This window comes from Mobula hypostoma, chromosome X1 (assembly GCF_963921235.1).
Source record: "Mobula hypostoma chromosome X1, sMobHyp1.1, whole genome shotgun sequence".
Lineage (NCBI taxonomy): Eukaryota > Metazoa > Chordata > Chondrichthyes > Myliobatiformes > Myliobatidae > Mobula > Mobula hypostoma.
In genome coordinates, this window is record NC_086128.1 from 8848857 (window position 1) to 8957346 (window position 108490).

The 108490-nt window shown below is 44.9% G+C and overlaps 1 protein-coding gene and 1 long non-coding RNA gene across 3 annotated transcripts; one reads left to right on the forward strand and one right to left on the reverse strand.

Annotated features, from left to right (window-relative positions):
• Positions 1–5412: 5412 nt before the first annotated feature.
• Positions 5413–41221, forward strand: LOC134340509 (proline-rich protein 29-like). The gene is made up of 6 exons (XM_063037824.1): positions 5413–5948; positions 26392–26482; positions 30561–30679; positions 32533–32735; positions 34050–34120; positions 37637–41221. The coding sequence occupies exons 1-6, from the start codon at positions 5775–5777 to the stop codon at positions 37666–37668; spliced, it is 690 nt and encodes a 229-aa protein (XP_062893894.1). The 5' UTR covers positions 5413–5774; the 3' UTR covers positions 37669–41221.
• Positions 41222–41697: 476 nt separating this feature from the next.
• Positions 41698–102725, reverse strand: LOC134340511 (uncharacterized). 2 transcript variants are annotated; one of them, XR_010016568.1, is made up of 4 exons: positions 102639–102725; positions 89254–89296; positions 88820–88976; positions 41698–46459 (listed from the first exon to the last, which is right to left on the reverse strand). It is a non-coding gene; the product is annotated as an uncharacterized LOC134340511 (long non-coding RNA). The 2 variants fall into 2 exon arrangements; XR_010016569.1 differs by having other exon boundaries at positions 102576–102681.
• Between the last annotated feature and the right edge of the window lie 5765 nt (positions 102726–108490).

The window sequence follows — 108490 nt, forward strand, 5'->3', positions numbered from 1 at the left end:
AGCATGTTTGTGTCCTTGAGCAAGGCACTTAATCACACATTACTCTTGTGTCTGTGCGAGGAGTGGCGCCCCACACAGACTTCCAATCTGCGCCTTGTACGGCATGAAAATGCCTGACGCAGGCCTCTCATGGCCTGAGTCGACATTCCCCCGCTTCCTTGCAAAAGGCTTCTGTGAGACTCTTGGGATGTCTTGCATGCACTGCTCTTTTGAGGTCTATCCACAGATTCTCAATGACTATGAGGACCATGGCAAACCCTTCAGCTTGCACCTCCTGAGGCAACCCATCGTGGATTTTGAGATGTGTTTAGGTTCATTATCCTGTTGTAGAAGCCACCCTCTTTTCATCTTTCAACACACATCAAAGTTGCTGGTGAACACAGCAGGCCAGGCAGCAACTCTAGGAAGAGGTACAGTCGACGTTTCAGGCCGAGACCCTTCGTCAGGACTAACTGAAGGAAGAGCTAGTAAGAGATTTGAAAGTTGGAGGGGGAGGGGAGATCCAAAATGATAGGAGAAGACAGTTCCCTGGCCCCCACCGCTTTATCCTCACCATGGATGTCCAGTCCCCACACACCTCCATCCCCCATCAGGAAGGTCTCAAAGCTCAACGCCTCTCCCTGGACTCCAGACCCAATCAGCTCCCCTCTACCACCACTCTGCTCCATCTAGCAGAATTGTTCTCTTTTCATCTTTGGCTTTTTTACAGACGGTGTGATGTTTGCTTCCAGAATTTGCTGGTATTTAATTGAATTCATTCTTCCCGCTACCAGTAAATGTTCCCCATGCCACTAGCTGCAACACAAGCCCAAAGCATGATCGATCCACCCCCGTGCTTAACAGATGGAGAGGTGTTCTTTTCATGAAATTCTGCACCCTTTTTTCTCCAAACATACCTTTGCTCATTGCGGTCAAAAAGTTCTACTTTAACTTCATCAGTCCACAGGACTTGTTTCCAAAACGCATCAGGCTTGTTTAGATGTTCCTTTGCAAACCTCTGACACTGAATTTTGTGGTGAGGATGCAGGAAAGGTTTTCTTCTGATGACTCTTCCATGAATGTCATATTTGTGCAGGTGTTGCTGCACAGTAGAACAGTGCACCACCATTCCAGAGTCTGCTAAATCAGGTCAGTTCAAGAGCATAATAGCAGTGGGAAAGAAGCTGTTGTTGGAGGCTTGAGGTTGGGTCTTCAGGCTCCTCTACTTCCTGTCTGATGGCAGAGATGAGAAGAGGGCATTGTGGGCCTGGTTGTATGCCTGTATTACAGGGAGTCCAATGGTTAACATACCATGTAAAGGAGTGTTCAAATTGCCAACCACTCCGAGACCTATCCTGGTTTTTGCCAAGCTGCTGTTGGAATGGCTGTATCAACATGCTAATCAATGCTTCTGATTTAGGGAATCCCAGACCTTCACATCACACAAGTGCAGTCCACCTGCCCATTAAAAACTGCTCACCACATCACTTTAGTTTCAGTCTGAGCTCTCTCTGGATGAGCTATTTCTAATTTCCCAGATGCATTCGTTAATCACCTTATCTTGTCCCCTTGTTACAGATTCCACTGCAAGCAGAAACACCCTGGTTTACATTTTTCAATGTGGAGCTTTTATCTATGAAAGGAATTTAATCAGAAAACCCATATGCTAGAAGCAAGTGTGAGGTGTTGTGGAACATGGAACAGTACCACAGAGTATGGGCCCAGCGGCCCAGGATGTTTTGCCAAATTATATAAACCTACTCCATAATAAATCTAAGCTATCCCTCTTACACAGCCTATAATCCTCCATTTTCTTACATCCATGTACCTCAGACTCTCCTAAATGTCCCTAGAGTGTATCGGCCCCTACCAGCATTCCCAGCAGTGCTTTCCAGGCACTTACACAGAGAGTGGTAAGAAAAAACTTACTTTTGACATATCCCCTAAACTTTCCCACACTCATCTTAAATAAGTATTTTCTGGTACTGACCAATGCCACCCCTGGGAAAAAGGTGATAGCTGTTCGCTCTATTTATGCCTCTCATGAGCTTACACGAGAGGACTCTCTGATCTACAGGCTGTTCCCAGGGACACACAAGGAGAGGAGCATCAAGTGCTGCTGGCAGATCATAAACTTGGAGAAAGACACACCTTGGTCTGACCAAAACTTGTTCATCTGAGAGCACATCGAAATGTCCGTGGAGGAATGCCGCTGACTAGCACATTCTGGGCTGCAGGAGGGACACAACCACCCCAAGAATTTGGTGGGGAAGGACCACAGCGTAGAGTTCTTCCGCTACTAGAGAGACAGGAGCTGGGATGGAGGAGGAAGCTCCTCAATTACTGTAGTAATATTCTACTCCAGGGAGTTAGTCATAGTCATAGTCATACTTTATTGATCCCGGGGGAAATTGGTTTTCGTTACAGTTGCACCATAAATAATAAATAGTAATAAAACCATAAATAGTTAAATAGTAATATGAAAATTATGCCAGGAAATGAGTCCAGGACCAGCCTATTGGCTCAGGGTGTCTGACCCTCCAAGGGAGGAGTTGTAAAGTTTGATGGCCACAGGCAGGAATGACTTCCTATGACGCTCTGTGCTGCATCTCGGTGGAATGAGTCTCCGGCTGAATGTACTCCTGTGCCCAACCAGTACATTATGTAGTGGATGGGAGACATTGTCCAAGATGGCATGCAACTTGGACAGCATCCTCTTTTCAGACACTACCGTCAGAGAGTACAGTTCCATCCCCACAACATCACTGGCCTTTACGAATGAGTTTGTTGATTCTGTTGGTGTCTGCTACCCTCAGCCTGCTGCCCCAGCACACAACAGCAAACATGATAGCACTGGCCACCACAGACTCGTAGAACATCCTCAGCATCGTCCGGCAGATGTTAAAGGACCTCAGTCTCCTCAGGAAATAGAGACGGCTCTGACCCTTCTTGTAGACAGCCTCAGTGTTCTTTGACCAGTCCAGTTTATTGTCAATTCGTATCCCCAGGTATCTGTAATCCTCCACCATGTCCACACTGACCCCCTGGATGGAAACAGGGGTCACTGGTACCTTAGTTCTCCTCAGGTCTACCACCAGCTCCTTAGTCTTTTTCACATTAAGCTACATGAGCAGATGCAGGGATATTGATGATGGATAGGAAGGTAATAGAACAGCACTGAAAGCATTGACTTTAGATACAATGAATGAAAAGGTATTGCACAGTTTATTCTTGTCAATATTTTTTACACACTTTTATCAAGTCACCTCTCCTTTAAAAAGGAAAAGGCTTAGTTTGCTTGACCTTCTCTCATAAGGCATGCTCTCTAATCCAGGCAGCATCCTGGTAAATCTCCTTTGCTTCCATATCCTTCCTCTAATGAGGTGGACAGAACTGAACACAATGCTCTTAAGTGCAGTCTAACCAGAGGTTAATATAGCTGCACATTAGCTCACATCTCTTGAATTAAAACTCTTGACAAGCGAAGGCAAGCACACCACACAGTTTATTCAGCATCCCATCAATTTGCACAGCAACTTTGTGGGATCTATCGACTTGGACCCAAGATTCCTCTGTACCTCCACACGGCTAATAACCCTGCCATTCACCCTGTATTCTGTCTTCAAGTTCAACCTTCCAAAGTGAATCTCTTCACACTTTTCCAGATTGAACTCCATCTGCCACTTCTCAGCCCAGCTCTGCATCCTATCAATGTCCCCTTGTAACCTATAACAACCTTCCACACTATCCACAACACCACCAATCTTAGTGTCATCTGCAAACTTACTAACCCACACTTCCATTTCCTCATCCAAGTCATTAATAAACAGCACACCCTCAGGTGTGTTGATTTTAGCACAAACAATGCATTTCACTGTATGCTGTATGTGACAAATAAAGGTGTCCAGATCAGATCCCTGTGGAACATCACTAGTCACTGTCCTCCAGACAAAATATGCCCCATCTGCTACTGTGGGCAAACCAATTCCAAATTCTCACAGCCAAGTTTCCTTGGATCCCATACCTCATGACTTTCTGGATGATCCTAATATGGGGAACTTTGTCAATCACCTTTTTAAAAATACATATAAACCACATGCACTGCTCTACCTTCATCAATTTGTTTCATCACATCTTCAAATAATTCAATCAGTATTGTGAGGCATGATCTACCCCTCACAAAGCCATGCTGATTATTCCTTATCAGACTATGCTTCTCCAAATGCTTATAAATCCTGTTTCTAAGAGTCCTCTCCAGTAGTTCACCCACCACTGATTTAAGACTCACTGGTCTATAATTCCCAGGATTATCCCTATTACCTATCATGAACAAAGGAACAACATTAGCACCCTCCAGTCCTCTGTTAGTATTCCTGTGGCCAGGGAATATCATCAATATCATCAATGGCCCAACAACCTCTTCCCTCGATTCCCTTAGTAACCTGGGGACTTATCTATCCTAATGTTTTTCAAAAGCTCCAACACTGTCTCTTTCTCAACCTTGACATGCTCCAGCATATTAGCCTGTTCTACGCTGACCTCACATTTGTCAAACTTCCTCTTCCAGGTGAACACTGAAGAAAAGTATTCATTAGGGACCTCCGCTACTTCTTCCACCTCCAAACACATTTTTATCCCTGAGATATCCTACCTGAATGTTCATCCTCCTGTTCTTCACGTATGTGTAGAATCCCTCAGGGTTTTACTTAATCCTACTCATTAAGCCTTCTTAAGTACCCTTCTAGCTCTCCTAAGTCCCTTCTCAAGCTCCCTTCTGGCTACCTTATAACACTCTATGGCTCTATCTGATCCACGCTTCCTAATGCTTCTTTCTTCATCTTGACTAGATGTTCCACTTCGCTTGTGAACTATGACTGTCCCTTCACTGTCTCAGTGAGACAAGCCTATCTGGAATCCCATGCGAGTGCTCTCTAAACAACCTCCACATTTCTGCTGTGGATTTCTCTGAGACCATTCTTCCCAAGATCCTGCCTAATATCATTGTAATTAGCACTCACTCAATCAAATACATCCCCATTTCATCTGTTCCTATCTTTGTCCATAGCTATGCTTAATATCAGGGAGTTGTGGTCACCATCTCCAAAGTGCTCCGAGAGGTCTGTCACCTGACTAGGTTCATTACCTAGTACCAGATTTAGTATGGCCTCTCTTCTAGTTGGCCTGTCAACATATTCTGACGGGAATCCTTCCTGGACACACCTAATGAATTCTGCTCCACCTAAATCTCTTGCACTAAAGATGCCAATCAATATTAGTGAAGTTGAAGTCACCCATAACAACTCTGTTATATTTGCAACTTTCCAAAATCTACTTCTTCCAGAAACTAAAAAACCTCACCACTGACTACACAACCTCAGAGAATCTGAAAACATCAGAAATAACCTTGCATTTATATTGTACCTTTTCCTGCCATGACCAATGGGCAGCTTGTGAAATGTGAAAGAAAACCAGAATATGCTTCACATAGCAGTTCAGGAAGCATCTGCAGAGAGTTAAAAGGGTTTCATTAAAAGGGTTGTGATGGAAGGTAGCAGCTCCCATATGGCAGTGCCCTCTCAGATATTCACAGGAAGGAAACCAGCGTCACCTGAGGTCAGCATATCGGCATTGATGGGAACAAATCAATTCACCAACATTGCTTCATTACATGTCCAGATGGGTTATTCTTTCTTTAATATTGACAATTGCATGACAGATCTGGGGCTCGCTTCATTGAAGTAAACAAAGCTCTGGTTAAATCATCTCAGGCACGTCAGTGTTTAGACCTGGGTTCCATGGTGACCAATTGTATTGTTTCTCATGCTGTTTACTTGAATATACACAGTAGAATTTCTCGGTTCAGACTGTGGAGTCTCTGTGTGAAGGGAATGTATTTTTCAGAGAATGATGTCTATTTCTCTCCAGATTGGGAGCAGAAGCCTCAGACAGTGCAGATAATTCAACAACAGGTAAGGGAGAGAGTGGGCCTGAGCTGTAACCAGAATATTTGTATCCTAGCAATATAGAGTAATGCTCAAGAGAAAGTGTCACTTAAATGGGATTGTTTAATATAGCTGTTAGGGAGGGTTTAAACTAAGTTGGCAAGGGGAAGGAAACCAAGGTGTTAGGGTCGAGGAAGAGGAAAATAGAAATAAGTCAAAAATACTGTGCAACAAAGATGGTAAGAAGGACAGGCTGGTGAATATACAGGATAATTTGCTGCAAAATAGAAATATAGCACAAGTGACAACAGGTACCGATCTAAATGTACTGTACTTAAATGCACGCAGCATTAGAAATAAAGTGGATGACCTTGCTGCACAGCTACAGGTTAAAAGATATGACATTGTGGCCATCACCGAGTCATGGCTAAATGATGGATGTGATTGGGAGCTGAATATCCAAGGATACACAGTGTACAGGAAGGATAGGAAGGTAGGTAAAGGGGGTGGCGTGGCCCTGATGGTAAGTAACGATATCAAATCCATAGAAAGAAGGGACATAGGATCAGAAGAGGTAGAATCCTTATGGGCAGAATTAAGAAATGGCAAGGGTAAAAAGACACTAATAGCAGTTATATACAGGCCTCCAAACAGCAGCCGGGATGTGGACTACAAGTTGCAGCTGGAAATAGAAAAAGTGTGTCAGAAGGAAAATGTCAAGATAATTATGGGGGATTTTAATATGAAAGTGGTTTGGGAAAGTCAGGAAGGTAATGGATCTCAGAAGAGGGAGTTTGTAGAATGCCTGCAGGATGGCTTTTTGGAGCAACTTGTCCAGAAGCCCACCAGGGGACCGGCTGGTTTGGATTGGGTGCTGTGTAACGAACCTGAGGCGATTAGGGAGCTGGAGGTAAAGGAACCTCTTGGAAGTAGTGATCATAATATGATTGAGTTCAGTTTCAAATTTGAAAAGGAGAAGCTGGTATCAGGTGTATCGATATTTCAGTGGAACAGGGGAAATTACAGTGGTATGAGAGAGGAACTGGCCCAAGTCAATTGGAAAAGTGAGATAAATGGAGGGACGGCAGAGCAGAATTGGATGAAATTCCTACAAAAAATAAGGAAAATACAGGAAAAATATATTCCAAGAAAAAAGAAAATCATGAATGGAAAAATGGCACAAATGTGGCTAACGAGAGAGGTTAAGGCAAAAATAAAAGCAAAAGAAACAGCGTACAAGGAAGCAAAAATTAGTGGGAAAAATGAGGACTGGAAGACCTTTAGAAACTTACAGAAAGAAACTAAGAAAGTCATTAGGAAAGAAAAGATGAATTATGAAAGGAAGTTGGCAATTAACATAAAAAAGGATACTAAGAGTTTTTTTAAATATATGAAGAGTAAGAGAGTGACAAGGGTAGATAGGGGACCGATTGTAAGTGATGCTGGAGTAATTATAATGGATAACAAAGAGATGGCGGAGGAACTGAATGAGTATTTTGCATCAGTCTTCACAGTGGAAGGCATGAGCAATATACCTGATAGCCAGAGGTATCAGGGAATAGAATTAGGTACAGTCAAGATAACTAGAGAGAAAGTGCTTGAGAAGCTAAGTGGACTAAGGATAGATAAGTCTCCCGGACCAGATGAGGTGCACCCAAGGGTTCTGAAGGAGGTGGCTTTGGAGATTGTGGAAGCATTGGAAATGATCTTCCAGGAATCAATAGACTCTGGCATGGTTTCGGAAGACTGGAAGGTCGCAAATGTAGTTCCGCTATTTAAGAAAGGAAGGAGGCAGCAAAAAGAAAATTACAGACCTATTAGTCTGGTAGTTGGAAAGATATTGGAGTCAATCCTCAAGGACGAGGTTATGAAATACCTTGAGGTGCATGACAAGGTAGGCCGAAGCCAGCATGGTTTCATGAAGGGAAGATCCTGCCTCACCAACCTATTGGAATTTTTTGAGGTAATCTCGAATAAGATTGACAAGGGAGAGGCTGTGAATGTTGTGTATTTAGATTTTCAAAAGGCCTTCGATAAGGTGCCGCATATGAGGCTGCTTAATAAGATGAGAGCCCATGGAATTATAGGAAAGATATTGAAATGGGTGGAGCATTGGCTGATAGGCAGAAAGCAAAGGGTGGGAATAAAGGGATCCTATTCTGACTGGTTGCCGGTTACTAGTGGTGTTCCGCAGGGGTCGGTGTTGGGGCTGCTTCTTTTTACGATGTGTATTGATGATTTGGATTATGGATTAAATGGTTTTGTGGCCAAGTTTGCGGATGACACCAAGATAGGTGGAGAAGCAGGAAATGTTGAAGAAATGGAAAGGTTGCAGAGGGACTTGGTCAGTTTAGGAGAGTGGGCAAAGTAATGGCAGATGAGATACAATGTTGACAAATGTACAGTTGTACATTTTGGAAGAAGAAATAATCAGGCACATTATTATTTAGATGGGGAGAAAATTCAAAAATCGGAAGTGCAAAGGGACTTGGGGGTCCTCGAGCAGGATACCCTAAAGGTTAACCACCAAGTTGGATCAGCGGTAAGGAAAGCGAATGCTATGTTGGCATTCATTTCAAGAGGAATAGTGTATAAGAGTAAGGAGGTGTTGATGAGGCTCTATGGGGCATTAGTGAGACCTCATCTGGAATACCATGTGCAGTTTTGGGCCCCCTATCTTAGAAAGGATATACTGATGTTGGAGAGAGTTCAGAGAAGATTTATGAGGATGATTCCTGGAATACAGGGGCTAACATATGAGGAGCGTCTGTCGGCTCTTGGATTGTATTCATTAGAGTATAGAAGAATGAGAGGGATCTCACAGAAACATTTCGAATGTTGAAAGGGTTGGACAGAGTAGATGTGGGAAGGTTGTTTCCCTTGGTGGGTGAGTCCAGGACAAGAGGCCATAGTCTTAGAATTAGAGGGTACTCAATTAAAACAGAGATGAGGAGAAATTTTTTTAGCCAGAGGGTCGTGGATTTATGGAATTCATTGCTACATACAGTTGTGGAGGCCCGATCATTGAGGGTGTTTAAGGAGGAGATTGACAGGGTATCAAGGGATATGGGGAAAAAGCCGGAAATTGGGACTAGATGGGTGAATAGTTTAGCTCATGGGGGAGCTGCAGAACAGATTTGATGGGCCGAATGGCCTACTTCTGCTCCTTTGTCTTGTGATCTTGTGATCTTGTGAAATGTGAATAATTCTACTTTAGAGCACTTGGAAATTTTACACAAATTTCAGAATTCACTAAGTGTTAGTTGGTAATATCTTGCAGGAGTAAATAGTATCACCAGAACCTCATGACAGCATGATCACAGCTGGTTCACAAGGCTGTGAGTTCAATTTCCACTTTTGGAACATGATCAAAATCTGGACTGTCCCAGCTGTGCAGTGTTGATGGAGTATGGGAGCGTGGGAAGGAGGGAGAGAGAGGGAGATGGGGGGGGGGTGGTTGTGGTGGAGCAAGAGAGAAAGAGAGAGAGATATAGATAGCTAGATAGAGAGAGACACTGCAAGTGCAGAACAGACAGAGCAGACGATAGAGAGAGGGGCAGAGTGAAAGTGAGACAGAACATGAGCTGGGACAAAAAGAGAGAGGTGTGACAGTGAGCAGTTGACAAAGAGAGAGGGGGAAACTGAAACTAATTGTCCTGGATAGTCGGATGATGGGAAAGCTCCTCAATAAATATTTATTCTCTGTGGAGAAAGATGTGAAGGATTCACAACTTGAGATAGTTAATGGGGAGGTCTTCTCTTGCAGCTCCATTTTGTTCTTTAAGTTTTTTGAAGAAGTAACCAAGAAACTCAATGAAGGCAGAGTAGTAGATGTGGTCTATCTATCTGGACTTCAGTAAGGCCTTTGATAAGGTTCTGTAAGGAATCTTATCAACACACAAAATGCTGAAGGATCTCAGCAGGCTAGGCAGCATCTATGGAAAAGAGTACAGTCAATGTTTCGGCCTGAAACGTCGACTGTACTTTTTTCCATAGATGCTGCCCGGCCTGCTGGGTTCCTTCAGCATTTTGTGTGTGTTGCTTGGATTTCCAGCATCTGCAAATTTTCTCTTGTTTGTAATCTTATCAAAGTTAGATTGCCTGGGGGTCACAGGTTCAGTTTAGCTCAATATTCCAATCACCCAAGGGCCAACACTTTCAGAGGGGAGAAATTTAACCTGAGTTCCACAGTACTAATAAGTTGCAATCAGTCATAGGGATAAAAATTGCTAGATTCTGCAGGAAGTGGTATCAGGATAAGTAGAAAAATAATAGGATTGTCAGAGTCATTACAGATTTATGAAAGGAAATTATATTTAACAATTCTGCCTGATGTTTTAGGTTTGTGCTTGCTAAATAGATCAAGCAGAACCAGTGTATATGGGATATTATGTTTTGAAGGCCTTTGATAAGATTCCATAAAAGGTTTTTAAATCAATCAGAACTTCTGTTATTTTGTGTAGTATACGAGTGTAGGTTGAAAATTAGTTAATGGCTGGAATTACCAATTAGTTTCGGAGATGTGAGGTTAGGAGTAGGGTACAGATTCTCTGAGGTCCTAGATGATTACAATCTATTTCAATGATTAGAAGAGAGGGTGAGTAAAAAAGATCCCGATTTGCTGGTGATACAAAGTCAGGTGCCGTTGCCAGTTCTGAGGAAGATGCGGAGAGATTCTAAAGGATATGGACTGATTGAGAATGGCTGCAAACATGCAGATGGAATGTAATGTGAAAAAAAAATAGCGTTATCTACTTTGACAGGAAACAAAAAAAAACTGGGGTATTTTTAAGTGTAAGAGATTGTTGGTGTTGGTGTTCAGAGGGACCTGGGTGTCTTGCACATAAATAACCGAAATTTGTCACAATATAGGCAACTCCTACCTTACGGCCAATTGGGTGACTGAGATCTGCCCTTACAGAATTCACAAATTGGGTGCAGTTTTGGTCACCAAATTACAGGAAGGATATTAATAAGGTTGAAAGAGTGCAGAGAAGGTTTACAAGGATGTTGCCGGGACTTGAGAAACTGAGTTACAGAGAAAGGTTGAATAGGTTAGGACTTTATTCCCTGGTGCGTAGAAGAATGAGGGGAGATTTGATAGAGGTATATAAAATTATGATGGGTTTAGATAGAGTGAATGCAAGCAGGCTTTTTCCACTGAGGCAAGGGGAGAAAAAAACCAGAGGACATGGGTTAAGGGTGAGGGGGGAAAAGTTTAAAGGGAACATTGAGGGGGGCCTTCTTCACACAGAGTGGTGGGAGTGTGGAGTGAGCTGCCAGATGAAGTGGTAAATGCGGGCTCACTTTTAACATTTAAGAAAAACCTGGACAGATACATGGATGGGAGGTGTATGGAGGGATATGGTCCGTGTGCAGGTCAGTGGGACTAGGCAGAAAATGGTTCGGCACAGCCAAGAAGGGCCAAAAGGCCTGTTTCTGTGCTGTAATGTTCTACGGTTCTATGGTTCTAAATCACAATTCAAAAGTTTGAGGGATGCAATAACATTTGTTCTTACAGAATTTATGTGGGGGGAAAAAAGTAAATAAGTAGACACATAGTTTTTTCAACTTGTGTTTCTTCACACATGTTCAGATGGCGTGGTTTTATATAATGGAAAACACAATATCGTCCAGTTTCTAGGAGCACAGGCCTCCTGTAATGTAAGGTTGCCTGTATGCAGTTACAGTAAACAATTAGAAAAGACAATTGCACATTGGCTTTTATTGCAAGAGGATTTGAGTAAAGAGCAGGGGTCTTAACAGGAGTGTTTATTTTGAGAACCGGTCAACGACTGTGTACAGATTGAGACTCCATACAACTGTTCCCTCGAAACTGCGCAGTAGCTGAAATACTCCCATGCAATAGCCTTTATTATTGCACAGCTAGAATAGTTTTAAATGTAATGTTCATATTAAAATACAGTACAGTTTTCAGGCTGTGTAAAAATTTCTGCTTAGAGCAATGGTTGGTCTGTGCAGCCATAAAAAAACTAGAGGGAACGTTGCTCCTTACCAGAGAAAGGATGTGGTTGTACCAGTGCAAATACAGCAAAGGGTTATAAGCTTAATTCTTGGGATGGCAAAAATTCTTTTTCTTATTATCTTTTTTTATGTTTTACTGTTTGCCATATGAGGAGAGATTATATAGGCTAGGCCTGTACACTTGAATGCAAGAAAGAGAGGTAATGTTGCAGCTATATAGGACCCTGGTCAGACCACACTGGAGTACTGTGCTCATTTCTGGTCACCTCACTACAGGAAGGATGTGGAAACCATAGAAAGGGTGCAAAGGAGACTTACAAAGATGTTGCCTGGATTGGGGAGTATGCCTTATGAGAATAGGTTGAGTGAACTCGGCCTTTTCTCCTTGGAGCGACGGAGGATGAGAGGTGACCTGATAGAGGTGTATAAGATGATGAGAGGCATTAATCGTGTGGATAGTCAGAGGCTTTTTCCTAGGACTGGAATGGCTAGAGCAAGAGGGCACAGTTTTAAGGGAGTAGGTACAGAGGAGATGTCAGGGGTAAGTTTTTTACGCAGAGAGTGATGAGTGTGTGGAATGGGCTACCGGCGACAGTGGTGGAGGCGGAAACGATAAGGTCTTTTAAGAGACTCCTGGATGGCTACATGAAGCTTAGAAATATAGAGGGCTATGGGTAAAGTCTAGGTAGTTCTAAGGTAGGGACGTGTTCGGCACAGCTTTGTGGGCAGAAGGGTCTGTATTGTGCTGTAGGTTTTCTATGTTTCTATATTTCTATAATAGATTTTTGGATATTAAAATAATTGAGGGGTTTTAGTGCAGGAAAATGGGTTGTGGAAGAGATCATCTGTGATCTCAGTGAATAACAGCATGAACGGAGGGGCTGAATGGCATTCTTCTTTGGTTCTGTCTTCACTAAGGAGGACATAAATAATCTTCCGGAAATAGTAGGGGACAGAGGGTCCAGTGAGATGGAGGAACTGAGGGAAATACATGTTAGTAGGGAAGTGGTGTTAGGTAAATTGAAGGGATTAAAGGCAGATAAATCCCCAGGGCCAAATGGTCTGCATCCCAGAGTGCTTAAGGAAGTAGCCCAAGAAATAGTGGATGCAATAGTGATAATTTTTCAAAACTCTTTAGATTCTGGACTAGTTCCTGAGGATTGGAGGGTGGCTAATGTAACCCTGACTTTTTAAAAAAGGAGGGAGAGAGAAACCGGGGAATTATGGACCGGTTAGCCTAACATCGGTGGTGGGGAAAATGCTAGAGTCAGTTTTCAAAGATGTGATAACAGCACATTTGGAAAGCGGTGAAATCATCGGACAAAGTCAGCATGGATTTGTGAAAGGAAAATCATGTCTGACGAATCTCATAGAATTTTTTGAGGATGTAACTAGTAGAGTGGATAGGGGAGAACCAGTGAATCTGGCATATTTGGATTTTCAAAAGGCTTTTGACAAGGTCCTACACAGGAGATTAGTGTGCAAACTTAAAGCACACAGTATTGGGGTAAGGTATTGATGTGGATAGAGAATTGGTTGGTAGACAGGAAGCAAAGAGTGGGAATAATTGGGACCTTTTCAGAATGGCAGGCGGTGACTAGTGGGGTACCGCAAGGCTCAGTGCTGGGACCCCAGTTGTTTACAATATATATTAATGACTTGGATGAGGGAATTAAATGCAGCATCTCCAAGTTTGCAGATGACAGGAAGCTGGGCGGCAGTGTTAGCAGTGAGGAGGATGCTAAGAGGATGCAGGGTGACTTGGATAGGTTAGGTGAGTGGGCAAATTCATGGCAGATGCAATTTAATGTGGATAAATGTGAAGTTATCCACTTTGGTGGCAAAAACAGGAAAACAGATTATTATCTGAATGGTGGCCGATTAGGAAAAGGGGAGGTGCAACGAGACCTGGGTGTCATTATACTCCAGTCATTGAAAGTGGGCATGCAGGTACAGCAGGTGGTGAAAAAGGCGAATGGTATGCTGGCATTCATAGCGAGAGGATTCGAGTACAAGGAGCAGGGAGGTACTACTGCAGTTGTACAAGGCCTTGGTGAGACCACACCTGGAGTATTGTGTACAGTTTTGGTCCCCTAATCTGAGGAAAGACATCCTTGCCATAGAGGGAGTACAAAGAAGGTTCACCAGATTGATTCCTGGGATGGCAGGACTTTCATATGATGAAAGACTGGATGAACTAGGCTTATACTCGTTGGAATTTAGAAGATTGAGGGGGGATCTGATTGAAACGTATAAAATCCTAAAGGGATTGGACAGGCTAGATGCAGGAAGATTGTTCCCAATGTTGGGGAAGTCCAGAACGCGGGGTCACAGTTTGAGGATAAAGGGGAAGCCTTTTAGGACCGAGATGAGGAAAAACTTCTTCACACAGAGAGTGGTGAATCTGTGGAATTCTCAGCCACAGGAAACAGTTGAGGCCAGTTCATTGGCTATATTTAAGAGGGAATTAGATATGGCCCTTGTGGCTAAAGGGATCAGGGGGTATGGAGGGAAGGTTGGTACAGGGTTCTGAGTTGGATGATCAGCCATGATCATACTGAATGGCAGTGCAGGCTCGAAGGGCCGAATGGCCTACTCCTGCACCTATTTTCTATGTTTCTATGTTTCTGCTTCTATTTCTTACATGATCAAAAGTTCATAAATGTCATTCCTAGTGCTGTCAACCTTCAAATTCAAATTTATTGTCATTTTACAGGGTATGAATGCCATGGAAGTTAGCTTTTTCATTGTAGCAGCACAGTACAAGTTAACATCAACTTAAATTACCGTAATTTACACAAAAATATATAACAACATGAGTGCTAATTCAGAAAAAGGAAAATAAATTGTGATGAGAGACCTAGGGGAGGATGGTTTGGCCCCAAGTGCCGGAGTATCCGAGGCTAGAATTGAGAAAAGAACCGAAACTAAATGAAGACAGGGTTCAAATCTAGAGGCTAGATGAGAATCCAAAGTGGAGCTGATGCTCGACCACTGACCCCCCATTCAGGTGCTCTTTAAATATTAAAATTCTGGCACTAAAACATGGCTGCCAATTAGTGGGGCGGACCTGAATCTTTAAAGGGGTCACACCAGCTATCCACATTCTGGAGAGTCAGAGCGTCTAAACCCCGGAAACTGGCGCAATTGGGTGCATGTCGTAACTGGACCCCTCCCCTACAGCCCCTACAGCCAACTCATGACAGCCCTGGCTGCTCGGAGAGATTATGATGGTTTTCACAAATTAACCATATAACTATTTAACAATTACAACGCGGAAACAGGCCATCTCGGCCCTTCTAGTCCTTGCCGAACCCTTACTCTCACCTAGTCCCACCGACCTGCACTCAGCCCATAACCCTCCATTCCTTTCCTGTCCATATATCTATCTAATTTAACTTTAAATGACAACATCAAACCTGCCTCAACCACTTCTGCTGGAAGCTCGTTCCACACAGCTACCACTCTCTGAGTAAAAAAGTTCCCCCTCATGTTACCCCTAAACTTTTGCCCTTTAACTCTCGACTCATGTCCTCTTGTTTGAATCTTTCCCATTCTCAATGGAAAAAGCCTATCCACGTCAACTCTATCAATCCCCCTCATAATTTTAAATACCTCTATCAAGTCCCCTCTCAACCTTCTACGCTCCAAAGAATAAAGACCTAACTTGTTCAACCTTTCCCTGTAACTTAGGAGATGAAACCCAGGCAACATTTTAGTAAACCTCCTCTGTACTCTCTCAATTTTATTGACATCCTTCCTATAATTTGGTGACCAGAACTGTACACAGTTGCGGCCCACGATCCGACACAATGTTCACTGGAAAACCATGGATCCTGAAGAAATGGCACAGGACAATTTCCGCCATCTCCACCACAGAAGGTAGTCTGTCCAAGGTGATGAGTTTGCAGGCCTTCAAAAAACGATCCACAATGACCAAGATGACAGTCTACCCCTTGGAAGGTGGAAGTCCCATGACAAAGTCCATGGAGATGTGCATCCCATGTCTGTCTGGAACAGGCAGAGGGTGGAGGAGCCCTTGACCACCTAGCCTCCTGAATATAAGCCAGGTTCTTGTGGTCTGTCCATATGACAGAAGGGTTCTTGGCCTCCTTGAGCCAGTAATGCCATTCCTCCAGAGCCAACTTGACCACGAGCAGTTCTCTATTCCCAAAGTTGCAGGCATGGGCTGGCTCAACTCCTGCAGCGACACATTGAGCTGACAGGACGTCCCCACATACAGGAGATTTCCAGCTGCCCCAAACTCCACAAAAGCATTCACCTCTCATCTGTTCATACCCCAGGAGATCTCCGTCTTCAGCGTGACACCAAAATTGTTGAGGTTGGGAGTAGTGGCTGCTCCCATCACAGACCTCCCGCCACCAGATGGTCTTAACAGTTCTCTGGCCAGCTGCAGCTTCGGACATTCTGTCTGCAGGTGACCTGCTTCCCTGCAGTAACAGCAGAAATCTTGACTCCAATGCCAGAACCTCTCAGTGGCGGAGAGTCTTGTGCAATCGGTTTGCATGAGCTTGACAGGACCCTGTGCAGGAGATGGCCTGGTCATTGTTCGAGATCGGGGAGTAGAACTGCGATGCATTGAAGCTGGGCTCGGGCTAGCCCTCTTCGACCTCTTGAGGTTGTCCCACTTTTGCTCCACTAAACAATTATTGAAGTAGTCAATCAGAGCCTCTAAGCCTCTAACCTGCTCTTCCAAGGCAAGGGCGTCCTTTAGTTCATCTCGCAGTCCGTGAGGTACAGAGTGGCCAAGGCCTCCGTGTTCCAGCTGCTCTCTTGGGCCAAAGTCCAAACTCAATAGTGTAGTTGGCTGCAGATGGATCACCCTGACACACCTCCATCAGGTGGTTCGAGCGTCAGCGTGCTCCAACAGGATGATGGAACACCCTCCTCGTGGCGGCCATGAATTCCTCCAAATTCCTCCCAATGCGCAGTGGCCCAGGCAGGGCTCTCTCAGTCAGGAGAGAGATCATGAAGGCCACCTTTCCGCACTCCAGAGGAACCAGGTTGGCTGGAGTTTGAACATTGAGCGAGGAAGCTCGAGGCACCACCAAATCTCTCTGGGCTCTGCAGACTGACTGACAGCCTCATGCAAGCGACTTTGGCTTCCTCCCTGCGATAGTTGGCACATGGTGACCATGGGGTCGTGTATCTCCAAGCTCGGTCTTGAAATTTTCTTGCAGTAGCTGATGAAGGGCTCTGATACCTCACTGGATCCATGTTAGGCTCAATCGTACTGTGAAGACAGACCTAGACCAGGATGCTCTAGGACCTAAATGCTGGAGTATCTGAGACCAGAACTGAGTCACGAATCAAGGCTGAATGAAAACAGGGTTCAAAACTAGATGCAAGATGGGAATCCAAAAGTAGAGCTGATGATTGAGCACCGAAACTCTGTTCAGGTGCTCTTTAAATATTAAAGTTCTGGCACCAAGTCATGGCTGCCAATTAGTGGGGTGGACCTGAATCTTTAAAGGGGCCATGCCAGCTATCCATATTCCGGAGAGTCTGAGCATCTAAACCCCAGAAGCTGGTGCAGTTGAGTGCGTATCATAACAGTGGTGGGGAAGGAGATGAGTGCAGCTCCAACAGATCTCTGGAAGGTCTCTTGTTAGACCCGGATAGACTGGACACAGAGTGAATGTTTCTAGTAGTGGGAAAATCTAGGACCAGAGACTGCAGACTCAAAATAAAAGGATATCTCTTTAGAACAACCATTAAGAGGAAATTCTTTCGCCAAACGGATATAAATCTATGGAATTCATTGCCACAGACAGCTGTAGAGACCAAGTCAGTGGGTATATTGAAAGCAAACGATGACAGGTTCTTCATTAGTAAAGGTGTTGAATGTTATGGGAAGAAGGCAGGAAAGTGGGAGTGAGAGGGAAAAATAAATCAGCCACAATTAAATGGCAGCGTCGTCTTGATGGGCTGAATGGCCTAATTCTGCTGCTAAGTCTTATGGTCTTACCACCCTTGACAAGGCAGCTTACTTGATTGTTGCCTTATCAACCAATGCAGGCATTCCATTCCCTCCTCCAGCACCATCTACAAAATGCACTGTTGTTACCCAGACAGTAGCTCCCAAACCCGACGCCTCTCTCACTGAGAAGGACAGGAACACCAACTGCTGTAGGTTCTCTCCCAGCTCTGCCTTGGAAACATGTTACCAGTTATTAACACATTTATTTAATTAGAGATATAGTGCAGACCAGGCCCTTCCTGCCTTTCAAGCCATAACTCCCAGCAACCTCCTGTTGAACTCCAAACTCCCTGGCCTAGTAATGGGACGATTTACAATTTACAATTTACAGTTACGTGATAACTGGAATATCTTTGGACTGTGGGAGGAAACTGGAGTACCCAGAGAAATTCCATGCATTTCATGGGGAGGAGATACTGTGCAGACTACTTACAGACAGAACTGGAATTGAACTGCAAACTCCGACACCTCGAGCTATAACGGCATCATGCTAACCATATAGCTACCGTGGTGCCCATGTTGAGTCTAAATCCTGGAACTCACAATGGATGGACAATAAATGGTGGGGTGGGCAAATCTTTTGCACATTCATGGTGAGGTACAAGTACAGTATCACAGGCAAGTACGTTACAATACACAGAATATAAATTATACATACATTTATACTATACTGTGAAAAAAGATGGTGCAAAAACAAGGAAAATAATGAATTCTAAATAATTTAAATGGCTTCCATCATTTGTACTCCATTTCATTGTTTGTATTAGTCACTCAGAGAAATGTAATAAGCAGTACTACCTGCATTAATAATTACTGCCGTTGGAGATTATATGAATCAAATGACATTCACCACATTCTTCTCCTAACACTGACTCGTTACCCCCCTCAAGTGGAGGAATGAAAGTTGCAGCAGAATTATCAAATAATTCATAGCAAAAGCTCGAATCCTCCATGGTCTGTGAAAAACATAACATTCAGTTTGATTTAAACTCCTTCAACAAATGAGCTCTATAGAAAATAAAATCATTTACCAAACAGCAATCAATTCACAGTCAGAGGGTGAAGAAATACTGGGGGGGGGGGGTAATAAGGTGATGAATTGCCAGTCCAGGTGGTGTGCGAGTGCTCAGAGAGTGTTCTAGCACATTCCACTCCAACTGGACCTCTCGGATGACCAACATGGCACAAGCGGAGGCTTTCCAAGCTGTTAGAATGGTGATATGTGTCCTGCTGAGGGATGATCTTCTGCCACAGTCTTGGGCCTGGACTGCTCACTTCGTTGAGATCAAGGTCACTTTGCCTGTGAGTTTCTTCATCACTGGGTCATTCTAAGCAACTGCAGCAGATCCCTGCTTCTCTGTTACTGCAGTGAACAGCACATGGGGGATGGGGAAGTTGGAAGTTCTCTCCACCCCAAAGATGACTTTATCTGCTCAATTCTACTGAAGAACGCAGGCCACCTGTGCTAATGGGATCTGCCATTGGCATTGACTTTGCCATGGACTACAGGCACATGACCACAAAGCTCTGCTCAATGACCCCAAGTGTAATTTGCTGCTGAAGCTCTGTCTCCTAGTGACTGGCACCTATCAGAAGGGGCCCTGGGAGCTTTCCTTGCTTCTGCCCCTCTCACAGCCTTGTGAACTGATGTTCAATGTTTAAGTTCAAGTTCAAGTTTATTGTCATTCAACCGTATTCATGTATACCACCAAATGAAACAATGTTCCTCCAGGCCAAGGTAATATTACCAAAAATAAACAAACAAATAATATATATTTCTGAAGATTGACATTTAGCAAGGTGCATTTACGACACCAGTTAAAAAGCAAATAGTATCAAAATTGAAAGTTCTAAGTTCAAAGTAAATTTATTATCAAAGTACATATATGACACCATATACAACCCTGAAATTTATTTCCTTGTGGGGATACACAATAAATCTATAGAATAATAACTATAACATAATCAATGAAAGACCACCCAATTTGGGCGTTCGGAGTACAGAAGACAACAGAGTATGCAAATACAAAATGAAAGAAAGCATAATAATAAATAAATAAGCAATAAATATTGACAACATAAGATGAAGAGTCCTTGAAAATGAGTCCATAGTTTGTGGGATTTTCCATTCAAGGGTATTGGTGTTTCCACACCAGGCTGTGATGCAGCCAGTCAATATACTCTCCAATACACATCTATAGAAGTTTGTCAGAGTTTTAGATGCCATGCCAAATCTTTGCAAGCTCCTAAGGAAGTAGAGCCACTAATGTGCTTTCTTTGTAATTGCTCTTACGTGCTGGGCCCAGGACAGATCCTCCAAAAGAATAACACTGAGGAATTTAAAGAGGCTGACCCTCTCCACCTCTGATCCCCCGATGAGGACTGTCTCCTGGACCTCCAGTTTCCTCTTCCTGAAGTCAATAATCAGCTCCTTGGTCTTGTTGACATTGAGCGAGAGGTTGTTGTTGTAGCATCACTCAGCCAGATTTTCAATCTCCCTCCGGTATGCTGATTCATCACCACCTTTGATTCAGCCAACGGCAGTGGTGTCGTCAGCAAACTTAAACATGGCATTACAGCTGGGCTTAGCCTCACATTCATAAGTATAAAGTGAGTGGAGCAGGGGGATAAGCACACAGCCTTATGGTGCATCTGTACTGATGGAAATTGTGGAGGAGATATTGTTGCCAATCTGAACTGACTGGGGTCTACAAGCGAGGATCTGATTGCACAAGGAGGTATTGAAGTCGAGGTCTTGGTGCTTATTGATTAATTTTGAGATGATGATAGCATTGAACGCTGAGCTGTTCTCAATAAAGTGCACCCTGGTAAAATGCATCTTTGCTGTCCAGATATTCCAGGGTTGAGTAAAGAGACAATCAGATGGCATCTGCTGTGGACCTGTTGCTCCAGTTGTATAATACTACTGGTGCTTTATATGTGATTTCTGTTGCAAAGAATTTTGTGGAATTCATTGCTACAGGCAACTGTGGAGACCAAGTCTTTATGTATATTTAAGGCAGAGTTTGATAGGTTTTTGATTGGTCAGGGCATGAAGGGATACGAGAAGAAGGCAGGAGATGGGGGCTGAGAGGAAAATTGGATCAGCCATGATGAAATGGCGGAGCAGACTCGATGGGCCGAATGGCCTAATTCTGCTCCTATATCTTATGGTGATGATACCTGGGTGTGGGCAGGAAGTTCAGGAGTCTCACAGCCTGGGGGAAGAAATTATTTTCCATCCTAACAGTTCTTGTCCTAATGTGGCAGTACCTTCTACTTGATTCTACCAAGGGGGCAAGAAGATTGTTGAGCGGATAGGAAGGATCATTGACAATGCTGAGCACCCTGCATATGCAACGCTCCTGATAAGCCTCTCATATGAGGCTTATCAGAAGAGAGACCACAATGATTCCCTCAGCAGTCCTTTGAAGGGTCTTGTGGTCAGATGCCTTGCAATTCCCATACCAGTCTGTTTGGACTTTGGGGTCGATCCCACAGCTGGCCACTAGAAGCCCTCAGTGAGCTTTTGGTTTCTAAACATTCTTACCTTGCTGTGTTACTTGTGTGGTAATTCACTGCACCCGTACCTAGTTAAGCTGTGTGAATTGTGCAGTTCTTTGCTCATTCTTTGAGCTAACGCTTGATATGTATGTCTGTTTTGTAATACAGTGCTGTATTCCTTTTGAGAGTATTTTTTTTTGCCCTTGCCTTGCTATTTTGCATTTTGGACCTGTTTTACTTTAGAACTTTGAATTTGATCTGTTGTGTTTTTTGGAATTGCCTGCTTGTTCCTTTTTGACTCCTGTTTTTACAATATTGAACCACTGCCTGGACTTTGGATTTGGATTATTGCCTTTGTTTTGGAATTGTACTGGAAAGGCAAAATATCATATAACCATATAACAATTACAGTACAGAAACAGGCCATCTCTGCCCTTCTAGTCTGTGCTGAACGCTTACTCTCACCTAGTCCCACCGACCTGCACTCAGCCCATAACCCTCCATTCCTTTCCTGTCCATATATCCAGTAAAGTACTTGTCTGAATATCCATTCTGTCTTCCTGTGCGATCTCTGCACCTGGATTTATTTCTCACTCAGCCCCTTGGGTACATTGCTGGAGTTCTGGACTGCCACACTGCAGACCCAGGTTCAAGCCCAGGTGGGCCTAATAGTAAGACTAAGCCAAAATGATGAACCCAGCAGAGACAAGCCCACCCAACTCACTGCCTGATGCTGACTGCCTCTTGGCTGTGATGACTAGTCTTGGGGCTACCATGGATCAACATGACCAGGTCTTAGCAAAACATGAGTAGACACTGGGGCAATTTTCAGTTCCCTGAAGGTTCTCTCAGCACACCAGCAGCCTCTGCTGCCAGAACACAAGTCCTCCCTCAACCACCTGAGCCTGAGCCTTATCATCCTCCATCTGATTCTGAGGTGCCAGTGAAGCTAGGGGCACACTCTTCTCTCAGGCAGAGTGAGACCACAGGATGAGAGAGCGCTGCAGCAGGCCAGGTGACTTCAGGTCTGCATTGTTGTGAAAACGCCCATGCCCATCCGGCATGGGGAGAACTGTGACAGTGGTCTCTTCTACCACTGAGTCTTCAGTCATTGGAGTCCTTTCCGCATCCATTTCCTGGGGAGAACGATGGCACTCTCTCAGGCACTAGTGGACTCTAGGGCTGCTGGCAACTTCATGGATATCTCTCTCCAAGTTCCCCTCTCCTTACTAGATTCTCCACTCATGGTGACAGCTTTGGATGCTCAACCATTGGGCAATGGCAGTGTCAGCCATGTTACTGATCCTTTGTGCCTTCACATCAAGACGCACCAGGAGAGGATGCAGTTTTATTTAATTCACTCTCCCAAGCTTTCTGTAGTCTCAGGATTCCACTGTCTAGTCCGTCATAACTCTCACATTGATTGGGCTACTGGTTCCATGCTCGAGTAGTCCCACATGCCATGCGACCTGCATCTTCTTAGGTTCATTCCCAAGTCCCTTCTGAGTCTCATAACCCTCTGGAGCTATCACAAGTCCCTTGCAGGTATCTTGACCTGAAGGAAATATCCAGCAAGAAGTGAGTCATGTCACTGCCCCCTCAATGCCCTTGCGACTGTGTTATAGATCTACTCCCTGGTACGTGTTCTCCTTGGGGGGGTGAGCATTCTCCCTCTCCAGTCCTGAGTATGCTGCCATGTATGCTTATATTAAGGGCACCCTGACTTCAGGTTTCATCCGCCTGTCCGTGTCCCCTGCCGGTGCAGGATTCTTTTTGGGGGAGAAGAAAGGATGGTGGCTCGCATTCTTGTATTGATTACTAGGGCCTCAACAAGGTGATAGTCAAGAATTGTTATACTCTACCTCTGATGTCCATGGCTTTTGACCATCTTCACAAAGCTGGACTTCAGGAATGCTTCCCACTTGGTCCATACCTGGAAGGGTGATGAGTGGAAAACCACATTCAACACCACCACAGGCCACTACCAATACCAGGTCATGTCTTTTGGCCTTATCAATGCTCCAGCTGTGTTTCAAGAGCTCATCAATGATGTCCTCCATGACGTGCTCAACCAGTTCATCTTTATCTACATTCTGGTATTTTCTAAGTCTCCCCATGAGCACATCCATCCTGTTCACCAGGTACCTCAGCATCTCCTGAAAAACTACCTTTATGTTAAACTAGAGAAGTGAGTTTCATGTCCAAGAGGTCTCCTTTCTGAGATTTATAATCAACAGAAGCAAGATTTCAGATGGCCTGTAAGTAAACCCGAACTATCTGAGACTGGCCCCAACCCAACTCTGTCAAACAGGTCTAACACTTCTTCGGTTTCACCAACTTCTACAGGAGGTTTGTCTACAACTTCAGCACCTTCTCCACGCTCCAGACAAGGGGGAAGGTCACCTGCTTTTTTTTTTGACTCCTGAGGCTGTAAAAAGCTTTTCAGAAACTCGAGCAACAGTTTACTTCAGCCCCTGTCCAGGTGCTGTCTGATCAGTCTCTTCCGTCCATTGTGGAAGTTGAAGCCTCAGATGTAGGGACACAGACACTATGCTGTCTCAGAGCCGTTGACACCATGCTTCACCCATCCAGTTTCGTCTTGCACCTTCTAACTCCCATGGAAAGGAATTATGATGCTGGTTGTTGTTCTCGTACCATTCTACCTCCTCTATATGCTGTCACATCTTTGTTGTTGATGGAGCCAACCACTTACGTCGTGCGCCAGCAGCGTGAACAGTAGCGGGCTGAGCACGCAGTCCTGGGGAGTGGCGGTGCTCAGCATAATGGAGTGTGAATACTCTTGAGCTTATTCCAGAGCAAACTGTCCAATCTTCCTGCCACCTCAAACCATAAGGAGATTGGGAAGCCATATGTCAACTGATAAACAACAGGGTCCCAGACAACTGAAGTTCTGCATCTTGATGCAACATCAGTCACAAGCTCACAGCCTAATCATCTAGGAAGAGGAGAGCATTACAGAGCACCTCTGAAGTAGCATGATTTTTATCACCTTCAAGAAAGCTGACAGGTATGACTCCAGTAATTATGGAGGGATCTGGCTGCTCAGGAAATAGCTGAAGACCTGTTCTCTGAATGACAGCGTGGCTTCTGTCCATCTGGAACTAGATCTAGCAGTGCACTGGTAGGTCAGCAGTGGGCTGAGTATGCTGTCCTGCGGGGTGCCAGTGCTCAGCATGATAGAGCTAGAGATGTTTCTGCCAACACAGACTGACTGTGGTCTTTCTGTGAAGAAGTCCCAAGATCCAATTACAGAGAGTGATGTTGAGACCCAATGAGGACAGCTTACCCACCAGCTTCTGAGGGATGATTGTATTACACAGCGAGCTGAAGGCAACATGCAGCATCGTGATGTATGAGGCACCATTTTCCAAGTGGAGCAGGATGGAAGCAGTGTGCAGTGTGGTCACAGGAGCCTACTGGGGAATAAATTTATAAATTTGAAACGGACATCAGGACTTGTGCAAGCACATAGTGTCATATTTAAAATTATTGTTGTGTAAGTGCTGCACTATGAACATCTAGTTGTCCAAGGACACCAGTGTGTTGTCATTTTTTGTATTTCTATTTTAGATGAAGCGATTAAAGTGAGAAGGGAGGGATTTAATAGAAATCTGAGGGGTAACATTTTCACCCAGAGTGCTGTCAGAGGAAATGTTTGAGGGAGGTACATTAACAACATTAAAAAAAATGCACTTGGAAAGGTGCATGGACAGGAAAGGTTGGGAGGGATAGGGGCCAAATGTAGGCAAATAGGACTAGGTTAGATGAGCACTGTGGTCAGTATGGTCCAGGGAGGGTCTGAAGGACCTATTTCAATGCTGTGTGACTCCAGGACTCCAATGAGAATGGTGTTATGCTGGGCAGGAATAATATATTCCTGTACTGGGAATGGTATCGCTCTGGCAGGGAATGTTGTAATCCTAGTCTGGGGATTGATGGAAATGTTGCATCACTGGGTTTGGGGTCCCATCACTGACTAACCACCATGGTACACAACTGGTCGGGCATCCAGTCAAAAAACAACCCTCCACTATCACTCTATATCTCCTGTTATGATGACAATTTTGGATCTAATTTGTCAACTTTCCTTGGATTCCATGGGCTTAAACGTTTCACACCAGTTTCCACGTGGAATGCTGACAAGGGCCTTAATAGTAGACAACTGCAAACAGACTGCTCATCAATATATTTGTTACCTCTTTGAAATATTCAATCAAATTAGTCAGACAAGATCCCCCTTAACAAAAAGGACACAAAAAGAGACTGCAGAGGGAGGGGAGGGATACGTGGTGAGGGGTGCGAGTTTGAGGAGAGTTATAAATGTGAGGGGTAAGTGGTGCAAGTGATGTGTCATGTAGAGTGCGAGGTGAGGAGTCTGAGGGGATGGGTGATGTAGGCTTGCATGTTTAGGCGGGTGGGGATTGATGACTGTGTGAAGTAAGGGTGTTTGAGGAGTGAGGTGAGTGTGGGGGTGGGGGGGAATTTGAGGTGAGGTGAGATGAGGGAGCGGAATTTGAGATGGATTTGAGTGAGGAGAGGAGTTTGATGTGAGGAGTTTGAAGAGGAGACTTTGAAGTGAGGCTTTTGAGGAGAGGAGTTTAAGGTGAGGGGTGTATCCTGCCCTCAGTGTACTTTGGGACATGTGTTGTACAGGTGAATGCACAGCAAATTTTCTCCAGGGTAGAAAGATTTCCCAAGGTCCTGTTTTAATAGATGATTCCAGAGGTGAGCAGGTCAGTGAATTTTCTCACCTGATCTGGGCCATTTTTGCAGCTTTTGGTGGAGGAAGCTGTCATGTGGGTGTTGTCTTCTGCAGCAGGAACAGCTCGGGTCTGCTCTGGAGACTTGTGTCCACATCCTGCTCCAGTCCAACCTGGATGTAGAGGGCTTGTCTTCCTCGACCTCGGCCTTTTGTGACTACTTCCTTCGTGTGATTCCAGTCTCTCTGCTTTCCTGCAGGTACCCCAACATCCAGCGACTATAATCCAGCAGCTCCCTGCACCCCAGCAGCCTCAGATCCCAGTAGACAGGAATGGACACATGAAGGAAGGTAAGGTGGTCTCCAGCACTTGTGGCTCCAACATCAGTAGGTGGGAGCTGGCTCCATGAAGCTGTAGGTCTGAGTCTAACTCTAGGGATCATGAGGAATTGCTGAGTGATGAATCTTAGTGGGAACGACAATGTTGGCCAGCTGCCAGGTTGCACATTAATCTCTGACGCTGCTTGATGGATGCACTAGGAGAAGTTACTTCTGGCTCACAATCACAGCTGGATGCAATGCTTTTTTCGTTTTGTTTGCAGATGTAGCTCTTTAGACCCAGCCCGTAGATTTCCCTGACGCAAATGGGCTTGGATCAGCAGGACTGAGCTGTCATGGGTTCATTTGTCGCCCGTCACGTTGCCCTTGGGATTAAAAGTGGAGGGCTGGAAACACTCAGCGGGTCAGACAGCGTGTGTGGAGGTTCAACATTCCAAAACCCTGAGTCAGAACTGGTTCTTGTGGAAGATCATCTAGTGGAAATGTGAAATCTGCTCCCCTCTCTGCAGATGCTGCCTGACACATTTTCCAAGTCCCCTCTTCATCACTCACTCTGTTGCCTCTCTGATGTTCCTACACAATACTTCCACTCCAGTGTTTCTCTGCCTGAGATACGAGGACCTTTACCTGGTATCATTCCTATGTAGCCCCTGCCCTGGGAGTATGTGATGGGACAGTGTAGAGAGAACTTAACTCTGTCTAACCTTACTGCCTTTGCTCAGGAATATGTGACAGGAGAGTATAGGGGGAACAGTTTACCCGTGCTGGCTCTAACCTGCATTCCTTAAGGTTGTTATAGCCAGGGGAGGTAGTGGGGAATAAGCTCACACCACCTATTAAACACTCCCAGTGACATGCATCTCAAATTGCCTCTGACAACCAAGGCCAGTGCCTTGCCTTCACGTGTGGTTTAGATACTAAGCCCGATGGAACTGTTTCTACTGACAGGAGAAAGGGCAAAGACGGGTTACTGGCGCCTTAAGACCAGTCGCTTCAGGCAGATGGGGCTTGTCAGCTGTGGTTGGCTGCTTATGTAGGAGAAGGAAAACTCTGCTCTCAAACCTCCGCTGCCATGTGACTGTATCCACTCATAGGGAGGGCTTCAGGAGTAAACGCCAAGGGAAAATCTGAATTGGAGTCCCTTCGGCAGTCCGACATTGAGTTCCACGCTGGTGCCAAATTGTATCGGTCTCTGTCGTTTCACTTGGATTCGTCAGCTGTGTGGAGGGGATGAGCCCGCTGCAGGGGCAGCTTCTTGCTCTCCATATTGTACTGCCCAGGCTTCGGTATCACATAGACAGCCACAATGCAATATCCACACTTGACCCCAACCAACGGAAGGCCTCACCCCTAACTGTGTAGAGTGAGCCTTATTCTCTACCTAATCCGTGATGTCTCAGGCCTCGAGAGGCATCGGTGAGGAGGATGCACAGCGGTTAGGTAGGTATGGTAAAAATCCTTCACTTTTCTCCGTTTTATTTGGTGGCTTAGAGATCAGGCTGGATCATAAGCCCCTCCTGCAGACTGGGGAGATAAGAGAAACTTCCTGTCTCCCTGGTGACGGCGCCTGTGCGACGTGTCCAACTGCAGCTCCTGACCGACTGCATCCAACGGCTGGAGCTGCAGCTGCAGCTGGACTCACTCAGGGCCACCGGTGATACTGAGAGTATCAGAGACAGGAGCTTTAGTGAGGCGGTCACACAGAAGGTGCAGGCCGCTGACAGAACCAGTGAGAGTGGACAGGGTGTGCAAAGGTAGTACTGCTGCTGCAAAACAACAAGTTTCACATCAACGACAGTGTGTCAATGATAAGAAATAAATCTGGTTCTGATTCCCCTGTGGCCGTTCCCCTCAGTAATAAGTACCTTGTTTCGGGTACATTCGGACAGGGAGGTTTTTCATCGGAGAGCAGCAGCCAGCACTGTGGCAGCACAACCATCTCTGAGGGCAGAAAGGAGAGATGCAGAGTGACAGGAGACCCGACAGTTCGGGGGACAGACAATAGTTCCTGTGGTTGTGACTGAGACCGTGATGGTATATTGCCTCCCTACTGTCAGGGTCAAGGAGATCTGCAGAATGTTCTCAAGGGGGAGGGGGAGCAGTCAGAGGTGATTGCACACATTGGCAGTGATGACAAAGGTAGAAAAAGGGATGTGGTCCTGCTGAGTGAATATAGCAAGACATCAAGGGCTGGCATCTACTGTGTGGATTAGTCACGGTGCCACATGCTAGTGAGGGCAGGAATGGGATAGTGCAATTGGATGTGTGACTGAGAAGCTGATGCAGAATGCAGAGATTCAGGCTCTTGGACCACTGGGAGCATCAGTGACATGTACAAGTGGGACAGGTTGTACCTGAACTGGAGGGGGACCAGTGTCCTGGCCTGAAGTTACTCAGGAGGATTTAAACTATCCTAACAGGAGGGAAAACTCAAAAGTAGTTGTGTAGCAGATGAGAAAAGTGAGGCAAATATAGAAATCAAATTAAGTAAGTCAAGTAGCTAGGACAGGCAGCAGTGAGCATGGAAAGTGTGGCAGACTAAACTGCATTTATTTTAATGTGAGAATTGTGACAGATAAAGCAGAGGAGCTCAGTGTATGGATTGCTACATGGGGCTGGGTTATTATAGCTAGAACAGAAACATGACTGAGGGATGGGCAGGTCTGACATCTCAGTGGTCCAGGATACAGATGCTACAGGAGTAACAAAGGAGAAGGCAGGAATGCAGAGGAGGTTGCATTTTTAATCAGAGAGATCATTACAGCAGTACTCTCATAGGTTATCCCAGGAGCTACATCCACTGAAGACATATGGGCTGAACCTAGAAAGAAGACGTGATCACTTTGATGGGATTGTCCTGTAGGCCCACAAGTAGTCAGCAGGAATTAGAGCAGCAAATATGTAGGAATACTAGGGTTATAATTGTCGGTGATAGATACTTCCTTAAAATTGTCTGGGGCTGACACAGTGCTAAAAGATGGGATAGAATTTGTTAAGTGTCTCCAAGATATTTTTCTCAAGTAATAGGTAACACTTGAGTCATGGGTAGAGTCCCAAAGAATGGAAACAGGTCCTTTAGTCTAAATGGTCCAGGACAACCAAGATGCTCCAACCAGGCTAGTCTCATTTACCAACAGTTGACCCATAGCCGTCTATTGCGTACTGAGGCCAGGCAAAGTGAACGTGGTGACACATGTAGACAAAGTGGTGAAGAAAGCATGTGGTATACTTACCTTCATTGGATGGAGCATTAAATGCACGAGTTGGGATGTCCTTCTGTACTTGCTGTTGGTTTAACAGCTCCTGGAATATTCTAGCACCATGCAGTACGAGGGATGTGAATAAGCAGAAATCTTGCTGGGAATGGAGGGCTTGAATTATAAGAAGAGACTGGAAAGGCTGAGAATGTTTTCCCCAGACTGAAGGAGGCTGATAAGATGGATGGTCACAGTCTTCTTCCCAGGGTAGAGAAGTCTAAACCTAGAGGAGATAGATTTAATATGAGATGGGAAAAGAGTTAAAGTGGATCTAAGGGGTACATTTTTCACACTGAGAGTGGTGGGTATATGGAATGAGCAGCCAGAGGTGGTACCTTTACGTTTGACAGGTTCTTGAATTGGAAAATGAAAATTTCAGAGTGATATGGGTCAAGTACAGGCAAATGGGATTAGTTCAGGAAGGCAGTTTGGTTGACATGAATGAGTTGGGATGAACAGCCTGATTATGTGCTGCATGTATCCATGGCAGTACAGTGGGAGTTTTACTCTGCATTTAACCAATGATCTCCCAGTTTGGATATGCGTGGTAGGGCACCAACCAATAAGGTGGTCAAATAACTTTGACATATACATGCGTACGAATGACTAAAATCAGCAGGATCTGGTACACGGAATAATTTGGGAAAATAATGAAATGAATATGACGCGGTTAAGGGAGTTTTTAAAGACTAAATACAAGATACTCATGAGAAGTCATCCTTGAGGTGAGACCCAGTCTGTTCTTTCAGCTTGGATCTGCTCATATCCCTGATGTGTGGTTCACTCGGTGGGAGTGCCTGTAATCCTGATGGTCACTGCATTTCCTTCCTCAGAGTTGGTGGAGTTGATGATGATACAGAACGCACAGATGCACCAGGTGATCATGAACAACATCACCATGGCAGCACTCTCCAGCTTCGGGTACAACACGCAGTCGCAGTCTGCCAAGCAGGTCAGAGGTCACTCACTTTCAAACCCTGCCCCCCACCACCACCACTAACTTACCTGTAACCTACCTGTGAGCCATGGCTTAGCGTTGGCACTGCAGTCAGGGTCTGAAGATGACGGTTTGGAATTCCATCCCTGAGGCATCGGGCATCTGTGAAGTACTGTGCTGTTGGAGGTGTCACCATCAGAGCGAGTTGCTAATGTTGAAGTTTCGTTCACATTTTCAGTGGGGGACCAGAGATCTCATGTCATGGCCTGATCAATATGCATTTCTCAAAACGCATCACGTAAAGCAGATGTCAGTCGCTGCTCAGTTATCCCACTGTATTGGGCTTGGCAGGTGACAGTTAATCAAATGTGGCATTAACCAAAAGTCAGCCAGGGTGTCCCCTCAGTGTTTCCCTGGAGTCAGTCTGTGTGCTCCCTCGGAAGTATTCATTAATGGAGCTTTCACTCTGTCCAATCTGATGCTTTCATTTGAAAGATCAGACTTACAGCCTAAAGCACTTCCATTCACAGCTGTACACTGCCAAATGCTCACGTTGCTAAGGTACAAGAGACTGCAGATGCTGGAAGCTGGAGCAATACTCAATCTTCTGAAGGAACTCGGCTGGTTGAATGCAAGATTTTGACCTGAAGTATTAACAATTTCTTTCTTCTCTCAGCTGCAGCTCAACCCACTGAGTTCCTGCAGCAGATTGTAGAAAAAGGGTCAATTTTTCAGGTATGAGACCCCTCATTGGGACAATGGAAGAAAGAAAATAAGTTAGTTTTCAGTTGCAGAGGAAATGTGGAGAGATGAGTAGTAGGGAATATGTCTGATGGATGTGACCAGCTGAGTTACAGTGACAGAGTAGCAGTGAGAAGCACACAATGTTTCTTTATCTGTGTCGGGTGTTGTTAGCAACTGGGTGGTGGGATGTGTCCAGCAGGCCTGACCCTTCTTGCAGAACAGGAAAAACTGAGTCAAGATAACAACAGGCAGAACTGGCCACTTCTAATGCAGACAGAGAGAAGAGTGAGGTACCTAAAGTTGGAGAATTTAATATTGCGTCTAGAATGGTACAATGTGCCCAGATGGAAGAAAATGTGATGTTTTTCAGGCTTGCATTGGGTCTCATTGTAACAGTGTCGGCCGCAGACTGAATGGTCACACTGGGAGTGGAATAGGGAATTAAAGCAGCAGGTAACGGGAAGCTCAGGTCCTGCAGGTTGAGGGTAGGTGTTCAGCAAAGTGCTCGCTCTATCTGCATTTGGCACTCAAAAGAGTCTGATTGAATCTTCCCTCAAAGTTCAAAGTAAATTTATTAACAAGGTATAACAAGTATATGTCACCATATACTACGTTGAGATTCATTTTCTTGCAGGCATTCATGGTGGAACAAAGAAATACAATAGCATTATTGAAAACCTACACACAAAGACAGACAGACAATTCGTCACCAACGACTTTGATTCAGCCAACAACAATGGTGTCGTCAGCAAACTTGTATATGATGTTGGAGTTTGTCTTAGCCACACAGTCACAGGTGTAAAGCGAGTAGAGCAGGGGGCTAAGCACACGGCCCTGTGGTGTTCCTGTGCTGACGGTGATTGCGTGGGAGATGTTGCTGCCAATCCGAACTGACTGGGGTCTGCAAGTGAGAAAATCGAGGATATCGAGGCCAAGGTCTTGGATCTTATTGATAAGTTCTGAGAGGGTGATAGTGTTGAATGCCAAGTTGTAGTCAGTAAACTCATGGGAGACTGGGAGGGAGGCAAGAGGCAAGATTACGGGTGTACATGCTGTATGCTTAACAGAAAGATCTCAGATCTCAGAAAACTATTCGTGCACTGTCTTTTATGTGTTGCATTTAGAATCCTGTATCAATCAGAATGGAACAGAGTGAGCCGGACACAGTTTACCACCATCACTATGAGCTCTGGCAGTGCCCTTTGTATCCCTCTTGGCCAACGCTGCCACCTCAGATGTACCACACGAGGAGACTACAGCAGGAGAACTGGGAGCCAGCAGTACGGCACATCAGCAGGGACGGACCTTTGAATCCCCGGAGAGAGTTGTAAGTATTCACAGACTTCTCACTCACTGATGTCATCACCGAACATGCTGTAATCTCCTATTCCTGCCAGCGATGACATCAGTATCCTAGACCCAGTAATTCTTATTTCTTCCTCTAGCCTTTCTCCCCGTGGAGGCTTATTAGAGGTTCTATTATCTGTGGAATGCTGATAATCTTCCAAGGGCCTCTGACCAAGTGCAAGTTAATGTATGGTGCTTTGCAGGGCATTGGAATCCTTTAGCCCTTAATCGTGGATTTGTTAACTAATTCGCACTGTAACCTCTCATCCCAAATCCTAGATCTATCTTTGTGGAAACCTCAAGCCTCCCAATCTGGGGAGGAGAGGTTCCACTAAGGTTCCTCTGTCACAAAGTCAGAAGTGGGTACGTTCACCACGATCGCCAATGTTCAGTTCTATTTTCCACTCCTCCACTAACGAGGCAGCCCATGCCTACAGGCACTAAGATCTTTGAGCAAAGGAAATATTAGTAAGTGTGCACAAGATTCTGACAAGGTTTAAGTCAGGGAGACAAAGAAAGCCGGACTGCACAAAGATAAGGGGATACAGATGTAACTATTTTAGCAAAACTTGGAGGAAGATAAGGAAGAACCTCTCAAAGGCAGTGAGTGTTTAGAATCCAGTGTTTGATGTCCAAAAGTTTGGTGCCATTAGAAACTTTCAATGTTAGCAGAAGAATTTGGATCGGGACTTAAGGGTGAGAAACTTAGGGCTGGAGTAATAAATTAGTTTAACTCTGCCATGAACGGTTCCAAGCCCGGCTGCAAAAGGATGAGGGTTGGGTATGGGACTGACAATGCCATTCCATTTAAAAAAAACAGTGCTACATTAACACCAACAGAAGCACTAAAGTCCTCATCCCCGGGAGAGGAAGGATGCACCAAGAAGATGGGCTATACCTGGGATAATTTGAAAGACTGGCCCAGAACAGATGACTCTGTTGAGCTACTGTTGGCAGCCTATGCCCCAGTAAGGGTGGTGGGGGCTAGGTAAGTAGGTAATAGACTAGATTAGGGTCAGGGTTAAGGTTAGGTCTAATGAGATTTCTCTTTAGAGAGATGTAAGGGACGATGGGTGGAATGCCCTCTTTCTATGCCATGGTGACTCCACAAGTTTCATTGAATAGAGACTATGGGTTTAAAAGTGCAGACATCTGGTGTGTGAACAGAATAGAGCTGAACCGCTGGGCAGCAGGTCGAGCAACCTGCAATTCTGCAAACCCCAGTCAGGTCAGAAGGTGAGTTTGCTAAAAGTGTTTCATGTTTAACCAGACTTGTTGGATTGTTGTCTTCTAGTCAATCTGTTCCCCCACCACCTCCACCAAGTGCCACAGGGACAGTGGGAGCAGACGTCCTTCCAGCCTCAGGTAAGCAGGAATTGCCTCACACTCCGACATAATGTCCCATAGACTGCCCTTTCCTCTGTACTCCTCCTGGATCTGTGGGGGAAGTCGGCACTGAGGTGGCCTTTACTTTAGCCAGAGCTCCCCCTTAACAAGGACCTGTGGGTATCACAGTAGTGCAGAGGTGGAACCACAGTCTCTCAGATCCAGTGACCTGGGTTCAATCCGGAGCTGTGGAGTTAACACGCTCTCCCTGTGACCGTGTGGATTTCCTTTGGGCGCTCCGGTTTCCTCCCACATCTCAAAGTTGTGCAGATTGGTTGAATAATTGGTTGCTGTAGGTTACACTCTGTGTGTGGCGAGTGGTAGAACCCGCGAAAAGGGAAATTGATGGAAATTTAAATGGATTAGTGTAAGAGTAGTGTAAATGGCTGGTTAATGGGCATTGCTAACTCTGTGGGCCGATGGGCCTATTTCCATACTATAGCTCACTGAATGTCCAACTCTAGAACCCCTCTCAATGGAGTGGCCCTCAAATCCCTGGAATTCACACTGCCCTGCCCTAGGGCTGCAAAGTCCCAGGAAGATCACAGATGCAGGCACACCAACACCACCAGCTATGGCCTGTACAGAGGACATAACGGAGAGAAAGGCATTGTAAAATGGATGACTGTCTCCAGAGAAAAAAGTGCAGTGACTGGGGCAATGCTAGAGATGCAATGACACCATTATAAATGGAGCCTGCAGAGAGATGGGGTGTATGGATAGTACAATAAGGCGAGAAAAACAAAGAAATGTAAAGTTTTCTCAAGAGGAGGAAAGACAGAACGCATGTCAGTACAAAACGTGCATGCAGACGAGATTTCCATAAGATACATGAGAGTAGGGTCAAGAGATGAACATATGGAAAATGACACTCACTCCTACCACACCTTCACATAGAACAGTGCAGGAACAGGTCCTGTAGCCTGTGATCTTTGTGCCAGCCATGGTGCTAACTTTAAGCTAATCCCCTCTGCCTGCATATGGTCTCTATCCCTCCAGTGCATACATATACATGTATCTGTCTTAATGCCTCATAAGTGTTGCTATTGTACCTGCCAATGTTCCCTCTAATTTGTAATAACCAGTGTGCGCAAAAATCTTGCGCTGCATTATTTTTTTGCCCAGTGACAACATGTGTGCACAGAATAATTTGTTCAATAGAACCTGTACAAATAAGCCAGTTCTAAAATTTGCTGACAAATCATCGCAAACTCCACATTGTCAACACCGTCCGTATCAGAAACCGGAAAAGGAAATGTGATTGTGTACGATCGTGAAATATACTTAATATGCTGATGAGGTAGAGGGTGACAACCTTTTGTGCGCAGTTTCAATTCCTTTGTTTGCTAGTAGCAAAAAATGTGTTATTATGGAAACAATGTAAATTTGTAAACATCAGTCATAGATAATGAGGCATTGGCCTGTGTTAGATTCAACAGTAAAGTTTACAATTGTATTTGATATAGCGTAATAGTGGCAAACGCTTTAGGACTGGATGTCAGATTTGACATACACTCAGTGGCTGCTTTATTAAGTACACGTGTACACCTGCTTGTTAATGCAAATATCTAATCAGTCAGTCATGTGGCAGCAACTCAATGCATGAAAGCATGCAGACATGGTTAAAAGATCAGCTATGAGAATGGGGAAGGAATGTGATCTAAGTGACTTTGACAGTGGTATGATTGTTGGTGCCAGACAGGGTAGTTGGAGTATCTCAGAAATTGATGATCTCCTGGGATCTTCACACACAACAGTCTTGAGAGTTTACAAGAACGGTGCGAAATGTAAAAAACAAAAAAAAAACCATACAGACGCCTTGTTAATGAGGGAGGTCAGAGGAGAATGGCCAGACTGGAAGGCAACGGTAACTCAGATAACCACGTGTTACAACAGTGGTGTGCAGAAGAGCATCTCTGAATGCAGAACACATCGAATCTTGAAGTGGACGGGCTCCAGCAGTAGAAGACTCAGTGGCCACTTTATTAGGTAGCAGGGGGTAAAAAATATATATATTTTACGTAGTGTGTGGATCTGGAACACAGTGCCTGCACATGTAGTGAGGATAGGTTCCATTGTGATCTTCAAAAAAGAATTAGATAAATATATGATGATGGAATGAGCTCTTTTTGGTTGTGACTATTTTATGAAGCCTGCTGCAGAATTCATTTAATGGCTTGATGAGAATCAGGAAGGCGTTATCCAGAGTGTCAGTTTAGATTGTGGAGCTGGAGCTGAGCTCTGGAAAGTAACTAGATCTTGTTTATTTAAATTACGAGTTGTTACCTGTAAATGTAGTTACCAGATAATTTCCCATTGTATGTTCATAATTGATAGGATAATGTATTATCCTGAAAGACTCTTCATATGAAGAGCGTTTGATAGCTCTGGGCCTGTACTCACTGGAATTCAGAAGAATGAGGGGGGATTACACGGGAACCTATCGAGCGTTGAAAGGCCTCAATACAGTGGATGTGAAGAGGATGTTTCCTATGGTGTGGGAGTCCAGTACCAGAGGACACAGCCTCGGAATTGAGGGATGTCAATTTAGAATGGAGATAAGGAGGAATTTCTTTAGCCAGAGAGTGGTGAATCTGTGGAATTCTTTGCCACAGGCAGCTGTGGAGGCCAAGTCTTTACGTATATTTAAGGCAGAGGTTGATAGATTCTTGATTGGTCAGGGCATGAAGAGATACAGGGAGAAGGCAGGAGATTGGGGTTGAGAGGAAAAATTAGATCAGCCATGATGAAATGGTAGAGATGACTTGATGAGCCAAATTACCTCATTCTGCTCCTATATCTAATGGTCTTGTATGTTGGTGGTAACTGCTGTGGTTTTGTTACTGTTTTGTAAATATAGCAGAGTGGTACATTGGGTCTCTATGTACTTTAAACAAACTAGTTGTGCTTCTGATATGCCTTTTGATACATTTTTGTACATCAACCACTGCCACTAGTTGGATGTTACCTGCAATGATTAAGGACGTTTGGTTAGAAGCTCTGCCCTGTTGAATAACAATATAGAAGAACCTATAGGTACACTTCCATAGAACCTGTAGGTACACTTTGAGTGATTTTCCTCCAAATACACAGCTTCCTGATTTCCACGACCCTGCGTGTGAAGGGGGCCTGCACACCCCACTTCTCATATAAAACCCTTTTGGAGGTTTACTTTTAAACCAAGGTCTTGGCCATTTCGACCAAAGAAACATGTTACGCTCTGACAATTCTTTTGTTTGCAAAAGCTCGAGTGGAAAATGGTTCATGTTAAAGGCGCGATATAAATGTGATTATTGTGAATCTGCAGGAATGATGAGACAATTAGTGGAGTGTATCTCCAATTAAGTTCATCCAAATTTTCCCAAAGTAAAAGCAAAAGGCCACACTTACATCACACTGTACATACTCTCTGAATGCGCTTTCCGGCCAGTTTGTGGGCCCCATGGTCATCGCTTCGACTGACATTAACTGATACCCCTGTTCTTTGCTCTGCAGAGTATTACGACATGGCTGATGGCCAGATATGACAGGCCCCTTCAGCTCCACGAGGTTCCTTTCACTGACCACACATCTAGCTCAACGACTGAAGAAACGCAAGGACCTGGGAGACGAATCACTGTTAACGTCCCAATAAATAGGCACTTGGTCAAAGATGGGCACTTTGGCTTAAGACCTTTCGTTTCTTGGTCCCACCTATCTTCTTGATATGCTACCATTTGATGTACTTTCACTGTAGCTCAGAAAATAAATCAGAGAACATTCGCAGACCGAAATGGTATTTCATTTAGAGCTGATAACAGCGGTGAAGGATTCCCACTGCACCTGGGCTTGGAACAGCTTTGAGACAGCTGTCCACCACTGATGGAGTGTCTGGGAGAGAGGGGGGGCTGGAATAAGCAGAGGAGCAGTAAGGGAGTTGGTGCAGAGTGCAGCTGGAGAGTGGAACGGGGATGGGGATCAGAATGAATGAGGAGGTGGGGGAGGAGAAGAGCTGAGTGTGTAGAGAGAGCAGAATATGTAGTGTGGGGGAAGGAAAGAGGTCAGAGTATATGGGGGGGTGGGGAGGAGTGAAGTCAGAGTGTGTGAGGTGGCAAGGGGTCAGAGTAGGTGGGGATGGGAAAGGTCAGGGTGCATGGAGAGGGGTCAGGGGTCAGCAGTGTGGCCAGGTCAGAGTGAGCTGAGACAGGGAGGCTTATGTATGCTCTGGGCAGAGAGGAATTGAGAGAGAAGTGGTTGGTGTCAGGAGAACTCGCTCTCTTCCCCGCCGCAAATCGCTGATGTGCACTGGCAGCTGAGAGAAGTGAAGATCTGAGAGCCAGGGGAAGAAGATACCGGGAAACAGCACGAGTGACACAGATTACACACTGCAGCCTGACTACACAGAACGATGGCAGGCACCCCACTTCCATGCATGTCATTCATCACTGATAGCCACACATGTTTCTCGGGTTGAGGGGTTGAAGTGGAGGACACTGCTCAATGACTGGAAACGATGTTTCCTCACCCAGTAGCAGTCTCCATATTCCTCCACTCCATCCATCTTGCCAACTCTGTGTGAAAGAACAATGTTTGTCACTGAACCAGATCTGTCCAAACACCAGAGGGTGACCTCAGGTTTAACTCCTTCACTCAAGCACCCAGTGGCACAGGCAGGGCTCTGGTGTACTGTCTGTGAGCCAAGCCACTTTGCTCTGTCAGTGCTGGCTGCTGAAGCTTCCACCTTAGGCCATTGCCTCTGGTGTTTCGGATTGTGACCATTGGCAGGGCTGCTGAGCTCTGACTATAAGGAGCTGTGCACTCTACCACTCGAAGAGCAAGGATACCCAAGATGTGTAAGTAGCACACACGCACACACACACACACACACACAGGCACACACACACACACACACACACACACACACACACACATACTCTTTCTTTCTCTCTGTCTCTGTCTCTCTTAAACACGCACACTTCCATGCAAGCATACTGGCAGAACACAAAGAGTGAGAATAAAGGGACCCTTCTAGATTGGCTGCCAGTGACTAGTGGCGTTCCACAGGTGTCAGTACTGAGACTGGAGAAGATAGGTGGAGGGGCAGGTAGTGTTGAGGAAGCAGGGAGGCTGAAGAAGGAGTGCACGGATTAGGATAATGGGCAAGTAAGTGGCAGATGGAGTATAGCGTCAGGAAGTGTACGGTCATGCAATCTGGTAGAAGGAACAAAAGCATAGACTATTTTCCAACCGGGCAGAAAATTCAAAAACCTGAAGTGCAAAGGGATTTGGGAGTCCTTGTGCAGGAATCCCTTAAAGGTTAATTTGCAGGTTGAGTCAGTGGTGAGGCAGGCAAATGCGATGTTAGCATTCATTTCGAGAGGACTAGAATACAAAAGCACGGGTGTAATACTGAGGCTTTTAAGGCACTGGTGAGGCCTCACAGGGAGGGCTGTGAGCTGTTTTGGGCCCCTTATCTAAGAAAGGATGTGCTGACTTTGGAGGGGGTACAGAGGAGGTTCACGAGAATGATTCCGGGAATGGAAAGGTTAATGTATGAGGAGTGTTTGATACAGTATGAAAAATGGCCATTTGGTCCAACCCATCTATGCTAACTAGTAGTCACTCTTCTGTCACCCTATTCCCCAGCATTTGGTGCCTAAGCAATTCAAGTGTTTGTTTCGACACTTCTTAAATGCTGTCAGTAACCCAGCTTCAATCACTCTCTTGACCAGTGCATTCCAAGTACTTACCACTCTCTGGGTGAAGGTGATGCCCCTTATAACTCCTCTGAATCTCTTCATCCCTTCCCTAAACTAATGTCCTCCAGCTTAATCTACCTTTGATCAGTTATTTTCAGTCTACCATACATTTTAACCCTCAAAATTTTATGTACCTCAATTATTTCCTCTCCTAACCTCCCCTACATGAAGGAGAAAAGATCTAGCTTTTCTAGTCTCTTCTCACAGTTGAACTGCTCCCTGCCTGGCAACATCCTGGAGAATCTCCCCCTACACCCTCTCTGGAGCTGTCATAACCTTCCTATAGCTTGGTGAGAAATGCATACACTGCTCCAGACAGGGTCCAATCAAGGTTTTATAAAGTTGGAGCATAATTTCCCTACTTCTTTATTCAGTGTTCCAACTAACAAAGCCTAGTGTCCCGTATACCACCTTAAAGATGTTCTCTATCTGTTCTGCCACCGTCAAGTATCTATTGACTTGTACAAGGATCCCTCTGTTCCTTAATGCTCCCTGAGACCCTTCCATTCATAGTCTATGTTCTAGCATCATTAGTACTCCCAAAATGCATCAACTTGCAAATTTCTGGATTAAATTCCATCAGTTATTAATAAGTCCATTACTCTCAGCACTGTAAAACTACCTTCCACACTTTGAACAACTCTGCCAATTTTCATGTCCTTGCAAACTTGCCTCCGACAACCACATCCAAGTTATTCATATATATTACAAACAACACGGGTCCTGACACTAATCCTTGTGGGACATAGTCATAGGCATCCAGTAGTAAAAGCAACCCGCAAACATCACCTTCTGTCTTCTATTGCCAAGCCATTTTGGATCCAGATCACCAAAATGCCCTGGATTTTCTGACCCCCTAACCTTTTGAATCAATCTTCCCTGTAGGGGGAATCCATCTTGCCAAATCACTTCTATTGCTCTGCCCTCATCGATACAATTTAGTACCTCTTCAAAGATTTCAGTCAAGTTAGTCAGACAGAATCTGCCATGTAGGCTGTTACTGCTTAATCCCTGCCCTTCCAGATGATCATTAATCCTCTCACCCACTGATGTCAGGTTGATCAGGTGAAGTGGGTTGAATAAAGACAAAATTAACTTCTGGCAGGTTTAGAGAACTGAAACTAGGAGTGTGGGGTGGTTAAACAAAAGTAACACACACAAAATGCTGAAGAAATTCAGCAGGCCAGGCTCATCTATGGAAAAGAGTAAACAGTCGATGTTTTGGGCCAAGACCCTTCATCAGGATGGGAAAAAAGATGAGAAGTTAGAGCAAGCAGGTGGGAGGAGGGGAGGAAGTACTAGGTGATAGGTGAAACTGGGAGAGGGGGAAGGGTAAAGTAAAGAGCTGGGAAGTTGACTGGTGAAAGAGATAAAGGGCTGGAGAAGGGGGAATCTGATAGCAGAGGATAGAAGGCCATGGAAGAAAGAAAAGGAGGGAGGAGCACCAGAGGGAGGTGATGGGCAGAGGCCCTATAAAGAAGGTGGGTGGGAGGGTGGGAAGGAGAAGGCTAGTAGGTTCCAGGTGAAAAACCAGTAAGGGGAAAGATAGGGAAGCATGGAGGGGATAGGCAGGAAAGGTGAAGAAGGAATAGGCTGCCTGTCAGAGGTGATAGGCAGCTGGAGGAGGGGGCAGAGTGAAACTGGGATGGGGGAAAGGAGGGGGAGGGAACTCTGCCCCCTCCTCCAGCTGCCTATCCCCTCTCTCATGGTACCTGTCAGAGTGTCCAGATAGTCAAGGTACAGATCATTTTATCACATCTGTTCATTGAGCAAAACAACATTAAGTGTTACAGTTGCAGAGGAGGTGCAGTGCAGGCAGATGATAAGATGTAAGGCCGTAATGAGGTAGATTGTGAGGTCAAGGGTCCATCTTATTGTACAATAGGTCCATTCAATAGTTCTATAACAGTAAGATGGAAGCTGTCCATGAACCTAATAGTGTGTGCTTTCAGGCTTTTCAATCTTCTGCCCAGTGGGTGGGGGATAGAACAGAGAATGTCCAGAGGGGTCTTTGATAATATTGACTGTGATAGAGAGAGTTGATACAGAGGAGACTGATGTGCTGAGCTGTGTCCAAAACTCTCTGCAGTTGCCACACCAAGCAATGATGCATCTATGCACAATGCTTTCTACAAGGCATTGATAAAAATTGGCGAGGGTCAATGGGGAAATGCTGAATTTCTTGAGGAAGTGTCCTGAGGAAGTAGAGGTGCAGGTGTGCTTTTGTGGCCGTGGTGTCTATATGGTTGGACCAGGACAGACTACTAATGTTCACTGCTAGGAACCTGAAGCTCTCAACCACCTTGATCTCAGTATCTTCAGTATACCACCCCGCTTTCTGAAGTTCATGACCAGCTCTTTATTTTGCTGACGGAGAGGGAGAGGGGAGAGGTTGACGAACCTTTTAGAATTTTTTTTATCCTTCAACTTTGGAAAGAAATGAAGATTCGCTTTAGCTTTATTTGTCACATGTACAGCAAAATAGCGAAACATATGGTGAAATGCATTGTTTGCGCCAATGACTAACACATTCTTAGGATTATGCTGGGGGCAGCTCGCAAATGTCACCACACGAAACCGTGTCAACATAGCATGCTGACTATTTACTTACATACATCATGGAGAGAACGTACAAACTTCTGAACAAGGCCGTCGATAAGGTCCCCCATGGTAAACTGGTCTGGAAAGTTAGGTCCCGTGGCATTCAGGAGAGCTGGTTAGGTGGATCCAAGATTGGCTTGGAGGAAGGAAGCAGAGAGTGGTGGTCTAAGGTTGCTTATGGAATGGATGTCGATGACTAGTGGTGTGGCCGAAGTGGTTAGTATTGGGATTCTCGTAATTTGTTATTTATATGGAAGATGGCGGCACGACAGCAGTGCGCACGGCCACCCCGGTGAATGATATCTGTAATCTGTCAAGTAGGGGACCATGCACAATTCTGATTTGATGGAGACAGACGTGAGTGCACAGAGGAACATCTGGAAAACTTCTGAAATGCCCGTTTCGCTGCCGCTGCTACTGTGTGGTAACCGGAATCTCCGCAGCTGAAGGCCCCGAAATCCTTGGCCTTGCATGTTTCAGCAGCCGGGGAGAGGCCGAAGGCGCTCGGGAGGGTGTATCGGAGAGGCTGCTCTGAAGCTCGGAGTTTTCAGACGGATGGACTCAGTGTCGGCTGGGGTTGGCTGCTTCCAAGGCATCGACAAGTTGATGGTGCCTGGAGGTTAATGGCAGGGAGCTTCTCCCTTTTGCCGCCTGCTATCGGGGACTCAGGACTTTGAGACTTTTTTTTACTGTGCCCATGGTCTGTTCTTCATCAAATTATGGTATTGCTTTGCACTGCTGTAACTATATGTTATAATTATGTGGTTCTGTCAGTGTTAGTTGTTGGTCTGTCCTATTTTCTGTGATATCACGCCGGAGAAACATTGTATCATTTCTTAGTGCATGTATGCATTTCTAAATGACAATAAAAGAGGACTGAGTGTTCTCATAATCTAAAAAAAAATCTAAATATAAGTGATTTGGATGTGAATGCACAAGGCTTGATCAGTAAGTTTGTGGGATACACAAAATTAGGAGATTTTGTTGATAGTGAAGAGGTTATCGTAAGATCTTGATCATTTAGGGAAGTAGGCTAAGGAGTGACCAATGGATTGCAATACAAATAAGACTGAGATTGTTCATTTCGGGAAGTCAAACCACAGTAGGACCGAAACTATGAGTGCTGGGACATAGAATGGAACCGAGGGACCTAAGAGTACAAGTGCATAGTTCATTGAAAGTAGCAGCCCAGGCAGGTAGGCTGCTGAAAAAGCCATTTCGCATGCTGGCCTTCATCAGTCAGAGCACTGGGTATACGAACTGGCACGTTATGTTGCAGCTGTGGAAGTCAGTAGTGAGGCCGCACTTGAAGTAATATGTACAGTTTTGGTCACCTTGTTATAGAAAAGTGGTGGTGGTTAACTGGAAAGAATGCAGAAAAGATTTATTGGGATATTGCCCGAGTTATAGGGAGTTTGCCAGGCTAGATCTTTATTCCTTGGAATGTAGGAGAATGAGAGGCAACCTTATAGAAATATTTAAAATTTTGAGAGGCATCGATAAGGTGGATAGTAACAATCTTTTCCCCAGAGTAGGGGGAGAACAAAAATAGGGAACATAGATTTAGGGTGAGAGGGGAAAGATTTAAAAGGGACTCGAGGGGCAACTTTTTCATGTAGAGGGTACTGAGTATATCGAACGAGCTGCCAGAGGAAGTGGTTGTGGCAGCATTTATGAAGCACTTAGAGAGGAACGTGGACAGATATGGGCTGAATGCAGGAAATTGGGTCTAGATGGGTGGATACCATGGTTGGCAGGGATCCATACTCAATCTATGACTCTGTAACGAGTACTAAGTGAATCATTTTCAAATCTTAACTCTTTGCTAAAGTAATATGTTAGTGAAGAGCAGACAAGCTCTTTCTGGTGTCCAGTCTAACACCCTGCCCATTTTTTTATTTCACTAAATCGGGTTATCTGCTTGCTAGAACACTGGCACTTGTGGCAGCTTGGTGGTCACAATGTCCCCTGCATTTCTTCTCAATTGTAATGTGCTTTTCAATGTCTAATAAATGTGTAAGTGTTTCTTTCCTTCTGTGTCTCTGAAGATAATTGTACAGTAACAAACTATGGAGACCAGGTTCAGATTATTATTACTGACGTGTCGTGAAATGTGTGTTGTTTTGCGGCAGCAGTACAGTGCAGGCATATAAAATTACTATAAGTTACAATAAAAAATAAATAAATAGTGCAAAAAGAGAGCAAAATAGTGAATTAGTGTTCGTGGATTCATGGTCCATTCAAAAATCTGATGGCAGAGGGGAAGAAATTGTTCCTAAGGCATTGAGTGCAAGTCTTCAAGCTCCTGTACTTCCTCACTGATAGTAGTGTAAGGGGTTTCTTCTCTTATGTTACTGCGAAGGCTAACAAAATGGCTTCTTTGTTATCTTATAATTAAAATGGCTTTTCTGTAATAATAACTGCGATGTAAGGAGTTCTGTCTCTCTCGCTGCTTGTTTGGGTTATATTACTGATAAGAGCATTGTATTCACTTGCTAACCAATTGGGATAGATGTTATTCTTTCTTGTGTGTCTGTAAGCTATTGTTTTCGCGGGCTTTGGAGCAGAAGGCAATGGGGACAGAGAGAGGAGATGCGATGCTGTAAGCTGGGCGGTGGGACAGACCCCGAGCAGGAGTCCAAGGCCCAGGGTGTTCGGCAAGGAGAGGAGACGACGACAGACTAGTGTGGAGCATCTGGTCGAGCACCGTGGTTGGTCCCAGGCAGTTGGAGGGGATGGAATGGTGGAAAGAAGACTCCGTTAATTGAGCTCCAACTGTTGTGCATGAAGTGGTTGAACTTTGATAAGCTTGGCGCCTTTTATTTTCCTTTTATATTTTATCTCTATTCATTACATAGTTCCAGTAAGATCTATAAAGTGGAATAATTTAATCACATATGGTGTATTGTCTATTATTTGGCGGGGTTAAGTACATCACGCAACATCCACCCAAACTTGATTACCCAGTCTAGCGGGGCCAAAGGCTGCTCCCCCTAGATGAAAGCGAGCTGAGCGAGCCTGAGGCTTACCAGGTAATAATTGCCCATTAGTAATTGTTACATTTTGTAAAAGTTAAAATAAGAAATATGTAAAAAAAATAGATAAATAGAGCAAAAATAGTATGGTGAAGAGGAAGAAGCTATTCCTTTCTTGCCCAGGATTTAGCTCTGAACCACTGTTGCTGCAATTGTTGAGTATATCTCTCTCATTGCGAAATCTTGTTGTGCACAAATGCACTGCAAAATTAACCCACTGAACCTCATTGATTCATGACGGACTATAAAACTCAGTGGGAAATTCCCAAGTGACCTGCTTGCTGTTTCTTCTCTCGAACTCAAAGAGAATAGGTTAACCTGCTAGACCAACAGGGTGATTATAATTGGTCTTATCAGGTCTTAAAGTTACTTATTAGTTTGCCTCCTGCGTTCTTCAGATTTACTTATTATAAATCTGAAGAATGCAGGAAGCAAAATCAAAGGTTGTTTTTCAGATAAGAAGATGCTTGTTCAGCTGCAAACCCTGTCTCACCACTGAAGATATTTTTCTGGGTAGCTCATCTTCTTCCACACCATCAACCATAAACATTATCAGCTTCGGTGAGCTTCTATGAAGTTGAATATGAAGCTCACAGTTTATCTGTTGGAGGAAGTATCTAACTCATCCCATTCCCTGCTCCTTCCCATTATTCGGGCAGGAAACTGGCAAATGTTCCATCAGATGTGGGTTCATGGCTCAGAATCATTCAAGAGCTAATTGAGGGAGGGGTGCATTGGAAACTGCCACCACCATCTCACCCAACCTGTGGCAGTTCGGTTCAGTGCACCAGACACACAAAATCTGTGTTCCTACCATCAACTGTGTTCTGGCTGCTTTATTGTCCATGGAGGAACCTTCAGGAGCAGCCAGTGCCAGGTGAAGCACAGTCTTGGGAAGCCTGCTGAGAGTACACAAGCCTCAGTCTTCACCTTTGGATGATGAACTGGAGAAGAGGGAAAGGAATAAAGAAAGAACAAAATCATTTCTGGAAGCTTCATTTGTCCATTTCCTCAAATGACCTCCTTCCTCTTGAGCATTTTGAGCAGTGTCATTCTACACGTAAGATCAAGCAAGTATATGCAGCTTGTCCTTTCTCAGAAGGTGGACACAAGAGACCTGCAGATGCTGGAATCTTGAGCAAAATACAATCGGCTGGAGAAACTCAACGGCTTGATCAGCAGCTACAGAGGGGAAATAAATTGTCAATGTTTTCGGTTGAAATCAACAATTCCTTTTCCCCACAGATGCTGCTTAACCTGCTGAGTTCCTCCAGCAGATTGTATGTTGTCCTCAGAATGTGACTGTTTTTAACCTCTGAAGAACTGAAAGCAGTGCCCCATATGTTCCTCAGAGGCCAACACATGCACATTCCGACATGGGAAAGAGATTATCTGAGGAAATCGACAAATGTTAGGGGTGATCCAACTGGCCTCAGAGTCTCCTCCATTGGTTCAAGAAACTCTTTTCTTGCAATAGTGGCCAAATCAGAGTCCAAATCCTTGTCCGTATCCTCAAACAACATTAGTTTCCATATCATAAGACCATGAGACCATAAGACATGGGAGCAGAATTAGGCCACTTGGCCCATCGAATCTGCTCTACCATTCAATCATGGCTGATCCTTTCTCCCCCTTCTCAGCCCCACACCCCCCCGGCCTTCTCCATGTAATCTTTGATGCTGTGTCCAATCAAGAACCTATCAAGCTCTGTATTAAATACACCCAACAAGCTGGCCTCCACAGCTGCATGTGGCAACAAATTCCACAAATTCACCACCCTCTGGCTAAAGAAATTTCTCTACATCTCTGTTTTAAATGGACACCCTTCTATCCTGAGACTGTGTCCTCTTGTCTCCACCATGGGAATCATCCTTTCCACATCTACCATGTCTAGGCCTTTCAACATTCAAAAGGTTTCAATGAGATTCCCCCCCGCCATCCTTCTGAATTCCAGCAAGTACAGACCCAGAGTTATCAGATGTTCCTTGTATAATAACCCTTTCATTCCTGGAATCATCCTTGTGAACCTCCTCTGAACCCTCTCCAATGCCAGCACATCTTTTCTTAGATGAGGAGCCCAAAACTGTTCACAATACTCAAGGTGAGGCCTCACCAGTGCCTTATAAAGTTTCAGCATCACATTCCTGCTCTTGTACTCTAGACCTCTTGAAATGAATGCTAACATTGCATTTGCCTTCCTCAGCACCAACTCTACACACAAGTTAACCTTTAGGTTATTCTACACAAAGACACCCAAGTTCCTTTGCACCTCAGATTTTTGGATTTTCTCCCCATTTAGAAAATAGTCTGCCCATTTATGTCTTCTACCAAAGAGCATGACAGTGCATTTTCCAACATTGTATTTCATTTGCCACTTTCTTGCCCATTCTCCTACTCTGTCTAAGTCCTTTTGCAGCCTCCCTGTTTCCTCAACACTACCTGCTCCTGCACCAATCTTTGTATCATCTGCAAACTTGGCAACAAAGCCATCGGTTCCATGATCCAAATCATTGATATACAGCATCAAAAGAATCGGTCCCAACACCGACACCTGCGGAAAACCACTAGTTACTGGCAGCCAACCAGAAAAGGATCCTTTTATTCCCACTCACTGCTTCCTACCAATCAGCCAATGCTCTAACCATGCTAGTAACTTTCCTGTAGTACCATGGCCACTTAACTTGGTAAGCAGCCTCATGTGTGTCACCTCGCCAAAGGCCTTCTGAAAATCTAAATATACAACACCTATTGTATCCCCTTTCTCTATTCTACTTGTAATTTCCTCAAAGAATTCCAAAAAAGGTTCATCAGGCAAGATTTTCCCTTAAGGAAACCATGCTGACTTTTTCCTATCTTGTCCTATGTCACCAAGTACTCCATCACCTCATCCTTAACAATTGACTCTAACATCTTCCCAACCACTGAGATCAGGCTAACTGGTCTGCTGCCTTCCCCCTTTCTTAAAGTGTGGAGTGACATTTGTAATTTTCCAGTCCTCTGGCACCATGCCAGGGTCCAATGATTTTTGAAAGGTCATTACTAATGCCTCCACAATCTCTACTGCTACCTCTTTCAGAACCCTCGGGTGCAGTTCATCTGGTCCGGGTGACTTATGTATCCTTTAGGTCTTTCAGCTTTTTGAGCACCTTCTCTCTTGTAACAGTAACTGCACCCACTTCTCTTCCTTCACACACTACAACATCAGGCATACTGCTAGTTTCTTCCACAGTGAAGACTGATATAATATACTCATTTGGTTCATCTGCCATCTCCTTGTCCCCCATTATTATTTCCCTGGCCTCATTTTCTGGTGGTCCTATATCTACTCTCATCTCTCGTATTTTTTACACACTTGAAAAAGCTTTTACTATCCACTTTGATATTGTTTGCTAGCTTGCTTTCATATTTCATCTTTTCCCTCCTATTGACTCTTTCAGCTGCTCTCTGTAGGTTTTTAAAGTATCATCGATTCGTCTCCATACCCCTGATCCTCAGGCATCCTTGACTGTCCCAGCATAACACTTCCGTGAACTGGAAGGAAGGGAAGATCATTACTTGGTCCAGTCATGGCAAGAGGGTATGTTTTCGACATGGTGTTCTAGCGCCCAGACTCCCCCAAGACCAACGACTGACAATGGGGCAGACCTCGGTTTGGGTTACCTTGAAGCTTTCTGGAGATCTAAGCTTACCTTCAAGGACAGACAAGCTGGTCTCACGAGTCGTCCTCGGAGAAAGGTTCAGAAAAGATTGCAACATCTAATCCTGTCAAAATCCCTTCTGTCTACAATGATTTGGAAGAGGTCCTTAGTAAGGGAATGGCCTCGACTCTTCCACCGCACCAACCCTACAAGTGTGCTACAGATCGACTGCCTAGTACTTGTCCCTCGTGGGGTCGACTGTATGTGCTCTCAGGTCCAGAAAGAAGTGCTATGGAGTAGTACAAAAAGAGGCTCTTGTCATGGGATTCATTCATCCCTCCACCTCACCAGCTATCACTGGTTTCTTCTTCGTACAGAAAAAGGACTGGAGCCTGTGGGCATGCATTGATTGTAGAGGGTTGAATTGCATAACAGCCAAGAATTGCTACCTGCTTCCGCTCCTGAACACTGCCTTCGAGATTATCCAAGGGGCAAGAGTATTCAGGAAGCTGAAACTTGTGGAGTATGTACAATCTGGTTCGCATAAAGGAGGGTGATGAGTAGAAGACTGTATTCAACACACCGGAGTACCTGGTCATGCCCTTCGGCCTCGCAAATGCTCCAGCAGTTTTCTAGGCCTTTTGATGACATATTCTGGGATGCTCTCCATAAGTACGCCTTCGTCTGCTTGGATGACATCCTAATCTTCTTGAAGACCATGGAGGAGCAAACCGCTCATGTCAGGACATTTTAAAGAGCCTTCATGGACTTTATGTCAAGCTGGAGAAGTCCGAATTTCATGTGACCGCGATTTAATTTAGGATTTTATCATTTCTAATGGCGATCGGGCTCTCAGCCATGACCAGACATCCCATCCTGCAAAAACTCATTTCAGAGAGGTAGCACCATCAATTTGCGGGAGACTCCCGGAACTTCCGGGAGAGGTGGGATGTCTGCAGTAGAGTAGCTCCTGAGCAGCTAGCCAGCTAGTTCAAATAACGTTAGCTATGCTAATGAACGAATGACACCTGTTAATCTCACCTCAACATGTCTTTTACAGTCTTAACCCACCATGGGCAATAGAAAAGTCACTGTTGCAAACAGTGCAGCGAGCAACACTGTCATTATTTTGACCCCTATTAGGCAGGGGTACACTTTAGGGTAGTCTGGGGTGACGTATGTTTTATATTTTCTTTTTTTGGAACACTCTGCCATGGCGCTCTCTCTCTCTCTCTCGTGTGCATGCGCTCTCTCTCTCGTGGTCGCTCTTGTGCTCTCTCTCTCTCTTGCTCTCGCGCGCTCTCTCGCTCTCAAAAAAATTGGTTTCCGGGACATTGTATATAATTTGCGGGCATCAGGGAGCCACTATTAATATGCGGGAGACTCCCGGAACTTCCGGGAGAGGTGGGATGTCTGCATGACTACTATTACCATCTTTCCAAGCGGCCAGGGACATCAGGAATTGGCTGTAGGGGAAGGAGTCTTGTTACGATACACAACAGCAGCACCAGTTTCTGGGGTTTAGACACTCTAACTCTCCGGAATATGGATAGCTGGTGTGGCCCCTTTAAGGATTCAGGATCATCTCACTAATTGGAAGCCATGCTTTGGCACCAGGATTCAATATTTAAGGAACACCTGGCGTTGGTTCAGTGCTCAATCATCTGTCCTACTTTGATTATTTTCTAGTGTCTAGTTTAGTATTCTGTTCTCTTTTCTGTCTCGCATTGTGTCTCGATTCCAGTCTTGGGTACTTTAGCATTTGAGTCCAACCATCCTTGCCTGGGTCTCTCATCATCGTGTCAGTGCCATGGTTCTCAGAGTGTTAGAGAGGCCTTCAACAGACTCACACAAAATGCTGGAAGGAAATCAGCAGGCCAGGCAGCAACTATGGAAAAGAGTAAACAGTTGACGTTTCGGGCCGAGATCCTTCATCAGGACTGCAGAAAAATTATAAGAACTCAGAGCTATGAATGGTTCCTGTGGCAGCCTTTGGAATCTGCTCTGAGTTAACAGTTTAGGTATAGATATAGGTATAGAAACAAACTTAGAATATTTGGACCATTGAGTTTGATCCACCATTCAATCATAGATGTTTTTTTTTCAAACTTAATTTCCTGCCTTCTCTCTGTAATTCATAACAAACAAAATTTTATAATCTCTGTCTTAAATGCACCCTATGATTTGGCCTCTACTGCTCTCTGCGGCAATAAATTCTACAAATTCATCAGGCTCTAGCTGAAGTAATTCCTCCTCATCTCACTTTTAAAGGGATGTCCCTTTATTCTGAGACTGTGTCCTTGTTTCCAAAGTTCTCCTACTAATGGAAACATCCTCTCCACATCCACTTTGTCCAGGACTTTCAGAATCCAATAGGTTTCAATGAGATCCCCCTTCAACCTTCTGAACTCCATCAAGTACAGGCTCAAATACATCAAACATCTCTCATATGTTAAGTCTTTCATTCCCAACATCATTCTTGTGAACCTCCTCTGGACTCTCTCCAGGCAGAGCATACCTTTCCTTAGATATGCGACCCAAAAATGCTCACAATACTTCAAATGTATCTAGTTCTCTCGAAATGAATGATAACATCACAACATTGCTCTTTTGACGTGCCTTTTCCATCTCAGGTTGTAATTTGTAGCTCACATCCTGGCTACTGTTCAGAGGCCTGTGTATAACTCCCATTAGGGTCTTCTTATCAGTGCAGTTTCTTTACCCACAAGAATTCTACATCTTCCAATCCTATGTCACCTTTTTCTAAGGATTTGATTTCATTTTTTATCAATGAAGCCGTCTCACCCACTCTCCCAACCTGCCTGTCCTGTCAATACAAGGTGTATCCTTGGATGTTAAGCTCCCAATTATGATCTTCTTTCAGCCACGACTCAGTGATGCCCACAACGTTGCATCTGTCAATCTCTAACTGTGCTACAAGATCATCTACCTTATTTCGTGAACTGTGTACATTCAAATATAACACCTTCAGTCCTGTATTCATCACCCTCTTTGATTTTGGCCACCTGTTACACTTAAACTCATTCCACTAACTTCAATTTTACCTGATCATCTGCCTGTCCTTCCTCACAGTCTCACTACACACTGTATCTGCTTGTATACCAGCAGTCCCTTCCTCAGCTCAATTATTCCAGTTCTCATTCACCTGCAAAATTAGTTTAAGCCCACCCAAACAGCTCTAGCAAACCTGTCTGCAAGGACATTGGTCCCCCTCGGGTTCAGGTGTCACCTGCCCTTTTTGTACAGGTCATACCTTCCCCAGAAGAGATCCTAATGATCCAGAAAGCTGAAACCCTGCCCCCTGCACCAATTTCTCAGCCATGCATTCATCTTATCATATCATCCTATTCTTGGCCTCACTGGCACGTGGCACAGGCAGCAATCTGGAGATTGCTACCCTGAAGGTCCTGCTTTTCAGCTTTCTGCCTAACTCCCTATAATCTCTCTTCAGGCTCTCCCATTTCCTACCTATATCGTTGGTACCAATATATACCACGACTTCCGGCTGTTCACCCTCCCCCTTTAGAATGTCGTGGACCCAACCCAAGACATCCCTGACCCTGGCACCTGGGAGACAAAGTACCATCTGGGTGTCTCTTACACGTCCACAGAATTTCCTCTAACTATGGAATCCCCTGTCACTGCTACACTCCTCTTCTCCCCTCTTCCCTTCTGAGCCACAGTGCCAGACACCCGGTCACTGCGGCTTTCCCCTGGTAGGTTGTTTCACTCCCAACAGGATCCAAAGCTGAATACTTGTTATTGAGGGGAATGGCCACAGGGGTACTAAGCACTGGCTGCCTATTCCCTTTCCCTCTCCTGACAGTCACCCAGGTACCAGCCTCCTGCAACTTAGTGGTAACTACTGCAACTCCCTGTACCTCCTGTCTATCACCTCCTCACTCTCCCGTATGAAGCAGAGGTCACGAAGCTGCAACTCCAGTTCTTAATGCGGTCTCTATGGAACAGCAACTTGGTACACTTTGTGCAGATGTAATTATCAGGGAGACTGGATGTCTCCTAAATTTCCCACATCTCACACAAAAAACATACCACTTCCTCCAAACCCATTTGCAGTGCATTAGCTATGTACTGACAGAAAATATATTACTAGAAACATACTTACTTAGAACCCCTACTTGTGCTTGCTGAGCCTGTTGAGCTAAAGCCTGTCCACTCTAACACTGCCCCACTCACATAGTGGCTGCCCTGCTTACACCTCCTTTATTTTTTATTGGCCCCATGATGAATGCAGCCTGCGAGAAAAGCCCAGAAGCACCTGAGCCCTTTTTAAACCTTATGCTGCGTCACTAATGAGTGACCTCCTTACAGCCCACTGAAGAAGAGCTGAAAAGCACCCAAGCTCTTTTTAAACCTTGTGCTTTATTAGACAAAAATCATATCCACCAGTATTGGACTGTCTCCATCCTTCCTGCCACCTTCATTGTTATCTCTGATTTCTGTAAGCATGTGAGATATTCATGCATACATTCCACTGAAGACTTCTGGTTAAGATGCTGCTACCGAACATGTGCAACAGCTCTCAGGTAGTGAAAAAGGTAAGAAATCTGACTAAAAACATCACTAAAAATATCTTTTCTGAGGTAAATTGTGTTAAATTATTGCCGCAAACAATGAAGGGGGAAGTAATGGTGAAGTGAGTTCAGGGGATGAGCTGATATGGTGTGTTGCAGAATCATTGCAGACAGAGTTCTGATGCCCCAGGAGTGAGGTTGGATCACTCTGGGCACCGAAAGGAGGAGTTGAAGCCCAGGCAGAAAAGTTCCAATGCTCATTCAACTGGCCCGGGTGCAAGATTAAATCGCTCTGGGCACCAATCTGACTTAAAGAGCTTGAGAGCGGCTTCCAGCTGGGCGACAGAATGTGGGCCTGAAGTGAGTCACTGGGCAGTGTGGTCTAGGCCTGAAGCCTTTTGCAGCAGCAGTGCCTGGGTCCTAGCGTGAGGTACAATGCACTGTTAAGACAATTCAAACGCCGGCCCAGATCGAAGGAAAGAGCAGATTTTGCTTGCTCTCCGTGATCTTCGCTCCTCTTTCCAGTATGTGGAGCGTTTCGCTGTTCCATTGCTGTGTCAATTTAAATGCCGGCCCAGATAGACTGAAAAGACAGGCTGTCAGTTTGGACGAGAGTCAATTTCATTTGCTGTCTACAATGCTCATCTCCATGGACCTGAGGCTATGAAGACTGCCCCAGCTGCTGTGCTTCGTGCCTGCTAATATGATGAACTGATAAGCAAGGCTTTGGGCCTACTCCAGGATTCAGATTTGAAGACTCATTTTTGGTTTGGAATACCGTTGTTCAATTCAATTGTTTGCGTGACTTGTATTTTTTTCTTCTCTTGTGCATCTAGTGTTGATTTTTATTTTTATTCTTTTTTTCTTTAATTGGGTTCTTTCGGGTTTCTTGCTTTGTGGCCACCTGTGATCAAGCAAATCTCAAGGTTGTATAACTTATACATTCTTTGATAATAAATGTACTTGAATCTTGAATCTTGACATTCTTGGCCCTCTCAGGTGAAGGTCTGTCTATTTGATATTTGACCATATCCTACAAACATGAACAACAGGAATTCTGCAGATGCTGGAAATTCAAGCAACATACATCAAAGTTGCTGGTGAACGCAGCAGGCCAAGCAGCATCTATAGGAAGAGGCGCAGTCGACGTTTCAGGCCGAGACCCTTCATCAGGATTAACTGAAGGAAGAGTGAGTAAGGGATTTGAAAGTTGGAGGGGGAGGGGGAGATCCAAAATGATAGGAGAAGACAGGAGGGGGAGGGATAGAGCCGACAGCTGGACAGGTGATAGGCAAAAGGGGATACGAGAGGATTATGGGACAGGAGGTCCGGGAAGAAAGACAAGTGGGGGGGGTGACCCAGAGGATGGGCAAGAGGTGTATTAGGAGGGACAGAGGGAGAAAAAGGAGAGTGAGAGAAAGAATGTGTGCATAAAAATGAGTAACAGATGGGGTACGAAGGGGAGGTGGGGCCTTAGCAGAAGTTAGAGAAGTCGATGTTCATGCCATCAGGTTGGAGGCTACCCAGACGGAATATAAGGTCTTGTTCCTCCAACCTGAAAAACATGTCCTACAAACATGTTTAGTTTTGGAAATATTTTGAAAGGCTGGTGACTGGATTTCAATCCAGAAATGGTTTGTGTGTCTGACACAAAAAGTTCTCACCACAACATACCATTCCACTTACTTCTGCATCATCAGCAAACTCAGAAACTTCGCATTTCATCCCCTCGTCCAGTATAAACGTAGAAATCAAAAACTGATCCCCCGGATACCCCAACAGATGCTCCAGCTGGAATAGGACCCATTTATTCCAATTCTCAGTTTTCTATGTGACAGCCAGTGCTCAGTTTGTACTAACACACTTCCTGCGATACTTCTCTGTGGATTGTCACCTTGTCGCGATGGAGAAGCTTGTGTGGTCCTGAGATCCCGAGAGCAATGCCGTCTGGAGCTATGCTCCTGGTAGTGTCACACATGGTGGTAAGGTCGAGGGTGAGGTCCCTGACAAAGAACAATCCAACCAAGGCCTCAACGGTGGAACAAGCGGATGAAGTTACTTCGAACTCAACGGCTGTGAAGGCGTATGAAGGCTGCAACAAATCCATCAGCTCCAATCGTCGTGGTTTCCATGCCATTGGAATCAGTTGGTTGATTTATGAAATATTGTGTGCTCCTTGGAGTGCAACATCAAGTACACGTTAAACAAATACACTCACAGGCATCTTTGCTCTGTGGGCCAGTTCTTCAGAATGAAGACCATCATCCTCGACCTCGAGGGATAGCCACGACGACGACGACTATACTTGGGCTCTTAATTTATGCACCAGCCCCTCATATGTGGTACCCTGTCAAATGCCCCTTGGAAAAGTAAACATACCCATGTACAGATTCCTCTGGCTATGCCCATGGCATCATTATTCAGCCTACAGCGGAGATGATGTTAGTGTCAACACAACTGTTATATCTCAGTAGTCACCAGCAGTGAAGTGAGTGGCATGAGTTAATCACATATCCTATCCATAGATCCATTTAAGGATGTTAGCCAATTTAATCCAAAACAAAATAACATTAATAAAATGCAGCGATGAAAGAATTTCAGTCAAGGACCTTAAATTTGATGCTGCCTGCACTGATAGATGACACAGATAAGGGAGTAGATGAGTTTCGGGAAATAAGCCACATCTTGTGCTAAATATACTTACTGACCCCCACCCCTTGTCCAGTTCAGGTCCTCCCAGTAGAGGGCAGCTGTTGATCCTAGGGGATCATGGGTTCGCTCCTCTGGTGGACTGTGTCCTCTCCAGGGTGCAAGCCTGGGCGGGAAGATTTGAAGAACCAGCTGTTGCCCATGCAGTGGGTTCCCTCTCTCCACGTCACTGATGTAGTCCAAGGGAAAGGCAAGCACGATACAGCTTGGCACCAGTGTTGTCGCAGAGGCTGCCAGGGTGAAGTTGTAAACAACATCAAACTCCTTAGGGACCCCGGCTCCGGATTTCTTCCTTGGGGTGTACTCCTGAAGTCTTTCCCATGGGTGGGTACGGCTGCAAGGCAGCGGAGGTTTAAAATCAGAGTTTTCCTTTTCCTGGGCGGGCTGCCATCCAAGGCTGAGGAGCCCCACCTGCCCAGAGCAACTGGTTTTGAGGCGCCTTTGCTCCTTCTCTTGTCAGTAGAAACAGTTCCGCCAGGCCTAGTAATTAAGCCACACGTGAAGGCCAACAGTTGGACTTGGTTGTCAGAGGCTGTTTGAGATACACACCATTTGGAGTACTTTATAGGTAGAGGGATCTTATCCCCACCACCACTAGCGTTGCCAGCTTTCTCACTCCCAAATAAGGGACAAAAGTAGCAGTCAAATACGAGACACTTGTGTTTACCTCGAGACTACTATGACCATGAAGCCTTGCGCGGGCACCTGTGTGTGCATACGTGACGTATGCATGCATGTATGTGCCGATTTTTTTTTACAAATCGGCTTTGGCTTAATCTTCTCGATTCTGTTAAGTGAAACTACTGTACATACATTATTTCTACTTTATATATGTAGCCTGGGGAAAAGTACACACTCAGGACAACAAATACTTTTTTCGGGTTTTAATTCCTTTATCTATTTTAGATGTTTAAGTGCCAGAAGAGGGTCGCGAAACAAAACGAACAAATTTACAACCAGTTCTTGCCGTTACAATCTCAGTTTAACTTTCCATCCACACCCTTGTGTATGGACAGAATTGCGTATGCAGTATAAAAATACCAGAACTAATACGGTACAAATACGGTAGTGGCAATTCTGAAGGAACACAATACCAACAACATTAGAATCCCACCAACCCTGCATCTTATACATAGCAACGAAAATGTAAGCGAATACATCTCATCTAAGACGTACACACGTGCTGAACTTCCGAACAGAGACTAAACATTCACGTTACGCGGTTACATGCACAATCAGTCCTGATACAATAAAGTTAGACAAAAGGTACACTTTGGCACAACTTTTACAAGATATTGCCTGGTAGTTAAATTACAGGAAGACTGACCTACTTGGATAGTGAGAAACTTTGCCCAAGCCACACGATCCAGCGTTGAGTCATTCACTAGAGAAAACCTAAAGCATCCGCGTGTAAAACATGTGAAACTACCAATATTCTCGATTCGCCAACAAGAATAAACGAATTCACATGGACATTGTCAATTAATGCTCACATTTCCTCACCATGCCCAGCCTCGGGAGGAACCCGATTCCAACAGCGTATTCAGCAGAAAACAAATGGTCTCCCTACTATCCCGCGCGTGCGTAATGACATCACCGTCTCCCTTAAAAGCACAAGCAACTATTCTGCATTACCCAGATGGATGCCCAAGTACACTTTTAACAATACTGAATATGATCCGACGGTCACCCGGTTACATACAGGCGGTGTATTTATCATATCATTCCTGCTTTTACTATATGTTAGTGTTATTTTAGGTTTTATGTGTTATTTGGTATGACTTGGTAGGTTATTTTTTGGCTCTGGGAACGCTCAAAATTTTTTCCCATATAAATTAATGGTAATTGCTTCTTCGCTTTACGCCATTTCGGCTTATGAACAGTTTCATCGGAACGCTCTACCTTAGCGGGGGAAATTTGGGACAAGGGCGGTCTCGTATGGGACAAACCAATTTAGCCCAATATACGGGATGTCCTGGCTAATACGGGACAGTTGGCAACCCTAACTACCACCCCTGGCTATGACAACCTTAGGAACCAGGGCCTCCAAATGAGATCAATATTGTTTCAGCCATTTCAGGGCATGACCTCAAGAAGTGAAGCTGTTCCTGGAGCTAGTGAGTTTGTACCAGGTCCCACCTGAGGGAACGGAGGGGAGCAAAGTCAGAATGAATGAACAAATTGACTTTATTTCTTACATCCTTCACATACATGAGGAGTAAAAAATTTTTATGTTACGTCTCCATCTAAATGTGCCATGTGCAATCATAGTAATTTATAATAATTTATAATAAATAGAACAGTCAATGTACTATAGAGTACACTCAAATCAGTGTGCCTTTTTCACCACACAGCCAGTATGTACAGACCACGTGAGGTCCTCGGTGATGTGGATGCTGAGGAACTTAAAGCTGTTTACCCTCTCAACCCCAGATCCATTGATGTCAATAGGGGTTAGCCAGTCTCCATTCCTCCTGTAATCCACAACCAGCTCCTTTGTTTTTGTGACATTGAGGGAGAGGTTGTTTTCTTGACACCACTGTCAGAGAGATGACTTCTTCCCTGTAGGCCACCTCCTTATTGTTTGAGATAAGGCCAATCATTGTGGTGTCGTCGGCAAATTTAATTAGCAGATTGGAGCTGTGGGTGTCGATACAGTCCTGGGTATACAGGGAGTAAAGGACGGGACTCAGTACGCAGCCCTGAGGGGCTCCTGTATTGAGAGTCAGAGGGTTGGAGGTGAGGGAGGCCACTCTTACAACCTGCCGGCGATCTGACAGGAAGTCCAGGATCCAGCTGCACAAGGCAGGGTCAAGGCCGAGGTCTCTGAGCTTCTTGTCAAGCCTGGATGGAACTATGGTGTTGAATGCTGATCTGTAGTGTAGTCCAAGAACATGGCCATGTGGCCAAGTGGTTAAGGCATTGGACTAGTAACCTGAAGGTCGTGAGTTCGAGCCCCAGCCGAGGGAACGTGTTGTGTCCTTGAGCAAGGCACTTAATCACACATTGCTCTGTGACGACACTGGTACCAAGCTGTATGGGTCCTAATGCCCTTCCCTTGGACAACATTGGTGTCTTGGAGAGGGGAGACTTGCAGCATGGGCAACTGCTGGTCTTCCATACAACCTTGCCCAGGCCTGCGCCCTGGAGAGTGAAGACTTTCCAGGCGCAGATCCATGGTCTCGCAAGACTAACGGATGCCTTATATAAATCCAAGAACAGCATTCTCCCATAAATCTTGAATCTTGACTCAATCTTGTCCCTGTATTGTTGTTTCGCAGCCTTGATAGCTTTGCGCAGATCACAGCTGCTTTTTTGAGCTCCAGCTGATTGACAGCGATGTAAGCTTTATGTCGCACTGTAAGTGCTGCTCGCATGGAAATATTGATTCCAGGTTTCTGGTTCAGGAAGATCCTGACCGACTTCTGGGGGACAACATCATCGATGCACTTCCGGATGAAGCACGTGACTCCATCAGTGAATGGGAGACATCCTCATCATGGAAGACATTCCAGTCGACGTCATCAAAGCAGTCCTGCAGCATGGAGGCCGACTGGTCGGACTAACAGTGGACGGTTTTAACTATGGCCGACTCTTGTTTCAGCTTCTGCCTGTACATCGGCAAAAGCAGGATTGAAGAGTGGTCTGATTTTCCAAAGGCTGGGCAAAGGAGAGCTTTGGAAGTGTTGCAAAACTGGCTCCTGAGTTCCTTCAAGCTTGTTGATGTTTACTGGGCTTCCTACACAACCTGTGATGAAATATCACCTCCTGAGGGATTATTTTGGCATTTCCCTTTCAAAAGAGGATAGAATCTTAAGAGAGGAAGGTTTGGAGTCAGCTTAAGTAATGGCTGAACTGGAGATACCTCATACAATATAACTGATTTATTCAGTGTAGATAATACTTGTATGTAAAGTAATAAGCAACACCACTAATCACTTGAAGCAAAGTAAATGCCTCGGTCCATTAACCATCTGCCCACTCAGCTTGATGTTAATGTTTTCATAGTCCCACTTTTGAAACAGCCCCCTGGTCAAAATTGATCTTCAGTCACACCATCAATACAGAGCACTGACTGTTCCGCTGGCTGGTCATGCCACCAACATCATAACCTTGATTGCATTTCAAAATGTACATCAGTGGCTGTAAAGCAGTTTGACACAAAACAAGGTCAGATACAATAACAGCTTCGAAAAGATAGTTGGACAGGTGCATAGATTGGAAATGTTTACAGGGTTATCAGTCAAGTATTGGCAAATAGGACTAGCTTGGATGGAGCAGCTTGGCTGGTATAGACCATTTGGGCTGAAGGGCCTGTTTCTGTGCTGTATAATTCTAAGGTTATGAAAGACACTGTATAAATCTGTTTTTCCATTTCCACCACATATGAAAAGATGCTTTAAAGGATTTCACAGCACAGTTCTATACTCTCAATTGTGGGAAGAAGGTGAAATAGTTGATGACTCTAACCTTGGTTAGAAAAGGGAGAACTCAATATTGTACCTTTACAGACTCAGAGAGACATCGCTGCCTCTCAGCCAGTGGGGTTTCTCTGGAATCAGTCCTAATTCACGAACCCTCTGGATGTATATGAATCTTCTTCAGCCACTGTTGAGTTCCTGTGTCTGCTCCAGAATGTAATAGTTCTTCTGAAATGTTCTCACTCCTTTGATTTCACGCTCCAACTCCAATTGGAGTCAAAAATTAGAATCACCTACACATCCATTGAGCATCACTTTTGTGCTTCATACAAATGCTCTAAATTATGGGAAGTTTAAAAGGAGGAAGAAGTTTAGGAATAGGATGTGGAATTTCCTGCCTTGGTAAGACCAGTGGGTAGGATTGCAACCAGTTCAGTCCTGGACCAGAGCCAAATTGTGTGGGCCTGTGTTGGGGTGGGACCTCCTGCTACACAGAACAACCCACTGAATCACCGATGGCATTGTCAATACATGCCATCCATCACAGAGCCTGATGCCATTACCTGACCTCTTATATGTTTGTCCATCAGGGTCTGAACATCAGGGAGTGCACTTCTGCAAAGATCCCCCAATAACCATTATTGTTCAGCTTTCTAAGTCACTGCATTTAAAGGACACTTGCCTCTGGGACTGTGACTGGCTTTAAGTATCCCACAACAAGTGAGGTGCTGAAGCAGAACCACAAGCCGCTGTTATTTGAGGAGAACCATCACAGAGCCAAGATGAGAACTTGAGGTGTAGTAACCTGGACCTTTGGGCGGAGTGAAGGTGGTATGAGAAGGTGAGTGACAGCTGGGAAATAGTCATCATAGGGAGTTTTAGCTTTATCTTCCGTCTTAGAAGTTTGATAATGATCCCACACCCTGACAAAACTCTCTGCAGTTTTTTGCAGTCACATTCAGAGCAATTCCCATACCAAGCCATTATGCATCCGGACAGAATGCTTCCTATGATGCATCAAAAGTGGAAAGAATCAATGGGGACATGCTGAATTTCTTTAGCTTCCTGAGGAAGTAGAGGGTTTGGTGATCTTCGCAAACACAACATTAATGTGGTTGGACCAGGACAATGTCCACTCCTAGGAACTTGAAACTCAACCCTCTCAACCTCAACACCACTGATGCAGACAGGAGCGAGTGCACCATCTTCCTTTCTGAAGTCAATGACTAACTCTTTTGTTTTAATGGCATTGAGGGAAAGGTTGTTGTCATGACAACATGTCAGTGAGATCTCCATCTCTTTCTGTACTCTTGACTCATTGTTATTTGAGATATAGTCCACAACAGTGCAAACTTGTAAATGGAGTTAGAGAAGAAACAGGGTTGCCTGAATAAATGAACATTTTTCAATACAGCAATGATTTTTCTCTTGAGCAATGTCATAGAACATAGGCCCTTCAGCGCATACATGAGGAATTCTGCAGATGCTGGAAATTCAAGCAACACACATTAAAGTTGCTGGTGAACGCAGCAGGCCAGGCAGCATCTCTAGGAAGAGGTACAGTCGACGTTTCAGGCCGAGACCCTTTGTCAGGACTAACTGAAGAAAGAGCTAGCAAGAGCAAGGGAGGGGGAGGGGGAGATCCAAAATGATAAGAGAAGACAGGAGGGGGAGGGATGGAGCCAAGAGCTGGACAGGTGATTGGCAAAAGGGATATGAGAGGATCATGGGACAGGAGGCCCAGGGAGAAAGAAAAGGCGGGGGGGGGGGGAAGCCCAGGGGATGGGCAAGGGGTATAATCAGAGGGACAGAGGGAGAAAAAGGAGAGTGAGAGAAAGAGTGTGTGTACATAAATAAATAACAGATGGGGTACAAGGGGGAGGTGGGGCATTAGCGGAAGTTAGAGAAGTCAATGTCCATGCCATCAGGTTGGAGGCTACCCAGACGGAATATAAGGTGTTGTTCCTCCAACCCGAGTGTGGCTCCATCTTTACAGTAGAGGAGGCCGTGGACAGACACGCCAGAATGGGAAGGGGACGTGAAACCAAAATGTGCGGCCACTGGGAGATCCTGCTTCAACGCATGACCTTTTCACCTACACCAAGGTCAATCTAACACTTTCCTCCCACATTGCCCTCCATTTTTCTATCATCCATTTGCCTATCTAAGGGTCTCTTAAATGTCCCTAATGTGTCTGCCTCTACCACCACCTCTGGTAGCGCATCCTGCACATCCACCCACCACTCTCTGTGTAAAAAACCTTATACTTTCCTCCAATCACCTTAAAATGATTCTCTCTCATATTAGCCATTTCAATCCTGGGCAAAAAAAGGTGTTGCTGTTCACTCTATCAGCACCTCTAATCATCATGTACACCTCTGTTAAGTCACCTCTCATCCGCCTTCACTTCAAAGAGAAATTCCTGATGATAGCAGCAAGTTTGGAGTCTTGCTCTATAGATCAGCAATTACTGTACTTAATTAACCAATCACTTCTCTCCTTCCAGGATCCGTGCATGAGGGGTTTTCAGATATTTCCTCTAGACAATCCCACCTACTGCTCCAAGGGAAAGAAGTCTCTGCAAATGCAGCTTGAGCCTTAGTGATTGGATATGCCTGCACACTAACAGTGACTACCTTCTGTACAAGGGCTCCCTTTGTCAATCCCTATCACTGTACTGAAGCTGTGCTTCCACAGAGCTGATTCAACTCAGCAGTAAATGTCCCTACACAACCTTTAAACGAAACTGTGGACAGGACTTTAAACAAATGGAACCTGATATGAAGGAATCTAGAGGAAATAATATTCAAAATGAAAACAGCATGATGATAAGAAATGAGATGAAGTGCAGTTTCGATGTTTAATACGAAGGTATTTCAAGAAGGTAATAAAAGTCATCGCAAATACAATGATGCAATAGCAATAAATAATTGATAAAAATACCACAGGACTCATGAAAAACAAAGATGTGATTGAAGAAGATACTGTAAGGGCAAGATCAGTTTGTGGACTATTTAAGAAGTGTCTGCAGAAGTTCATAGCACATGAATCAAATTAGTGAATCCAATGTAAAAGGCCAATAAAGGGGTCATCTGATGAGTCACAACCTTGATAGTCCATACACACACACACACAAAGTCAGAAGGTCTGTGGAAAAGGACAGTGGAAAGGGGAAGAGTAAATATGGTTCGATGGCCCTGAGCTAGAATCTGTACCACAATGAAGAGGTCATTAATGAGATGTTAGATCATGGAATTGTACAGCCCAGAGACAAGCCCTTCAGCTCACAATGTCCACAATGACCTTTTTGCCCAAATTCGATTTGTATCCTTCTGTGCCTTGTCTATATTAGTACCTGTCTAAGGGTCTCTTAAAGATCACAACTCTATCTGAATCCACCATCTCCTCTGGCAGTACGTTCTAAGTTGCAATCTTTCTCTATGTAAAAAAATTACCCCTCAGATGCCATTTAAATCTCCTTCCTCTCACCTTAAATCTATGCCCACTTTGGATTTGGTACACTTACTGCAGGAAAAAGATTTTGAACATTACCATATCCATACCAATCATAGTCTTACGTACTTCTATGAGATCACCCTCAGTCTCCTTCGCTCCTGGGAAAACAAGCCTAGCTAATCCAGTGCCTCCCCAATCAACTAGAATCCTCTAAACCAAGTAATAATCCTGGTAAACCTCCTCTGCACTCTCTCTAATGCAATCACAGCCTTCCTCTAGAGTAGCAACCAGAACTGTATTCAATACTCCAAGTGTATTGCTCAGATGACTGTGTCTTAGTGGAGCTCATCAAAGAAAACAACTGGGCAGTAGATTGGAGAAGGACTTGTAGAGAAGATTGTAAGGGTAAGATTACATGTTTATAAGAATTTCATGGGGAGATGATCAAATTTCAGAGAGAGAGCTGGAGGAGGAATGCCAGTGAAAGGGAAAAGGATTGGGAATTTTGTCTGATGGAGGATCAGTGGTAATACACACAAGGTGCTGAAGGAACTCAGCAGGCCAGACAGCATCTATGGAAAACAGTAAACAGTGGATATTTTAGGCTGAGGCACTTCATCAGGACAGGAAAAAAGAGATTTGAAGTCAGAATAAGAAGGTGGGAGGAGGAGAAGAAGAGGTACAAGGTAGTAGGTGATAGGTGAAACTGGGATAGGGGAAGGCATGAAGTAAAGAGCTGGGTTGGTAAAAGAGATAAAGGGCTGGAGAAGGGGGAATCTGATGGGAGAGGACAGAAGGCCGCGGAAGAAAGAGAAGGGGGAGGAGCACCAGAGGGAGGTGATGGGCAGGCAAGGAGAGAAGGTGAGAGAGGGAAATGAGAATGGGGGATAGTGAGGGAGAGGGGTTGGGGAGGCATTACCAGAAGTTCGAGAAATCGAAGTTCGTGCCATCAGGTTGGTGACTAGCCAAACAGAATATAAGATGTTGCTCCTCCAACCTGAGTATGTCCTCATCGCAGCAGTTGAGGAGGCTATGGACTGACACGTCAATGTGATGTGATGGCGCAGTATGGATGGGGTAGTGGCTGGGAAGACGATTGAGATGGTGTTGTGATCAGGGTCAGATAATGAGACAAGCAGGATTTACTTTTGGAATGAAGGTTGGGGAGGTGATTAATAAACATGATTTGTAATAAATCTGAGATAAGTGAGTGGGGCCTCAGCAAACCCAGAACAGAGTCACAAACACGATAAAGCCTGTCGATGCTGTAAATTCAAATGAGTGGGGAAGGAAAAGATGTGTTTAGTGGCAGGATCCCTTTGGAGAGGCGTAGCTTGTGGAGAATAATGTGTTGAATGCGGAGGCTGATGGGGTGGTAGGTACGAACAAGAGGAGCTCTATCACTATTATGGTGGCAGGAAGATGGGGTGGGCGTGAATGTATGGGAAATGGAGGAGATATGGGTGAGGGAAGCATCAATAGTAGAGGGAGGGAACCCCTATTCTTTAAAGAAGCATGTCTAATTTCCTGGAAAAGAAAGGCACGCTGTGGGAACAGATGTGGTGGAGGCAAAGGAACTGAGAAAAGGGAATAGCGTTTTTACTGTAGACAGGGTGAGAAGAGGTATAGTTGAGATAACCATGGGAATTAGTAGGTTTATAAAAGATGTTGGTTAACAGTTTGTCTACAGAGATGGAGACAGAGATCAAGAAAGGGAAGGAAGACATCAGATAAGGACCAAGTGAATTTGAGGGCAGGGTGGAAGTTGGAGGCAAAGTTGATAAAATTGACGAGCTCAGCATGGGTGCATGAAGCAGCACCAATGCAGTTGTCAATGTAGCAGAGGAAGAGTTGGGGAGTATAACCAGGGAAGGCTTGTAAAAATGCTATTCTCCCCACCTCTGCTTTCTGCAGGGATGGATCCCTCTGTGATACCCTTGTCCATTTATCCCTCCCCACTAATCTCCCTCCAGGCACTTACCTCTGCAAGCAGCCCAAGTGCGACACTTCCCCATTCACCTCCTCCCTCACCTCCATTCAGGGCCCCAAACAGTCCTTCCAGTGAGACAACACTTCACCTGTGAGTCTGCTGGAGTTGTCTATTAAGTCCGATGCTCCTAATGCAGCATCTTCTACATTAGTGAGACCTGCTGTAAATTGGGGGACCACTTCATTGAGCACCTCCACACCATCCATCATAAGCAGGACTTCCTGCTGGCCAAACATTATAATTTAGATTCCTATTCCTGTTTCGATGTGTTGATCCATGGTCTCCTCTTGTGCCAAATTGAGACCAATCTCAGGGTGGAGGAGCAAACACCTTATATTCCATCTGGGTATCCTCCAACCTGACGGCATGAACATCAATTTCTCCTTCTGGTGAACAAAGTCCCCACACCCTCTATTCCCCACTCTGATCTTTCACTTCTTCTTACCTGCCTATTACTTCCCCCTGGGCCCCCTCCTCCTTCCCTTTCTCCTATGGTCCACTCTCCTCTCCTATCGGATTCTTTCTTTTCCAGCCCTTGACCCTTCCCACCCACCTGGCTTCACCTATCACTTTCCACCTTTCCCCTTCCCCTACCTTTTTATTCTGGCATCCTTCCCCTTCCTTCTCAGTCCTGATGAGGGGCCTCAGCCCTAAACGCTGATTGTTCACTCTTTTCCATAGATGCTGCCTGACATGCTGAGTTCCTCCAGCATTTTGCGTGTCTGTTTCATAGAACAGAGTCTGTTATTTCAAAGATTGACATGTGATGGTCCTCCTCAAATCTGGTCACCCCCAGGAGTTCAGCAGGTACCTGAAGCATTGGAGGATACCACCAACATATTGTGATTATTGAATGTATTGAAGGGGAAAGTTTTACAGATATGTCAAAGAGTTGGGGAGAGTTGGTGGTAACTCTGCAAGGTCCTCAAAACCCATTGGCAGCATAGGTCAGTCAACATATCCTCTTCACGTCACTATCTCCAACAGTAAGGCTCTCCTCAAGTTCAACCAGTTCTAGCGGGTGGACCTCAATGTTCACTGGACTGACACTGGACCCCTGACACAGGTGCACTCCTCCAAGCTCCCATACAACAAGGGGTTTCCAGGAGGACAAAAGGAAGCTCCAAAACTTACTAAAAAAATGTAAGCAACACACACAAAATGTTGGAGGAACTCAGCAAGTCAGGCTACATCTATGGAGAGAAATAATCAAGACCCATCATCAGGGTCCATAGATACTGCCTGATTTGCTGAGTCCCCCAACATTTTGTGTACAATACTCGAGATTTCCAGCATCTGCACAATCTCTTGTATTTAAAAAGTGTAACTTCTTCACCAACATTATGATAATTCAATCTACCAAGATCATTGCAAAACCTTCACTAAAATCCACCACTGTTTCATGAGATACAGTATACTGTGCCCTAGAGTACATCCAGGGAGTGTGTCTACTGCTCCTGCACAAAGTTACTCTTCATATTCCGATGATCTCATTCTTCATGAATGGGGGCCACCCTACCCTCTCACCCTTTCTGTGCATCCTTCCGAAATGTCTAATACCCCCAAGTATACAGTTCCCAGCCTTGGTCAGCACGCAATCATGTTTCTGCAATGGCTTACAGATCATAATAATTAATTTTAATCTGTGACAACTCATCTGCTTTGTTAAGAATCCTGCATGCATTTAAGTAAAGAACCTTTAATTTTATCTTATCATTTTTCCTTACTCGGGTATTATTGCAAAAATTATGGAGTATAAACAAAGGTGGGTCAGCATCTGGAGTATAGTGTTTATATTTAGTCTTTGTGCTTAAGGAAAAGTGCAGTTGAATTGGAGGTTCATTGGTTTGGGATGAAGGGGTTAATATATGAAAAGAGCTTGAGCAGATTGGGCGGATATTCGGTAGAGTTTAAAAGAAAGGGAAACGATCTTATTAACAATTCAATGGATGATTCCTGGTGGGAGAGCCTGGAACAGGGGTGGGGGGGGGGCGTGGAAATTTCAGAGTAAGTGATCACTATTTCAGACAGAGATGAGGAGGAATTTATGTTCTCAGTGGACTGCACATTTCTGGAAGAAGAATTACAGATATGTCAAGGGACCCGGAGAGGAAGTGGAACAATGTCAAAGCTAAGGTTGCTTCAGCTTATTGAGTGGTGGAGCAAGCTTGAATGGGCTGGTTGGCCCATTGATATTCAAAGTACCTGTGAGATCCTCCAAATCTACTGGGTGGCATAGGTAAACCAACAAATCCTATCCATGCTGAGATCCCCCACAATGCTCTACCACACTGCTCACTTGATCGATACTGGACACTTGACACAATTGATTTTCATTGGTGCCAATTTATCTGCCTTGTTAAGAGCACTGCATATTTTCAGATAAAGAGCCTTTAACATTATCTTACCATTTTTGCTTACTCAGACATTATTACAAGGAGTATAAATGTAGGACAGTTTTGATGAAACATTTCCTGGAGTACTGTACACTCTTAATCTCTATATTTAAGGAAATTTGTGTTTGCATTGGAGGAATTTCAGTGTTGTGACTTGATTGCTTTCTTCTCACTGTTACCAATCAGGTAGGAGGTACAGGAGCCTGAAGGCACACACTCAACGATTCAGGAACAGCTTCTTCCCCTCTGCCATATGATTCCTAAATGGACATTGAACCCATGAACACTACCTCACTTTATTAAATATTATTTCTGTTCAACACTATTTTTGATCTAACTAGTTAATATACATATGAATGTCCAAGGTTACACATTGTATCGGAGGGATAGGAAGGTAGGCAGAGGGGGAGGCATGGCTCTGCTGTTAAAGAATGGCATCAAATCAGTAGAAAGATGTAACATAGGAATGGAAGATGTTGAATCCTTGTGGGCTGAGTTAAGAAACTGCAAGGGTAAAAAGACATTGATGGCAGTTATATACAGGCCTCCCAACAGTAGCTAGGATGTGGACCACAGATTACAATGAGAAATAGAAAAGGTGAGTCAAAAAGGCAATGTTATGATAGTCATGGGAGATTTCAACATGCAGGTCGATTGGGAAAATCAGGTTGGAAATGGATCTTAAGAGGGTGAGTGTTTTGAATGTTGATGAGATGGCTTTTTAGAGCAGTTTGTCATCGAGCCCACTAGGGGATCAGCTATATTGGATTGGCTGTTATGTAATGAACCGGAGGTGATTAAGGAGCTTCAGGTAAAAGAACCCTTAGGAGACAGTGATCACAATATGATTGAGTTCAACTTGAAATTTGATGGGGAGGAAAGTAAAGTCTGGCGTAGCAGTATTTCAGTGGAGTGAGGAACTTACAGTGGATTGAGAGAGGAGTTGGCCAAAGTAAAATGGAAGGAGATGCTGGCAGGGATGATAGCAAAGCAGCAATGGCTGAGTTTCTGGGGAAAATGAGGAAGGTGCAGGACATGTGTATTCCAAAAATGAAGAAATACTCAAATGGCAAAATAGTACAACTGTAGCCGATAGGGGAAGTCAAAGCTAATGTAAAAGCAAAAGAGAGGGCATACAACAAAGCAAAATTAGTGGGAAGACAGAGGATTGGAAAACTTTTAAACTCCTACAGAGAGCAACTAAAAGTATTAGATGAAATATGAAAGAAAACCAGCAAAGAATATCAAAGTGGATAGTAAAAGCTTTTTCAAGTATGTAAAAAATAGAGAGATGAGAGTGGATATAGGACCGCTAGAAAATGAGGCCAGAGAAATAATAACAGGGGCCAAGGACATGGCAGATGAACTAAATGAGTATTTTGCATCCATTCTTTAAGAAATTACTCACCAGTTAGCCTGACCTCAGTGGTTGGGAAGATGTTGGATCAATTGTTAAGGATGAGGTTATGGTGTACTTGGTGACATGCAGATCACCAAGTACTCCAAATACCTGGGGATACGAATTGACAATAAACTGGACTGGTCAAAGAACACTGAGGCTGTCTACAAGAAGGGTCAGAGCCGTCTCTATTTCCTGAGGAGACTGAGGTCCTTTAACATCTGTCGGACAATGCTGAGGATGTTCTACGAGTCTGTGGTGGCCAGTGCAATCATGTTTGCTGTTGTGTGCTGGGGCAGCAGGCTGAGAGTAGCAGACACCAACAGAATCAACAAACTCATTCGTAAGGCCAGTGATGTTGTGGGGATGGAGCTGGACTCTCTGACGGTGGTGTCTGAAAAGAGGATGCTGTCCAAGTTGCATGCCATCTTGGACAATGTCTCCCATCCACTACATAATGTACTGGTTGGGCACAGGAGTACATTCAGCCAGAGACTCATTCCACCGAGATGCAACACAAAGCGTCATAGGAAGTCATTCCTGCCTGTGGCCATCAAACTTTACAACTCCTGCCTTGGAGGGTCAGACACCCTGAGCCAATAGGCTGGTCCTGGACTTATTTCCTGGCATAATTTACATATTACTATTTAACTACTCCTCCCGTGGAGGGTCAGACACCCTGAGCCAATGGGCTGGTCCTGGACTTATTTCATAATTTACTGGCATAATTTACATATTACTATTTAACTATTTATGGTTTTATTACTATTTATTATCTATCGTGCAACTGTAATGAAAACCAATTTCCCCCGGGATCAATAAAGTATGACTATGACTATGACTATGACACAGGACAAATTCAGCATGGTTTCCTTCAGGGAAAATCCTGCCTGATGAACCTGTTGGAATTCTTTGAGGAAATTACAAGTAGGATAGATAAAGGGGATGCAGTAGATGTTGTATATTTGGTCTTTTAGAAGGTCTTTGAGAAAGTGCCACACATGAGGTTGCTTACCAAGTTACTGGCATGGTTAGAGAATTGGGTGATTGGTAGGAGGCAGTGAGTGGGAATAAAAGGATCCTTTTCTGGTTGGCTGCCAGTGACTAGTGGTGTTCTGCAGGGGTTGGTGTTGGGACCGCTTCTTTTGATGTTGTATGCCATTGATTTAGAAGATGGAATAGATGGCTTTGTTAACAAGTTTGCAGATGATATATGAAGATTGGTGGAGGGGCAGCTAACATTGAGGAAACAGTTAGGCTGCTGAAAGACAGATTAGGAGAATGGGCAAGAAAGTGGCAAATGAAATACAATGTTGGAAAATGCATGGGCATGCACTTTGGTAGTAGAAATAAATGTGCAGACTATTTTCTAAATGGGGAGAAAATCCAAAAATCTGAGTTGCAATGGGACTTGGGAGTTGTTGTGTAGAACACCCTAAAGATTAATTTGTAGGTAGAGTTGGTGGTGAAGAAGTCAAAAGCAATGTTAGCATTCATTTCAAGAGGTCTAAAATACAAAAGCAGGAATGTGATGCTGAGGCTTTATAAGGCACTGGTGAGACCTCACCTTGAGTATTGTGAACAGTTTTGGGCTCCTCATCTTAGAAAAGATGTGCTGGCATTGGAGACTGTTCAGAGGAGGTTCACAAGGATGATTCTGGGAATGAAATGGTTATCATACGAGGCAGCCGTGGAGGCCAGGTTTTTGGGTGTATTTAAGGCAGAACTTAATAGGTTCTTGATTGGACACTGCATCAAAGGTTACAGGAGAAAGCCAGGGACTGTGGCTAAGGTGAAAAAAGGATCAGCATGATTGAATGGCAGAACTTAATCGATAGGCCAAATAGCCTAATTCTACTCCTATGTCTTATGGTCACAATGACATTGTTTACTTAGAGTAATACAGCACAGCCCTTTTTGCTTTGGCCTAACTAACCTATGCCAACCATGACATCCTCCCTTCTAGTTCTAGTTGCCTGGGTCAAGCCCATAACCCTCCAAGCCCCTCCCCTCCTTGTACCTATTCAAATGCTTCTTAAATATTGCATTTGTACCAACTTTGACCTCTTCCTCTGGCAGCTCATTCACTCTGTGTAAAACAGAGTACTGTAAAATCAATGAACTTCAATGTTTTGAATCTGACAAATGGTTTATAAAGCAACACACACAAAATGCTGGAGGAACTCAGCAGGCCTGGCAGCATCTATGGAAAAGAGTAAACAGTCAACATTTCAGGTCGAGACCCTTCAACAGGACGGGAAAGGAAGGGGAGAAGTCAGAGTAAAAAGGTTGAGGAAGGGGAGGAAGAAGTTCAAGGTCACAGGCGATAGGTGAAACCAGGAGAGGGGGAAGGGTGAAGTAAAGAGCTGGAAAGTTGATTGGTGAAAGAAATAAATGGTTGGAGAAGGGGAATCTGCTAGAAGAGAAATGAAGACCATGGAAGAAAGAGAAGGGGGAGGAGCACCAGAGGGAGGTGATGGCAAGTAAGAAGATAAGGTGAGAGAGGGAAACAACAATAGGGGAATGGTGAAGGAGGGCAATTACTGGAAGTTTGAAAAATCGATGTTCATGCCATCATGTTGGAGGCTACCCAGACGAATATAAAGAGTGTCTCCACCAATCTGAGTGTGGGCTCATTGTGGCAGTAGAGGAAGCCATGGACTGACATCTCCGAATGGTAATTGGAAGTGGAATTGAAATGGGTGGCCACTGGGAGATCCTGTTTTTTCTGGTGGGTGATCAGCGAACAGCCTTCCAATTGTAAACCAAATGGTTTACAGTAGAAGCATGCTGTACCTGGCACAAGATCTCTGAATCTTCAAACATCTTTGCTGGAACAAAGTGATTCACACAGATGGTCTAAAAGCATCTATCGACAGAGAACCCAGACACCCAAAATTAGTGTTGTGGGGCTGACTCTCTGGGAACACAAATATCCCATTTATTAATAAACAGAGTAGTTCCTTAAGGTTGTTATAGCCAGGGGTAGTAATGGAGACAAGCTTCCACTACCTGTCAAATGCTATGGGTGGACATATCAGAATAGGAATGGAAAGTGGAATTAAAATGGGTGGCCACTCCCCCCCACTTTTTTCTTTCTTCCATGGCCTTCTGTCTCTTTCACCAATCAACTTCCCAGCTCTTTGCTTCATCCCCCCCCCCACCTCCTTTCATCTCTCTGACACAGTGGTGTCAAGAAAACAACCTCTCTCTCAATGTCACAAAAACAAAGGAGCTGGTTGTGGATTACAGGAGGAATGGAGACAGGCTAACCCCTATTGACATCAATGGATCTGGGGTTGAGAGGGTAAACAGCTTCAAGTTCCTCAGCATCCACATCACCGAGGACCTCACCTGGTCTGTACACACCAGCTGTGTGGTGAAAAAGGCACAACAGCGCATCTTTCACCTCAGACAGTTGAAGAAGTTTGTTATGGGCCCCCAAATCTTAAGAACTTTCTACAGGGGCACAATTGAGAGCATCCTGACTGGCTGCATCACTGCCTGGTATGGGAACTGTACCTCCCTTAATCGCAGGACTCTGCAGAGAGTGGTGCGGACAGCCCAGCGCATCTATAGATGTGAACTTCCCATGATTCAGGACATTTACAAGGACAGGTATGTAAAAAGAGCCCGTAGGATCATTGGGGACCCGAGTCATCCTGACTACAATCCATTCCAGCTGCTACCATCTAGGAAACGGTACCGCAGCATAAAAGCCAGGACCAACAGGCTCCGGGACAGCTTCTTCCACCAGGCCATCAGACTGATTAACTCACGCTGATTTGAGTGTATTCTATGTTACATTGACCGTTCTATTTATTATAAATTATTATAAATTACTATAATTGCACTTTGCACATTTAGATGGAGACATAATGTAAAGATTTTTATTCCTCATGTATGTGAAGGATGTAAAAAATAAACTCAATTCAATTCAATTCAAATCTGAGAGGTTTTACCATGACTTAATGATTCCTTATGTATTCTCTAGGTGTAAGCAATCACAAATACAGATACAGGAACTGCTGTGAAAATTTACCAAACTAGTTCCAGGCTTGGTAGGTTTTCTATATGGGGGAGGGGGTCGGAGATTAAGCAGACCAGACTCTGTTCTTGGGACCCTGAAGATGTCACAGGAAATATGCTCTTTTCAGATGCTGATATAAAGAAAGAACTTCTACCACCAACTTCAGCTCCCAGAGTGCATGAAATCTTAAATTGGTGTTTCCCACACCTGACATTTCACAGCCAGTATAAGTATGGACAAAGTCATGGTATACAGTGATATGTCAGAACATTATACTTTCCCTCCATTGACTCTGGCTGCACTTCCTACTGCCTGGGGAAAACAACCGATACAATCACGGACTCCCTCCAACCCCAACGCCACAACCCTCTCCACTCTCTTTTCTCCCCTTTCCCATCGGACAGAAGATGGAAAAACACAAATGACTGTATTGCCAGGCTCAATAGCAGCTTCTGTCCCACCATTATCAGATTCCTGAATGGACCTCTCATACGCTGAAGATGAATTCTTGATCTCCCACCTTACCTGTACTGCATTTTCTTTATAGCAACTGCACAATATTCTGCATTCTGATTTATTTTTACTTCTATTATATAATTATGCATGGTTTGATCTGTCTGGAATGCACACAAGCAAAAGTTTTCCACTGTACCTTGGTAGGTGTGACAAGAATTAATCAATTCCATTTCCAGTTCCAGTATACATAATGGGAATAGCCCTGTGACCCAGCTTGATACCTGTTATATGTGAGAGTAATTTCCATTCCCCAAAGATCCTGTCCACAACCCTACTCCCAGCCTTAGGTCCATTTCTGGGACCCTTCATTCCCAACAATAGTCCTTGCAGTTCCAGGATCCAGGACTAGACCCTGGAGTGGCTTTAATCCTGGCTCCACTCCTGTGAACGTCTCATCTCCTGGTCTCAACCTCAGGGACCCCCCAACTTTAACACTTCCAACTGCAGGAAGGACAGAAGTCAGAACACCTTTCATCACATAGGTCCACCAGCCACAGATGCCCAGGTGCCCATTCACAGCTGATTCTTCTTAACTCCATTTATCTACTTTGCTCATATCCCCTTCCTTTGAATGTCAACCTTCGAATGTCAGTGTCTGGAGACTCAAGTGGAGGTATAGATCTCGACCATGATGTGTGTGAGAATGGGCTTCTCGATGTGTCCTGCTCCATTCGCAGCTCGCCGTCTCCCTTTGCTATATGGCATTCCAACTCAGTAATCTGTCCTCTTCATGTGGCCTATTGCCCAAATTAATGCTCCAACTATAAGTTCATGCCCCAGATCATGAGTGGCAGAAGCCACTGGAAGAACTACTGGACTTTAACACAGTCATTCGCTGAGTTTACACTGTATGTTGTTGCCTTGTGAGGCACAGATTCTAACATTTCCAATAGAATGAGAAAATGGACCCTGAAAGTTTACCCTTTCGACCTTAATCTGACCTCTCTCACTGGGAAACATCTAGCCTAACACAGCCAGAGAAGTTGTGGGAATGGAACTGTTCACAGATCTTCTGCCCCTTTTTATCTAAATAATTGGCCTGTTGTAATCCTCAGATCCTGAGTGGTAAGCACACTTTCTGAAATGCTTGCAAGAATTTCAGCCAAAAATGCTTTGCAAGGGACTTTAATCTGTGGGCAAAGGTTTGTAACTTTTATTGGCATGGTACAAGAGATAACCAAATAATAAGTACAGACACAAGTTTTACAACACTTGTTTATGGTGCCTCGAAATCACACTGAGAGGTAACACATGTATTCAATGGCGTTATTTGTTGCACTTTATCCAAAAAAATCTTAGTGTTCAATGCAACTGATAAGTCAGACTTAATAACAGTAGCTTTAATATAACAGTTGCTTGATAGACTTTAACTGAGAGATATTTAACTAGGTAAATAGTTAAAATAGACTCATTTACACATGTCTTCAATGAAGAGACTTTCAAAGTGCTTCAAAGAAGCACATCTAGAGGTCAACACTGAGATAAAGAGCAGAGAGCAACAGCTTGATCAAAGCAACACACATCAAAGTTGCTGGTAAACATAGAAACATAGAAACATAGAAAATAGGTGCAGGAGTAGGCCATTCGGCCCTTCGAGCCTGCACCGCCATTTATTATGATCATGGCTGATCATCCAACTCAGAACCCAGCCTTCCCTCCATACCCCCTGACCCCTGTAGCCACAAGGGCCATATCTAACTCCCTCTTAAATATAGCCAATGAACTGGCCTCAACAGTTTCCTGTGGCAGAGAATTCCACAGATTCACCACTCTCTGTGTGAAGAAGTTTTTCCTAATATCGGTCCTAAAAGGCTTCCCCTCTATCCTCAAACTGTGACCCCTCGTTCTGGACTTCCCCAACATCGGGAACAATCTTCCCGCATCTAGCCTGTCCAATCCCTTTAGGATCTTATACGTTTCAATCAGATCCCCCCTCAATCTTCTAAATTCCAACGAGTACAAGCCCAGTTCATCCAGTCTTTCTTCATATGAAAGACCTGCCATCCCAGGAATCAATCTGGTGAACCTTCTTTGTACTCCCTCTATGGCAAAGATGTCTTTCCTCAGATTAGGAGACCAAAACTGCACACAATACTCCAGGTGTGGTCTCACCAAGGCCTTGTACAACTGCAGTAGTACCTCCCTGCTCCTGTACTCGAATCCTCTCGCTATAAATGCCAGCATACCGTTCGCCTTTTTCACCGCCTGCTGTACCTGCATGCCCACTTTCAATGACTGGTGTATAATGACACCCAGGTCCCGTTGCACCTCCCCTTTTCCTAATCGGCCACCATTCAGATAATAATCTGTTTTCCTATTTTTGCCACCAAAGTGGATAACTTCACATTTATCCACATTAAATTGCATCTGCCATGAATTTGCCCACTCACCCAACCTATCCAAGTCACCCTGCATCCTCTTAGCATCCTCCTCACTGCTAACACTGCCACCCAGCTTCGTGTCATCCGCAAACTTGGAGATGCTGCATTTAATTCCCTCATCCAAGTCATTAATATATATTGTAAACAACTGGGGTCCCAGCACTGAGCCTTGCGGTACCCCACTAGTCAGCGCCTGCCATTCTGAAAAGGTCCCGTTTATTCCCACTCTTTGCTTCCTGTCTGCTAACCAATTCTCCACCCACACCAATACCTTACCCCCAATACCGTGTGCTTTAAGTTTGCACACTAATCTCCTGTGTGGGACCTTGTCAAAAGCCTTTTGAAAATCCAAATATACCACATCCACTGGTTCTCCCCTATCCACTCTACTAGTTACATCCTCAAAAAATTCTATGAGATTCGTCAGACATGATTTTCCTTTCACAAATCCATGCTGACTTTGTCCGATCATTTCACCGTTTTCCAAATGTGCTGTTATCACATCCTTGCTAACTGACTCCAGCAGTTTCCCCACCACCGACGTTAGGCTAACCGGCCTATAATTCCCCGGTTTCTCTCTCCCTCCTTTTTTAAAAAGTGGGGTTACATTAGCCACCCTCCAATCCTCAGGAACTAGTCCAGAATCTAACGAGTTTTGAAAAATTATCACTAATGCATCCACTATTTCTTGGGCTACTTCCTTAAGCACTCTGGGATGCAGACCATCTGGCCCTGGGGATTTATCTGCCTTCAATCCCTTCAATTTACCTAACACCACTTCCCTACTAACATGTATTTCACTCAGTTCCTCCATCTCACTGGACCCTCTGTCCCTTACTATTTCTGGAAGATTATTTATGTCCTCCTTAGTGAAGACAGAACCAAAGTAATTATTCAATTGGTCTGCCATGTCCTTGCTCCCCATAATCAATTCACCTGTTTCTGTCTGCAGGGGACCTACATTTGTCTTTATCAGTCTTTTCCTTTTTACATATCTATAAAAGCTTTTACAGTCCGTTTTTATGTTCTCTGCCAGTTTTCTCTCATAATCTTTTTTCCCCTTCCTAATTAAGCCCTTTGTCCTCCTCTGCTGAACTCTGAATTTCTCCCAGTCCTCAGGTGAGCCACTTTCTCTGGCTAATTTGTATGCTACTTCTTTGGAATTGATACTATCCCTAATTTCTCTTGTCAGCCACGGGTGTACTATCTTCCTTGATTTATTCTTTTGCCAAACTGGGATGAACAATTGTTGTAGTTCATCCATGCAACCTTTAAATGCTAGCCATTGCATATCCACCGTCAATCCTTTAAGTGTCATTTGCCAGTCTATCTTAGCTAATTCACGTCTCATACCTTCAAAGTTACCCCTCTTTAAGTTCAGAACCTTTGTTTCTGAATTAACTATGTCACTCTCCATGTTAATGAAGAATTCCACCATATTATGGTCACTCTTACCCAAGGGGCCTCTCACGACAAGATCGCTAATTAACCCTTCCTCATTGCTCAAAACCCAGTCCAGAATAGCCTGCTCTCCAGTTGGTTCCTCGACATGTTGGTTCAAAAAACCATCCCGCATACATTCCAAGAAATCCTCTTCCTCAGCACCTTTACCAATTTGGTTCACCCAGTCTACATGTAGATTGAAGTCACCCATTATAACTGCTGTTCCTTTATTGCACACATTTCTAATTTCCTGTTTAATACCATCTCCGACCTCACTACTAAACTTTCTGAGAGGCGGGACTGCGCAGGCGTGTGACCTCGGGCAGTGCAGCGCGGCAGATTTAAAAGGAACAGAGTCTCATAGAGTGGGCAGCGTAGTTTGCGGGCGGCGGAGTGAGCCGGGAGCAGAGTGAAGACTTAAGGGCTTCGGCTCACCGGGCTTAGGCGGAAACGGGCGAGGCGAGGAAGGTTTGACATTCATTTTCTGTTGCTATTTGAGGAGAGGGGCATTATGACTGTGAGGGCAGTTTGCTGTTCTCAGTGTCGGATGTGGGAGGCCCTGGAGTCTCCAAGCCTCCCGGACGTCTACATCTGCGCCAAGTGCATCGAGATGCAGCTCCTAAGGGACCGCGTTACGGAACTGGAGCTGCAGCTCGATGACCTTCGTCTGGTCAGGGAGAGCGAGGAGGTGATAGAGAGGAGTGGAAGGCAGGTGGTCACGCCGGGGCCACGGGAGGCAGACAAGTGGGTCACGGTTAGGAGGGGGAAGGGGAAAAGGCAGGTGATGGGGAGTACCCCGGTGGCTGTGCCCCTTAACAACAGGTACTCCTGTTTGAGTACTGTTGGAGGGGACAGCTTACCCGGGGGAAGCGACAGTGGCCCTGCCTCCGGCACAGAGTCTGGCCCTGTAGCTCAGAAGGGTAGGGCAAGGAAGAGGAGGGCAGTTGTGATAGGGGACTCGATAGTAAGGGGGTCAGATAGGCGATTCTGTGGACGCAGTCCAGAGACCCGGATGGTAGTTTGCCTCCCTGGTGCCAGGGTCCGGGATATTTCTGATCGTGTCCAAGATATCCTGAAGTGGGAGGGTGAGGAGCCAGAGGTCGTGGTACATATAGGTACCAATGACATAGGTAGGAAAAGGGATGAGGTCCTGAAAGAAGAATATAGGGAGCTAGGAAGGGAGTTGAGAAAAAGGACCGCAAAGGTAGTAATCTCGGGATTACTGCCTGTGCCACGCGACAGTGAGAGTAGGAATGCGATGAGGTGGAGGATAAATGCGTGGCTGAGGGATTGGAGCAGGGGGCAGGGATTCAAGTTTTTGGATCATTGGGACCTCTATTGGTGCAGGCGTGACCTGTACAAAAAGGACGGGTTACACTTGAATCCTAGGGGGACCAATATCCTGGCAGGGAGATTAGCGGGGGCTACTGAGGTGACTTTAAACTAGAATGGTTGGGGGGTGGGAATCAAATTAAAGAGGCTAGGCGTGAGGAGGTGAGTTCACAACAGAGGGATGGGAACCAGTGCAGAGAGACAGAGGGGTGTAAAGTGAGCGTAGAAGCAAAAAGTACAAAGGAGAAAAGTAAAAGTGGCAGGCCGACAAATCCAGGGCAAGCATTAAAAAGGGCTAAGAGAGTTGTAAAAGAGCGCCTGAAGGCTTTATGTGTCAATGCAAGGAGCATTCGTAATAAGTTGGATGAATTGAAAGTGCAGATTGTTATTAATGATTATGATATAGTTGGGATCACAGAGACATGGCTCCAGGGTGACCAGGGATGGGAGCTCAACTTTCAGGGATATTCAATATTCAGGAGGGATAGACATGAAGGAAGGGGAGGTGGGGTGGCGTTGCTGGTTAAAGAAGAGATTAACGCAATAGAAAGGAAGGACATAAGCCGGGAAGATGTGGAATCGATATGGGTAGAGCTGCGTAACACTAAGGGGCAGAAGACGCTGGTGGGAGTTGTGTACAGGCCACCCGTTGGAGAAAAAAAATAACGAAAATTTCAAAAATCTCTTTCTCGGCACTCCCACTCAGACTCCCAGACTCCTTCTTCGAATCAAACCCGAAGCAGGATGTCTGCCCTTTTAAATCTGCCACGCTGCACTGCCCGACGTCACACGCCTGCGCAGTCCCGCCTCTCAGAAAGCCATCAGGACTGACTGAAGGGTCTCGGCCTGAAACGTTGACTGTACCTCTTCCTAGAGATGCTGCCTGACCTGCTGTGTTCACCAGCAACTTTGATGTGTGTTGCTTGAATTTCCAGCATCTGCAGAATTCCTGTTGTTTACACTTGATCAAAGCAATGGGTTGAAGGAGGTCATTAAGGAAGGGGAGGGAAAATGGAGAGACACGAGGTTTAGGCAACTGATTTAGATCCACAGTGAAGGGTGAACTGTGTATGGATGGCATGAGGTAAGATCATGGTTGCAGAGCTCTGGATGAAGGTCAAAATGACTATTGTCTATGAGTCTATCATGGCCTGTGCTGAGAAAACATGAACACCAAGCCTAATTCCAAAACTAGTAAGGGTCCTGTAGTTTACAACTCCTCAGCTATGCATCCTTCTACTGATTAAATGTGATGAGGGTTATCTGCCTCTCCCACCCTTTTCAAGGCAGCGGGTTCCGGAACCCTTCCTGTTTTCTCTATTCAGCCCCCATCTCCATTAACATTTCACTCCGTCTCTTCCGTTTTCTGCCAGAGGAACTTTCCTGACAATTTGAATGTAGATAAGAAAAATACACACAGCGGCCACTTTATCAGGTATACCAGTACACCTGTTTTTAATGCAAATATCTAATCAGCCAATCATGTGGCAGCAACTCAATGCATGAAGGCATTGTAGACATGGTCAAGAGGTTCAGTTGTTGTTCAGACCAAACATCAAAATGGGGAAGAAATAGGTTCTAACTGACTTTGACCATGAAATGATTGTTGGTCCAGATGGGGCGGTTTGAGTATCTAGTGAACTGCTGATCTCCTGGGAATTTCATGCACAACAGTCTCTAAATTTTACAGAGGATAGTGTGAGAAACAAAACAAAACATTCAGTGAGTGACAGTTACGTGTGTGAAAACAGCTTGTTAATGAGAGAGGTCAGAGAAAAATAGCCAGACTGGTTCAAGCTGACAGGAAGGCAACAGTAACTCAAATAGCCAAGTGTTACCAGTGGTGTGCAGAAGATCATCTCTGAACATACATCAGGTCGAACCTTGAAGTGGATGGGCTCGAGCAGCAGAAGACCATGAATGTAACTCACTGGCCACTTTACGAGGACAGGAGGTACTTAATACAGAAGCCACTAAATATTCCCACTAATGGCGTGTGGATGAGTTAAAATCCCAAAACTTGTAGCAGTCAAAATTAGCAGCAGATACAAAAAGATTGAAATAACTGTGTGGTCTATGTCATGAAGATGGAAAGACCTGCCATCTTCAGTCTGCAATATTGTGAAGAACTAAATAAGCACAGGAAAATCTAAAGCAATGTGCAGACTGAGGAGCAAAATCAACCCATTCCAAAAGCAACCAGAACATCTCGAGGACTTTGCATATCACAGCACCAGCCCAAGTAAAACTACTGATCCACTCATCATATAATGTAGATGACATTAAGAGAGAACTCTGAAATGATCAAAAGAGATAATAGCCAAAGTCACTAAACTCCACTGCATTGACAGAGGCTCATGGTTGATGGCAGTCATTGGAATCACACTCATGGGCCAGACCGATTCTCAATTCTCAATTCCAACTCAGTAAGGCATCACACCAGCATTGGGCTCTACCAAAGTTGTCAGAAAACTTGATAGAAAGAGTGATAAGGAATGTTCATTGTTGAGAATATTTCATACACCATTTGGATATTATGACCTCAGGTGGTCCTGGAGTAGGTCAGGATGTATTCTGACAGATTACAGTAAGAACCTAAACAGGATTCAGAAGTACATTGAGCATAATAGTAGGGGCCAGGTATGTGCAGGAGGTGACAACATCCAAAACCATAGGACAAAGGAACAGAATTAGGCCAATCGGCACACCAAGTCTGCTCCTCCATTCCATCATGGCTGATTTATTATCCCTCTCAACCCCATTCTCCTGCCTTCTTCCCATTACTGAGACTGTCATCTATCTGCGATGACAAAGAAGCAGAAAGGCTGGGTTTCAGCTGAACGCTGACAAATGCATCATAATGGGAGAACTTGGTGTCTGCAAGCAATGGTGCCGATCAAAGGTAGTCAACTTTTAACTGAGACCAGAGAATAATACAAAAGTCTGGCAAAAGTCATGTCACATAGCACACGCAGCATAACAAAGTTGCACTAATTTAATGAAAAAAATTGTTTGCTCAACATGGTAAAGTTACACAGCACAAAAAACTTAGTAATAAACTATCAATCATTAACATAAAATTAATCTATCAGTTAGCTATTCACAGGAATAAAATTTACAGTCAATCAATAGTTCGCAAATTAGTGCATGCATGCACGTGGTGGTGTCTATGTACATTGTTATAAGATGATAAGACATAGGAGCAGAATTAGGCCATTTTGAGTTTGCTCCAATATTTCATCATGGCTAATCCAATTTTCCTCTCAGCCCCAATCTCCTGCCTTCTCCCTTTCATGTCCTGATGAATCAAGAGTCTATCAACCTCTGCCTTAAATATACATAAAGACCTGGCCTCCGCAGTTGCCTGTAGCAAAGAATTCCACAGATTCACCACTCTCTGGCTAAAGAAAGTCCTCCTCATCTCCGTTCTAAAAGGACACTCCTCTATTTGAGGCTGTGTCCTCTGGTCTTAGACTTTCCCACCACAGGAGACATCCTTTCCACATCCACTCTATCAAGGCCTTTCACCATTCGGTAGGTTTCAATTAGGTCACCCCTCATTCTTCCAAATTCCAGTGAATATAGGCTCAGAGTCATCAAACGCTCTTTAATATTTCCCTTGATACACCGATTGAAACGTATCCTCTCCGAAACACCAGCCCATTCCTTTACTGGGTCCCTCCGTAGTTTTGTCCCTTTTCTTCTCTGTTTAATCACCCGCTGATGTACTCTCCGAACATTTTCCTGTCCCTCACAGTCTCACTTGAAATGTCCGTCTTCTCCACAGTTGTAACAGAAAATACCCATCACCTCTCACGTCAAGGGACCCTTCTCAGCAGCATTCCTCTTTGTCCTAAGTCCTACAGGTGGGTCAGGTTTCACATTCAGCTGAGACATGAGCAGACATCCATCGAATGAGCTCAGCATGAAGGATTTCCACCTCACTCCTCGAAAGCTGTAACTCTGTGGCATCAGAGGTCTCTCTAGCAGCAACGGCTACAGCTGGAGACACTACCTGACTTTTGGAAATGTTCCACTTCTCAATCATGTTTTCCTCCTCTCTAACTTCTCTGAGTACCTCAGTAAAAGATGGAGCAGGGTGTAGCTTGTGGGTCATTCAAATACGTAGTGTAATCACATCGTGTGACAGCACGCCCTTCACAACTTGTTCCACCCTCAGGCAATTTCGCTCAGACGGTTGAATGCCCCTTTTGTGACACAAACAACGCAGCAGTTTCTCCAACCTGAAAAGGTAGGCAGACAGCTTCTCTCCTTCCCCCTGGAATGTGTGACTAATTCTCCATCATCAGATCGGCTGCGGTTTCAACAGTGCCAAAGGCATCTTCCAGAGCTTGACAGTAATTAGCTGACGTGACTAATGGGTTCTCTACCTTGAGGAACCTCACTACATCAGCCGTCAGACCCTTTAAGCCCTCTCTCAGTCTCTGTTTTTAATCATATTATCTGAGCACTGCCATTCATCCAGTATCTGAGATGTCTGGTCAGCCCAAGCCCCATATTCCTCTTCCCCATCGGGTGTCTTGCACCTATATCAGCGAACCCCTCCTTTATCCCCTCATGTATAGATGGGGCCTTTGATGTATGGCAAGAATTAGGGATATGCAGCATTGGAGACTTATACATACAAGGGATTTTTGCGTCATTTCGGCAGCTCCAGCACAAATTCGGATTGCAAAAGAGTAATTTTTTCAGGTATCTCCAGCTAAGACACTATATAAGATCACATCTTTCTGGTTTTGAGATGGCAAAACCTGATAAAATAGATAATCATTTAAGATGATGCTTAGGGACAGAACACATAATCGCCTATCTGTATGATGCCATACAAAACAAGTGTCATACAACAATGGATAATATTAAAAAAGAGTGGGAAAAGGAGTTGGGTACAGAGATAGAGGAGGTTATATGGAATGAGGCTTTGGAGTATGTTAACTCCTGTTCCATCAATGCCAGACATTGTTTAATACAATTTAAAATCCTACATAGACTACATTACTCAAAAGTAAGGATTCATAAAATATTCCCAGAGGTGTCCCCAATGTGTGAGAAAGGCAAGTCCTCGGAGGCAAATTTGTTACATAGTTATGTTTTATGTCCTAGGACACAAGAGCAAATATTGGAAGCAAATATTTGAGGTCTTATCGAAGGTACTAAACGTTCAGATAATACCAGACCCCATTTTAATAATTTTGGAACTTCTGCGAGGTCAGATAAATTCCAGGCTACCCAGCAACAACTCCTGATCTATGGCATACTTAGTGGAAAGAAACTCATACTGATATTCTGGAAAAAGGAGGAAACTCCATCACTCAGACAATGGCTGGCTGCATTAATGGATACTCTGCATCTAGAGAGGATAAGATACGTTATCAAGGACAGACTCAAGGGACTTGAAAACAACCTAGCAACCATTACTGTTGTACTTAGAAGAGATTGACAGCTGAACTAAGTGCGGGGGGGTGGGGTGCGGTAGGACCCCAACAGCACATACGGGAGGGGTGAGGGGAGGGTAGGGCTGGGAAGGGGAAAGGAGACGGGGTGGTAGGGTTTCCTTTGCTTTTTGCTTGTTTACTATACATACATTCATTTGACTTTCATCATGTTGTTATAAGAGAAAAGAAGCATTGTACTTTAGGACTTCGTTGGTTGTGGTTAAGCTGATGTTGCTTCACAATAAAAACATTTGAAACAAAAAAAAGATAAAGCAAAGAGCTGACAACCTAAAATGACAACAAATCAAATCAACTTCTGCAGGTAATACATTTGCCTCCCTTCCAGCCAAAGGTTCATGATGAGGGATTATTCATATCACTTTCTGTAACCTCACTTTGTACAATATAGCAACAGAATTTGCAAAATTCTGTCTGATCACATTACTGACCTAACCATCTCAATTCCAGATAGTAGATATTTGGGGGAATCTTAAACTTCCATGAATCAGACATTGACAGGGCAGATATACCCAGGTGGCCACATGATATCAGAGCCTGAGCTCCAGCCCTGAATTCCATGTCCAGCTTCATGACATCTTACAAAGATGGAGTCAGCGAATAACGCTACCACAGGTGGTCAAATCTATTGCCTCAGCCCATCCACTAAAGTCAGAGAGCAGCTGATTTTATTTCCTTTGCAACCTATGAATGTTCAACAAATTCATGGATAGGAAGGTTTTCATAGAAGTTTACAACTGAGTCCAACCCGTTTCTACAATTGCTTGTCTTTCAGTGGAAGTTAGCTCTGGCCACATCTTTATATATCTCATCAGACCAGCAAATCCTGTAGTTACCAATAGAACAGGAACTGCACAGAAATAGGTCATTTTCCCATTGTGTCCACATGGTCTGCCTGCCAGAACAACTTGGTTGAGTCATCTGGGAGCTGTTGACCATAAAGACCATGAGGCATAGGAGGCCATTCTGCCATCAAAACTCCACCATATCGCTTCCTTTGTCTGAATGCAGTGACTCCCACTTCCTGTACATTGCCATTCTATCCTTGTATCCAAGACTAATTCATGAAGCTCCCTTCTCCACAGCCGTGTGGGAGTATTTTCACTGGAAGGACCACAGTGGCCCAAGAAAGCTGCCTACTGTTACCTTCTCAAGGGCAATGAGGGATGTCCTCATGAGGGATGTTGGCATGTCCTTTCCTAAGATGTCAAGATACCAAAGCATAAACACAAGAGATTCTGCAGATGCTGGAAACCTAGAGCAACACACACAAAATGCTGGAGGAACTCAGCAGGTCAGGCAGCATCTGTGGAAATGGGCAAACAGTCGATTTTTCAGGCCATGAACCTTCATTGGGGCTGGAAAGGAAGGGGGAATACGCCAGAATAAAAAGGTGGGGGAGGGATGGAGTACAAGTTAGAAGGTTATAGGTGAAGCCAGGTGGGTGGGGGAAGGAGGATGAAGTAAGAAGTGATAGGTGCAAAGGACTGGAGAAGGAGGAATCTGATAGGAAGAGAATGGATCATAGGAGAAAGGGAAAAAGGAGGGGCACTGGGGGAGGTGATGTTAGAGGGTGGCCAGATGGGGAATTGGAGAAGAGGGAAGGGGAAGGAAAAGAAAAGAATTGCCAGAAGTTGGAGAAATCAATGATCATGCCATCAGGTTGGGGGCTACCTAGACGGAATAAGAGGTGTTGCTTCACCAACCTGAGAATAGCCTCATCGTGGCAGAAGAGGAGTCCATGGACTGACACATCGGAACGGGAATGTGGATTGAAATTAAAATGGTTGGCCACTGGGAAATCCTGCTTTTTGCAGATGGAGCAAAGGTGCTTCACAAAACAGTACAGTACCCCAATCTACATCAGGTCTCACCAATGTAGAGCAGGCCGCATTGGGAGCAATGTTCCCTCGAAAGATGCGCGCACACATCTTTTGCTACTTGCACACAAAGGAATTTAAACTGTGCACAAATGTTGTCACTCTCTACCTCATCAGCATATTTCACGAACATACATAATCACATTTTCTTTTCCGGTTTCTGACACAGACAGTGCTGACAACATGCAGTTTGCAATGCTTTTTCTGCAGATTTTAGAACTGGCTTATTTACATGTATTTACGTATTGGGCACGTGGCCAAGTGATTAAGGCGTTCGTCTAGTTATCTCAGGGTCGCTAGTTTGAGCCTCAGCTGCGGCAGCGTGTTTGTGCCCTTGAGCAAGGCACTTAATCACACATTACTCTAGTCTGTGCAAGGAGTGGCGCCCCACACAGACTTCCAATATGCACCTTGTAAGGCATGAAAATACCCGACGCAGGCCTCTCATGGTCTGAGTCGACGTTCCCCCCTTCCCTCCCCCTTATTTATACTGTTTTTATTAAAGACATTATTGATTCATTAAGTCAAATTCCAAAGAAGCAAAGGGCGTGAAGTGAAGAAGAACTACGAGTTCATTTAAAGCAGAATAGCTTAATAACCATTTCAAACAACTTTAATAACATGAAAAGATTGATGTTATTTCATGCTGTCATATAGTATATGAGAAATAGGACTTATTGACGTGGATTAATTTATTTCTTTTAAACAATGAACAAGAAGCTGGACTTGGTGGTTTATTATCTTTAGAATAGCTTCAAGTTTACTTCTACTTAAAACTCAGTTCGCAAAAGTTGTTGTCACTGGGCAAAAACTTGCACAGCACATGATTTTTGTGCACAGTGGTCATTACAAATTAGAGGGAACATTCTGTAGCACTTGATACAGTAGATGACCTCAATAGATTTGCATGTGAAATGTTGCCTCACCTGGGAGTACTGTTTGGGGCCGTGAATGGAGGAGAGGGAGGAGGTGAATGGGCAAGTGTAGCACTTCCCGTTCTGATCTTGAATGTTTATTTTCCCCCACAGATTCTGCCTGAGTTGCTGAGCTCCTCCAGCATTTTCTGCGTGTTGCACGGGATATTTTGCGCCAGTGAGCACATAGCATCTTGTGATACATCTCGTCCAGTGTGATGCACAACTCCTCTGCTTTAGCTAATCTTGGGTGCATTCTCTGCAAAGGCACTTGGTCAAAGTTTAAGAAAATTTGACACTGTAGTCAAGGAAACCATTACAAAACACACTTGTGGCCCAGTTGCTGGTGAGTTCCACATCAGCTTGTACCATCTGGTTCTGACCTCTGGTACCAGCTCGTCCACTGCCTCACTTCTCATCCATATGCACTATGTGATGTTCATCTCTAAGCAAACTGTCTACCTCCAAGGACGGTCGTGACAATAAGCCCAGGTGCTGGGAAGTGCTGCGGTGGCCTGCTAGCACAGTTTGTAGATCTGCTGGCTCTCAACAGCAGAGACCTGGGTTCAATCCTGTCTGTGCGGAGCCGCGTGTACATAATCCCTGTAAACATATGTAATTTCTCATGTGATCTAGCTTTCTTGCACATCCCATAGACATGCATAGACATTTAGTAGGTTAATTGACCACTATAAATTGCCCCTATTGTGCAGCTGAGGGTTAGAATCTGGAAAATAAAACGGGATAGTGTAGAATTGGCATGAATGGGTACCTGATGGTTAGCATGGATTTGATGGGCTGAAGGTCTTGTTTCCAAACTTCATGACTTTGGAAGGATGCTGGACATTTGCAAGTATCAATCTTGAAGTTGTGACTTCAGGATGTGAGCCTGTCGTACGTTTGGCTGGAGTTCGTATCTACAAGGTTTCCTGGAGGTGAAGCAAAGCAGAATGCTGATAATCTCTGGTCCAAACTCAGGGAAATGGGATTAATTTGGGTAGGCATCTTGGTTGGTATGGGTGAGTTGGGCTGAAAGGCCTGTTTTCATGCTGCACAACTCAACAGTTCAATGACTCTAACTCAGCAAGTCAAGTAGAATCAAATTAAAAATAACTAATAAACAGCAAGGACACAAATCATTGGTGAAATGACAGTGTGACGAAAGAGGGTTACAAAAAGTACACATAGACTAAGATGTTAACTGACCTGTGCTGGCACCAGTGGGATCAGCAGTTGATCTGCCACCTGTCTTCAGGAGAAAGAGAGATAAATAAGACAATGGAGCAGTATTTGGAAATGTTAATGAAGAGACGAGAGAGTTTAACGGAAGGAGACACCGGTCTGGGTATAGACAAGATCGGCTCCCTTTGAACCCTGAACTGTTTGAAGTGTGATGGACAGGCGATACCCCAGCAGGGGGATAAAAAGGGACAGGTTCGCTAAGGCAGGACACACACGACACCACGAGGTAACGAGACCCTGGAAGTGGTGCGCCTCCCACAAGTCGGTGGGAGTTTTTGGAGGGCTGGTCGCAGGACCAAGCCATAGACGCACAGGGTGGAAAGGTACGATCGGCGGGAACCTGGTGTCTGTCTGCCCTTGCCTGGGTGCCAGGTTCACTGCAGAGGAACGATCGTGTCTGAAATGGAGGGGTCACAGTCGGTGACCTCAGAAGACATTACAAAGGGCTCGCCCGAAAGCTGACTGCGAAGAATATCGAAGGTCTGTGTGGAAGCCGTTTTGAATATTCATTCGCTTTCGCCCGCTCTCTCCTTCCCCCCTCCCACCCCCGTCCACCAGCACGACGGTGATTACTGTGAACCGAACTGAACTCAATTAAACTGAACTTTGCGTCACTTTGAAACTGGTCATTTACCCCTAGACGACGATAGAGCTTGATTGATCCTATTATCCTAGCTCTGTGTATATGTGTGTTTATCATTGCTGAACTGTTGTATTTATTTTCCTTTTGATTAGAGTACTGTGTTGCTTATTTCTTTAATAAAACTTTCTTAGTTCCAGTAATCCAGACTCCAACTGAGTGATCCATTTCTGCTGGTTTGGCAACCCAGTTACGAGGTACGTAACATAAGTCTCTGTTTTTAATCATATTATCGGAGCACGGCCATTCATCCAGTATCTGAGATGTCTGGTCAGCCCAAGCCCCATATTCCTCTTCCCCATCGGGTGTGGGCTTGACGTCAGAGAGCACTCCCAGCCTACGATAACTTTGGCTCTCCGCAGGTACACTTCTGCACTTATCAACCAGTGATGTAATGGTCAAAACCGGCTCAGAATTTAAATCAACCACTGAAGGACCCATTAGACCTTTCACATCAGACAACTCTTTTCCCTCACTTTGCAGAAACGAGAACAACTTGTCTTTAAAGTCTTCACCCTCAGCTACATGTCCCCTTCTCTAAAGATACAGACTGTCCATGCCCCTGCCTCTCCAGGGTCTCCCAACCTATCAGGCAGCACGACTTGAGTCATGTCACTGCTGGTCTGGACTAACATGACATCCTTACCAGCCAATTGGTCAAAACGCCATTCAATCAGCATAACCTTCCCCAAAACCTTTATAGGATTTAGCACTCTGAATACCTGCTCATTGGGAAATCAGACATCCACCCCACTCAAAACACAAGCATTATTTATGGATAATCTCTCTGAGTCACACCAAACCTTAATCCCTATGACATCTGTAATAAAGTACCTTAATCTCTTTCCTCAACACTAGTTTAAACACAGGTTTAAACAAACAAACTGCTTAATCAATTCTTAACAGCAATTATACAGCATGCAGCGAATCACCACACGATAGCCCCCTCAACAGGCCTGTATGAAAATTTGTCATCGCTAGCTGGCCCTGCTAACAGCCTCCAGGAGGGGGAGAGATGAAGTGAAGACCTTTCACCATTCAATAGGTTTCAATTAGGTCACCTCTCATTCTTCCGTATTCCAGCGAATACAGGCACAGAGCCATCAAATGTTATTCATATGACAAGCTATTCAATCCTGGAAACATTTTTGTGTATCTCCTTTAAGCCCTCTCAAGTTTCATCACATCCTTTATCAGATAAGGGGCCCAAACCTGCTCACAATACTCCAAGTGAGTCCTCACCAGTGCTTTATAAAGTCTCAACATTACATCCTTGCTTTTAAATTCTAGTCCTCTCCAAATGATTGATAACATTACATTTGCCTTCCTCACCACCAACTCACCACAATCTGCAAGTTAGCCTTTAGGGAATCCTGCACAAGGACTTCCAAGTCTTTTTGCACCTCAGTTTTTTGTATTTTCTCTCTATTTGGAAAATAGCCAACCGTTTCATTTCTTCTACCAAATTGCATAACTATACATATCCCAACACTGTATTCCATCTGCCATTTCTTTGCCTGTTCTCTGAATCTGTCTAAATCCTCCTGTTGCCTCTCTACTTCTTCAAAACTACTTGCCCCTTCACTTATCTTCATATCATTTGCAAACTTTTCGACAAAGCCATCAATTCCATCAGCCAAGTCATTGCTATATAACGTAAAGAGAATCGGTCCTAACACAGACCACTGTGGAACGCCACAAGTCACTGGCCAGCAGCCAACCAGAAAAGGTTCCCTTTATTCCCACTCTTTGCCCCCGGCCAATTAGCCACTGCTTTATCCATACTAGAATCTTTCCTGTAATACCACAAGCTCGTAGGTTGTTAAGCAGCCTCGTGTGTGGCACCTTGTCAAAGGCCTTCTGAAAATCCAAGGACACAACATCAACCGATTCTCCTTTGTCTATCCTGCTTGTTATTTCCTCAATGAATTCCAACAGATTTGTCAGGCAATATTTTCCCTTGAGGAAACCATGCTGACTGCTGCCTATTTTATCATGTGCCTCCAAGTACCCTGAGACCTCATCCTTAATAATCAACTCCAACATCTTCCCAACCACTGAGGTCAGACTAGCTGGCCTATAGTTTCCTTTCTTCTGCCTCTCTCCCTTCTTGAAGAGTGGAGTGACATTTGCAATTTTCCATTCTTCCTGAACCATTCCAGAAGCTAGTGATCCTAGAAAGATCATTAATAATGCCTCCACGATCTCTTCAGCCACCTCTTTCAGTACTCTGGGGTGTACACCATCTGGTTCAGGTGATTTATCTACCTTCAGACCTTTCAGTTTCCCAAGCACTTTTTCTCCAGTTATGGTAACTCTTCATGACCTCTAACACCTGGAATTTCCACTATACTGCTAGTGTCTTCCACCATGAACACTGGTGCAAAAACGTAAAGTTCGCCTACCATTTCCTCGTGCCCCATTACGACCTCTCCAGTGTTGTTTTCCAACAGTCCGATATCCACTCTCACCTCTCTTTTACACTTTACGTATCTGAAGAAACTATTGGTATCCTCTTTAATATTATTGGCTAGCTTACTTTCATATTCCATATTTACCTTCTTAATGACTTTGTTAGTTACCTTTTGTTGGTTTTTAAAAGCTTCCCAATCCTCTAACTTCACACTCTTTTTTTTGTTGTATTATATGTCCCTTGCTTTGGGAATACTTCTTCCTCTTTGGGATGTATATATCCTGTGCCTTCCGAATTGCTTCCAGAAATTCCAGCCATTGCTGCTCTGCCGTCATCCCGCCAGTGTTCTTTTCCAATTAATTCTGGCCAATTCCTCTGTCATGCCTCTGTAATTCCCTTTACTCTACTGTAATACTGATACATTTGACTTGTGCTTCTCCTTCTCAAATTTCTTGGTGAATTCAATCATATTATTCTCCGTAACTTCTGCCACCTCCAACGGGATCCCACCAATAAGCACATCTTTCCCTCCCCCGCCCCGCTTTCCGCAGGGATCGCTTCCTACGCGATTCCCTTGTCCATTCATCCCCCCCATCCCTCCCCACTGATCTCCCTCTTTGCACTTATCCTTGTAAGCGGAACAAGTGCTACACATGCCCTTACACTTCCTCCCTTACCACCATTCAGGGCCCCAGACAGTCCTTCCAGGTGAGGTGACACTTCACCTGTGAGTCGGCTGGGGTGATATACTGCGTCCGGTGCTCCCGGTGCGGCTTTCTATATATTGGCGAGACCCGACGCAGACTGGGAGACCACTTTGCTGAATACCTACGCTCTGTCCGCCAGAGAAACAGGATCTCCCAGTGGCCACACATTTTAATTCCACATCCCATTCCCATTCTGACATGTCTATCCACGGCCTCCTCTACTGTAAAGATGAAGCCACGCTCAGTTTGGAGGAACAACACCTTATATTCCGTCTGGGTAGCCTCCAACCTGATGGCATGAACATTGACTTCTCTAACTTCCGCTAATGCCCCACCTCCCCCTCGTACCCCATCCGTTATTTATTTATATACACACATTCTTTCTCTCACTCTCCTTTTTCTCCCTCTGTCCCTCTGACTATACCCCTTGCCCATCCTCTAGGTTGTATTTCCCCCCTCTCCCTTTTCCTTCTCCCTGGGCCTCCTGTCCCATGATCCTCTCATACTCCTTTTGCCAATCACCTGTCCAGTTCTTGGCTCCATCCCTCCCCCTCCTGTCTTCTCCTATCATTTTGGATCTCCCCCTCCCCCTCCCACTTTCAAATCTCTTACTAGCTCTTTCTTCAGTTAGTCCTGACGAAGGGTCTCAGCCTGAAACGTCAACTGTACCTCTTCCTAGAGATGCTGCCTGGCCTGCTGCGTTCACCAGCAACTTTGATATGTGTTGCTTCAATCATATTATGATCATTTTCTCCTAAGGGTTCTTTTACCATAAGCTCTCTAATCAATTCTGATTCATTGCACAACACCCAACCCAGAATAGCTGATCCCCTAGTGGGCTCAACCATGAGCTGCTCTAAAAAGTCATCTCATAGGCACTCTAGAAATACCCCCTCCCGGAATTCAGAACCAACCTGATATTCCCAATTTACCTGCATTTTGGAGTCCCCCAAAAGTGATTTAATTTCCCTTTCAGCAATAGAGCTATGCTGCCCCGTCTGCCTTCCTGTCTGTCCTTTCGATACAACGTGTGTCCTGGGACACTTAACTCCCAGCTGTAATCTTCTTTCAGCCATGATTCAGTGATGCCACATCATACCTGCCAGTCTGCAACTGTACTGCAATTCATCTACTTTACTCCAAATGCTGCATACATTCAAATACAACACCTTCAGTCCTGCATTCACCCTTTTTGATTTTGTCTGCCTTTTACGTTGCAACTCATCCTGTCGACTGCAATTTTGTGCTATCAGCACCTTCTCCTCACTACACATTGTACCTCATGTCCAGCACTATTATCTGCCTTTCCTACGATACTTCTTGCATTGAAATACAAACGTATATGGAGCTCTGGACACTATTGGCACTATGCTCAGCCCTTTGATCCCTATCTTTGTCTGAAGTCTTACCAACATCTGTCGACATAGCCTCTCCACTAAATGTTCTGGCACTCTGGTTCCCATCCCAATGCAACTCTAGTTTAAACCTACCATGCAGCATTAACAAACATTCCTGCTAGGATATTAGTCCCCTTCCAGTTCAGGGGCAAACCGTCCCTTCTGTCCAGGTCCCACCTTCCTTGGAAAAGAGCCCAATGATACAATAATCTTATGCCCTCCCTCCCACACCAACTCCTTAGCCATTTATTAAACTGTATAATCTTCCTAGTTCTAGCCTGTCTAGCCTGTGGCACGGGTAGCAATCCAGAGATCACAACTCTGGAGGTCCTGCCCTTTAACTTAGCACCTAACTTACCTAACCTCCTATGGAGAACCTCATCCCTCATCCTCCCCATGCCGTTGGTACTTACATTGACCACGACCTCTGGCTGTTCACCCTCCCACTTTAGAATACTGAGAACTTGATCTGAGATATCCCAGGCCCTGGCACCCTGGTCCCTTCCTCTCCGGATTGGCCACTGGTCAAAGGTCTATTTGACCATAAATCTAACCAAATGTGCACGTACTAATCTCCTGGCCTTTTCAGCTGCAACTTCTTTTCCCATGGGTTGTAATTAACATCTCTGAATTATATGGGTGGTTCCAATGGATCACTCTGCAGACATGCTTCATTTCTCTTCATCGTCCCTCTGGTCTTACAAATGTTATCGTTACAGAAATGTCTCCTCTGAACTCTTTGCTGTTGAGGATTGTCCATCCTCCATTGCACTGGAAAGACAAAATCTCCATCCAAATGTTACTCTGCACTCAGTTTGTCCTTCTGTTTGGAGCATGTCTCTCTCCAGTCTTGTGTCCATTTTCTCCCTTTGCTGGTTTGATTTGCAGACTCGGTGACCAGCTGTGCATCAAATGGCATGGCACGTGTAGACTCACCTCTTAAAGGTGCACTCACCTTCATTAATAGTACAGAGAGATGCTGACTGGAGTGAAGTGAAGCCCAGAAACTGTCATACTTTTACTGAGATGGAAGCAGTGAGAGACAAGGAGAAAAGGAGAACTGGAGGCCAACTCAGCTGCAGAGAGTTGCAAACTTAGTCATCTTCATCATGGGCACTAGCCTCTGTAGTATCCAGGAAATCTTCAAGGAGCAATGCCTCAAAAAGGTGGCATCCATCATTAAGGACCCCCACCACCCAGGTTATGCCTTGTTCTCATTGCTACCATCAGGAAGGAGGTACAGAAGCCTGAAGACACACAGTCAATGATTCAGGAACAACTTCTTCCCCTCTGCCATCCAATTTCTGAATGGCATTGAACGCATGAACCCTACCTCACTACTTTATTTCTACTTTTGTACTACTTATTTAATTTAATTATTATATATGTATTTACTGAGTAACATCCTGGGAAAGGTTTCACTTCTAATGTAATGGTTTCTCTGTAGCAGCAGTGTTTGGGTTATGACTAGAGATAAGGGGGCTTTGGAATGTGTGCTGTCCAATGAGGGGAGTGTTTTCTCTCGTGTGCGCCCGAGAGCGAAGGGATTCCCGGGCGGAAGGTGGAGAGAGAAGATGCCAGAATGGAGAGGTCGTAGACTGCAGGACGGCACGGACTTGGAATGGAGCTGGGAGTCAACGACGTCCGGGGGAAATCAATGGAGAACGAACGGACAGGAAAATCATGAGCTCCAACGTGCACATTACATTGTTTCATTAAAATAGGCCTTTTCTTTTTGTTTTCTTTATTAACCCTCTAGTCAAATTAAGAACTATAAAGCTCAATCATTTAATTGCAAATAGTGTACTATTTTTTATCTCATGGTACTGATTTCTAACAGGGGTAAACATCATGCAGCATCCACACAAACAAGATTTCACAAGTTTGGCAGGGCTGGAGTCTGTCTTCTCCTAGACTAACTCCTCTGGCCGAACCTGAAGGTTACAATTCTGGGGATATCGTTCCGGGGTTGATTTTGTTGGATTGCTGTGCGATTGTCCTGAGCATTGAACCAGTGGGTTGTGTGTTTAAGTCTGTGCTGGTATGGATGCTGCCGGGGTGGAGCAGTGGGGTGCCTCCACAGGGGTTACCGGTAAATAATGTGTGCGTGTTGAGTGGGGTAGATATTCATACTCCGAACGAATTGTTAATTCGACTTTTGAGTTCTGTTAAAGTTGTTGGCAAAGCCACGATTGCAGGGCGGAGGTTTGATAAAATGGTGGGCGCAGACCTTGTTCTACTGCAGACTAGTGCTGATGTAACGGTGGTGGAGTGGACCAAATTACAAGTCGAGTTTCCCGTAACTGGGGGCAGAGATTTCAAAGGCAGGGTCTATTGTTTTTGTGGAGTGAGGGGAAGGAGTGGTTGAATTTGGAATGTCTAATGATTCCTTGTTCCCCAAGGAAGAGTGAGAATTCTGAGTTAGTATCCGCCCTTACCTCTCTGGCAAATAAATGGAAAAATGTCCAGGCCCGAAGGCCCAGCTATAGTAGGCTCTGCCTATTCTCTGGAATAACGCCCACCCCGAAACGAAAGGAGGAGTATGAGACTTGGGCGAAGCAGACCTCTCAGTTGTTAGATGAGTGGCAGTGCTCCGACGATGTAAAGCGACAGAGATTGGTTGAGAGTTTGAGTGGGCAGGCTGTTTACGTTGTGAGAGCCGTGAAGTTCCACCACCCTCTAGCCAAGGTGGCCGCTTACATGGGAGCACTGGAAAATGCATTTGGCACAACGGGAAGCCCAATGGAGCTCATGGCGGGGTTTCAGAACATGCGTCAGGAGAAGAGGGAGAAGCTTTCTGCCTACATCTTTCGGCTAGAGAGGCAGCTAAATTGTTTGCGGCACAGAGGGGCCATTCAGGCGGCTGAGATGGATCAGTTAAGAATGGACCAGATAACCAAGGGTGTCCAGTCACAGGACCTGATCGCTTAGGTCCTCCGACTGTCTCTAAAGACGCATCCCCCTCCTTCGTTTGTTGAGCTGATCAGAGAAGTACGAGAGGAGGAGAATATGTCGGAGGTGCGGAAGGCCTCCGTCAGCAGGGTACAGTCCTTGGTAGTGGGCTGCTTCAGTGAAGTGACCACGGATAGCCTGCCCCGGGGAGTAGTAGAGGAGGTTGTGGCAGAGTTGAGAACTGAGATGTCCCGGTTTTTATCAGTGGGTGTGACCTCCCCTCATATGATGGAGCTGATAGGGAGGCGAATCCTCTAGGAGACGGACTATGTGGAGGGCTGCTGGCAGTCGGTGTCAAACGAGAAGGGGAGCGGCCGGTATTGTCTGTTATAACACTGGTGAAGAGGGACACTTCAGGCGGGAGTGTGAACAAAGGGAACCCTTCGGAGAGTGAGTCCCTCGGGTACCTAAGCAGAGAGAGTCCTGAAGACCATAAGACCATAAGACAAAGGAGCAGAGTCAGCCATTCGGCCCATCAAGTCTGCTCCGCCATTTTATCATGAGCTGATCCATTCTCCCATTTAGTCCCACTCCCCCGCCTTCTCCCCATAACCTTTGATGCCCTGGCTACTCAGATACCTATCAATCTCTGCCTTAAATACACCCAATGACTTGGCCTCCACTGCCGCCCGTGACAACAAATTCCATAGATTCACCACCCTCTGGCTAAAATATTTCTTCGCATCTCTGTTCTGAATGGGCGCCCTTCAATCCTTAAGTCATGCCCTCTCGTACTAGACTCCCCCATCATGGGAAACAACTTTGCCACATCCACTCAGTCCATGCCAGTTAGGAATGTCGTTAGGAAAACTTAAAAGAGACCTAGTGAAGGGATGGCCTGGCATATCGTAGGGGGGCACATTCTTGGCAATATATCAAGGAAAACCCTAAAGCAAAGAACCATATTCCTGACGGCTTAGTGGGGCCAAGCTCCAGTGTATCGCTACAGATAGAGGGTATCTATGCTGGAGCCATACTCGACACAGGGTCGCAGGTCACATTGCTGTACCATTCATTTTACAACCAGTATTTGACGCATTTACCATTGACACCATTCTGCGCACTGGAGATCTGGGGTCTTAGTGCGGGTGATTATCCGTATGATAGTTATTTGTCCATGAAGCTGGAGTTTTCAGAGGCCAATGTGGGAAGGGCTGAAGCCCTTGATACATTAGCGCTAGTTTGTCCGAACCCTGTTGAGAAGGGCAGCATTTCAATTTTTGTGGGGACCAACACTCCTACTGAGAGGAGGCTCATAGGAGCTTGCGAGGAGAAAGCTGGAGAGAGCTTCCTGAGAACATTGTCCATTCACCCGGTGTTTCGAGCTGCTTTTGAGGAAGTGCGTGGCTGCACTGGGTCAGATAAGGAGTTTAGACAAGGGACTGTGTTGTTCACCCAGTCCAAACCAATTGTGTTGCGGCCTGTGGAGGTAGCGAGAGTAATGGGAGACCCCAAATTTTCTGGAATGCCTGAGGGTGAGGCCCTCTTGGTGGATGCTCTGGAAGACCAGGAGGGGGAGTCGGGAATGCCTGCTGGGGTACTGGTGAGGCCCGAATTGCAGAAGCCCTCGGTTGTACAGGCGAGCAGGATGGCAGTGATTGTCACGAAGAGGGAGGTCACCTTCAAGCGGGGGATGCCCCTCGTGCATCTTTTCCCGGTGACGGTAATGTCAAGTGTACCTGTGGGACAAGCCAGGGAGAAACTATTGGAAAAAGGGGGAAAGTTGACCGCTGAGTCATTCAACTTCGGGGACTCCCCGGTTCCTGTGGGTTGGAAGAGGAGGTTGATAGAGAAGATATTGAAGCTGGAAGGTATCTTTTCCACTGATGAGCTTGATGTGGGTTATTCCAAGAGCACCCGTCACACTATCCAGGTGACCGAGGACACCCTGTTTAGAGAGAGGTCGCGGAGACTAGTCCCTACAGAGTTGGAAGACATTTGGCAGCAATTTGTTTAAGTTGAAGGAAGCTGGCATCATCACCAAGTTCCGAAGCCCGTATGCGTCCCCAATAGTAGTGGCCCGAAAGAAGAATGGGACGTACCGATGTGAGTGGACTATAGGACTGTGAACAGGCACACCATCACTGACCAGTGTACTGTCCCAAGGATTGAAGACATGCTGTCCTGTCTGAGTAGTTCAGTGTGCAAGACTTGAGGAGTGAATATTACCAGATCCCCATGAGTGAGGCCAAGAAATAGAAAACGGCATTTATATGTCTTCTGGGATTCTTCCGGTTTGAAAGGATGCCCCAGGGGATATCTGGATCCCCTGTAACCTTCTAGCAGGTCATGGAGAAGACGGTGGAGGATATGAACTTGCTTGAGGTATTGGTGTATCTGGATGACCTCATAGTATTTGGCTCCACCTTGGAAGAACATGAAGCGAGGCTACTGAAGGTGCTGGGGCACCTGAAAGCTGAAGGGTTAAAACTTTCCCTGGACAAGTGCCAGTTCTGCAAGACGTCTGTTAGCTACGTTGGGCACATAGCCTCATGTTTGGAGCAGCTACTGATCCGTCTAAGATAGAGGCGGTGACCACCTGGCCAAGGCCCCAGACTGTGAGCACTTTGCGCTTGTTCCTCAGGTTCTGTGGTTACTATCGGAGGTTCGTGAGGGTCTATGCGAAAGTGAATCAGCCATTGAATCAGCTTCTGTGCGGTTACCCTCCCTTGGGGAAGAGAGGGAGGAGGACAAAAGGAGAGGAGGGTAAAGAGTATCTTAGCCCTTCGGAACCTTTTGGACAGAGGTGAGATGCGAAATGTGAGGAGGCCTTTCAGTCACTGAAGGAGCTGCTGACCCAGGCGCCTGTGCTGGGTTTTGCGGACCCCCCCATTGCCGTACTGCACACGGATGCCAACTGAGAGGGCTTTGGGGGTGTCCTGTATCAGGATCAGGGCTCCGGGTTGAGGTCCGTTGCGTTTGTCAGCTGGAGTTTGTCGCCGTCTGAGAAAAACTATCCCATGCACAAGTTGGAGTTTCTGGCGTTGAAATGGGCTGTGGTGGATAAGCTGAGTGACTCCCTCTACAGTGTCAAGTTTGAGGTGAGGACGGACAACAATCCCCTAACTTATATCCTGACCTCGGCAAAATTGGATGCCACATGCCATCGATGGTTGGCGGCGTTGTCTGCCTATGATTTCAGCCTGAGAAGTAGAAACATTGATGCTGATGCGTTGTCCCGACATGCACATGAGGGACTAGACAGGGACGAGGAGTGGGAGGGCATTCCTGCCCCTGGAGTGAAATCCAGGTGCCAGTTTGCCATCACGGTGAGGGCCAGGGAAATCGATGGAGAACGAACGGACGGGAAAATCGTGAGCTCCAACTTGCATATTAGACTGTTTCATTAAAATGGGCCCTTTTTGTTTTTGTTCTTTACTAACCCTATAGTCAAATAAGAATTATAAACCTCAATCCTTTAACTGCATATGGTGTTATTTCGTGGTACTGATTTGTACAGGGGAAAACATCACGCAGCATCCACACAAACAAGATTGCACAAGTTTGGCTGGGCTGGAATCTGTCTTCCCCTAGACTAACGCCGCTGGCCGACCTGAGGGTTACAATTGTAATTCATGTTTTTTTCTATTATCATCTATTGCATTGTACTGCTGCTGCAAAGACAACAAATTTCATGACATATGCTGGTGATAATAAACCTAATTCTGATTCTGACCTGAATTCTTTCATTTCTCCCTCATTGGAATGTACAGACAACCAGAGAAGACAATCCAAGGAGGATGCTGGACACCAGTGCTCACAATCCCGAGAAGTAAGCTTCAACGAACTCAGTGAGGGAGTGTGCATCTGAGGCAGAAAGAACAAGTCGTAGCATCACAGAAAGATACAGCACAGTGCCAGTTTCTTCAGCCCAACAAGGACATATTGATCCAGTCACATTAATCCTATCATAACTCAAGTTATTTTATATGATAGAGCCCTATTCAAAATTTTCAAGATGTAGTCTCATGAGAAGCCTCTCTGACTGGTGAAAGGTGACTCTACTCTTGGCCAGTAAGGGAGAGTAATGAATACTCACCAGATTGACGTCTGAGATTGGGGGATTTCCACATGGCAAGAGATTAAGTAGACTGGAGAGCAGAAGAATAAGAGTTGACCTCATTGAAAATGATTTTGTTAACTTGCCCCATGTGAGCTAACTCAGGCATGGTGTGGCTTTCAGTAGCTGTCATGGAGAGAGTCACCATACTCCAGTGATCAGCCACCCCCATGTGTCACGTCTGCTCCTAGAGCAAGGCACTGTCTGGATGAGCTGGAGTGGCGGAGCCTGGAGGAAAGGACATGAAAGGACATGAAAGGACAGGTCACTGAGGTGCTGTGACCATCTCAGACACTGGGAGTCTCATGACAGGGTGTAATGGAGGCCCTCACTTCTGCCACTGAGCTCCATATCGTACCTGATGTGCAAGTGATGATACAAACATGGACACCTATAGGTTGCTGCATTACAGCAGAATCATACCGCACAGAAAAGGCCCTTCAGCCCATCACACCCATACTGACCATAGAGTTTTATACTACCTGTATTTCCCAGTACTTGCTCCATGCCTTGGAGAATCAAGTGCTCATTCAGCTTCATAAATGTTATGAGAGTCTCCACCTCCTCAGGCAGTGCATCCGTCTCACTGGGCTCGGAAGCAAACTTAGCTCATTAGCCGGCTCTGCTGACAGCCCTGTGCCTCAGCAGTGAGAAGGCCACCTTTCATAAGCAATACACGTCTGGCACCAGTATTATTTGGGATTCAACCAAACAGAAACATCGTGATGCTCCGATTAAAAAAGCTTCGATTTGAGTGAGTGCTGTGTAAATACTGCCCATTCACAATTATTGATCGGCAAGTAATAACAGATTGTACACCTCATAAAATTATAAAGACAGAATATTTACTAATTTCAGCTTTATCAAACAGTTGTTAAGAGAAAGAAAAATAGAAAACAACTAAAAGTGCCCATTACAGTTAAACAAGTCTAAATGTGCACACAATGTTGGAGCTCGTTTCTTCCAATCGGATATTTGGGACGTACCTCCTACTCACGCGCTGGGACCACAGTCTGCCTGAAAACACCCACCACCTTTCCGAACTCCCTTCGAAAGGCATCCCAAGAGAGTGGGCTCCTTCTCAGGAATATTGCCCTTCCCCCTTCGAGCTATTCACCTGCACAATGCATCTTGTGGAATGGGACTCTCCTTCCCATGGCATTCTGTGGCACCTTCTCACCTGTCCTCTCCGCAGCTCGCACCAAAAAGACCCCAAGCCAGGCTACTGCCCTTCACAAATCTCTCGCCGCACTGCTCTCTCTAGAACTTTCTTCCGATTCCACAATCCTGATTGGTTGACAAAACATTCCCAAGTTAAACAGCAGGACATCTTATCTCTAGCCAAAACCAAAACATTCTACCAGCAGGACACACTGTTTTTGCAGGAACTGCTAAAATGAACTATCTACAGCATTGCAGTAGCAATCTTAGCCAGGGTATTACACTCTCCCCACTCCAAAAATAGTCATGTCCTCATGACTTTGGAACTTATTAAACCATTACTAATAACACAGTATTCAAATGAATTTCGTGATTTTAGGACTCCCAATCCATTTGTAAATGGAAGTAGCATATCTCCCCATGGGAATGGACATAACACACTGTTTCCCAGGTGCATCCTCTGCCAGCCCTGACTCTCTGAGATCCCCTTATCTCATCTTCAGCTTCAACCACTCCTTGTGACCCCTCCTGTCTACTAGAGGGTGCCTCCCCTTGTCTATCACTTGTGTCGTCCGACGGCTCAGATCCCCCTACTCCATGACTGAACATAACTTCCTTCAGCTTAAGCAGGTGCTGCTGAACATCTTCAACCTCCGCTGGTGCTAACTGGTGAGGCCTCTCTCAGAAAGGGGCGTGTTCGGTCCCTCTAATAGTGTGGCAAGTACTTTTGGAGCAACCAATATCAGACTCGTCAGTAGAAAAAGCAGCTTTGTGTTCCAACATCTTCTCTCCTATTTCCCCAGGAAATCTAGACACTACCATCACAGGAAGAAGAGGGGCGATTGGCACCACACGTGTGAGGGTAACCTCTATTCCTGAGGTGTTCCTGACAATCACTGTCATCCTGTTTGCGTAGACAGCTGAAGCTTTCTGCTGTTTAGGTCTCATCAGCAGTACTGTTTCAGGTAAATGTGACTCTTCTTCCTGATCATCAGGAGCATCCACCTGGATGGCCAAGATGTTGGGCATTCCAGCAAAATTTGGGGTTCCTGTCACTCTAGCTACTCCTCTAGGACACAACATGACAGGTTTAGACTGGTGTACCATATAGTTCCTCGTTTCTGCTCATCATCCTGCTTAGGAGTGTGACGAAAAACTAAGTTATCAGAAGATTGATGCTGATGAGAGAGATAAGGGAGACAATGGAGAAACATTCAAAATGCTAATAAGAGAGAAGAGAGAGATTAACGAGAAAGAAACACATTTCAGATATTGACAGACCGATTGCTTTGAACCTGAACTGTTTGAAGTTTGATGGACAGGCGATACCCCAGCAGGGGGATAAAAAGAACAGGTTCGCTAAGGCATGACACACACCACGAGATAACGAGACCCTGAAAGAGTGGTGTGCCCCCACAAGTTGGTAGGAGTTTGGAGGTCTGGTCGTGGGAACTGACCATAGACGCACAGGGTGAAAGGGTACGATCGGCGGGAACCTGGTGTGTGTGTCCGCCCTTGCCTGGGTGCCGGGTTCACCGCGGAAGAACAGTCGTATCCGGAGCGGAGGGGTCACAGTCGGTGACCACAGAAGACATAACAAAGGGTCCGCCCGAGAGCTAACTGCGAAGAGCATCAAAGGTCTGCTGAATCAGATTTACATATCTCTATCTCTCTCTCTCTCCAACGGCACAACAGCAATTACTGCGAACTGTACTAAGCTGAACTGAACTCTGCGTCACTTGAGACTGATCATTTTACCCCTAGACTGCGATAGAGCTTGATTGATTCCTATTATCCTAGTTCTGTGTACATGTGTGTTTTACCATTGCTAACCTGTTGCATTTATATCCTTACAATTAGAGTACTGTGTTACTTATTTCTTTAATAAAACTTTATTAGTTTCTGTTAAACCAGACTCCAACTAAGTGGTCCATTTCTGCTGGTTTGGCAACCCAGTTACGGGGTATGTAACAGGAGCAACTTGCACCTTCTCAAAAGCAGCTCTGAACACAGGGTGAACAGACAAGGTTTCAAATAGCTCTCTCCCCATTCCTCTCCTTGCATGCTCCCACGAGCCCTCGCACAATGGAAGTATTTGTTCCCACAAGAATGGAAGCTCCATCCTTTTTGACCAGTTCTGAGCAGACCAACATGGGCGTGTCAATAGTCTCAGCTACTACAACATCTGCACTTCCAAAAACTCCAGTTTCAAGGACAAATAACCATCGTCTGGGTACTCATCAGTACGAAGTCCCTAAACCTGTTTAGTGTGCATGTGCCGATCGTGCATGCAGCCTGGTAGAGCCGTTCCGATCTATTCTTTTACTTTCTTCTTCTTACTTTTTAATTTATGTTATTTTTGTTTTTTTTTCTTACGGTAACACGTCGAAGCTGCACCCTCTCTAACATGCTGGTAGAGAGAGTTTTATTCGGGTTTTCTTTAGCGCTGGAAATGGTTACATCCCGACACGTGGGACAGAAGCAAGGTCGCATTGTGTATTCCACGGACCAGAAAATCCCAGCCGGCTTAGCGAATAGAGCGGCGGACACCCCTGCTGAAACCCGGAGGAAAACACAGACAGGGGGATCACAAAGCCGAGGAAAGAGGACTGGGTCGAGACAACAGAGACTTTTGGAGAAGAGGAGTTCGGTGGGTAATATCGTTCCGTCTGACCGGAAGTGCACTGAGAGCGGTAAGCGTAAAGGAGTTGGGTGCTTACTGTTCTGGCTAACAACGGATGGTGCAATCCGGGGTATATTACGATCGAGGAACATGTTTGTAGACCGGATATTGAACTTTTTACTGTTGGACTTCGGCCACATGCCACCATGATACAACACTGGCGGCACGGGAGGTCGTTACTGCCTGTGACCATCGAACATGCAGCTCCTCCCATGGAGGGTCAGACACCTTGAGCCAATAGACTGGTCCTGGACTAATTTTCCATCTGGCATAGTTTGCATTTTGTTGTTTGATTGTTTGTGGTTTCTGTATTGCTATATTTACGCTCTATTCTTGGTTGGTGCGGCTGTAACGAAACCAAATTTCCCTCGGGATTAATAAAGTATATCTATCTATCTATCAATGGCACTGAGTGGTGTCAATGGTAAATGTTCAAATGCCGGTTGTAAGAGGATTGATAAAGCAAAGTATCTTGAGAACCTGTGTCAAGTATGGCTCCAGCATAAACGCAAGTCTGCTCCTCCATTCCATCATGGCTGATTTATTATCCCTCTCAACTCCATTCTCCTGCCTTCTTCCCATTACTGAGACTGTCATCTATCTGCGATGACAAAGAAGCAGAAAGGCTGGGTTTCAGCTGAACGCTGACAAATGCATCATAATGGGAGAACTTGGTGTCTGCAAGCAATGGTGCCGATCAAAGGTAGTCAACTTTTAACTGAGACCAGAGAATAATACAAAAGTTTGGCAAAAGTCATGTCACATAGCACACGCAGCATAACAAAGTTGCACTAATTTAATGAAAAAAATTGTTTGCTCAACATGGTAAAGTTACACAGCACAAAAAACTTAGTAATAAACTATCAATCATTAACATAAAATTAATCTATCAGTTAGCTATTCACAGGAATAAAATTTACAGTCAATCAATAGTTCACAAATTAGTGCATGCATGCACGTGGTGGTGTCTATGTACATTGTTATAAGATGATAAGACATAGGAGCAGAATTAGGCCATTTTGAGTTTGCTCCAATATTTCATCATGGCTAATCCAATTTTCCTCTCAGCCCCAATCTCCTGCCTTCTCCCTTTCATGTCCTGATGAATCAAGAGTCTATCAACCTCTGCCTTAAATATACATAAAGACCTGGCCTCCGCAGTTGCCTGTAGCAAAGAATTCCACAGATTCACCACTCTCTGGCTAAAGAAAGTCCTCCTCATCTCCGTTCTAAAAGGACACTCCTCTATTTGAGGCTGTGTCCTCTGGTCTTAGACTTTCCCACCACAGGAGACATCCTTTCCACATCCACTCTATCAAGGCCTTTCACCATTCGGTAGGTTTCAATTAGGTCACCCCTCATTCTTCCAAATTCCAGTGAATATAGGCTCAGAGTCATCAAACGCTCTTTAATATTTCCCTTGATACACCGATTGAAACGTATCCTCTCCGAAACACCAGCCCATTCCTTTACTGGGTCCCTCCGTAGTTTTGTCCCTTTTCTTCTCTGTTTAATCACCCGCTGATGTACTCTCCGAACATTTTCCTGTCCCTCACAGTCTCACTTGAAATGTCCGTCTTCTCCACAGTTGTAACAGAAAATACCCATCACCTCTCTCGTCAAGGGACCCTTCTCAGCAGCATTCCTCTTTGTCCTAAGTCCTACAGGTGGGTCAGGTTTCACATTCAGCTGAGACATGAGCAGACATCCATCGAATGAGCTCAGCATGAAGGATTTCCACCTCACTCCTCGAAAGCTGTAACTCTGTGGCATCAGAGGTCTCTCTAGCAGCAACGGCTACAGCTGGAGACACTACCTGACTTTTGGAAATGTTCCACTTCTCAATCATGTTTTCCTCCTCTCTAACTTCTCTGAGTACCTCAGTAAAAGATGGAGCAGGGTGTAGCTTGTGGGTCATTCAAATACGTAGTGTAATCACATCGTGTGACAGCACGCCCTTCACAACTTGTTCCACCCTCAGGCAATTTCGCTCAGACGGTTGAATGCCCCTTTTGTGACACAAACAACGCAGCAGTTTCTCCAACCTGAAAAGGTAGGCAGACAGCTTCTCTCCTTCCCCCTGGAATGTGTGACTAATTCTCCATCATCAGATCAGCTGCGGTTTCAACAGTGCCAAAGGCATCTTCCAGAGCTTGACAGTAATTAGCTGACGTGACTAATGGGTTCTCTGCCTTGAGGAACCTCACTACATCAGCCGTCAGACCCTTTAAGCCCTCTCTCAGTCTCTGTTTTTAATCATATTATCTGAGCACTGCCATTCATCCAGTATCTGAGATGTCTGGTCAGCCCAAGCCCCATATTCCTCTTCCCCATCGGGTGTCTTGCACCTATATCAGCGAACCCCTCCTTTATCCCCTCATGTATAGATGGGGCCTTTGATGTATGGCAAGAATTAGGGATATGCAGCATTGGAGACTTATACATACAAGGGATTTTTGCGTCATTTCGGCAGCTCCAGCACAAATTCGGATTGCAAAAGAGTAATTTTTTCAGGTATCTCCAGCTAAGACACTATATAAGATCACATCTTTCTGGTTTTGAGATGGCAAAACCTGATAAAATAGATAATCATTTAAGATGATGCTTAGGGACAGAACACATAATCGCCTATCTGTATGATGCCATACAAAACAAGTGTCATACAACAATGGATAATATTAAAAAAGAGTGGGAAAAGGAGTTGGGTACAGAGATAGAGGAGGTTATATGGAATGAGGCTTTGGAGTATGTTAACTCCTGTTCCATCAATGCCAGACATTGTTTAATACAATTTAAAATCCTACATAGACTACATTACTCAAAAGTAAGGATTCATAAAATATTCCCAGAGGTGTCCCCAATGTGTGAGAAAGGCAAGTCCTCGGAGGCAAATTTGTTACATAGTTATGTTTTATGTCCTAGGACACAAGAGCAAATATTGGAAGCAAATATTTGAGGTCTTATCGAAGGTACTAAACGTTCAGATAATACCAGACCCCATTTTAATAATTTTGGAACTTCTGCGAGGTCAGATAAATTCCAGGCTACCCAGCAACAACTCCTGATCTATGGCATACTTAGTGGAAAGAAACTCATACTGATATTCTGGAAAAAGGAGGAAACTCCATCACTCAGACAATGGCTGGCTGCATTAATGGATACTCTGCATCTAGAGAGGATAAGATACG

Coding starts and splice junctions, on each gene's coding strand:
- LOC134340509 (XM_063037824.1), top strand. CDS start 5,775: ATGGTGACCAATTGTATTGTTTCTCATGCTGTTTACTTGAATATACAC. Junction 5,949..26,391: donor TGCAGATAATTCAACAACAG/GTAAGGGAGAGA, acceptor GCTTTCCTGCAG/GTACCCCAACATCCAGCGAC. Junction 26,483..30,560: donor GAATGGACACATGAAGGAAG/GTAAGGTGGTCT, acceptor TTCCTTCCTCAG/AGTTGGTGGAGTTGATGATG.